Source organism: Mesocricetus auratus, unplaced genomic scaffold (assembly GCF_017639785.1).
Source record: "Mesocricetus auratus isolate SY011 unplaced genomic scaffold, BCM_Maur_2.0 Super-Scaffold_100004, whole genome shotgun sequence".
Classification (NCBI taxonomy): domain Eukaryota; kingdom Metazoa; phylum Chordata; class Mammalia; order Rodentia; family Cricetidae; genus Mesocricetus; species Mesocricetus auratus.
The window spans coordinates 60,696,649-60,840,116 of NW_024429189.1; the positions used below are offsets into that span (position 1 = coordinate 60,696,649).

The 143,468-nt window shown below is 50.1% G+C and overlaps 1 protein-coding gene and 1 long non-coding RNA gene across 7 annotated transcripts; one reads left to right on the forward strand and one right to left on the reverse strand.

Annotated features, from left to right (window-relative positions):
• Positions 1-6,930: 6,930 nt before the first annotated feature.
• Prdm11 (PR/SET domain 11) lies at positions 6,931-87,655 on the reverse strand. 5 transcript variants are annotated; one of them, XM_040745891.1, is made up of 8 exons: positions 87,346-87,655; positions 55,055-55,179; positions 54,623-54,726; positions 53,918-54,180; positions 35,143-35,210; positions 22,119-22,306; positions 16,612-17,232; positions 6,931-15,629 (listed from the first exon to the last, which is right to left on the reverse strand). In XM_040745891.1, the coding sequence occupies exons 1-8, from the start codon at positions 87,532-87,534 to the stop codon at positions 13,465-13,467; spliced, it is 3,723 nt and encodes a 1,240-aa protein (XP_040601825.1). In that variant the 5' UTR covers positions 87,535-87,655; the 3' UTR covers positions 6,931-13,464. The 5 variants fall into 5 exon arrangements, with proteins under 5 accessions (XP_040601825.1, XP_040601827.1, XP_040601826.1 ...); XM_040745893.1 differs by lacking the exon at positions 87,346-87,655 and adding an exon at positions 57,038-57,401; XM_040745892.1 differs by lacking the exon at positions 87,346-87,655 and adding an exon at positions 55,745-56,018.
• On the forward strand, positions 70,321-75,821 carry LOC121140439. 2 transcript variants are annotated; one of them, XR_005877276.1, is made up of 3 exons: positions 70,321-72,086; positions 72,280-72,872; positions 73,378-75,821. It is a non-coding gene; the product is annotated as an uncharacterized LOC121140439 (long non-coding RNA). The 2 variants fall into 2 exon arrangements; XR_005877277.1 differs by having other exon boundaries at positions 74,737-75,821.
• Positions 87,656-143,468: the final 55,813 nt, after the last annotated feature.

Below are 143,468 nucleotides of genomic sequence, written 5' to 3' on the forward strand. Positions count from 1 at the left end.
TATAGGAACTGCTACTGAGGACGTTCCTACGCATGTTTCCCATGTACATGTGTATTCTCTTGGAGATATGTCTAAATATGAGTGGAACTGCTAGGACAAAGTGTGTTGTCCTGGGATGAACTATCAGGTGGGCTCTTGTGACTCTTCAAGACTCCACCCCATCAGTGGAGGAGTAAGGAAGCAGAGGACAGCAAGGCGCAAAGGGCCCCGTGACATCCTGCCACCCTATGCCCTCTAGGTGACCACCTCAGTGCTGGCATCTGGAGGCGGTGTCTTGAGATTAAGCAAAAGATCAAGCCTGCCGGGCGGTGGTGGCGCACGCCTTTAATCCCAGCACTCGGGAGGCAGAGGCAGGCAGATCTCTGTGAGTTCGAGGCCAGGCTGGACCGATAGCCTCCAAAACAATACAGAGAAACCCTGTCTCGTAAAACCAAAAAAAAAAAAAAGAAAAAAGAAAAAAAAAAGATCAAGCCTGGATTTTATCTATTTATTTGGTTGGGTTTTTTTGGAGGGTTTATCTTATTTTTGAGACAGGTTCTCTATGTAGTCCTGGCTGTCCTTGAACTAACTGTGTGGACTAGACTGGTCTTGAAATCACAGATACTTGCCTGCTTCTGCTCCCTGAGTACTGGGATTAAAGAAGTACACCACCACAACTTGCTCAAAATGGAAGGTTCTTAACTAGGATAAATAATCTCTAAAACAATCATGTAACATTTTCACATGTGACTCCTTATTTTATACTTTCTACACCCATTATTACATGTTCATGGAAATGGGGACAGATTTGTATTTCTGTAATAAAATGGGTTAAGTGGGTTTTATTCCTTAGAGTCAAATATTAGACACCATAATTCACAGGTATCTATGAAGACAGTATACCTAAGCCCCAACCTAACATTTGGTTATGGATATATATGAAAGAGAAATGGAGATCCTTGGTTACTGAATCAAGGTCTTTCCATTGGAGTGCCCTCAACAGCAAACCATGCTGTGACAGGGAAAATTTACCTCTATCTGGAGTGCTAAGTCAGAGCTGAAACCCTGTAGCCCTGTGGGACACTGTCTCTGGCCACCATTACTCCCCCAAACTAGTCAATTGCCTCTGGGCCTCAGTGCCCATATCTATAAAATGAATGTGGACTTCATGACCCCAGGGCTTCTTTCAGGTTTAACATTCTGAAATTCTGTGATTTAGATTGTGTCTTAGTTAGGGTTATTACTATGATGAACCAAACAGCCATGACTAAAAGCAATTTAGGGAGAAAAGGGTTTATATTTGGCTTACATATCTGAAGTCATGGTTCACTGAGGGAAGTCAAGGCAGGAATTCAAACAGGGCAAGGACTTAGAGGCGGGAACTGATGCAAGGGCCATGAAGGGGAGCTGCTTACTTACTTGCTCCCCATGACTTGCTCAATTTGCTTTCATACAGAACCCAGGACCACCAGTCAGGGGTGGCACCACACACAATGGGCCCTCCCCGTTAATCTCTAGTTAAGAAAATGTCCTACAGGTTTGCCTGTAGCCTACAGACTGATCGTACGGAGGCATTTTCTCAATTGATGTTCCCTCCTCTCGGATGACTTTAGCTGTGTCAAGCTGGAGTAAAACTAGCCAACACAGACTAGTAACAACTTTGTTTTCACATGTCTCGTGTAGAAATAACAGGAAACCTACACAGGAGAGTGCCACCCTCTCTGCTCTGCTTTGGATAAAGCTTTGACACCTGCTGACTGTCCCTCTGAAGGCTACTGGTGCTTCCCTGAGCAATAGAGTGGCACCTGAGGCTTGGAGAGAGCTTGGTGTCATCTGTTTTACTGCTGCTGGGCACTGTACTTATCCACCCAAGAGTTCATACTTTTTAATGTCAGTTGGAGGCCACCATTTGGGAGATTCCATTTGGAGCACATGCCCATCTCCCTCCACAGCAGACATCTCCCAGGAATAAAGTCGAGCACACCTTTGTGCTGGAGAATGCCTGCCCCTGCTCTCCCTGCCCTTTTCTCTTGCGGGTAAACTGGTATAGATAGTCGTGGGAACTGAGCAGTTTTCCCCAGCCCAAGGTGAAGAAGCCAAGCCAGTCTTAGCATTGGGAAACAGATATTGTCATGGAAACCAGTCTGGTGGTGACCACTGTGATTAAAGCAGAGCTCCTATGGTGTCTGGTCGTTATCTGGGCTTTGTCGCTTGTCAGAGTGGTCTCCAACTCCCTGATGCTCCTTCCAGAGGTTTTGAGACACCTTGTTGGCAAATGTGGGTGGCAAAAGTCCTATTTCAGAAACTTGGATGCTGTCCAGGGACTAGTGAGAAGAACTTGCTTTTCCAGCCCAAAGTAACAAATCAAATTTCTCTTCAGCCCTTCCCCGAGGATTCAGGCAAGATGAGCAGGTACAAGCTGTGGAAGAAGCCCCAGTGCTCTCTCTCTCTGAGGAAGGAATGGTGGTTCCCGCTCAGGCTAAGGCATAGGCTATCCATTTCTCAGGTGTTCCCAGTAAGATTTCCCAGTAATCCCGCAATACTTCCCGGCACCTACTTCATCCTGATCAAAAAGGACACAATAGCAATGAAAAGGTAATTGTGCAGCGTTCTGTGCTAAGCAACTGAAGTAGACTGGGTCATGTGCTTCTAAAGACTGGGGAATTTTAATATGCTACTGTCTAGCCCTAAAGTCAAGACTCGTAAGATACATCCAGTCGTCTTATAGTTCCCAAGTGTTACCTGGAACTACAGAGTCCAAACATGGATAACCCAGAAAGAGCTGGGAAAATCTTTTTCCCTCCAGGGTATAGAGGATGTTTGGTGATTTGGCTGGGACCCTGTCCAAGGGCAAGAACAAGGAGCATAGACAAATTTGCCCTTCTGATTGTATGAGGAAACCAAGACAGAGACAGACAATGAGGAGGAATCCAGGACTCCGGCCGTGGCCATTACAGGTGCTGGGATTGGAGCTGCTCACAAGCCTTTATCCCTTCAGCACACACTTGGTGACAGGCAGTGCTCACCACAGAATGAAATGATTCTACTTTTCTCTCACGGGCATTACTAAGGAAAGGGTGCTCTCTCTCTCTCTCTCTCTCTCTCTCTCTCTCTCTCTCTCTTTCTCTCTTTCTCTCGCTCTCTCTCTCCCACATTCATACACATACATACACAGAGAGATAGAGATAGAGAGATAGATAGATAGATAGATAGATAGATAGAGCAAGAGACAAGTGGCCATAAAATTCCCCTATTAAGAAGGTGGCATTTTGCCACAACCTGCTGCCATGATGGGAACAGTTGTCCCAAACAGGGGGCTCATGATATCAACTAGGGTTCCTAGATAGATATTTTTAAAAAACCATTGGCAGGTAGTGGAGGACCACGTGAACACTAAGTGAGGACAAGATGAGACACGGAGGCAGACAGGGACTGGAACTGGAGCACACAGGGATGATTTCCTCTGAGAAACACAAGCACATGCCAAGAGAGCACCATGGCTAGATCTGCTTTTAAAGGCTGCCCTAGATGCTGTCACAGAAGCTCTGCTGGTCTTCAGGCCATTTGCCAGGCTCCTGAGTCTTCTCTCTGGGGTGACTTCAACTTGTCCTTTGGATCTTGTTGAGTAGAGTTGGGGGAAAGAAGGAAGTTAAAAGAAAGAATTTACTACATCCTCCAAGAGTCACTCTGTGGAGACGGACTTCACAGGCAAGGACGGGTGTGGGTCTTTCCTTTCTTGCTTTCTGGTGACAAAATCATCAAGTTTCGGAAATTTATGCAATCCTGGGTCAGTTAGACCTGGAGGTGTTGTATAACAATCTCCTCCCAGTTTAAACATTCCATTCTAGAGAAAGGCTCCTTTAGATTCTGGAAGTAAACAATTCACACTGACACTGACTAGATTCACAAGGCCCCTCCCCATCCCAGTAGGAGTTGACTGGATTCTGCAAGTAATACAGAAAGCTCCAGGGTTCCAGCTTTCATAAGTTGTCATCTGTGCTGGGGTAGGCTTCTAGTGATACAACTTGCCTTCAAGTTGTCCATTCTTCTGTAAGCAAGCCTTCACCCATACTCCTGTAAGGAACCCCAATAAAAGTGTTACAGCAAGTTACTACTTTGGTCTGTCACTGGTTCCCTTTCTAGAATGAGGAAATATTTATTCACGTCTCCCCCTAAAATAGTAACACAAAACATAATTGGTTCCCAAACAGCCACTGACAAAACCAAAGATGAGCAGGTGGTAGCAGTGGAGGTAGCTGCATGGCCTCTGCAGCAGATGCTGTGACGTAAAACTGAGGCTGATGGTTGCGAAGGTGGAGCACCTGGGAAGGTAGTCCTCAGTGTGGCGACCCTTCCCCCAGGAGGACTGGAATGTTGTGCCTCCTTTATGTAGTGTTGGTTGCAAGGTTCATTCGATGGTCAACAAAATACACAACAAGGCTGGACTGCCTGAGTGGAGAATCTTGGGAAGGGAATCCCATCTTCCTCTGCACGGCATGGAGTGGCACATCTCCTCAATGCATGGGGTCCCTTACCCACCCCCAGAGTAGGAACTGTAAAGTAGACCCGAGTAAGATGGCTCACCAGACTGGGGCGCTTTGTCAGCCACACAAGGCTAATGGAAAGGCAAGAACCATCGTGCCGGTCTGGAGCCTGTCAAAACCAAGGGGCTGGCTCCAGCAATGGGCTTGGCAGGCTAGAGCGAAGCCCTTGGGTTTGAACTGAGCCGAGGAATACAAACCAGACCCACCAAGACCATTAGGGGTTGAGAGATGCATAGTGTCCCCATGACAGCAGCATGATGCCAGGATGAGGAGGCAGATGGATGAGAGGAAATGTCTGTGAATCATGGAAGGCTAAAAGGGGCAGTGTCTCTCATTCAGTCACCATACCCAACACTGCTCTTTTGACTAAAGAATTGATAAGTCATGAGATCTTTTTATACTGTATTGGACTTTACTAACTTTTATTTCTATCACCCCCTTAGCTGTCCAAGAACAACTAAGATTTCATATGTAGGATGGATACCAGTCTTAGAGACCCTGCCCACCCTCTGTAAAAAAGGCTTCTGTTGCATAATGCCAACCCTCGAGCATTTTTGGATTTGTAAAGACATGTAAGAGATCAGTAGTGGCAATGGTTAAATTTAAACAAAGACATAGACTTGTAATATGATGGGAATGAGCACTCACAGGAGTCAAAGGGTGGTTGGACAAAAAGCTCAGAGTGGGGAATTGTTGGCCAGGGAGGCCCCAGGGGTCACCAAAATAATATCATCTTCACTACTGTTGGTTGCATGCCAGAACTGGATAACATGACCCTATGGGTGAAGACAATGCACATTCTGATAAGACATGAAGAAAACAAGGCTAGGATGAACTGAATATTCACTCCGTTCTGGCTTGTTTTTATATTGCTGGAAGTAGAGTGTAGCCTGCTAGGGTACAGTTGTTAGCAGTGGCCTTACTTGGCTGTGGACCCTAAAGCTATACTATCATAGTAACAAGAAAGGCGTGACTGCAGGTGCTGCAGTAGCATGAGCTGTTTAGGGCTCAACAAGCAACCTTCTGGTTGGATTTAAGGCCCACTCCACAGGAAGGAATTCATGTCTGACACTGCAATCTAGGACAAAAAAAACTGTGGCTGGGAAGGTCCTAGGACCCAGTAGGGAAATAACTGCTGCTGGTGTTTGTTACATGGATGTGATATGGCATTGTTGAACTTTTCTCTAAACACTGTGTGCTTAGGATAAGCCATAGGGCACTGCTGCCAGCTGCTGTTGGTCATAAAAGGGTGTTTCCTTTACAAGTGATGGTGGACTGGCAGAGCCTAATAACCACCAGTGAAGGCTCAAGAAGAGGCTGTTTCTGTGGCAGAATAGCCCAAGGCTTAGACACATCACTCCTCCAAGGCTCAGAGACACCACTGACAGGGAATAGAAAAGATCAAAAGAACTAGAAGGGGTTTAGTGCTGTGTTTAACAATTTCCTCTGAATTGAAACATTGCATCCTGGGTGGATGCTCATTAGGGATGCTTCTTAAGACTCTGAAAATAACTCACAAGTCTCAGGAAATCCCTGAAACTTAATCAGGCTCCCAAGGTCCTGTTCTCTCTAATGTTGTGTCAGTAGTAACGGCAGAATCTCCTACCTGTTAAGTTGTTGCAAACTGCCAAGATGTTGCTAGGGTTCCATCATTCAGGAGTCATCACTCATGCTGGAACAGGCCTTTGGTAATATAGCTGTGAGTCATCCACGCTTCTGTAAGTAAGCCCTTACCCACATTCCCCTAAGTGACCCCAATAAGCTCCCTGGCTCACCAAGACGGACTTCGGTGGAATCCTTCCTTTGGTCTGTCACTGGATTGAGAAGATTTTGTTCACATCTCTCCAGAAATAGTGTCACACAACAGTCACTAGGTGACCAGTGTGGAGGTAGCGGTGCTTCTGGGCTGAAGGAAAGTGTCTAATGGTAGGAAGGCAGAAGTAAGGAGAAAGGAAGAGGAAGACCACTGTGAAGATCCTGGATGGGGAAGGGGTCAAGAGTGGAGGCCTCCGCATCACAAGGGGAAAAACCCCCATGTAGAGCAATGTCATTCTTAACTACATGCCTAACTCCTTCCTCAAAAAAAGTGGGAAAAATCTCCCTCCCACCAGTGCCATCAACAAAGCACTGAGGAAAGACCCTCAGTGGAGGCCAGGCCTGCCTGCAAGTGGAAAGTCACCAAGGGCAGTTGAGCAGGGGAGCCAGAGCGAGCTGATCTGCTTCCTTCCCCAGAGATCCCTGTGGGGCCAGTGCCACACTTTCTTTGGCCTGGTGGATCCATGCAGGGGCTTTGGCAGAGAACAGCCAAAGAAGACTCCAGTTCCTCCAACCCCACACCTGAGCCTTTGATGGGGTCCCCATGACTCACTGAGGCCTGTCACAGAGGCAAGGAGCCAAGCTGGGTGCGTCAATTTAAATGCTTTTATTAATAATCTCCTTACATTACAAGGATAATGTGACAAAAGGAAAGACTCTGCATACAGATTATAAACCAGCATAGCTCTATTTGTATCCAGTGTTCTAGCCCCCAACACACAGGTACTATAAAGCACAGTCTGCCAAATAATAACATTGAGAGTTGTTCTTAAGAAAGAAAGTATTAACATATTAATATGCATGTGGTAATAGGCTCCTATGAATTCCCCCCACCCCCACTTAATTGTTTTTCTTTGTGATTGGCATGAAAATGGTTCAGCAGCATGGGGGTGGAGAGGAGGAGAGAGACCAGGGCTGATAAAGACTACTGGTTCTTCCAGAGAGGTCAAAGGGTAAACTGAGGGACACCCTAGGACATCCTGGCCATTGTCTTCTTACGAGCAGTATTGTGAGTGGTTGCCCCCTCTGCACGGCGGCTGGTCCCCTCGATGCCCTGTGGCATGTTCTCTCTCTCTGAGGTACAGTGCATTGTGGGATTGCTACTGGGAATGCCTATCCCCAGGCCAGGCTCTGACCCACTTTAGTGGGAGGAAGGCTCAGGCCGTGGGTCCTGAGCTCCACTGGGCCAGGCACTAGAGGGTGTTCAGCCTGGTTCGCAGCTAGCTGTGGCTCAAGGAAGTGGCACTGGTAGAGCAGACCTGGTCTCTATTGTGGTCTGGGACTGGTCTGCTGAAGACTGAGGTCCGTTGGTAGCATGGTGAGGAAGAGCAGGGGAACACCCGCGAAGGCTCGGTATGGGAAATGAGTGCGTTTGTGGAGCCCAGAGGCAGGCTGGTCTGGAGAGCAGGGGGGGGGGTACCTGTTGTTAGACCCTTTCTGCTTCCAGGAGAGAGAAGGGAATAGAGGGCACTGGGAGAGATAGGCTTCTGAATCCCATCTGACAGCCCAAGCCCTCTGCCATGCTGCCAGCTGGCCAGACTCCCTGGGCTCCCAGGCATCCCCACCCAACTTGGGGGGTTGTTTTGGGACAAGCTGAAGAAGATACCCTCCCCAGAGAGAGTGGGCTTGGGCATCCAGTGACAGAATGAGAACAGTGTTTGTGAACTAAACCTAAACCTGCCGTCACAGCAGCAGAGGTGGGTTGGGCTACTTGTTGGTTTGGGAAGAGGGGACAGCATTGTCCTGAGTACAGCCAGCAGCTGTGGCTGTGCGGAGTGGGCTGGGCCAAGGCCCAGCTCCTGAACTTGAGTTGCCATTGAAAATGTCAGTGTGCAGCTATATCTCTTCCACCAGGTGGGGCCTCTGGATGGGGAGAGGCAGTACGACCTAAAGCTCCCGCTGCCTTCCTCAACTCCTGGTGCTCTAGAGACAGTGGTTGGATGGGTGAAGGAGGCCAGAACGGCTGTACTTGACAGGTTTGGTCTCCACGGGTAGACAGAAGCATCTGGGATGTGGGGATGACATCGTTCCAGACAACTGTCATCCCAGATACTCCTTTTCTATTGCCATCAATGCTGCTCATTCCTGATAGGGGAGGGCATTAGGGAGTTTGTGCAGAGATCCCTCCACTAGGGGTCATGGACCAAGTCCAAGCCCCTACTGCCAAACAGCAAGGGAGAGGTAGGGGCTGCTGCAGCTGGACCTCAGGGGTGTCTCCTTCCAACCGCAGCCTGAGCTGGCCAGGAAGGAGAGAAAGTGCATGGGGAGAGCTGGGACCCAGCCACTCTCCTCTCCAACACCCCAAGGAAGGGGCCCCACAGTGGCCAGCAATCCAGCTTAATGAGCATTCCCACCTCCCCTCCAGAGCTCGGTCTCCACCCTCCCCTCTGCCCAACCCAGCACCAGGTGTGCCCACCACCTTTCCAGCTCTATAGACTATTTTTATATCTATTTAAAACATAGAAATATATAAATATATAGGATATTATTTATATATATATAGACGTGATTTACTCTCTCACTCTGCGTGTATACGTTCTGTATATGTCGGTATATACAATTGATATGCCTTAGCATCAGTATGATACACTGCACATACCCCTGCCTCCATGCACAGCCTCCTGGGGAGGCTGGATTGCATAGGTATTTCTAGGGTGATGCCATTGAAGGGATTGGGGAAGGGGAGAGTGTGCTAGATGGAAGAGGAGGGCCATACTATTTTCCTCTCCAAAGGGCACTTTATCGCCCTCTGATTAACATGCAAAGACTCTTACTACCTCAAAGACTCTTACAACCGCCCTGACTGACAGAGGACAAGTGAAGGGCGTTCCTCTGAGGAGAAGGACCATGCACATCTGATGCACTTTCTCCCTTGAGGATTGGAGGAATGGTCAAATTAGAACCCAGAGCAGTGTATAAAGGAGTGATCCCACCTAAACTGCCTACTGTGTTCTCCTTCCCTCACTTCGGGGAACTACTCTCCCTGCTTCCGTTGCTAGCCCAGTCTGACTGGGCTGCCTCCTAAAGGACACCCAGGGCACACATGAGCTCCAGTGAACCTGGGGCCTATGCGCAAATGGGGTGCATGGACCACAAAAAAAGCACAAATCTGATTTATAATTTAACACAGACCAGGTTAAGATGTTGAATGCCTGTTTCCAGGGAGGCAGAAGTGAAAAACAAAGGAGTGTTCTAGAAAACAGAAATAATTAGACTTCAGCCCAGGTGGCCTCTCCTGGTCCCATCTAGCTCCAGGTAGGCAGCAATGGCCTGCAGCCCTCAAGCTCAGGCTGGGTAACATCTGAAGTCCATTTCTATCTCTACGGCCACGTCCACCTTTACACCTTCCTCCGTTTCTCTTCCTCCAAACAAAGGAAAAACACTTAAAAGGGTGTTTTACATCACTCCAAGGTCCTTGCACAAAATCAAAGGTCTGGTATGAACAAACCAACGAGAAACCTCAGCAAAACAACACAAGTTGGGAACACACAGCCCGGGGGACTCCAGGCACCTCAGACTCAAGGGCTCCAGGCAGAACTTGGCTCCAGAGGGTCCTGGAGTGCAGTGGGCTCTCATTCCCCAGTGAGGATGGGGCAAGGCAGATGTACCTGCATCGTGAAATGCCACAAACAGACCTGACACTTCTGATGCCTGAATTCTGCTGTCCCTGCAGGGATTCTAACTGGGCAGGACTGCCCATGGACTGAGTAGTCCTCCTGTCTCACACACGCTAAGGAGTTTGCTCAGGAGAACATTTCAACCATGTGGTTCTGCAAGGAACCTGGTTGGCACAGCAGACACAAGCATCAGTCTTCAACACCGTTGCACGTCCTACTCTCACCGTGAGCCAAGGAAAGTCACTATTAGTAATCCCAGAGCGAATAAGTGTCAGCCCCACAGACACACTCATTCTATGCCCATGACTACCACTTCTACACCTGGGACTGAGTTCCAGGGCCCTGTCCCATCAAAAACACCTGCATTTATACTGCAAGGTCTGCCTCTCCAGTCTGTTAAACCAGCCAAGATATGAAGGGAACCAGGCACCCTTCTTTAAGAGGAGCATGGGAAAGGCCCGAGGCCTGAGATCACCAGGCATCAAAAATGAAATTCACTGGGCAGAAGCCCTGACCTCCCAGGAGCATGCAAGGTGGGAAAAGACTGTGGGATGGGTGGTGGTGGTGGGGTTCATCCACATCCTTCCTTAGTCACTCACCATCCTGAGGCAAGGTGGCCTGTAGGGCATCTGTCACAGCCCTGCTTGGCTGAACCAGAGTCACCAGCATCCAGAGTTTCAGAGGCACCTAGCCGAATGTAAGACAGCATGAGAGCTCAGCTTCTCAGAGGCTCTGAGGCAGAGGCCATTGCGGCAGAGAACAGGTGTGTGGTTGTCAGGGAGACAGAGGACCAGGAAATGGATGACTGTTTGCAGTCGCATTCTGCCAGAACAGTTCATTCTTCTAGGCCTCAAGGCAGGTCTACTGCTCCTGGGTGTCTTAAGGGGGTTCAGGTTAACATTGGCTTGGGATGGCAGAACCTGTCTCTGTGGCTGACGACTTGAGTTTGCTCAGCCATAACCTCTTGGGAGGCAACAGTCAATCCTGGTTTCATGTCTGGCCTATAGCCATCCCAGACAGGGCCTTTCCCAGGTGAGGAAGCCCCCTTCACTGGGGAGGAGAGGCGTAAGGCAACTGTTGGCAAGAGGGAAAGGCCAGGCCACCATCTTATGCCTGCAGGCTGTCCATGAGAGACCTGCCTTGCCAGCCATCCCTACTCTGAACCCCCCTTGGTTCATTCAATTTTCAATGAAAACTCCCCAGACCAGCCTGTCTGTGAGGAGACGAGGTCCCAGGGCAGGAGTAGGGCAAATGGGAGACCTTGTGCTTCACAACAGCAGCCCATGTGGCTCCGGCCAAGCTTTGGCCAGCAGTGGGAGGGGCAGCTGGAGGGAGACACCAGCTAGAGCTGGTGAGTGGGATGAGGCTGGAGACTCCCAAGGCTCTGAAAGGGCTCTGGGTACTCCTTCCCTAGTTCCTGCTAACCCTCGCTGCTCAGAGTGCAGGGAGTAAAGATGGGGACCAGAGTGAGGCGAGGGATGAAAGGTCACCAGGCAGGGTATATCCTTGTTGGAGAAGGCAGCATAAGGAGCCTGGCAGTGGGACAGTTGGAAAGGACCCAGCTTTTTGTTTGCTTAGTTTTGTTTCTTGTTTTAACATGCTACATCACTCTTGAAAACAAAAACATTTCAAAAATAATATATAATATATTTATATCATGAAAAGCTATTGGCTAGCAGCAATGATTCTAAAGTTATCTTAGCACCAAGACCATGGAGGCAAAGGGAGGATCTGAGGGAGGACGGACAGACTGCAGAACCGGGAAAGGGTAGCAACATGTTCAGTGTTAATGACGTTTCCATGAGGCCTCAGAGATGAGACGAACCCAAAAGGAAGGAAGCTACCATGTAGTTATAGGCCCAGCTAGGCAGGTTGAGGGCATGGGGGCCTTGCCTGTGGTTGGATCTCTAATATCCCCACGAAGGAGAGAGACAGCTCACTGCAGAACTGACCATGGGCAGGTGCTTCGGATCTTCCTCCCTTCCCCATACACAACCTGTATCCACATTCTGGGATCTGCACAGACCAGATGTGGAAACAGGAGGGGAGGTATTAACAGCTCGCGCACACTTCTGAAAACCCTTTGTGAGGTATACTGGTAGAAAAATGAACATTGGTCAGACTCCTCTAGCTTAAACCACTGTCTGCCCTGGGTGGAGGGAGACAAGCGGCCATTCCTAAAGCTTATACTGTGGCTGCAGTGTGGTGTGTGTGTGTGTGTGTGTGTGTGTGTGTGTGTGTGTGTGTGTAGTTGTGCACACATGTTTGTACCTTGAGAATCCTGCCTCACTTCCTGTTTTCTCCTTTTCTTTAGGACATCTCAACCCTACTTAAAATAGGAGGAGTTGATAGGCAGAGAAACTGCCCGGTGTCCTGACATACCTGCCAGGCTACATAGCATATCATCAGCCTGTTGCAAAGGGGCAACCTCTCTAAGAACTCTCACCTGGGTTCTGTACAACCCAGGACATGACTTGCATTGACGGATTCTGTCCTCAAACTACAAAACAGCTGCTCCTTAGTTACTAAAAGAAACCCAAATCCCCCACCACATTTCATAACTAAAAGAAATACAGGTAATCTGTGGAAGTTGAACATACAATTTTCATTTTACTTGTTTTTAGCCAAAATTGCGGTCCTGTTGGGGTTTAGATTTCTTGGCTCACTGTCTCCCTAACAGCCTCCATGTGAATGGAAATATAGTGTTTTATCCTCTGTTGAGGCATAAAGCTCACCCCTCTCTCTGTTCACCAGATTTCAAGCTCAAGTGTGAAAAAAAAGTTGCCTTCAGTGTAACACCTAATATCTTTAACCTCCAGAGGCCTGAAGAAGGGAACGGACAACCTAGGGATGGAGGGGTGGCATGGCGGGATGTGGCGGGTTCACAGTTAAGGGGGACTGACACATTTGCTGGTGAGACAGGTGAAGGAATCACTCAGAAAATGCACAAAGAAAGATCTCCCAAGCTGAAGTCAGGTGATGGGAGCAAGACCAGACAGTCCAATCCAGAAACCCAACTCACCCCATGGAAACCCGGACACAATGTAACTGGACCGGAACAGAATGCCAACCAGGAGACCACAACCGCCACCCTCCAGTCATAAAACCATACCAAAAAGGAGAAGGCGAGAGTGTCGCCCCAAGCCCCAGCCCGTCAACTAATACATGAGAACAGAAACAGAACAAGCCACCTGAAAGTGACGAGGAGAATCACCATTTAGCTTATGCTGCTTTTATGTTTGGTGGGAACATGTGTGGCCCCAGAACACGCTCGCATGAGTGAGGATGAGTTGCAGCTGCCGAGTGTGGAGACGAGAGTCAGTTGCCAACATTGCTCCTTTCAAAAAGCTGTCAGTAGCTTCTGGTGGCACATCACCTTAGTTTTTAAAAAAATTTCAGTGTGGGTTTTATATATATATAATATAATATATTTATATAATATATCAAAGCTTATGAGTATAGATTAAAAAAATATTCACCGGCTTTGTGACCTCTGCAGTGCAGGCCCCCTACATGTCTGGGTAGAACTCAGAGCCGTGGTCCACGGCCTGCAGCATGGGCTTCTGCTCCAGGGCAGACATCCTACTGAGGACCTCGGCTGACAGTGTGTAGCTGTTGCCAGACTTCTCCTCAAACCAGCTGTCCAGGGCTCGCTTGGCATCAAAGTTGGCAATGGGTGGTCCATTCACAGCAATTGTCAACAGGTCACTGAGCTGCTCCAGGGTGAGGCGGGAGCGGTGGTTTTTGCGGACCCGCTGGAGGGCACTGCGGCCTTTCTCGCAGCAGGCAGTGGAGGTGGGGAGGACTTTAAGGACCTGAATGATCTTGTTCAAGAGCGGAAACCTTTGCTTGTACTTGCAGATGTGATTGATGAGGTCTTTGAAGCCATTTTTGGTGTAGTAATCAGCCTTGAGGTCTCTCCACTCCATCAGCAGGCTCCCCCGGGGATCCACCCCTTCACGGCACACATCCCGGGAGAAGGTAGGAATGGCTTCCAGGTGGTCGAAGATCTGGACCATGTCTTCCTTGCCAAAGCTCAGGAGCTCTTCGCTGTTCCTGGGCCATGCGGCTAGGTCGAACACTTGGCAGGCCTTCACGAAGACCCGGCTTCGGGAATCAAACCTTTGTGCCAGAATGACCTGTGTCTTCTGGCAGATCTTCTCCCTGATGGACTGGAACTTAGCCTCGGCCACCCTGAGGTTCTTCACGGCGATCCCATTGAAGCTCTCTCGGAAATTCTCCTCGAATTCCTGCAGGTACTCCCCCGGGGAGTCTGCAAGCCGGCTGATCTCCTGGATGGCCTCCTCGATCTTGTCGTCCACCTGCGACACCAGGAGGTACTCTCCCTGGAAGACGTAGGCCAGGCGTGAGAGCACGGCAATCACGTCAAGTAGGAAGTAGATAAGCTTGATGGACTGATAGTCCATGAGGAACTGCAGCAGGGCCAGGGCAATGGCTGAAGCGTCTGCCCTCTGTGTCTGGCTGCTGACATCCTTGAGGTGGGCCACCACTTCCAGGTAGTCCTTGATGAGGGCGTTCAGGACATTCTGCTCACCAATGATCCACCTCACGGCACGGATGTCCCCCAGGAATTCCGTTTCCTCGCACAGGGTGGAGGCCGTGGAGCGCAGCTCACACATGAGACGCGGTGAGTAGCGGTAGAAACTGAGTAGCTGCTTCAGGTTGTTTTCCAGCTCCTCCAGGCAGGGCAGCTCCTTCCCACTGATGGCATCCAGGATCTCAAGGTGGGGCCGGTGCACCATGAAAGGCAAGCACAGCAGCCAGGGCAGTGTCTTGCGGATGGTCATGAACATGCTGGCACGCAGGCTGGCCGTGATGTTGGCCCCATCCACTCCCAGGCCGACAGTGGGCTTCTCGTCCTGTAAGCGGATGCCCAGACCAGCAAAGGCCCGGTCAAGCGCCTGGAGATAGCTTTCTGTGCTGGAGAAGCCTAGCTCCTGCAGGGATAGGAATTCTGTGGCTGGGGGCCCATCGCTGCTGGTGTACTGCACATAGACGGCCACTGTGTCAGCCAGAAGGTCGTCACTCTGCCCATCCAGGATGATGCTGAGGCAGGGTGACTGACGGATGCGCTCCACCAGGTCCTCCCTCAGTGCCCGGGCGATGTGATGAATGAGGATCTGGCAGTCCCCCTCATTCATGTACTGGTCTACCACCTTGAGCTCACATTTTCGCAGCAGCTCTGCCAGCGGTCGGAAGTCCAGGTAGGGCCTGCCCTCCAGTGCCAGGTGGTAGGCAGTGTTGAAGAGCAGAGTCATGTTGCGGCACATCTCCTCTGTCTTCTCTGGGTGCATGCGCAGCTTGTACAGCTGCAGACACTTCTTATGCAGGTTGCTCTGGCTGTGCAGCTTGATGGTGTGGATCTTAAACTGCTTGGAGCCGATGATGAAGGCGGAAGTGCGTGAGGACTGCACCGTGTACTGGCGGCACACGTGGCACCACATCTCGTTGAGGGTTGGGGAATATCGTAGGAACCAGAATTTCTTCAGCCACTCCTGCTTGAAGCGCCGGATGCGGCGTCCGGTGGCAGAGGACATCTTGGTGGGTTCATCGGTTGCTGTCATCACATCATTGGAGACAGACTCATCTGCAGAATCCACTTCCTGGTCATCATCCTCCATGATGGCGGGGCCAGAGACCATGCTCTCTGAGGCTGGAAAACAAGAGGGGAAGACAACATTCACATGTGCTGTTGACAACAAGGTACCATGCTGGAGAACAGGCCCCATGGGGACGAAACCCCAGCCTGGAGGTGATTCAGGGGTACTCCTGCTCTCCGCACTGAGGCTTCTTCCCTGAGGATTGCCCATGGTGGTCCTTAGACACTACCCAGGCTCCAAGCTCCTGGCCCCTGAGCTCAGTCTTGACTTGTGGGTGCTTCTAGGATGGAATGTTCTAGAGGCAGGACGTTTGATGTCACACAGTCAGGTTATACTGGAGGACCTAGCACTGAAATGCCTGCCACTGATACGGTCAGAGTAAGTGTGTGGCTTTTAACCGAAGGCAGCCTGGATACTGAGGCAGATGTGTTTTCAGGTCTACTCATCCCAGGGTAGCTGGAATGGAAAGCTGAGGGAAACAACCTAGCTAAGCTGTAGCTAAGGTCCCCCATGGTCCAACAACTTGAAGAGACTCAGGGAGTCAGCAAAACAGGACAAAGTTGCACAGCTGTTGGCCCCAGGTCATCTGGTTCCTCATCCTTCTAGAACTCCAGGTTGGGAACCAAGCACCATGTAGGCAGGACAGAGTCTAGAAGAAGTGGACAAGGCTATGTTCCTGGGCTGAGGTCGGGAGCTATGAGAGCTCCCAGCAGACACCCTGTTTAGGACTGGCGAAGAGAGAAGTTGGGTCAGGGAGAGAAAACAGTGGGGGGTCCCCCTCCCCCAAGAGAAAACAACAGGTCAAGAACACAGCACACAGCCCTCCTGCAATGGGACATCCTTTATTGACAAGGAAGATACAGGTTGGCACATGCAATGCCCCCCGAGTTTTAAGCCAGCCTGCCTCTGGCACCCCTGGAGGTGGCTGCCTCTGTGTTGCACTCCTCGGTTCTCCAGGCAGGTAGTTGTGGCAGAGAGCTCTGGGCCACCCTCCACACGGCGCACCATGCACTCCTCCCTCTAACAGCAACTTACCTGCAGGATCTGAGAACTCAGGGAGCTCCAGTACCTGCGGTGGCAGAATGGGGGGCTCAGGCAGCTTTCCAGACTTAAGCATATCTAGCTCTGCCTGCAATTCGCGCACTTTCTTCTTCAGACGAATGCAATTAGGGCAAAAGGAGGTGGTGGGTAGCTCGTGGGGGTCGGATGCCAGAGAGGCCTCAGCAGGACTGTCGGCCTTGAATGATGCAGGCTCCTCCTCTTCATCCTCCAATGGTTCTTTGGCCACCCTTTGGGGCACCTTCCAGTCCCCTTCCCCCTGGGTCCTGCAGATACTCTGTATGCCTTGTGTCATGGCAGCTGCACTCTGACCATAGTCATCATCCTGGTACTTGGGGACTTTCCGGATGACCAGAGAGGTGCTCAGTGCCAGCTGCCGGGCTTCCACGTTAGAGGACTCCAACGAGGCCTCTAGCACATCCTTGAAGATGAGGTCTATTTTCTTCTTCTTGGCCTGAGGGTGTATGTCCCCCTCATCAAAGCTGCGCTTGTAGGGACTTCTGCCCTGTTTCAACACAGGGAACTGAGAGGGACACCTTATGTCTTCTGGATTATCCAGGGCTTGCTCAGCCTTCTCCCTCTGCAACCTCTTCTCTCCTAGGAAGGAAAACCAGGGTGTGAGGATGTGGGGAAAAGCCCCAAAATGGAGAAACCAACAGGAACAGAATGGGCCTTCTGCTAGGGAGTCGCCTTACACATCCTCCTGGTTCTGACTGCTTGGCTCAGGTGAGACCCAAATGGAGAGAAGAGTGTATCATGGGAGCTTGAGTCACAGGACAAGACCTTTACAAAAAAGCAGTTTTGAAGAAACCTCACATGGATAAACGCTATACCTGTGAGTTGGGATGTGTCTGAAGGGGGGAATAAAAGGAAGTTAGCATCCTACTGTGACCCTAGGAGACAGCATCCCTCCCTATCTGACTAAAGCAACAAACTTCAGAGCTGAGTAAATGTCCACCCAGCATGGGACAAACTGCACGCTAGACCTAGACACTGCAGAATGGTTGCTGTGCCTTAGTAAACGTCATGGAGAATGCACAGGCCCAACCTTACTCCATGCTCATGGTTCTGGAAAAAACAGCCACCCTGCAGTTGCTGTCCTTCTGTTCTCCAAGCAATATAAAGACAGGAAATACACAAAGAAGAATGGTTGGAAGTCCCATGGCTCTCAGTCATGGCTAAGGTTGGAAAATGGAGAGAGATTCCTAGAAATGCTCAAATGTCAGCCTCCCCCAAGATAAGGACAAGGTGGCCATACGACCCAAAGTGTTCTCAAATACAGTTGTTTCCCCACCTGACAAAAATGTCTCTTTTTCTATCATTTAAATTACCTTCATGTGTTGGTGAGCTTACCAATAATAAGCTTTTTCAGAATCTTTAACAAGGCCAGCAGAACAGCACAGACTGCTACCGGGTGCTGGTATGCCCAGGGGAGACATGCCGAGAAAGCAGAGGGGTCTTTCCGCTCTCAGAAAGCTCTGTCAGCGGCCTGTGTGGTTGGGCAATCTCAAAGGATTCCTGAGTCAGGGTCAGGGTCAGGGCCCTGGCTCTGTAACCTTGAGCAGAGGCTTGCTCCAAATGTACAGTGCCCAGGCTTCTGATAGAAGGATTTATTTCATAGGCCCTGGGTGAAGGTCAGGAGGCTCCATGCTTGGCTTCCCTCGAGTCTCCAGGCTCCCACAGATTACAGCACAGCAGGGCAAAGCCACTCAGGTCTCTATTCTGTCCTCCCAGGAGCTGCTTAAGTAAAAGCCTCATCCTAGGCTCCCTGGCACCCAGTCAGCTCCTAGGAGCCCCAGTTCCCATATCAGCAGAACCATAGAAAGCTCAGTGATGACGAGGTGACAACCCTTTAAAAAATGCAACGTGTGGGCCCGTGAGATAGCTCAGAGATTTGGAGCACTGGCAGCTCTTCCAAAGGACCAGAGTTCAATTCCCAGTTCCCACATGGCAGCCCATAACACTCTGAGACTCTAGTTTCAGGGTACCCAGAAGATGCCTTCTTCTGGCCTCAGAGGGCACCAGGCACACATGTAATACACAGACATACATGCAGACAAAACACGCATACACATAAAATACACAAATAAAATGAAATTAAACTTTTACTGTAATGTGTTTATGTCACAGAGCAGATGAGACATTCACAAAGCTGAACCTCTAGAAACCAAGGGTGCCCCTTCAGTTTCTCATGGGCTCTTCAGACATCAGACAGTTGAGGATGCAGGGAGGTCAGGGTGACAGTCACACCAGATGCCCAATGTCTCTGTGTTTAAAGATAAAGGTGACCATGTTTCCTAGGGCAAGCAGGAAACATTTCTAGACTTTTGGCTTCCATGTAAATCCCTAGTCCAGAGATGACCTTTAATACAGGTCATCTGAATTCTATTCCAAATCCTCCATAACATTCAGGGATAACATCAGAGCAATAAATAAATAAATAAATGATCCAATATAAATCATGTACATCACCTAAATGTGTTGACTACTATCTTTCAAAGATAGTCACAAATAAATAATTGGCATTCTCTGTGGAAGCTCTAGGCTCCAAACAACACTCTTCCACAACAAGAGATGACTGTAATCTGGTTAAGCATGTCTTCATAATTGGAGACCTTTGAAGATGCCCATCTCTCTAAAATCCAGGTACAATGGTGCTCCAGTAATCCCAGTGCTTGGGAGGTAGAAGCAGGAGGCTCTGGAGTTCAAAGCCAGCCTCAGCTACAAATCAAATTCAAGGCCAGCCTGGGATACAGGAAACCTCATCTCACGAAGCAGCTGTTAAAGTGTTTTCCAAGTATAAGGACCTTAGTTCAATCCCCAGAATTCCTGTTAAAAATTTTCCAGGTACCCAATAATGGCCAGAGATAGAAACAGATACAAAAACCCACAACCAAGCATTAGGTAGAGCTCAAGGAATCCTGTAGGAGAGGGGAAGAAAGAATTGTAGGAACCAGAGGGTCAAGGACACTATAAAAAAAACCCATAGAATCAACTAACTTGGGCTCATAGGGGCTAACAGAGACTGAACTGACAACCAGGGTGCCTGAATAGGATTGACCTCTGCATATATGTGACAGTTGGGTAACTTGGTGTTCTTATGGAACTCCTAACAGAGAGAGCATGGGCTGTCTCTGACTCTGTTGCCTGCTTTTGGGACCTTTTCCTCCTACTGGGTTGACTTACCCAGCCTTAATAGGAGAAGAGGTGCCTAGTCTCACTGCAACTTTATAAACCATGACTGCCTGATATCCACAGGAGGTCTGACTTTCTGAAGAGGAGGAATGGATGGGGGTACAAAAGGGGGATGCGGGGAAGGGGCTGGGAGGAGAGAAGGGAGTGGAAACTGAGTTTGGGATGTAAAAACAAAAAAAATAAATACAAAAGAAAAAAAAAAAGCCAGGCACTTGTAATTCCAGTACTGGGAAGGAAGAGACGGGTGGCTCCCTGGGGTTCACTAGCCAGCCCAGCCAATTTGGCAAGTTCCAGATCAGTGAGAGTTGTCTCAAAAAGCAAAGTGAATGATTTGCTGAGGAGTGACACTTGAGGCTGACATCTGGTCTGCAAATGTATTCATGTATGCATGCACTTGCATAGGAACACACACACACACACACACACACCTCTGTAATACCTTAAGTGAGCAGGCCTGAAGACACACTTAAAGGACCTGGACTCTGTACCTAACATCTAACATACATCAATCTGCCACCAAGCCCACAGTCACTCTGGAGGACCACTCTCATCACAGCTCTGGTTGACACTCTACAGTTCAGCCTGGTCACAACAGATTTCCCTCCTCTGTCTTCTAAGGCTTGCTTTATCTCAAGTCTGCGCGGCAGGCCTCCCGTGAGCCTCCACTCCCCCAAACTCACTCCTTTCTCTGAGCCGTCTCTGGGTCTTGGGACTTTGAGGTTGATGCTGGTGCTTTGAAGAAGACACCACAAGAAATGTTCCAGAAGAACCCAAGTGATGACTTCTCTCGGTTTTCTTTTCTTTGGGGTGTGCCATTGTTCTGGAAAACCCCTGGCCGTTTTCATTCACTTCTGCTTTTATCCATGCAGCCAAGGTTCACCGAACACTTTTGGAGTTTCAAATGGCAGCCACCTCTCATCACAGGAGCATGCCTTCCTAATGACACCAGCACGGCCCAAGCTCAGCTCCAAAGCAGACAGGAGACGAGTTTCCCACAGGCTTCTCATCTCTCCCGAAATTGCCAGATGCTTTTGACTAAACCAGATGGCTTCTGGGCACCCAAAGGCCTGTTTTGTTGTGTCTTCCAAGTTAGATTCATTTTAGAGAGTCACCTGCTTCTATCTCCTCCACCCATCTTCCAAACAAGGCTGGCTCCAGCCAAGAGGTTAGTTAAGCATGTGATAGAGTAGGTCTCGGGCCTCATTTTGCCTCTGAGGACCAAATGGACTCTGGGCATATGGATGTGTGGCTTCTGTGCAAAGAAGATCCTCTTGAAAGGACCTGGTGTACCAGTTTAACCCGGCCAGGCTCAGGATGGAGTCAGAGTAAAGAGCCAGAGGCAGGGAGTGATTCAAACTCCTGTCAAAAGCTTCATTTCCATGGAGCCTGGAAGGACAACCCAAGCCATCAGGGTCTCCCTGTCTGAGGACATCTTCTCATGTCCATTGGCCTTCTTCTGGTAGAAACCACTCTTTCATGCTGTATATCATTTGGACTGACAGAAACGAGTACAGCAATACCATATCGAGGCTGGCTTTGTCTGGTGGACACTCCGTAAGAACTTAGATCTTCACTTCAGCTGCCTCAAGTTGGGAACCTACCTCTGGCCTTGTTAGTCATGTGACCCTGAGAAAGTCACTGCACTTCTGTAATGCTTAGTGTGGTCATCTGTACAATGATGGGGCTGATGCCACAGGAATCACTGGACTAGCATTTAATACCAAGTACTTAGTAACGGTTGAGGCAGAGATTGCACTGACGATACTAAGTACATTGCTCCATGGATTCTCAGAGCAGCTTGGTGGGTTGGTCCCCATCACCGTGATCGCGTGGCAACGCATAGGAAACCCAACTAGCACACAGGAAGTATCTATTGAGGTACGGTGTGGGAAGTGTCCTTTCACCAGTTAAGAGTTGGGGGGACAGGACTGGTGTTCATTCAATAATTTACTTGGCTGAGATTTGTTGATCTTCTCAGGGGAAGACAGTTCCCTGTGGTAGCTGCTGACTTACTGTTCTGAGAGGTCTGGCCTGCCTGCTGGCTACTGTATTCTCCAGTGGTTTGCTTGGAAGATTCCCAGGAGCTTTCTGGGCTTTGGTGGCTCACAGTGGTGCAACCCTCCCAGGTGGGCGTGGCCTTAACCCTGTGGGTGAGGTCTTGGGCCTGTGGGCATGATCTTAGCTTTGTGGATGTTCCCTTTCACAAGTACCAACCTAGCCCTATGGACTTAGCCTGATAGGCTTGACCCTAGGCCTGGGAGACAGCTCCTTCCCTTGCTCATACTCACCACGGGTCAGGTTGCGCTGGATGGTTTCCTGGGACATGCTATGCAGACGCTTCATGTAGTCTTCGCTGTACCAGACCCGCAGCCACTCTCCAGGCCGGATGTCTCGGCATGCCCGGAAGTAGATGCGTTCGCTGTGCTGGAATGCCAGGAGGTTCTGTTCCCTCTCCTCCCGGGAAATGACCACGTACCTGGTGGGGAGGGGACAGGTGAGAACCATGGGCCATACCTGGCTGAGTGCCTCCAGTGCAGGGCACAACTGGTTAAGGTATGTGGGCATGTAAGCAAAGCTGCTTTCCCACCTAGAGACAGCTAACTAGAGCTGGTCCTCCTACTTACATCTTTGTTCTGCGTTACACCTAGCAAGTTCTCTGGACCTTAAGAATCTGTTTATCTGAGCCTGGAAATGGTACCTGTCCTGCCAACCTCATGAGTCAACACCAGACTCAACAGCAGGCGGTTATCCCCTTCTTTCTTCATTGACTTTTTAAAAAAATGTATTTTGTTTTAAAATTTTGTGTGTAGGGATGTTTTTTCTGCATGCATGTCCATGTACCATATGTGTATATTGTTCCCACAGGCCAGAAGAAGGCATTAGTTCCCCCAGAACTAGGCTACAGAGGCTTGGAAGCCGCCACATGGGTGCTGGGAATCAAACCTAGGTCCTATGTAAGAGCAGCCAATAGTCTTCAGCACTGAGCCATTGCTCCAGCTCCATTTTCATTGACTTTTAACCTCAGGCCTCTAATGGCAGCTGGGGCAAGGGAAAGCTTTGGGCCGTTTTCATATTCCACTAGGCTTATCAGAAATAACGCATTCTCTAAGAGCGGTGAATGACAGCTCAGTAAGGGTTAAAGAGTAGTATCTTTACTGTTGGTCCGATGAGGACAAGGGAAGAAGGCAAATGAGAGACAACAGAAGATTGGCAATATCTGCTTAATGTAAATAGTTTAAGATAAGGACAGAAAGGCTCAGAGAGGCTGAGCAGCTTGCCCAAAGGACCAGCTAGTTAATGGGTGATGTAGCTTTGCAGCTATACTTTCCTCCAGTAACCCATGGCTTCCGTGTGGGCATGGAAGGCAGCAACTCAGCAATGCCCAAGACAACACTGAAGTTCATCCAATTCAGGATTCACACCCCTCACCCAGTTTTCTTCAGATGACACCTCCAACATCCTGGCATCACCTTACCCATCTCCAAAACAGTGCTGCCATGATGGAAAGTGAGGCAGGTCAGAGAAAGCCCTTCACAGCGTATTCTAGTCAGCAAGACTAGCTTGACATAAACATGCCCATGTTTAAACCACGACCATCATTCTGAGTGATCATCTCTGGAATTCTATGTACCTTCCAAGTTTGCTCAATAAAGTCTCTGCTACTTATCAAAGTACTCACACAGATGTCAGTTCCTTTGCAAGGTAACAATGGGGACCAGCAGCTCCGAGAAGAACCCTCCATCCCTAGAGCAGTGCCTGTAGTCTTCATATCCACCCTGCTCTTATCTGGCAGGTCCCTGCAGAGGCAGATTGACTTAGCCTTGGAGGAGGCTGGCCCCTTACCAAGTCATCCCTGAAGTCCGGGAAACAATCCATTCTGGTGACAGAATGAGTGAAGACCAAAGCAATGAGAGAGCAAACATCAAGCTCAGATCTGGACAAGGTGAATGGTGCTTACAGCCCTGGGTGAGACATCTTGTCCAGGACCTTAGCCTTAGAACACATGCGTTCACATCAGTATCTTACATGAGCACCAGAGAGCTCCTCTGAGCTCTGAAAATCTCGGTGGAGATCTCTATGCACCCAGGCACAGCATGTTAGCCAAGGCAAAAGACAGGCCCCCTAGACTGCAGCAGTCTCGCTCAGCCTCATCACGCCACTCAAAGGGCCTGCTACAACTCCACTCCTGAGAGTTCTTCTGCATGTGCAAAACATTTCCAAGTTTCCAATCTAGCAAACGTCTGAGGCTGCTGTCTAAAAGCACCCAGCTTAACGGTCAGCAGGCCACCGAATGGAGGTAGCTCCTAGCTCTTCTGTCCCAGATATATCTGGAAGGCAGAAATCCCATTTATGTGTTCTCTGAAGAATCACACAACACTTTAGGAGTGCCATCTCCCTTTCCCCTTTTGGTTTCTGGATAGCCACCAAACACTAAATGTCAGAGTAAAAGGTAAATGAGGAACCAGTCACTATCAAGGTTTGTTGAATCAAAGCAGCAATGTCTGAAATGGATCTAAACATTTCAGGCTATGTGCCTTCATTTCCCTTTGCACCCCCCACCCCTGCAGTGTTCTGCCCAACAAGAGCCAGCATTAGAAAGAGCACCCTCAGGCTTGATACACATCACAAAGTATTTTCAACATCAGATCAAAACGTGTTGAGCATCTTGCATTGGGTTGTTTTAAAACTTGGCCTTTGAAATGAGATACATATGTCAACTGTGGGTGAATCACAGCCATCCAGTCCCACGACAAGACATGTTAACATGACAGAACTTTCAAGAAAAAGTTAACTGCACCCAGCTAAGACTCAGTATCTATCACCCCTAACCAGGTCCCTTCATTTTAAAGTGACAGTGCTCAATGGCTTGGCCCACTCGCAGAATCCTATTGTCCTCATTCTTATGAAGTTATTGTCCTGGTCATATGGTTGAGGACCCCAAGGTTTCCAGGAAACATCTCCTCCTTGTGGCTGCAACAGGATTTGAGTTCCCAGCTCACTGCCTTGTTGGGCGAACAGAGCAGAGTTGGAAATGCCTGGCCCAGGTTGTCCTGTAGAGACAGAGTTGACTGTTGTCTGTTCAGACTTAGGCACCCTAGAAGTAACTGAAAGGTGACAGGCAGTGGTGGTGAGGGCAAGGGTTCGGCACTGAATCTTTCCAGAAGATAACACATTGTTCTCAGTCCTGTCATCTCACTGGTCGTAGGTACAGGACAGATAAGCATGGGGAGACAATTCTCAGGCCTCACCCATTGGGTCTTATCAAGAGTACCATATTTTCTAGCTGGGTCAGGAAATGACTATGGGTTCCGACTTAAGAAATAAAATGGCCCGTGGAGGCGTCCACTCTGTTTAATAGGACTGACACAGGCCAGGCTAAGCCAACACAGCTTTCCAGCAGAAAGGAAGTTGCCCAGGGAGACAGAAATGGGAAGACTGGCTGAGAAGAGCCTGGGCTCTGTGACATCACTGGTACCCACTATCCAGGTAAAACGCTGTACTTATGTGCTAAGAGTTTCTGTCTAGGCCTCCCTTGTATTTCCTCTTCCTGGTCCCCACTGTCACCAAGACACCGAAGCAGAAAGCACTGACCAAACTGACCACTGTCCCTTGGACTCCCACCTGATTTCTGGCTTACAGCCTCTAATTTGGACTCTTCTTCCCCAAGATTAGAAGTAGAGGTCAACCACTCACATAGATCTTGGGAGTCAGAGGAAATCCAGGCAAGCTGCATAGTGTGTCTTATATCGCCTGCAAATTGCTATCTTGATTTCCAAGGTTATGCGTTTTGGCCAGAACTTAGAGAATGGTCTGGATTCCAAAGCCAAATGTAGCTAAGAACTATCCAGAAAGGATATTACAGCGTGCAATTTGGGTATTTGTGCTTCAAGGAAGCTTTCTCTCTACTCGGAGATAAGTCAGGCTGATGACAAGTAAGACTGTGGGCACACTTCTGATGAATGCCAGAGGAACCCATTCTTGTTCCTCTGAGAAGTCTTGGGTCTTGGCAGGCATGGCCCTGCCCTTCACAGACAGCTACCAAGATCAGTGATGTGTCTCATTCAGGATGGCCCCTGCTAGACAGACAGGAATCTCTCAAGTCTCTATCCAGAAATTACTTCTCTCCTTGGAAATCCTAAGGTTACTTTCACTGAGTGCTATGTCACTTTTGATGTGCAGAAAAATGAAGTACAGCTGACCTAGCATGCATGGATGCTTAGCTGACTTTCACCTACAAGCACCTGTCTTTTCTTTGGAGGGCCAAGCATGGGCCTGGGCATGCCCACAGGGAGCTTACGGAATCCAGGGAATGCAAGGGTCACAGAGCCCTTTTCCCCATACACTTTCCCTTAAGCATCTATCCCTACTCTGGCGATCTGTAGATTTCCTTGGGATATGAAGAAAGAAAATACACACCAAAAAAAAAAAAAAAAGAAAAGAAAAAAGAAAAAAAAAAGATCCTGGAGTCTGGCTGTGTTCAAAGTGTGACATTCATTTCGTTTTATTGCCATCTTAACAAAAATATTTGAGAGGGCTCTCCTGGGTTTCAGCATGGGTATGCAGGGCAATTCCAGGCACTGGGCTATTACTGGATAGGACAATGTTCAGTCTAAGGAAGAAGGAACCACAAATTGGGGTGATGGAGCCCAGGGACACGGCAGGTGCCATCCGTCCATTAGCCTTGTGTAGGACGAAGTATGGTGTGTGTATATAAAAGCTCTAGCAACAGCCTCAGCAGGCACTGGGTCCAGCAGGCTTCCAGCCCCACTTAGTCTCTTAGGGGTTAGGGGGGAGGATGCAAAAGGTCTGCTGGGATCAGCCTCAGGCCAGGGAGCCAGGACAAAGCTGCACCTAGATCAGAGCTAAGCTTCAGCTTGGTCTCCCTCCCTAACTCTGAGAGCCCAGCTCTCGGGCCATGCCCCCCAAACAAAACACAAAGCTAGAAGTGTGTGTGGCTAAATGACTACACAGCCCAAGCAAGCAGAGGCAAGGCATGCTGGGAAGTGGGCTGGACACAGCCTTAATGGGTTTGGGCCTTATTAGGAGCCAGTGAGTGGACAGTCTGCCTGCTGCCTCATGAGGCTTGGGCCCTGGATCTCCCCACCACTGGCTGTGAGAATTGGGGCTGGGCCGTGGCAGGCTAATAGACTCATGTAGCCCCAAGCTGGTATTGTTCCCTCTTTCAAGTGCAGAAGCTGAGGCAGAACATCTATTAGCACTCTAGAATTGGCCTCTTGAATGGCTGTGTCATTTTTGACCCCTGAGATGCATGACAATGACCGGAATGACCAGCAATCAGTGATTGTAAAGACTGACTTGACGGCCTCCTCACTGTTCAGAAGGCTCCCTGAGATGGCCTAATACGTACAGGCTTGGGAAAAAGCTTACAGTGTGCTAAAAATGCAAGACCGTCTCCTTCCCTCCACAAAAGGCAAGCACAGCAGCTGGGCAGCAGCAGGGCAAGCACAGGGCCAAGGCCAGGCCCCACCCACCCCGCTGAGCTAGCCCCACCCACCCACAGGGCGAACCACCTGGGAAAGTGCAGAATCGGGACCTGGGAGGTCAGCTCTGCTGCAGCCCTGAGTTGGAAGCAAGATTCTTTGAGATGCTGCCCCCTGCCCCAGCATGGCTTGCTCCACGGGGATACAGGATACAGGTGGTGAGGAGAGCAAGCTTCTAGGCCAAGCAAGCATCAAGCAGGCAGCTTCTCTTGTATCTTGAGTATCTTCCTGAGGTAAGGGGGTGGACCCGTACACGGCTCTGCTGCTCTGTTACAGCATAGGAAGCTGGATTGCACCAGGTGGGGAGATCACTGTGCCCCAGGCTCATCAGTCTTGTTTCTGGACCCAAGAGACTCCCCATCTTAAAGCCAGACACCACCGCCAGAGTTCCTCCTTGTGCAAACTGGCCAAGTTAGAAATTGCTCTTTCTCTTCCGAGACCTGGTAGTCCGAGTGGGGCCTGGTTCTGGGGGGTCCGGTGTAGGGTCCGGCAGGGGTGCCTGAGTCTGGGAAGTGAAGTCTGTGGGGGCTGCCCTTTCTGGCCCCCGCTGAGATGCCTGGACTGCATCCCTGATCTCCATCAGCACCTGACACATCTGACCAACACGGCTGCTCAGCTCAGTCATAGCCTGGCTGATGACATGCATGCTGTCAGCCATGTCCTGGTGCACAGTCACCAGCTCCTGGCAGAACTGCTGGAACATTTCCGTCTGTTGGGCATGGGCATGGAGGAGATGCCAGTCCAGGCCCATGGCAGGTGAGTTGGAATGAGGCTCTGGGGTCCTGCAGGCCTGGGCCTGGGGTGAGGGATGGGGCAGGACCTCTGGCTTAGGGCCCAACATCTGGGTCTGGTTTGAGGAGGAAGATGAACAGAGCAGCGTGGGCCTGGCCAGGTGGGCCTCTTCTTCTGGAGGATGTAGTAGGGGCATCCGAAGAGGCTGCTGTGAGGGCCCAGGAGACTCCTCATCTTCATCATCTTGGGGCACACAAAGAGAAGGACAGATGATTACAACAGGGAGGATAGGGCAGCCCCGCTCACGGGTCCACCTCTGAAAGCTCACGACTGCCTACCCCTGCCACTCCCTAGCCTACATTGGCACCCCCCATGGAGAAATGCCAGCTCCTAGATCCCTGGGGTGTGTGGACCAGGCACTGGGAGAAGGTTGAGTGTGAGCTGGTTCCTTTCTTCCCCCAGAAGCTGCTACATTCCAGGGAAGGAGTCCAGTCCAAGGACTTGGAGGCCCCAGTTGCAGTGGCAGGCATGCCACTCCAAAGGCTCATGACCTTGATGGTGTCATTGCAATCCTGCAGTTCACTTCCTTCAAAGGAACAATAGAGACTGCTCGGCTGAAACCCTGGGACCCTCGGCTGGGCAGTTAGTTAGGCTATGAGATTCCAGACCTTAGTGCATTGCAGAACTGAAAGCACCACCCTGAGTTCTAAGTCACTCTCTGTGCACCCTAGTCTCTACAAGGGAGGCTTTCAAAGTTGCCTGGGACCACCTTGTGGCCTTGCTAGGATCCTAACTTAGAGGTCACTGCTGGGTGATGCCAAATGGCTATAGATGGGAGGGAAGGGCCGAGAGAGGAATCGGCAGGACTATGTGGGGCAAGCGACCAACTCTGTTGTCCCCCAAGGTGGGCTGCCAGGTCAGACACATCATGACCTACCCATGAGTGCCTGTAAGGCAGACTGCTAGTCCTCCTCAAAAAGCGCTACAGAGAAGGACCCTAGACCCCGAGCATAAGGGTCTCTACTTTAAGGTGGCCATGGTATGGGTAGATTCCCAAAGCAGAAATAAACATTGTGAAAGACTCATCTTGCTATAAGGGAGAGCCTCCCTGCTTGTGTTGTGGGGCTAAAAGTCAGAGTTACCTCCCAAGAAGTTACTCCTCTGCGTGGTTTCCTCCTTTCTAAGTTCCCTGGGATCTCATGGGACTGGCACAGTGAGAGTCTAGTGCTTCCTGAGCATGCTCAGTAAGCAGATGCCAGAAAGGGGGGAAGGAGCACTCTGAGTTGCCCTTACCCCCTTTCCAAGCCCTCAGGCTGACACTAGTGACTATTGGTAGATATGGGGGCTCCTGCAGCCCAGGTTACCTCTGCTAACCTCATCATCTTTGATCTCTAGGGGATGGAGGGGTGAGCAGAGCAGGATTCAAGAAACAGGCTTTTCTGGATGCTGCTCCCACCCCTCAGCTTCAGCAAACCCTGACAGACCCAGGTTCAAGTCTGGTTCTGATGTCTCAGGGGGCACCTCTGTTTTCCTCAGCTGGCTAACAAGGAAGTCTGCCTCATCATGAACACTTTTTTACTCCTGAGGCTGACTCTGTGAGTGGCCACCTGTCAGAGGCTCTAGCCAAACAGGAAATGAGCAGATCTCCATGGCGAGGGGCCAGGGAGGAAGGCAGACTCCATGAACCACCTTCCTGTTGGCTGGGTGCTGGTCCACACAGCCTCCTTGGTGTCTCCAGCCCTGCTCACCCGCCTCCAGTGGGCTCAGCAGATGAGCGTGGGTGTGGATGTGCCAAGAGGTGGGAGGAAGGGGTGGGGTTCTTCAGGGAGGGATTCCAATGGCGCCCCCTTCTGGTGAACTACAAAGGCTGTCCTGAAGTCCCAGGAAGCAAGAAGGTGGGACAACAGGGAAACAGAAGGGATGGACCAGGGAGACAGAAGAGAACAGGGAGGGAGCCTAGCCAGTCTCGGGGGAGCACCAAGAGGCATGGGCTTAAGAAAAGTAGATCAAACGCAGAGGACAAGGCAGACAAAGTGACCAGGCAACCACGGAAGAAGGTCTTTCCCTGGCCCAGCCCTGCCACTTGGCTGCTGTGGTGGTGCCCCTCCCCCTGCCGGCTATGCTGGGGCTTCCCTGGCTTCTGCAGTTCCTGGAACGTGCCAAGCGCCTTCCTGATGTGGGCCTTGTACATGCTGTTCCCAGGCTGCTTGCCCTCCCCTCCCCTCCTCTGCTCCTCGAACCAGGCCTAGTTAACTCTTCCTCACCCTTCAAACGCCTTCCTCAGCCAGGCTTAGCCTGATCTTTTTCACAGCTTCGGCACCTCCTGTCATGCGGTTTGCAGACCCAACACAGACTGAAGACACTGGGCCCCGCTGCTGCAGAACAGCAGACCCCATGTGGGCCCTGGGTATCACACAAGTCTTAGGCTGACAATCTGGGATGCTCTGGACTGGGTCAGCCCTTATCCTCCCTCTAAGGGTGAGCAATAATCTGCCTCAAGCAAGCATGTCTAACCTTTTGACACTGCAACACAACGAGGTCATCTACAGAGTTTCTGCTCAATGCACAAATACATAAATAGCTTGTAATGTTTTAAGCAACCTTATGCTCTAGGTCAGGCCACATTCATAGCTACGTGCGTGCAGTCCTCAGGCCCGAAGTTGGACACATCTGAAACTTTTTAGTCCTGCAAGCGTCTGTGTAGATTTTAGAGGCAGCCCTGTCCTTCCTGCTCCCAAGCCAGCTTCTAGCACAGAATGGATGCACAAGAAGTGGTGACAGACAGGACACAAGTAGGATGTAGGCGTGGCAAGAGGGGGGGGTCAGGGCTGGGAGCTAGAGAAGGAAGGGGAGCACATGCGGAATCAAGCCCCACACTCAGGCCGCAGACAGGCAGTGATACTCACAGCTGGTAGGAGGGCTGTCGATACCATCCAGTTCCGCCCTGGGGAAGCTGTGCCCAGCCTGGGCAGTGATCAGCGCTGCCTTGATGGCCCTTTCATGGGCAGTGAACATGATGGGACGGGTGTGGCCCCCGATCCCTGGGCCCGACAGTGACTGCTGCATGAAGGCCAGCTTGTCCTTGGTCCTGCGCTTCATGTCATCCCATCTGTGCTTAATGTCCTTGATGGAGCGGGGGACCTGGCTGGCAGAGGTGACTTTTCGAGCTATGCCTTCCCAAATCTTGTCCCTGTCGGCATGGGACGGTCTCATGGTCTCTCTCCCAAAGAGAACTGCTTCATGACGGGTCACCTCTGTGACCAGAATGTCCAGCTCCTCCTTGGAGAATTTAGGCTTCCTCTTACGTTCCGCCAGGGGCAGCATGTTCCTTGGGTTGAATATCCCACAAAGCATAATTGGGTAAATGACCGTCAGTGAGGGTGGTCCTCCTTCCTAATCACAGGCCCCATTTGGGAAGCCAGGGAACACTTGTGGCCACCTAGGCTTCACCACACCCTCCTCCTACAGTGATGCCTCTCCCCCCTCCTCCTCAAAGGGAGGGCAGGAAGAAGAGGCAGAAGGAACCCGGTGACTGCATGGCAGGGCTACCACACCTCTCATCTGCCCTGAGCACCAGGTAATTCAAGTTCACTCGTCCTCTGCTGCCTCATTCTCCCCATCCAGAGTGGGGATGCCAACCACAGTAGTTTCTGAGGGTCCATCTACATATAAGCCTTAACAACTTAAAGGACTAGAGAAATGGCTCAGTGGTTAACACTGGCAGTGGATTAGAGTTCATAACCCAGCTACCACATCAGGGAGTTCACAAATGCCTGTCAATCTAGCTCCAGTGGGCCCCCTTTTGGCCTTTAAGGGCATCTTCACACATGTGTGCATACACACACATGTAGATATAAAAATTTTGAAAATAAAACAAATAGCCCTACAGTGGACTGCAGTGGCCTATGGCATTGGCTGCTAGTGTCCAACATGTTGCAATCAAAGAAAGCTTATTCTGTCACTGGCTCATGTCCCTTTCCCAGTGCCCCTCATGTCCCTATGTTCCTGTATATGTGCAGGGGAAAACAAGCTCTTCTCCCTCAAGGTCACCACCAGTGGCTCCTCATGGGGTGGCTGATGTGGCATTCTGCTTAAGATGTGACGAACCCACGAACATCCACCAAGAGACGTGTTACCCTTGGAAGAACACTAGGACGGCTTCGATTTTGTCGAGACTCTTCAACCTGGCTTTGCACCCATTCTGGCTTTGGGACCCAATCTTTTCAAACTGTGATTCTATCCACCTTTCACTAGAGCTTTGCAAGCTCCACCCGAGAGAGACCAGGGTGCTGACAGACACTCGGATCTCAAGCCATACCTACGGGTGCTTCCAAAACCACAGTGGGAGATCACCAGTCCTCAGCGCCTCCAGCCTTCTTTCTCTCCTCCCAGCCAATAGAGAGTAATCAGATAAAGGAAAGCTGGGTACATCGGTACCCAGCTCAGAACAAGGCCTTGCACTCAGACAAACTTGAGACTATCCTTGGGGACCACAGGACCTCTGTAAAACTAGGGTGAACTCTGCAGGGCACTAATTATGTCCCTGTGGGTACTCACATGGTCTGTGTTAGGAGCTGAGGAGATTACAGTGCAATGTGGAATGTCCAATAACATGCTTACCTTTTGCCCCAGTGCAAACCAGGAGTACCCATGCATGAAGCTCTGCCCACCTAGAATGTTTGGAAGCATGTCTCAAGTGCCCCCTGAAGGCGCAAAATAGCCCTTGGTTGAGAACTACTGCACGCGGGCCCCTAACCCAGAGCTTGCATAAGTTAACACTCAAAACATGAATATCTATCCCTTGCCTGGCCCACCACTAATTTCATAAGACACCTGTCCATTACATCATCCCCAAGCCCCTGATCTGTTAGAGAACAACTAACAGTGTCTGTAAATTAACAAGAGCTATCAAAAGCAAAGTCACACCCAAACATGACCACTGGATCCTGGAACCTTTCCAACCACATCAACCAAGAGCACCAAGAAACCACCTGGGGTCTGGATAGGAGAGGAGCATCAGGACACAGTCATGCTAACAAGGTGGGAGAAGTGGACTCCAGCCCACTGCACCCACCCAGAGCCACAAGAAGCCATGCTCTGCCTGGTCCCTTGTGTGTTAGCAGGGAAAAAACCTGGTTTGCAGGTCAAGAACCCTGGCTTGTAGGTCCAGAGACACAGGCCCTCCTTTTGCCATGGATGGTATGAACTTGAGTAAGACTCTGCCTTGCTCTGGTCTCAGTTCATCACTGGGTGGTCTCAGTTCATCACTGGGGCACAACCACCAGCACAGAGCAATGGCTGTCAGCCTGAGTGGCCACATCAGACTCACTATAAAGAGCTTGCAAAATTGTGATGTCCCAGATCCATCCTCAACCAAGTTACATACATCAGCAGCCCTGTCATGCTAAACAATGGCTTAGCTGGTTGAGATGAGGCAACATCTTCTAAGGGGCTGTGGGAAAGCGCTTTCCCCAAGCAAAGGCTCAGAAACAGGAGGGAACATGGGACAGGCCACATCTCTTAGCCGTAGTTCATGGAGCCCTGCCAGTGACACCAGGATGCATCAGACATGCTCTTGCAGCGTCTGCACCTGACTGTGGTGACTCACTCAGAGACCCAGACAGGGTCGGTCTGCTCTGTGCTGGCCATTAGCAGCATTTGCAAGGCTTGTGCCCACTTGCTCCAGGTGCCCTCAGCACAGTTCTGGCCCCTCTGAAGGCTCGTGTCAAAGGCTCCTTCCTCTTCCATCTGGACCCTCCCAGCACATGTCTGTGCTTCTCTGCTGTTTACGCCGTGGCAGGTGTAAGCCTTGTAGGGATGCAGAGGGCAAGGTTGGGCATGGCTGGACTGGCCTACTCTCAAGAGCCCAGACTATATCTGAGCAGGAGCAGTGCTCAGCATAAGGGATACAAGACACTGTCAGGTTGACCTGAAACTTTGGGCAAAGGGGGAAGAAGGTGGCTAGAAGTGTCAAGCCCAACTTCCTGTGCTGCTTTCAGGGATAGCTGACCAGCTTGTGTAGCAGGAGGCAATGTGTGGGTGTGGGTCTGCACCTGTTCAGTGGCAGTGGGAACAGCTGCATCCTCGATAAGAGGATGAACCCAAACCGCCCTGCAAGCCAGCTGCAGCTCTGAGGACATACAGGGTGACAGTGAGGCCACCAAGAGGGACGCGGGGGAACCTTCTCATGACTCTCCACTTTCAACCAGCTCCTCCTCATGTGCTCAGACTCCCTGAGACATCCCTTGCGGTCCCCGCCTCTTGTCTCCCCATCAGTCCCCAAGGGTCACCCAACTGAGACTCACAGAACTACACAGTGACAAGGCCTTCCGACCTATCATGTGGCTGGGTCCCTGGGTCTGGGAAGGCCTCCATTTTCTCCCAACCAGATCTAAGCTCCCTGTTACCACCTCTGGGTCCCAGATAGAGACCATCAGTGGTGCTGAGGCCAGACTGACCCTTTTCCTAACACATACCCATTAGTAGGACCCACACACAGCAGACAGGCCAGCTCTGAGCCTGGATCCAAACTCAGTGTGGCCACCTGAGGAGTGACCCTCCTTCAATTCCCTGCTCTCTCTGGCTAGACTTTGAGGACCCTTCTGATAGAAACTTCTTGGCCACAGCCTTGGGCTAGAGTAGAACCACTCTTGTCAGTAGTCAAGCCTTGTGTGAGCCCTATGGGAAAGGGAGATGTCAGGAACCTCCGCTGCCACACCACCATGGGATGGCTTCTGGGTCTTCCCTGAGTGATGCCACCCACGCAGCAAGAGTCTGCCCTGGGAGGATGCCTCTGGTCCATCCTAGGTCGGGGACATCCTCCTCTTCTGTAGGTATTCTACCAGGAGCCCATGGCCTCTGTAGCCTCTAGGATTCCTGCAGCCCACTGGTCTGGCCACAGGCTCTCCACTGGAGCCTCTGATAGAATCCTGGGGGAACTGGGCGGTCCTCTCAAACCCTGCCAGCAGCAGTTCTGGAGCAGCCTGGAGAGCTCTGGGAGTCTGGAAGCCCAAGACGCTCCCTTGGCTCATCCCAGAGGCTGGTGAGGCCCACTGGAGCCGGCAGGGATGGGACTCACCTCATCCAGTTGGCCTTGGTCTCATCCGACCCATCTATGGACTTGTAGCGGTTGTTCTTGTCCACAATCTGGAAAACAGAGAGACTGTCTAGAATGTGCCATTAGGGAAGGAGCTCTCACATGCCTGGGTTCCTTCTCACTAAGGCCAGGACCCAGCTCCATCCTCCATCCTCCATCCTCAGCCTCATCGCGTCCCCTGTCCTACCCTGTCGCCAGTATCACCCCAGCTGTGGCCAACAATCCTGGTTGTCTTCTCTTCACTCACTCCCATCCTCTTAGAGACCCCAGAGAAGACCTTAGGGGAAGGGCCACAGCCCTCTCACCTGTAATGGAATCCTGGGCAACATGGCCCAGGAGCACCACTCCCCACAGGTGTGGGGCTGTGTGACAAAAGCGGAACACAGCCTGTCTCTCTCTGCAGTGTCCGTGAGAGATGAGGGCCATCACTGGGGCCCGGCCGGGCACACATGGTTTGAAAGGACTCTTCCTTTCCCCAGACTACACTATCCAAGACCCTTGAGGTTTGGGGTAGGGTTGTGTCCAGATGTCTGTAATCTACAGTCGTTTTGAGTATTCAGATCTGTTGAGGCCTGGGATTCTAGGCTGTCCCTGACTTTCCTTTTGGAGGGCAGGGACATTAAAAGACATTTCTAATATAGATCTGAAGCTTGAAGGTTAAGACAGAAAGAGAGGTACTCAGAAAGGAAGACACACCAGAGAGCACAGATGTTGGCTTCTCCAATAATGTCTCTGGTTCTTTCTTGACCCAAGATATAAGTGACCTACTGTTAGTCTACTATGGATTTTTTTATAGTCTATGGTCTTTCCCTTTGTTAAGTACTTGCTACCATTTTGCACTGTGATTTTTTTGTTTGTTTGTTTTTTTGTTTTGAAATGGAGATTATAAAATTCTCTTCACTCCTTAATGAGAACTTCCATATTTCAGTTCTGGAAAATTCTCAGCTTTTTTGTTTTTTAGTACAACCTCTCATTTTCTCCAATCTCTCCTGGAAGAATTTCTATTAAATATACATAAACTAGCTCACCTAATCTTCTGTCTTCTAACTACTTCTTCATGGTTTACTGTCTTTCAGAGCAGTGTCAAGGAAAATTTCTCAGAGCTCTATCCCAGTTCACTAATTGTCTCTCTGCGCCTACTTCCATCTCTCAGAGGTTTCCTCTCTTACTTCACTTGCTTTTGATGTTTTGTATTCATTTTTGTTTGCAACATTTTGGTACAGAGCTTGATTTGAACTCTCAGCCCTCCTACTCAGTCTCCTGAGTGCTAGAATTACAGGCATTCACCACCATTCCCAGTGTCTTTACTTCCTTTTTAATGAGTATCTTTTGTTTGATAAATATATTTCACTCTAAATATCATTGATTCTTTTGAAGATCTGTTTTTTTTCCCATTTGTATCTTTGGATTTCATAGTGACATGTTCCTTCTTTCTGGTTTCCACAGCTTAGGTGAGGTATAATTAACACATAACACAGAATTTCCTAATTGCCGAAAAATACGCCAGATCAAGGCTAGTTCCTTGAGGATTTGGTGGAGCAGAACAACCTCGCAGGCCCCTTGGTGTTTGTCGACTGAAATCAGACCATGTCACTCTCATCTCAAGGTTTTACCAACTGAGCTTTAGATGACATCCACATTTATGGTTATAGCCGTTCAGGCGTGTGCACCTGAGCCCTGCCCACCTGTCTGACTGCCCTTGGCCTGTTACAGTCTGAACATGAAGTGTATACACCAGGCTCCTGTGTTGAGCACATGGTCTCTGGCTGGTGCTGCTACTTTAGGAAGTGCTGAGAAATCCAGAAGGAAGATCTCCTTGTTGAGTGCTGTGAAGGATACACCAGGCTGTCCCTTCCTTGCTCTCCGCTTCCTGTCCACCATGAGGAGAGCGTCCTCCTCCACAGGCTCCTACTGCCTTGTTCTGCCTCACCACAGGCCCAGGATTAATGGAGCCAAAGACTGTGGACTGGAACCTTCAAGACTGTGAGCCAAAACAAACTCTCCTTTGTTTAGCTGTTTATGACAGGTATTTTGTCACAATAAGGAGAAAAATTACTATCCAGCCTTGCTCTGTTTCATTTTGCTGTAGCCTGTTCTGAAGGGCAGTCAGTCCAGTTTTCATCCATACCTAGAACCTCTTTTCCATGGAGTATTTCAAACACTCAGAAATGATAAGAGAGAGGATAATGTAGCTGACAGCAAGGGCCAGCAGAATGCACACCAATTATGTTCATCTCAGATCTTGCCCTTTGCTTCAAAACAATCCCAAGCTGAGGTGGGAAGATGACTCCGTGGGCACAGGCGCTGGGACATGGGTCTGGCAACCCAGATAACAAATGGACATGGGAAAGAACCTGAGAGCTGTCCTCTGACCAAACACATACACTCACATGCACACACAGGCACGCACACATGCAGACGTGAACACACATGTGCATGTACACAATGCATACTCACATGCATACACACACACACACTCACACACAAAACACACACCAAATAAATAAAAATTATAAGTCAAGTAAAGACCACCTCTGCCTCCAACTCCTTCCCCATTTCCAGCCTCCTGAAGCTGGCAGGGACCCCTCGCCCCATTTTTGTCACACACATGTTCCTCTTCTATGAACAACATACAACACTGTTTTGCAAATATCTAGAAAATGTGATAGTCTAGTCTGGAATGTTTCCTTCAGGGTTTTGTTTTGATGGTGTGGTCCCCTGCTGGTGGCATCATTTTGAAGGGTGTGAAGACTTTAGGAGGCGGGGCCTGGTGGGCCAACTCTGGTTCCCTCACTCTGGTCCCTCTCTCTGCTTTATATGAGTGGCATCCTCATCACATTTTCCCATCACCACAAACTCTGACAGTCCTTCCCTGCTACGGTGATCTGACACCCCTCTGAAACCCTGGGCTCAAATAACTACTTCTTCCTTTCCTCTTTTCTGTTGGGTAACTGGTATAGTAATCAATGCTGAGAAACAGTAACTAATGGCAAGAACTCACAGAAATGGCCCTCAAGTGACCACATCCTATTAAAACATTTCCTTGCTGTGCTGTGATACCTGCTCCCCTCTGGTCTGTGAATCTTAGACTATGTCACCCTGCAGTCCTTCCTGATCTGAGTAAACTCTCTCCTGCCGCACACAACCCTGCCCTCCCCCAACATTAGCACCATGGCATCTCATTACTCTTTCAAGACCCTAGAGACAAAGATCACTTCTGTTGATGGTGTATCTGCAAGTTTTGATGAGGGAGAGGATCCCTCACCAGGTCTAAGGAATGGAGACAAGGCTCAGAGCACTGCCATCCCCAGTAGCAGCCCTGCTGCCTTACTTAGTGTGCATACACGGTAGAATCCTGGTGGATGGAGGAACAAAGGACCTTTAAAGTAAAAAGCAACACAAAAACCAAAGAACCTGGCAGTGTTGATACTTTAGTAAAGAAGCAACGAGTTGTACACGGAGCCAACCTGCACTCACCAGGGCCAGCTGTTAGCTTGCTGGACTTCCCTAAATCAGCCGTGAGACACAGCCATCATCAAAACTCACAAGACATCAAATTTCACATTTGTAAAAGTACACTCAGAATTTACCACTCCCCAGCTCTTTTGCTAAATGTAACTGTTATCTGTGTGGCTGCCACCTGGACCTGGATGCCCCCCACCGCACCCTGCCATCCCCAAGCCCTTGAGTTAGTAACTTGGTCCTCAGCTCAGCACTATTGGAAAGCTGTGGAACCTGTGAGAGGCGGAGTCTAATAGGAGGTCTTGGGTCCTGAAGACAAGCCCTGCAAGGTGCTTATGGAATTCTAGTCTCCTCCTAGGGGCCATGTGGCTTCCTTCACATCCTGCTTCCCCATGCTACCCATTATAATGTACTGCTGCCTGGAAGCAGGCTGCACAACAAAGCAGTCAAGTGGTTAGAGACTTAAACAACTGAAACGAGGAGCCCCGTTCCCAACTTAGCCGGCTCACACGGTCTGTTACAGCAACGGACACTGGTGATGCAACACTGCAGTGGATCCCTTAGCTAACACATGCATGCCCTGGGTTCCCTTCCCAGCACCACACACTCACACGCTCCGAGTTTGCTGGAGGATCAAAACTAACCGGCACACACTCTGTGCAATGAGGTGCCACATTCAAGGCACCCTTCCCTACTTGGCATTCAGGGAATCCAGGTGGAAGAAAGAGCTGGGAGCAAGGCGGGTCGGGAGCTTTGTCACTCCAGAAACCAGTATGTGGCCCCACCATCACCATCAGGTGGCCACGCACCAGCACACAGCCATGGGTGTGCTAACAGAGTCAGAGCATCTATCTGGGTGGCACTCTGCAAGCATTCAACGCTGCTTTACCGCTAAAGGAGGAGAGCGAAGTGGGGGTGTTTCTCCTCCTTTGTCTGTGTGCGAACCTAACCAGTCATTGTGACTTAACAATCTCAGAAACAGGATGCTGGGAAGACATGCTTGCAGTTCAGACATGAAGACCTGAGTTCAATCTTCAGAATCCAAATAAAAATGCTGGGCATAGTGATGTAGCTTGCAGTCCTGAAGCTGGGAAGACGGATACAAGAGTATCTCTGGGGCTTGCTGGCCAGCCTGTCCAACCAATCCACAAGCCTCAGGCCAGTGAGAAACCTTGTTTCAAAACAAACAAAAATAAAATGGACCTCTGAGGAATGACGCCCATGGTTGAATTCTGGCCTCTACACACATGAACACATGTATCTGCATACACATGGACAAGGGCAAACACACACAACTCAAGACAAAAATGTCAGACATGATGCTGCTCAGGCTCCTTCCTCTCCTCCACGATGTCTGCAGATGGCAGATGTCCTAGTACATAGGAACCTCACGGAGTGGCACAGAGTCAGGTCCTTATGCCAACACTGCATACTCATGTCACAGCTCCCAAAGGGCTGAAATCTCAGCTCACAGTTTAGGAGCTGCATGTGTGGCCTCGAGCAGGTGTTTCACTGGACAGACCTCGATTTTCTCTGTAAAACCAGTGAGGACCAACCCTGCGGCCTTGCAGCCTTGACCACAGCGGAGGGCATGGCTAATGATGGCTATCAGCATCACGACTCTGACTGCCATTAAGGAAAAGCAGACTAAATGGTCCTTGTTGTTAATTCAACAAAGAATTAACGACAAGGGGGTGGTGTCTGCCAGTCAACACCGGGTGGAACTAATTACATTTCTGTCCCTTGCAGCTTCAACAGAGCAGAGGGATCTAGCTGTGCTGGGGCTGACACGGAAGCTGCCACCTACATGGCTGGTTCAGGACTCAAGGTTTTCCTGTTTCAGGATTTTCTTGATTCAAGCACTCAGTCATTCAGTAAATGTCACCAGGGGAGCAGCTAAGTTACAAACTCTAGGAACACAGTGGTAAAAACAGTTGTCTTGGTCACTGTTCTACTGATATGAAGAGATGCCATGACCAAGGCAGCTCTTATAAAGAAAGCATTTAACTGGGGCTGACAGTTTCAGAGGGTTACCATCATGGTGGGGAGTATGGTGGCGTGCAGGCAGGTGCCGGATCAGTAGCCGAGAGCTACATCCTGATCTTCATGGGGGGAGAGAATGAGAGAGGGAGAGAGGGGGAGAGACAGAGAGACAGAGAGACAGAGAGACAGAGAGAGGAACAGAAACACAATACAATACTGGGCTTTGCATGGACTTTTGAAACTTCAAAGCCCACCCCTTTCCTCCTAATCACTCTGGTCCATTCAAATAGTGCCACTCCAGGGTGAGTAAGCCTTCAAATATAAGAGCCTGGGGGGCCATTCTTTTTCAAACCACCACATTCCACTCCCTATCTGCCATACACTTTGTAGCCACACATCATAATGCAAGAATGCATTCAGTCCAACTTCAAAAGTCCCCATAGCCTATCCATCTCAACACTATTTAAAAATCCAAAGTCCCAAGTCTCTTCTGAGACTCATGGCAATCTCTTCATTGTAATCCCCCATAAAATTAAATAAAAAAGCAGATCACAAACTTATGACATACAATGACACATAATATACATTACCATTCCAAAAGGGAAGAAAGAGAGCATGGTGAGGAAATATTGGACCAAAACAAGACCAAAACCCAGCAGGGCTGTATCTCCGTGTCTAATGTCCAACTCCTTCCAGCTTGGTTGACTACACACTTCTCTCTCTTGGGCTGCAGTTTTCCTCAGCATGTATCTGGTGACTCTGGCATCTCCAGCAACTTGGGGTCTGTTGTTGACAGGTTCCTTCGCTGCTTAAGCTTTCCTTTAATCCTTTTCACACATTAGAACCTTCGCTGGGTGGAGTCTTATTCTCACATTGACTCCTGAGGTCACCACTCCCTTGATCACTTTTAGCATCAAGCTTGTCTTTAAGCTTTTTGTCTGCCTGAGCACAGGACTTGGCTCCCACACTACATTTGTATTCCTTTTTGTCCAGCTTGCTTCTTTTTGTGATAGTTCTGAATGAGTGACTACTAACAACCACAGGACACAATCAAAACTGGGCTGTCCATTAATCCAAAAACTCTTCAATTTAGCCTCAGGCAAATTTTCAGGACAAACAAAAAAATCAGCCACATTCTTTGCCAAAAAGCCACAGGAACAGTCTCTTGGCCACTTACTAATGTTCTTTCGCTCTTAAACTTCTTGATCTGGGCCTCCACAGTAAAACTGTCTCCAGCACTGTCTTCCATGCTCCTACTAGGATGGCCCATTAAGCCCCCTGCCCCACTTAAAGTATCCAACTGCTTTCCTAACCCAAAGTCCCAAAGTCTTCCATATTCCTCCAACAAACAGTATCATCAGGCCTGTCACAGCAACACCCCAGTCTCTGGTACCAACTTCTGTCTTAGTCACTGTGCTATGGCTACGAAGAGACACCATGACCAAGGGCAACTCTTACAAACAGAGCATTTAACTGGGACTTGCTTACAGTTTCAGAAGTTTAGTCCATTATCATCATTCCAACAAAGCAATGATCACTTCCTTTTACTGCTCTAAAACTACTATTTACCACGTTTCTTTTGGTAAGAACACCTTGCTGAGGTCTGACTGGCCCCCCACTGGTGTGCATGTGCAACAGGCAGCCCTCAGCGTGCATCTGGGAAGAAGTGCACACCACAGGACATCAGCACAGCCCATGCCCATCGCCTCCTGGGGCTCTTGCTGCTTCTGCCTTGATGGCCATTGTTACCGTGAGTCCACTAAGGGTCGGCACTGCCCTCGGCGGCTCTGACACTGCACTGTGTGTTCCAGGCTTTACATAACTCAGGAACCTGTTGTCTCACATGATAAATGCTTGGCATTCTTCGACAGTGCTTTGCTTCCCTGTGCCTCAGCTCTCAGCAAATGTCTGCTTTTCTGACTGCCTCTTGGAGTTTGGTGGTTTCAGATTCTTCCTAGAATTGTCATCAGGGTGGGTTTCTTTACTTCTGTGCATTCGTCGCCATAAACAATAATATGTCTTTTTTAAAAGTACTTAATTGGGAATAGATATACCTCAAGACCTAGCTGTACCACTTCTGTGCATATACCCGAAGGACACTCCATCCTATCACAAGGGCTCTTGCTCAGCTATGTTCATAGCAGCTTTATTCCTAATATCCAGAAACTGGAGACAACCTAGATGTCCTCCAACCAAAGAATGGATAAAGAAAATGTGGTACATTTACCCAGTGGAGTATTACTCAACTGTCAAAAACAATGACATCATGACATCTGCAGGCAAATGGATGGAGCTAGAAAAAAAAATATCCTGAGTGAGGTAACCCAGACTCAGAAAGACAAACAGGGTATGCACTCACTCATAAGTGGATATTAGCTGTAAATAAAAGATAATCATGCTACAGTTCTCAGACCCAGAGAGGCTAAGTAACATGGAGGGATTAAAGGGGGATGCGAGGATCTCCTTGGGAAGAGGAAATAAATAGTTTTGTGGGTGGACAGGGAGCAGGTGGGGTCGGGAACAGGAGGGATCAGGTGTGGGGGCAGAGAAAATACTTGGAGAAATGACTGAAATTGGGGGACATTTTGGGGACAGGGTGGAAACCTAGTGCAATGGAAACTCCATGAACTCTACGAGACTGACCCTAGCAAAGCCTCCTAGTAATGGGGGACACAGAGTCTGAACTGTCCATCTTCTGTAATAAGACAAGGCCTCAAGTGGAGTGACTGGGACACCAATCCAGTCACAAAACCTTCGACCTACAGTTTGTCTTCCCTGCAGGGTATTCTGCGACCAAAGCCTAGCAGAATCATCATCAAAGAGATCAGAGAGACTTCATCCAGCAACTGATGAGAGCACCAAACATTGGGTGGCTCTCAGGGAGTTCTGTGGAGGAGGGGGAGGAAGGATCTGAGGAGCCAGGGGGCCGAGGACACCACAAGAACACAACCCACAGAATCAACTGGCCGGGGCTCATAGGGGCTCACAGAGATCAGAGGCCCCGTCGGGGTCTAACACTGGTCCTCTGCAAATATGCTATGGCTGAGTAGCTTGGTGTTCTTACGGGCTCCTAACAGTGGGTGCAGGGATGGTTGCTGATTCTTGCCTACTTATGGAACTCTTTTCCTCCGGCCTTGTCCAGCCTTAATGTGATGGTATGTGCCTGGTCTTATCGTAGCATATTATGCTGCATTTGGTTGATGTCCCTGGGAGGCCTGCTCTTTTCTGGGGGGAAACAGATGGAGGGGTAGATATGGGAGAAGAGGACTAGGGGGAAGAGACTGGGAAATGTTGCTAAGATGTAATAAATGAGAATAAAAATTAAGTAATAACAATAATAATAAAAGCCCTGGAGATGTGGTAAAGGAGGCCTAACTGAGCCCAGATCTTACATCCAAGTCTGACACATTCCCATTCTCCAGCCCTTCCTGAAGCCTAGTGAAGTTGGCTGGGGACAATCAAATCGGCCTATCACCTGTCACCCCAGGCACTCTTCCTGCTGAACATCAACAGTCATAACTCTGGGTGTGCTTTTTCATACATGGAAGCTGAAGTACAGGGACAGCAGATGATGGGCTCAAAGCCATGCTTCCATCCAGTTGAATAGACATAAGCTGAACTGCCCGGAGCCCTTTGACCACTCCGCGCTTCTTGAGGGTCCCATGGAAGGGCACCTGACCCCACTGAATCAGTCTCAGGACCCAACCCTTCCTCGGAGTGAGGAGTGGGCTCCTGGGGAAGCAAAGGGCATCTTCAGGTCCTACAGTGGACCTTAGAAAGTATATGAGGTGGGACTGGCAAAGATGGTTTGGAGCAGGAAGGACCCTGAGCAAGGATGGAAAAGAAATCTAGAAGAACCTGCCTGCCCCAGAGCCAACACAAATGTAAACTGGAATGGCCAGAGGAAAAAGCAAAAAGAATGTGAAGTACCATGCCACAGTTTAGAGGTGTGCTCCAAACAGAGCAACAGCAGCAGTCCCATAATGGCACCTCTGCAGTCACAGGTCAACCAATCCTGCACAGCGTACTGTGTCACCAAGCTGAGATGCTGGGGAGAGGAGGTGACCTGAGTATGTTCTGGGTTTATCAGTACATAGCACCATCCTGAGGACATCTGTCCCTGCAAGAGACACTGTGATGCACAGAATAGGAGAGCTACCCATCTAGCCCTGTACAAAAACACTAATTAGCCATGTTTCATGACACTTAGGTAGACTTGATTTTGCACCATCAATTCCTACTCTTTCCTGGCAAAGCACCAGAAAGTAATAGTAACCAAAGATGTCCCATCAAAGCTGTAGACAAACACGAGGAAAATAAAGAGATTACTGGGACTAGGGAGGTGGCTCAGTGGGTAAATGCTTGCTGAACAGATTTGAAGAACTGAGTTCACACCCCCAGACTCCATGTAAAAAGGTGTGGCAGTACTCAGGAAGCCGACACAGGGAAACCCAGACAAAAGCTAGTTATAGATGTAGCAACAGACCCTGCCTCAGCAAATGAAGTGGAGAGCTACTGAAGAAGACATTGGATATCTGCTGCAGACTTCCACAGGCATGCACACATATATGCACAAATACACATGCACATTACACACACACACACACACACACGAGAGAGAGAGAGAGAGAGAGAGAGAGAGAGAGAGAGAGAGAGAGAGAGAGAGAGAGAGAGAGAGAATGAGACACAAAGGTGTGCAAAGTTGTGAGTCTTCCAACCCCAGAGAGTATGGTGTCTAGAGACTCTACCAACTTCACCAGGGACACTGCCTATGAAGCTATGGCGTGTTCCGTTCAAATGATGTTGTTGGTCTCAACTGTGCAGGGCAAGGGTTCTTCATTCTAGTCACTCTACCAGTGAATTTATTTTTAATGCTAACTTTCCTTCCCAAATACCCTACAATGAGAAAGATGCAACACTGCTTTGGCAAAGTGCATGATCTGAGCTGGCTGGAGGTGAAGAATGAGATCAATGGGAACTGTGGAACGTCCTGCAAACATTCCGTTGGCCTGCACGCTTTAGTGAGTGAGCATTACTGTCTGGATGGAGAAAGAGGAGCCTAAGATGCATGGCCACCACCGTTGCTTGTGCCATTGAAGGGCTCCAGGCAAGGCCCTTCATTAAGGCATTACCTGTGCAGCTGGGACAATCTGAATATGGGGTAGTGACAATACAGCATTGCACACGTGAGGCATGCCTGGAGCAATAACCCAGAGTGGCATATGACAGAAGCCAGGCAACTACTGATGGCAAGTCACATCTAGCATGCCCACCCCATTCTCATATACACTAAGAATGTTTTTGTGTATTTTTAAAAAGTAATTGAGACATTTTTCTTCATGTAACTTCACTTCTATGGTTTTTACATTTATATGAAATTCAAATTTTATTTGAAATCACATACAAATCAGATTTTTTAGGCCCTCAGAAATTTTATTGGAACACAATTTACACTCACTGATTCCCAAGTCATTTGGGACTGCTGTGCTTCAATGGGCATAGTGCAGTAGCAGGGACAGAGACCGGGGGTTCCATGGGCTCTTACTACTTAAACATAAAAACAAACAAACAAACAATTCTTATTTTTACACATGCATATGCCATGTGTGTGAGGTTGCTTGCAGAGGCCAGAAGAGGGTGCTGGAACCCCTGGAGCTGGAGTGATGGACAGTTGTGAGCTGCTGCTAGACAATTGCTGGGAACTAAATCTGGGTCTTCTAGAAGAGCAGCAAATGTTCCTAACTGCTACACCATCTCTCCAGCCCCCTAAACTACTTCATAAAAAGGTTTGAACCAGACACACATACACACGCACGTGCACACACACATACACACACACACACACACACACGCACACACGTCACTATAAATATAAGCATAAATGTTATAAGATGTAGCAACAGGTGATCCCAAGAGCAAGGTGCTCATCACATTATTCTTACATCTTTCTGCAAAGCTTTTTGGTTTGGTTTGGGGTTTTGGATTTTGTCAGACAATGACACAATATGTAACCCAGGCTGGCCTGGTGATTGTCTTTGCCTTAGCCTCCTGGGTGTTGACACTACAGATGTGCACCACCACACAAGGCTCTTTGAAATTTTCATAGTTGGAGACTGGTAGACATTAAATAAGCAGGTACAAAAAAAGCACTTGTTCAGAATGAGGACACACAGTTGGTACAGTGGTTGTCATACAAGCCTCAGGACCTCAGTTTGAATCCCCAGAACCCACAGAAAAGCTGTGCATGGTAGGGCTGGGAAACCAGGAAGGAGGATCCTAGGGCTCACTGAGGAGACAATCTAGACAATCAGAGAACTCTGGGTTCAGGAAGCGAAAACACTGTCTTAAAACATGAGACGGAGGAAGACACCCAAAGCCAAGCTCTGTCCTTTACAGGCACATACGTGAATGCACACACACACAATCATACGCAAAGCACTTGTTCACCTGTACACACCCAAGCACACACACTCCAACCTGTTTCCAATGCCCCCTCCTTACTAGCTGGACAAGCCTGAAGCTCTGTGCTTCTTTGAGACCCAGCCTGCTAGCTCCATGGTGAGACCCCTGCTTTGCTTTCTTCTCTCTCGGTGTAACACTCCACTGTGGTCTCTTTTATAGACCTCGCTAGACTGCCCTAAATCTTCTCTGGAACAAAACACGGACTGGACGAAAAACTTAAAATAGAAACCTTTGCTGGCTCCTCTTTCTTCTGCCTCTTTTCCAAACCACAGGGCTACACATTGACTCTAAGCACCTTGTGCCTGCAGCACTTTTCTGGCTGGCAGCATGGGGTGGGGGTGGGGGGTTGATCCATGATTTACAGTAGGATAAATTCCATTAGGCTGAGAGAGGAGAGGAAGGGACGCTTCCTTCAGAGCAGTCATAGCTGACCGTACAACTCATGCCAGGGCAGACGGGCAGGGGAGGGTGACCTGCCATCCCTGTCAACCCAAGGCCTCACTTGCAGCCAATACACAGTTGAGTAGAACAGGAGAGAGAATTGATGCTGGGTGAGAAAGAGGAAGGAAAAGGCACAGAAGGAAGGGAGATGGAGAGCGCAAGAGGTGAGAGAGGAGGCGGGTTCTGCAGCCAGACAGCAACAGGCCTGAAAAGCAGCATAGCTGAAAACCCAGTGAAGCTCCACCTAGCTTAGTGTTGTGTGGAGTGGCCCAGAATGACACTACATTGTGCCACAGGAAGAACACTGAAAAGCATGAGCAATGCTATTAGTGCTGAGTCCACCCCTGGCCAGGTATAAGTGGCTCAATAAAAACTAAGGGTTGTATTTGTTCCCTTCCCACTAGAGTGCTGTGTGTACACATCATTGAGCTGTGGTGCACAAAACAGTGTGTGTGTGTGCGCGCACACACGTATAAGTGGCTTTCAAAGCCTAAGGCCAACAGTGGGTGTTTTTCCCAAGACCACTCTACCGCTTTGTTTGTTTGTTTGTTTGTTTTTTGAGACAGGGTCCCTCTCTGGCCAGGGATATCCAGGGATTCCCCTGCCTTCACCTCCCCAATGCTGGGATTACAAGAGTTAGCCACCACAGCATGCTTTTTACACGAGTTATGAGGACCAAACTCAGGTCCTCATGCCTGTACAGCAAGCATTTAGCAACAGAGCCATCTCTGTAACTGCAAACATGTTTTCTTAGATGGGGCCAGGGCTTCTGAAACCAGAAAAAAAAAGGTCAAGAAAAAGATAATAGTAAGGAAAAGCTTGTGGGCAGGATTTGATGAATGAGTGTGGTTTATTCACGATGCAGGGTTTCCAGATTCCAACCCCAAATCGCTATCATGGTTCAGATCTTTTCTTTCCTTTCTCATTTATCATCTAAGTAGGCCAAGCTGCTCCCTGGGCTCCCAGTGAGGTCCAAACAGCCACTCTGACACATGTGGGATACACTCACGCATGCTCTTTACCCATTCTCTTCAAGTCTTTGGTATCACCCACTTCCTGAGATTCTGAAGGTCACATCCCTGCCACGTGGTCTAGCCACCTCCATCTACCACCCTGCACAGTTCAGCAGATGTCCCTGACCCACATGGCTCTCCATAGTACACACACATACACACACACACACACACACACACACACACACATCCTTTGAACAAAGAAATATATATTTTTTACAATTCTGAGGGTCAGAACTCCTCCAATCAAGAACTTGTCTAATCACCTATTTCTCCACATCTATAGGTCACCAGCATCCCAATCTTTTGAATAGAAAAAAGAAAAAAGAAATAAAAGGAGGACATGACTGCTCCTAAGGGGTTGATGTTTTTATTATAGATACAAGGGAGATCACAGGCAGATGCATCTGGAAGGGTCCAGAGTGAACTGGGAGATGACAGTGGGTAGGAGGAAGAGAGAGAAACCAGGAGCCAAGAGGCCAGAAGTGAGCCAGGAGACCAAGAGACCAAAAGAACCACTTACTCAAAACGGAAGGGTTATATAGGGAAGAGGAGCTAAGAAACTGGGCTGGACAGTTCAAGATAGGGGGTAGGGTGTGCCAGCCAGGAGGACCCTGTAACAGGCAGGGAATGAGGGAGACTGGTGGCCAGAGTCTGCTTTGATATAATAGGCACCTCAGTTAGCTGTTTGTCCTAACACTTCCCCGTCTCCTCCACTTCTGATTTGACCCTAACTCTCCTGTCTCAACTCCATGAAAGAATCTTGTAATTACCTTAAACCCAGCCATCATCTCCCTCTCTCAAGACGCTCACTGTAACCACACATGCTAGCACCTTCTACCACCAAGAGACAGCCACGAGCTCTGGAGATGAGAACGAGGGTGCTATGGAACCCATCTTAATCTCATTCTTGTCATAAAATACTCTGGCAAAGCCAACCTAAGGAAGGAAGGGTTACTTTGGCTCACAGTTCCAGAGTCTATCATGACAGGGAATGGGCAAGAGCTCGAGGCAGCTAGCAGCGTTACATCCAACACCCGTGCTCAGCTTACTCCATTTTACACAGTCCAGGATCCCTGCCTAGGGGATGTTGCCACCCACGATTAAGATGCATCTTCCCACATTACATCAGTCAACCTATCAAGATAATCCCCCCACAGGCATGCCAGAGACTCAACCATCCCCTGGAAACGTGTCTCCTAGGTGACTCCAGATCCTGCCAAGTTAGCAATTAACACTAATCTTCCTACCACACCTACCTAGTCTGGGCTGTCCCTTAGGAGATGGGAAATATGCTGACCTACCCCTTTCCATAACCAGCTGCTTCTTCAGAACCTTATAGAGGTGCTACAGATGCACATGGCTGGTGTTCTTACCTCATCCTCCTATTTCTTCCCCAAGTATTCCTGTTGGCCCTAAGGACAGTAATGCTAACTTCTCTCTAGTAACAGCTCCACTGACCCTAGTAGCTTCCTCCAATCACCATCTCCTCTCTTATCTCTCTCTTCCACTTCTAAGCTCTAACCAAATTTCTGGGAAGCTGTTCACTGGCCACCTCTGTGCTAATCAGGTGTCCAGCTCCAGCACTCTCCTGCAGGGGACAACTGATAAGCCTTTGTTGTGGGTTGCAGTCCTAGACAGAGCAAACGACTTAGCATTGATCTCTGTCTCTAGGCATCAGTAGCACACCTCCACCCCGAACTGTCAATATTGCCAAATATCATGAGGGTACAAACATCCCAGGTTGAGACCTACCCCTCCTGCTAATGTCACAATGCTCTTGCAGGCACAAGACCCAACAGATGCTTCTGAGCCTACTCATCCTGGGCTTCCCAGCAGCATGAGACCCATTGGTCCAACAGCCTTTGTAAAGCTTTCTTTTTGCTAAGAAGACAGACCATTCTCCTCCAGTGATGCTCTCTCCCGTGATCCCTTTTGGACTTTTAACTGTTGAAGTCTCTTGATACTGAGGCTAGGTCACATCCACCTCTATTAGCCACCTACAAACCCAAGTAACATCTCCATACTTCTGCTAAAGGTTCCAGAACTGTACATCCACCTGCCTGCTGACATCACCCATTTAACGAGACCAACACTGGAGTCCCAAGCATTCTCAACCTTCTCTCCACCCGGAAGTCTTCACTTCACTCCATCCACCTGATGCAAGAGAGGCTGAGAGGACCAGAGCTGACACTTGGTTCCCTTGCTGCAGCCACCCCATCCTGACTGGCCCTCATCCCTCATTCATTCCCAAGCTGGTCTTCCCTTTACCATGTCTTTCCTGTCTCCACCCATGCCACCTCCTCTGTAGGCTTGAAATCACCCTGACTCTGCTTGCTTCCTAACCGATGCCACATCTTTGCCCCAATCAGTTCTGTAGGCTGCAGCAAACGTTGCTCTTTCAAAACATTAACGTGGGGTTGAGAACATGGTTCAGTGGATAGTGTTTGCTGTGAAAGCTTGAAGACCTGAGCTGATCCCCAGGACCCAGGTAAAGACCCAATGCTGTGGCATGCACCTGTAATCCCAGTGCTGGGAAGGAAGCAACAGGAGGACCCCTGGGGGTTTACTGACCACCCAGGCTAGCTGAATTGGTGAGATCTAGGTTAGAGAGAGACAGTTTCAAAAATAAGGTGGAGAACAGTTAGGAAGACACTTGACACTGACCTCTGGCTCCACAGAGGCACACATATAAACACACACCACCACAACCCTGAACACATACATAAGCAGCAAAACAAATAAGTAAGCAAAAGCAAACAAATTTAGTGTGATCTAGACATTCCTCATTACTTGAAAACATTTGGAAACTTCCCACAGCCCTTCAGAGAATGAAGTCAGCACTGGACCCCACATGGTACACTCCCGTCCCTTCTCCAGTCCCAGTGTTTGCTGCTCGGATATGCTGTGTGCTCCTTGCTGCACAGGGCCTTTGCTCACGCAAGTCCACCCATCTGAAACCCGCCACCCATCTGTACTTTGGTGGTGTGATGGCTAGCCTTGATTGTTAGCTTGACTACATCTGGAACTGACTAAAATGGAAAAATGGAAGTGCACACCTGTGAGGGATTTTTGCTTAATCTGAAGTGGGAAGAACCACCTCTAATCTGAATCTTGAAGTGGGAAGACACAGCTTCAATCCAGATCTTTGAGGTGGGAAAACCTACCTCTAATCTGGAAGCCTGCATAAGGACATGGAAGAAGGAAGCGTTTGCTCTTTGCCTGTTTGCTCTTGCCTTGCTAGCCAGTCACTGGCATTAGCACCTACTTCTTCAGGATTCCAGCTTACACTGAGGACAGGCTAAAACATTCACCTTCATATGCATCAATCATAATATATACATATACATATATATGTATATATATATGGAGAGAGAGAGAGAGAGAGAGAGAGAGAGAGAGAGAGAGAGAGAGAGAGAGAGAGAGAGAGAAAGGAGAGATTCGTTCTATACATTCTGTTACTCTGGAGAACCTTGACACCTTGACTAACACAGGTCACCATGCTCCTCCTTCAACCCCAGCTCAGTGTCAGGAGACCTCCTCTGACCTTTGGACAGAGGCTCCCCTGGTTTTTTACTTTCTCCCAGCTTCTTAGCTCACCAACAATACCCACCAGTAGTTTTATGTGTATTTCCATTATTCTTTGGTTAGTTCCATCTCCTGCCCATGCAGGTAGGAGTCACATCTGATCTGACCTGCCTCTGGGCCTGGCACCAAGGAGATGCTCAGGGAGAGGCTCAGATGTAGTATGAATGACCCTGCTGCCTTCTTCTACTGTCCTACGCCCCACGCCCCTGCCGGCCTCTCCTCCCAAGAGGAGACCTAGGAATCCCTCCTTGTGCTTTTGGAAGCCCCTACTCCTCACTTTGGCACTCTGCCCATGTCACCAACCTCAGGGCTCTCCCTCCTGAATCTCTCAGATTCACCCACCTCCAGACCTCAAGTCAAGCCATCACTGTTCTCATCTGACATGAACCCTTGCCCCAGCTTCCCCATGAGACCAAAACTTTCTGTGCCACAACCTGACCTAGTCATACTTCTGCTTGGCCACATCACCAGCTTCCCCCGGTCCTCAGGCCTGGGAAATGCATCATACACTGCCCCTGTTGCCACCACAGCAAGGTTCTTCCCCATCTTTAGTCTGCATGGAGCAAAGTTCTAGCCCCCTTCCAAGACCAGCTGTGACTCATTCTCCAAGCCTTAGACTGAAGGAAACCGATCAGGCTGCCTTGCAGTTTCTATTGCTGCAAAGAGAAACCATGGCCACCACAACTCTTATAAAGGGAAACATTTATTTGGGGTGGGCTTATAGTTTCAGAGATTTAGTCTGTTATTATGCCGAGAAGCCTGGTAACATGCAGACACACATGGTGCTGGAGAAATAGCTGAGAATTCTGCATCTTGACCCCCAGGCAGCAGGAGACCGTGCCACACAGGGTATAGATTGAGCACAGGAGACCTCAAAGCCTACCCCCACAGTGACACACCTCCTCCAACAAGGTCACACCTCCTAATATTGCCAAGCATTCAAACACATTAGTCTAGGGGACCGTTCCTATTCAAGCCACCACACAGCCCAACAGCAGCAATAGCAAGCAATGACAGCTGCTTTAATGACTTAGCAATCACACTCCCAAGAACAGTGCAAGGCCAACGGGAGTCTTCACCAGCAGCTCCCATTAGCCTTGTGTCCCAACAGGCCCAGAAAAGAAAGTGACACATATCCCAAGCCTTTAAACAGTAAACAGCAAAACTTGCTGACATTCCTAATGCAGGATCCAGGTACCACAAGCACAGTGTCCCATAATGTGCTGTGCTCCCCCTCAAGTGGCAGCAATCACTGCACATGTTTGTTCAGTGCTTGTCTTCCCATAAGACCATTTGTTCCCAAGAATGGGAACCACGTCTATCTTGTGGAAAGCCTTCCTTCCAGCACCTGGCATGCCTTTTTTCTAAGCCGGATATCATGTTCTATGGCCCTGCAGCCCCCAGCTACAAATCTCCCACTTTGAAAGAGGGGTTGACTGAGGTCTTTGTAAATACAACTAAATGGACAGCTAGATGTGCAGACACACACACACACACACACACACACACACACACACACACGCATACCCGCATGCACATGCACACACGAGGGTACCTGGGAAAGTCATCCTTAAGTTCTACCTGGTGATGACTAACCTGCTTGCTACTGAGCTGGGAGCCCTTAGCATGGCCCTTGGACAGCAAAGGACAAAGACCACATGGTTGGAGCAGGAGGATAGCAAGATCCATCATCCATATAGCCATAGGCAACCACAGAAGAGCACTTGTATGGGCATAACTTATCCCTTGCTGGTTTCCTTACAAGTCCCTTATCAACCTCTCTCAATGACTACTACGGGGACACTCACCAACCATGAGAAGAAGCCAGCTGACTTGTCCTGGGTAGAGATCTGCCCTTCATAGGGGCCAAAGATGTGGCCCTTGGGGACGACCTCATTTACACATCGCACATCGCTCTCCCCACCAACTTCCTTTACCACCTCCATGCCCTGTGGGATGGTGAGGGCTGCCCGGTCTGGGATGCCCACAGGCACTGGCGTGTCGGACACAAACACGGGGGGACCGTGGTTCGGGCATTCATCCACGAAGTACTCTTGGCAGGACTCACAGACTGGAGGGGCGTGAAGAAGAGGGAATGATTAGTGGCGGTGCGACAGAAGGCTCCCCACAGGGGCTGAGGGAATTGCTAGGGGCCACACTGAGAACCACTCAGCAGTAGAAAACACACTGCATGCGGACCACGCTTCCCAGCCCTAGATCTGCCTGGCCAGCTGCAATCATCAGCAGTAACCCATGATCCTCCCTGGGGGGGTTGAAGGACATGCTGCCAATGCCAAGGCTTTTGTCTCAAGTAAAAAATGGCTTTGTGGCTACAGGCCTAATCTGGAGTTGCCACTGCACATCTGGGGGCTCTAAGACCTAAGACAGGCTGCCGAACCCTGATGTTCCGGGGAGAATGACTGTCACTGAACCCTGGCCCAATATTCCCAAGCCAGGGGCAGGTGGGGTATAGGGTGAAGGGAGAAGTCGCCCAGAGCCTCAACTCCACTTACACCAGAAGTCCACTTGCTGGAAGCTTTTGGTCACAATGAAGTCACGCTTTCCCTTCAGCTTCTTGGGTTCAACTTCCATGGAAGAGGGCTCTGGTCTCCTAGAGCTGGCCAGGGCAAGGGCCCACAAAAGAAAAGCAAAGAAGCCATCAGAGACAGTCCAGGGGGAAGGCAGGCTGGACACCTGTCCAGGAGACAGGGGGGTTGAACACGGGCAAAGAACTCCAACAGGCTGGTCTTTGGCTGCAGGAGTTGTGGAGCACATGAATTCCTGAGACTTGGGCCCTGAGAAACTCTGTCCAAATTCTCCTAGTGCCTGCTCACCTCTGACCCCAGGAGCTGCCCAGTAAGGAAGGTGGCCATCCCCTGGGTCCCCAACCAATCCAGCCCAGTTACCCACCCTCCCCTCCTCAAGTCACCACCCAGGGGCCTCACCAGGGCTGGCCATACTCCTGGTCCCGGAGTGGTGAGCAGACCTCTGTCTTCACTACTGTCACCATGTCCCCTACAGCCGCCTTGGTGTGGGCCAAGCACTCCTTCATGTTCTCAGTCATTCTGTCCTGGGGACAGGCAACGGAGGCCGGGCCAGCACAGGAAGAAGATCAAAGAGACAGGGGAAGAGGGGTGAGTGGCTGGGAGGGAGAGCAGGGGTCCCTAGGAGTCTGGTTACCCTCCCTGCCATCCCCAGAGGAAGCGCTTGAGAACTCAGACAACAAAAACAGCTGTAGCCTGGCCAAGAGGAAATGCCATTTCTATCCCGGGCTGGTCCTGGGGACGACTGGAGCCACCAGCCCCATGGGGTCAGGGCCCAGGGGCAGCTCAGGCCAGGAGGCAGGCCTGGGAAGCACAGCCTGGACACTAAGTCCAAAGGACACAAGGAACCCCCAAGAACCTGACAAACTCTGCCAAGGGGGGGGCCGAGAGAGTGGAACGCTGAAATGAGCTCTGCATGGCTGGCTGTGAGGCCCCGAGTGAGGGGCTGCCAGGAGGAAGAAGCCAGGCCCCTTGGGCTGCTCATAGCAGGTACAGGCGGGGCTGGGGAGCTGGTTGTGTGCCAGCCAGGACTAGCCCTAACTCCAAACCCACCCCTCACTCCAGGGGGGAGTGTCCCCAAAGCATGCTTACCGCCCTCACCACAGAACCCGGCTGCAGCCCCTCCCCACGGTCCTCATGCCAGACCCCAGGCCACTCTTCTTCGGCGGGTTGTGCAGTAGCTTGGCCTTGGGACCGTGCTGGGCCCCGGGACTGGGCGAGCAGAGTATGTGTGTGACTCACTCCCCGGGGCCCCCGCTGGCCACACCCCTGCTCCTCGGCTCACCAGCCCCCTGCTCCCCACCGGGGGCCCCAAAGCCCGCGGCGGCGGGAGGGGTGGGGGAGCGGCACGGCCTGCCCCTCCTGCGATCCGGGACGCGGGGGGCTCGCGCAGGGGACCGCAGGGGACAGGGAGCCCTGCCCCCAGCCCGGGGGCCGCGGTTCGGCCGCGCGTGTGGCCCGCGGGGAAAGTGTGCACGGGGGCGGCGCCCCGGCCGTCACCCACCTTCGCGGCGGGGCGCCGCGGCCCGGCCCGCCCCCAGCCCTCCCGGCAGCCCGGCATTCCTTGCGGGGGCATGTGGCTTCTTGCCGGCCCCGGGGGCACGCAGTTGGCTGGCGGCCGGGAGGGGCGCGGGGCTCGCAGGACACGAGCGACGGGAGGGGGTGGCCGCCGAGGGGACAGTCCCGGGTTCACGCGCGGACGGTCGCGCGCGGCCCGCAGCAGCCTCCGCAGCGCCACCGCCGACACCCACCTCGGCCAGCGCAGCCCGCTCCCTGCACCACCTGCATCGCCCGGGGTGCGAGCGCCTCCTCCGGCCCGGGAGATGGTTCCCCAGCCACCCGGGGAGAAAGAGAGTGCCCAGGGCTGGAAGCTGAGAAGGCACTGGCCCAAGGTCAAGAAGGCTGACCGGGATGCTGTTGCACCGGCTGGAGTCCCACAAGCCTGGAAGCAGCCTGAACTCCGCGAACCGAGTTCAAGTCTCAATAACACACTGTGCAGCCACGGGGCAGGTGTTAGAGGCTAAATGTTTGCCCTTTGACTTCCACTACGTTCAAGTCCTAAATCCCACTGTGACTATTTGGAGAGGACACACACTGGATAAGGTGTTTAGGGCCAGGTACCCTCATAAGGAAATGCTGACATGAGACTCTCTGCCTGTGAGGACACAGAAGATACTGAGTCCTCATCTCAATGGAACTTAATGAGTGCACCTTGACCTTTGACCTCTTATCCTTCAGAACATAGGGGCTGAAGCCACATGCTCTGTCTCTGGTACTTGGCCATGGCTGCCAAACTGACTGATAACGAAGGTTGTCTGACTTCTCTACATTCCCGTTTCTCTCACTAAATCTATTTCTTTAATTTAATGTGGAGTGGGACCATACCTCTGCACGTGTGTGGATGTCACAGGACGACTTGCGGGAGTCGGTTCTCTCCTTCCACCAAAATGTGGCTAATGATTGAGTTCCATCACTGATGTATTGGATGACACGGACACAAATAAGTTTGGAGGAGGCTACAATCTCAGGCTAGAAAGCTAATCCGGAGCCGAACATAGTGATGCATGCCTTTAATCCCAGCACTCAGGAGGCAGAGGTAGAGGCAGGGGGATCTCTGTGAGTTCAAGGCCAGCCTGGTCTACAGAGTGAGTTCTAGGACAGGCAGGGTTACATAGTGAGACCCTAACTCGAAAACCAAACCGACAACAAAAACAATAGGGAGGGAGGGAGAAAGGAAAGGAGGGAGGCAAGGAGGGAGGGAGAGAGGGAGGGAGGAAGGAAGGAAGGGAGGGAGGTAGGAAAGGAGGGAGGGAGGGAGGGAGAGAAGCAGGAAAGGAGGGAGGGAGGGAGGGAGGGAGAGAGGGAAGGAGGGAGGGAGGCAGGAAAGGAGGGAGGGAGGGAGGGAGGGAAGCAGGGAGGGAGGCAGGGAGGAGGGAGAAAAGCAAGCTGATCTGGGACATAACCAGGCAACACCATCAGGGGCATCTCGAAATAGTCTAATAGTCTCCACTACATTGGATTGCCCTTTTAGCCAATCACTGACAGGCTCTGTTGCTTTCTGAGAGCACACAGCCTAGGACCATTTTGCACAGTGCTCCCCTGCTCTGGCTCCTAGGTACTCCACTGGCCACAATGCCTGGAAACTAGATGTGTCCCCATCCATTTCCTCCCTGCCCTCCGACCCCAGTAATGCTTCTACTCCAGGGATCCCCCGGAGCTCAAATTCCAGGTGGTTGTGAGCCACCTGAAGCGGATGCCGGGAAGTGAACACGTCCCACGGACGTGCAGTGGGAGCCGCTGGGCCATCTCTCCAGCCTGTTTTGTTTTGTTTTTTAATTGACTTGTAAGCCTCTGGAGTGTGAGATCTGTAAAAGACAACATCAGTAGCAACACCGAAAGGTCGGACATGCCTGCTAAGCCTTAAGGAGTCTTCGTGGGCAAGCCAGTAATAATAACTGCCAGGGCACCCCGTGGGGAGAAAATGGGGTACACACTGAGGGGAGGCCTTGGAAAGAGACAACTACCACCACTTTATAAGGTCTGTGTTTCACTGGCTGCTCAGAGATGGAGGCAGGGGTTGAGTGAAGAGAGAAAGAGACACAGTGACTGCTTAGGACAAGAGGTTCACAGACAGTCCAATTCAAATGGTCACCAGATAGCGTCCTTACCCCCGAGTAGAGAGGCCTGTGGTTTTTGCTTGTGTGTAGTACTCCACATTTTCTTACAGAATCATACCCAGGTTAGATGTTACGAGACGCTTGACCAAAAGTGTTTCGGACCTTGGAGTGTCCCAACACTGAAATGCTGGCATACTCTAACCCAAATCCCAAAGCTCCAAAATTTGATCCTTTGTTGAACATGTCAGATTTTGACTTATGTTGCATTTGGGATTTTCAGACTAGGAATATTCAATTTGTACAAAACAGGAGGCTTAGGAAACAAACAGAGTGTCAGATCTCAGGTTCTGGGTGTCAGAGCTGACAAGCAAGTCCTATGTCTAGCATGCTCTCCCATTTTCACCCATGGGCACCAATTATAATAATCTGTAGTTAGATGGTAAGTGATGGAGCATCCATTCAGTCCTGAGCTTCTTGGTAAACAAATAAGAAAGGGTGCCCTGCTCTCATTATTCTGAACATCTATTTACTGGCTATTGGTCCTCTCCATTCTTGGAAAAGCCCAGCTGCTTGGAAGTCAAGATCAAGTCTCACTTGTATGAGCACTGTGCATTTAAACCCTGAAGTGGGCCACTGGCACCTTTACTTTGAAAAAGACTCTGTCTCAATTGAAGGCGTATGGGGACATGGTGAGAATAGGGTGTGACTAAGTGAACCACTTGGAGAGAGAGAACATGGGCTGGTGACCTTCACCAGGTCCCTCATGTTAATCTCAGTGGGCACCAGAAGGCACAGCCAGGTGAAGCTCTAACAGCCATTTCTGCATATTACTCTAGCCTCCTTGCCCAAGCAGACGGCAGCCTCATGGAGCACTCCAAACTGCTGGCACTGCTCCCTGCAGCCTGGCTCCTTGGAGTCTGCACTTACAGAGATTAAGCCTGGTGCAACCTTCAGCAATGAGATGCAAACCCAAGAGGAGGGGTAGAGAGTGGCCAGAGGCCTGCAGCTCATTTTCACCCTTGGCAGAGAGCCAGGATCCCAGAATGCCTGGCAGCCAGGAGGCTGGAGCATCAGGAGACTGTGCCCATTTGGCTTCCTTCAAGCCTGGCACCAGGAGAGTGTGCAGTTCTGTTTGGTATCCACCCTACAATTTCTGATGTCCTCTTGAATAACAAAAAGACTTAAGGTCAGACACAAACCTGGACTAGGGATCTCGAGCCTTGGGGACTTGGGCTTGTTTTTGCCATAAATTGAGATAATTTTTGCCTATGCTTTAAGCCTCGGTTTACTCTTCTTGAAAAGATCTGATTAAAGGTTATCTTTTTTGGTGTTTTTTTTTGTAGGGAGTTAAATTTTTATTTTACTTTATTAACTTATGTGTGTGTTTTGCCTGCATAAATATATGAACGTCATGTGTGTGCAGTGCTCACATGAAGGTCAGAAGAAGGTGCCAAATCCTCCGGGACTGGAGTTACAGGAGGTTGTGAGCCCCCATGTGGGTGCTGGGACTTGAACCCTGGTCCTCTACAAGAGGTACTCTTAACTGCTGAGTCAACTCTCCAACCCAAGTTGCTTGTTTTTTGAGACAGGGTTTCGCTATGCAGTCTAGCTGAAGTGATACTTGCTGTGTAGACCAAGCTGGCCTCAAACTGTCGCAATCCTCTTGACTGGATGCACTCGTGCTCACCACAGCAACACATCAACTATTGGTGCTAAACAGTAGATCAAAGGAGCAGGAATGGAGACATTTTGGAATTATTAAAGAGAATAGCTGACTTAAAAGTTTATTGTATTTGTATGTTTGTGTATACATACACACCTGGGTATGTGCACACATGTACATGTGCCTATGGAGGTCAGAAGAAAGCATCAAATCCCCCGGAGCTGGAGTTGCAGACAGATGTGGGTCACCTGATGTGGGTCCTGGGAACCACACTGGGATACTCTGTACAAGCAGCAAGTGCTCCTAACCCCTGAGTCATCTCTCCAGCCCCTGAAGAATTGAGTTTATATGCTCAGCAAACACCATCTGTGGGAGAATGATTAATATTCTTTGAATTTACATGTGAGATAAGCCTGCAAATGCAGGTAGCTGCTCCTATGACATGCAAAAGGCATTTTAAACCTATTTACCTATGAGAGAGAGAGAGAGAGAGAGAGAGAGAGAGAGAGAGAGAGAGAGAGAGAGAGAGAGAGTCTGAGCAGGTGTGGTGGATTACACTTTTAATCCCAGCATTTGGGGGAGGGCAGAGGTGTCACAGAGGATTTCTGTGAGTTCTAGGCCAGCCTAGTCTACTTGGTGAGTTCCACAATAGTCAGAGCTACAATGAGACACTGTCTCAAAAACACAAACAAATAAACAATCAAACAAAATAAAGAGTCTGGCTATGTAGCACAGGTTAGCTTCCAATTCACAGTCCTCCTGTGTCTGTGTGCCAGGATTACTAGAGAATAACACTATGAGATAAATTTACTAAAAGATGTAACTGAATTCATGGAAGACTTTTTTTAAGACAAGGTCTCTCTACATAGTCCTGGCTGTCCTGAAATTTACTGTGACAATCAGGCTGGCCTCAAACTCACAGAGACCCACGTGCCTCTTCCTCCCAAGTGCTGGTATTAAAGGTGTGTACAACTCACTGCACCTGGCTAAATTCATGGAAGTCTTACACTAGTTTACATCCTGTCACTTGATACCAGCATGGCCACACCTAGGCTGTGTAACTAACAAATGACTGATTATCCACACATTTCTGCTTCACAGGTCATGTTTACACACAAATGTTTAGCCCAAAATAATAACTTTATTAACATTAGTTGTTATTATTTAAATGTTAGTATCATTTAAAAGTATAATAAACTGAGTTAACCCAGCTATTTGGGAGGTTGATAGGTGAATCATGAGTTCAAGGAAATGTAATTAGATCATGTCTCTCTCTGTATATGCATACATACGTACATACATACATACATTCATACATATATGCATGCATACATATATACATACATACATTCATACATACACAGAGAGAGATACGATAATAAAGAGAAGTTGGTGAAAAGTTTTCTAACATTTAAAACTGGGCTGACCAACTCAGCTATCACCCAGGCCCAGATCCAGGGCTTTGAGTTGTCCCACCCCAACATCTACACATCTATATGACCTGTTGGAGCCGTGAAGCAGCCTGTCCTGCAGAACCAAAGCTGTAGGATCTCCATGACACAGGACAATAACAGGATATCCATGAGGAGTACCAGCGAGGATCCTGTATTGATGGTGTAGCAGAAGCCAGAGACCTTGAACCAGACCAATGACTCATTGCAATGAACATTTGAAGTAAAGCTGTTTGGGCAAAAGGGTATACTGTGTGACTCACCAGTGATCATGGAAGAATTTTTTTTATTTCTATTTTTTTCAATTTTTTGTTTTCTTTTGATGGGGAGGGCAGATATGGGGGACAAGGAGATGAGTGGGATTGGGGTACATGATGTGAAATTCACAAAAAAATCAATAAAAAGCTAAAAGTATCTTTATATTAGCTTCCAAAGTTAAAGAAAGCGGGGTTGAGTTGGGGCTACACGTCAGAGGGAGAACATTTGCCAGTCGCGTGTGAAGCCTGAACTGTGTCTTTAGCACTTGGGGGAGGCCTTCATAGTAGTTACGACACCCAGTAGAAAAACACTTCTCATCAGTATATAATGATACTTGGCTCAACAGAAAAATCAGGAACAATTTGTAAAAGTAAAATGCTCAATGGAAAAGTATAAACGCTATTAACACACAGGCTTTGGGTGTCAGAGAAGACAAGCATGTGTCTCCCACACTCTCTGATGTGGTACCCAAGGCAAATATCACTCATTGATCAGGGTTCTCTTCCCTTCTGGGCCTGAACTTTGGCCTCTGATTAGTGTCTTTCTCGGTGCCAGGCAGCCCCTTCCAGCATCATGTCTCCATTAATAAACTGACAAAAGCTTAAATCTTAGTGATACTGAGGACTGCCAAGAATGAGGAGTGAACAGTTACTCTAACATCATGGGCTGGGATATGATGTGGGGCAGTGTTCCAAAGGCCAGCTCTCTGCATGAGAAATGCCCCCACCTAGGATTCCATTGCAAGGATACAGTCAAGCCTCCAGCAAGCAAGGGTCTGCAGAGCTGTCCTCCATGCTGTGATCCATGACAGCAAAGCACGGAAGTGATTTAAACCCCCAAAGCCAGGGAGAAGCTGACACGCAGCAAGGCATGGGACTTTGGGTGGCAATTTACAATGCTGCTGGGTGATTACTGGCAGGAAGCTCGTGTTCTACATATGAAAGGAAAATGGAAGTTATTATTAAGTGGAAAAGGTCACTGAGGAAAAGCTACACATTTTACGATTGACACCATGTGAGAAAAGAAATCTGTGGAGACAGGAAGGGACAAAGTAGCAGCACACCAGACTGGTCAAGAACTGACTCTAACAGCAGACACATGTTCAGAACCATAGGACACCAACACCAAGAAGGAACTCTCGTGCCAGCTGTGCACTTTGACAGTGACGTCACCGTGAGGTCACGGAGTGAAACAAATGTGCATGCCCTTGTGGTGGGTAAGGAGCAGGGACATGTGGGAACTCTGTACTTTGCACTTAGTTTTGGGGTGAGTCTAAACTGCTGTGGAGTGGGGAATGAGCCCAGGAGCGATATGAAAAGATACATATTAAGCAATTCCATTTGAAGATCTGGATAAGGACAGCATGAAGAAGAGTGAGAGGAGGAGAAAGAAAAGGAGACGGGAGGGGAGGGAGAAAAGAAGAGGAAGAGGGGTAAGGAGAAGGGAAAGAAGGAAGGGCCAGGAGAATGAAGCCTCTAAAGCAGTGGTTCTTGACCTTCCTAATGCCTCGACCCTCTAATACAGTACACATGTTGTGCTGATCCCCAACCATAAAGTTATTTTGTTGCGACTTCATAGCTGTATTCTTGCTACTGTAATGAACTGTAAATATCTGACACACAGGATATCTGCTATGTGACCCTCAAAGGGGTCAAGACCCATAGGTTGAGAACCACTGCTTTAAAGGAATTCTTACCATTTATTAATGGATTCTTAGATTCAACCCCGGGCTGGCCAAAGAAGAGATCCGGATTAGAAACTGAACACAAAAGTGGTGTTCAGCAATGCTTGATGGATGAGGGACCCACCAGTGAAGCAATGCATGCTGGTATTTCCATCATGAAGCACTCCTGGCTTTATTTTCTTCATGATCCTACTTCCAAAGACTTGCCTTCTAATTGCAGCCATCCCCTCCCGTCACGTTGCCGAGTTCCTGTCAGATCAACAGGTGGGCTGGCTGACAGCATCCTAAGCAAAGGCTTTAAAGGACCGTGCACACCCGCTCCGCCCTGCTTCCTCCTGGAATGCGTGCTGCTCACTGAGCTTGCTTGCTTTTTGTTTTAGAGACAGGGTCTGCCCTGAATCCTTGGTCCTCCTGCCTCGGCCTCCTGAAAGTCGAGGTGCCAAGCTCGTGCCAGTGTACTAGTACTAAATAAAACTGATTAGCGAACAGAATACCACACAGAAAGGAGAGTAATCTGACCATGGCCACGTGCACACTACAGCTGACTCACAACACTGAGAAGAGCAACTAGACACCAGAGAGAATTTACTGCAGGGTCTGATTTTCTGATTTAAATAAAGCTAAGACACTGAAACACCAGGTCCAGCTGTGGTGTGAAGCAGTTACGGTTGCCACGCCCCTGAGCCCCGCCCCCTCGCAGGCTCACAGGTTTGGACTGTTGCATGGACTGCTGGGAGAAAGTGTGGACCCTTTTGCAGTGGGCTCCAGCAGGTAGGGGAGATCCTAAAGCCAGGGGCATATCAGTTCTCACTGAGGTCTCTCTGCAACACGGTCTGTCACTGAGACGTGAGCCGGCCTCACTCCAGCTGCCACAGATGGCGCACCAGCCACCATACCTTCCGCACCACGATGGCCTGTGTCCCCTGAACCTGAGTCAAAATAAAGCCTCCCTCCATCCCTCCCTCGGATTGTTTCTGTCAGGTATGTAGTCGTATCTACACCAGGAGTAAACGACACAAAGGTCTTGTCAGAGCTGCTCTTGGAACCAACTGGAATAGGTAGAAAACAGCATCCTAGGGTGCTAAAATCAGGCTTGATTTCTTGGCTTGGGTGCTGGTTCTGTGGGTATGTTTGTGGAAATGTCTAGGACCATGCTTTTGTACGGTGTGTATTTTTTTGTATGAAGTAGTATGCTAATAAGAACAAAGGGAAAACATCTGCAGGGGCCTCAAGGCAAGAAACCCCATAGACAGCTGTGGAACTGAGCTCTGGCCAGATCAGGGCTTCCTCCAAGTAGCATCAGGGAACACAGCTGGGTGGGTCTGGTAGAACACTGTGGTCCTTCCAGGGTGGTCCCTCCTGCAGGACTTCTAAAACGTACTATGTGTACTCCTTGGTTGGTAGGACTTGGGGAGGCAGAGGCTGGAGCAAGCCTGAAGCAGGGGGTTCAGAGAGGCAGGTGCTTTGTCGGCCCCTTCCCACTGTGCTTGACATGTCCAGCTGCCACGCATCCCTTCAGGAGCATCTCAGTCCCAGGAGCAGGGGCTGCCCATGTCAACCAATGGTGCACCCCCAGGGACTGTGACTGGACATGGAGTCTGACCTGCCTTCCTTCTTTCTTCCTTCATTCCCTTTTAATGATTTACTTATTTTTATTTTATGTGCATTTGGTGTTTTGCCTGCATGCATATCTGTGTGAGAGTGTTGAATCCCCTGGAGCTAGAGTTAAAAGACAGTTGTGAGCTGACAGGTGGTTACTGGGAATTGAACCCACGTCCTTTGGAAGAGCACTCATTGCTCTTAACTGCCGAGTCATCTCTCCAGCCAGTCCTCCAGTTTCGTTTGTCTTTCAAGACAAGTTTCTCTGTGTAGTCTTGGCTGTCCTAGAATTTGCTGTGTATATCAGGCTGGCCTCTGCTTTCAGAGTGCTGGGATTGAAGGTGTCTGCCATCACTCCCAGACAGAGCCCGGCCTTTAAGGAACACCACCACGACATTCCCCTCTGGAGGAGACACCTGACCCACACTGGGGCAGTCAAAGGGAATGAAAGGTGTTTATTTTGTGGCTTTGGTGAGAAAGCCCACAGCCACCGTTGCTAAGGCAGCCAAGCCCTGAAGAGGACTTTGCAGGGTACATTCTTACCGTGAAGCCAGCTGTCAGAGCAGAAGGACACGGGGTACAATAAGAAACACATTTGGCCTTGTCCTTGGTTTCTGGTACACTCTCTAACTGGAATGTTTTGTTATTCATGAGAAGCCCTTTGGCCTGCACCTGAGTTTATGTTAATGAGGCCACTTGTGGGGACTCCGGAGAGCTTCAGGGTGGGGCTGGGCCCCAAAAAGCTCAAGTCTTTAGAAGACAAGAACTTTCAGCCTCACCCACTGACCTCTGGAAGAGAGGAAGGGGCTGGAGATTAAGCCCTGTAAGACCTCAGCAGGGCTGGGTTGTGCTTCCAGGGCAGAATCCTTGCTTAGCATGCTAGCAGTGCAGGGCACTGGAGTCCATGACCAGAACCAGAAAATTTAAACAAAAGTTAAAATGAGGGACTGCGGAAATGTTCAGTGAGTAAAGTGTTTGCTGTGCAAGCATGAGGAACTGAGTTCACTTCCCAGCACCCACATAAACTCTGGCCGTGGGATCATGTGCCTATAATGCCAGTGTTACAGACAGGGAGGGGACACATGGATCCTGGGGGACTTGCTGGCTACCCAGACTAGCTGAAACACCGAACTTCAGGTTTAGTAAGAGACCCTGCTCAAAAAAGAAGGGGGAGAAATAGGGGAAGACACCAGAAGTCAACCTCCAGCCCTCACATGAGCTTTCCAGTGTGTGGCGTGCAACACACACACACACACACACACACACACAGAGACAGACAGACAGACAGACAGACAGACAGAGAGAGAGAGAGAGAGAGAGAGAGAGAGAGAGAGAGAGAGAGAGCCTAAGATTCAGAGACGTGTCAGGAGTGAACACACTGAGCTTCACGAGTTGGGGCGATGTGCCCAGAGAGGGCTCAGTAGCTCCTTGGCCTCCCGCACAGCATCCCCTAGGCAGCCCTTCCTCCTGACAGTGTCTGGGTTGGACCCTTTCTATAAGCCAGGAACTGTGGGAAACACCATTTTCTGGGTTCTGTGAGTTGACCCGGTGGGTGATGGAAACTGAGGAAGGGTCTTGCAGCCTCTGAAAGAGGGGTCTGAGGCGGCTGTCCTGTGGGACTGAGTCCAAGTCTTCTGAGGTCTGTGCCGAGTCTGAGAAGCCAGTGTCAGAGGTGGGTGGGCTGGTGGACACGACTGGGGCTCAAGGATCGGAGAACTGGTGGGTGCTGGGCACATTCGAGGGGGGAGTTCAGTGGGCAAGCCCAGAGCGCCTGTCAGCAGGTTGGGAAGCTTCATTTCCTGGAACCCTGCTTTACTCTCTGAAGCCTGTCCAGACAAGGTTTCTGTGCTGAGCAGCTGTCGCCGGTCCTGGCCTCGCCCCGCCCCACTGCAGGTATGGACCCCCTCTGGATAGGCTTGCTCCTGATAGCTCCAGCACTCCACCTGCTCTGATGCATCCATCCTCTCTCCTGGGAGTTATCACCGAGCCCTCTGTGGGGAGGGACCTGGTCCTGGGGTCTTTACAAGATACACAGAAGCCGGCTATGCTGCCTCACCCCTGTAATCCAGATCTTGAATTCAGCGACAACTTCCTAGAGATCTGATGTCACAAAATGAAAGCTTTAAAGTTTCATTTAACCTTCAATCCCACCGCTTCTCTTCTTTTCTGAGTCTATCTAGGGTTTGTGAACTCCGTTAACATATCTACCATCAGGCAGCTGTCCTAAAGAAGGAAGCCGCTCCTCCCGTTATTCTTCCTGACCTCAGCCACCAGACTCCCTCTCCTGAGTGGCTCCCTACCATCCATTCCCCACCCCGTGGTCTAGGAGAACCTGTCACCAGGGCCCATTGCTTCAAACCCTGCAGGGTGCCCATCTCGTGCAGAGCAAATAAATGCACTGTCCCCATGTCCTGAGGCCTGTCTGTCATGTTTCTCCCACTACCCCAGTGTCCGCATGAGCCTTTGCACTGGCTGTTCTCTCTGCAAGGAGTGCTCTTTCCAGCAGATCTTGCCCCGCCCTCCAGGCTCTGACTGATGTCAAATCTCTGGGCATCCTATATGAAATAGCAGCAGCTCTTACTCCTTCTCTCCTTCCTGTCGTATTTTCTGTAGACCACATCATTGTCCAACTTGCCTAGTATTTATTTATAAGATTGGCTCCGGTCTCTCTAGCTAGAATGCAGACTCCAGGAAGTGAAGATGCTTATCTCTCCTGTTCCTTGCTGTGTCCTCTGCAGCCAGAACGGGGCCTGGTGCAAATTAGACACACAAGAGACTCTCAGATGCATAACCTCCTCCATGGTGACAGAATGGCTGGTGAGAGGTGCTTGCCATTATGCTTCCAGTTATTGCTGTGTGACGGGGGAGTGCCTGAACCTCCCTGGGCCTGTGGATACAAGCAGCCTCTTCTTGTTAAGGTTGTTATGCAAATACATGTGGAGCTCAGGGAGTAAAAGACCTTGTTGCCAAACCTGGTGAGTTCAATCCCTGGGCCCACACAGTGGAAGGAATGGTCTGACTTCTTAAAGCTATCTTCTCACCTCCACGAATGTACCATGGCACATGTGCACCCACACACATATGCACACATGCACCATGGCACATGTGCTTCCACACACATATGCACACACGAGAAAATATACTTCCAAATACATGATAACATTGGTAGTATACACAGAATGTCTCTGGAACTTAGATGTATTCTTATGTACCGGTCGCTCTGGGCAGTGATAGTTGCCAGTGGTAAATTAACAGCCAGGGAGGAGGTACTTCTCACTGTATTTGAGACCAGCAGGATACATTCTTAATTTAAAACAGACCAGCAATGCACAGGAATTATTAAATAAGGTTGGGTGACAAGTACACAGAAATTCTTATTCATTCTTAGAAAGGCAATAAAATATTTGTTGATACTAAGGGTTTTAAATGAGGGGGTGCTGGAGAGATGGCTCAACATTGTTAGGAGCACTGGCTGCTCTTTCAAAGCACCCGGGGTTCAATTCCTAGCACCCACATGGCAGCTCACAACAGTCTGTGACTCCAGTTCCAGAGGATCCAACACCCTCACACAAACATACACGCAGGCAAAAAAACACCACTGCACACGAAATAAAAGTAAATTCTAAAAAAAGAGCTTTAAAAATAAATCCCAGGCTTCTTCTCCCCTATGGCTATCCCAGAATGCTAGCAACACATGGGGAGAGGAGGTAGTGGGAACTCCCCCCAGCCACTCTGTAGAGGAGAGCCCTGAGGTCCAAATACATCCCCCCAAACCACAGCTCCAGAATCCCAAATATGGGCTATCCAGAGTGCAGTAAAGGCTGAGGAGCCAGGGGCAGGATGTGAGCAGTGAGAAGTATCTGGGCCAGGCTGTCTAGGGCCCAGGAAAGCCACAGTCACTGATGGCAAAGCAGGCCAGGATGGGCCCAGGCCTGGACATGGGGCTCTCTGGAGGATAAGCAGGGGCTTCCTACATGGACCACTAACTTACCTATCCTGGGCAAGTGCTAGGGCCACACCATGGACTCTAGTCTCACCAACTCTTCCCCTCACGCTGCTAATGAAGAGTCCCTCCTAGGTCATGTATAGGGCCTTCACCAGGCAGTTTGGAAACTGGAACCCTGGCTAAGAGTGAGCTCTCAAACACGCCCCTGCCTCCTGCACACAGTGGGAAAAGAAAGGTGCAGGTACATACAGACCACCGGAGGCCTAGCCTTGCCTGCCCTTCTCCAGTCTCCTCCTCTCTGTCCACCCCTCCCACCCTCGCCATTCTCATTGCCTTTGTATGTATTGCCCTGACCTGGAATCCGACAATTAAAAACACCTCCGGTTTGTCTCCATCCTCTTTTCCAAAGGATGAACCCGCAGCCCTCAAGTGTTGGCATCACATGGAGCTTGTTGGTAAAACAGAACCCTGGGCTCCACTCGTGACTTCCTGAGCCAAAGTTTGCCTAACATGACTTGTTTAGGGGACTGCATAAGTGCATGCTCAAGATGGGGGAGGACCACCTGCCTGAGTTCAAGACATCCTTGTAACATCTCCATTGAGCATCCCTGACTATAAGGACTTTCTGTCCTCTGGTCCCAAAACCGTTTCTGCCACTGGTCACACAGCAGTAAGTGGGGTCAAGGGGACTGTGTGCATGCACCTGCTGGCTTCCTGAAGACAGGCTTCTCTGTTTGCTATGAATGGTGCTGAGCCCTCAGCCCTAGGTCCTTCCCATACACAGCTGTACACAACCCACTGTATACAGAGTTGCTGCCTCATCCCATCTTCCCATGTGATTTGAGGGCAGGGTGACTAGTCTACCATGCGATGATCCTACTGTGCGCTGAGCTGCTGGTGAAAAGCTGTTCTGATCCTTTGTACTTTAGTACTGACACTATGGGCCAGGGCTTACTTCCATGACTCTCTGTGTGTGTGTGTGTGTGTGTGTGTGTGCGCGCGCACGCACGTGTGCCTGTGGCAGCCATGAATGAAGAAGTGAGGACGCAGTTTTTCATGTAGGTGGAAGGACTCACGCACAGACCGTGTACTGGCAGAGATCGTGGCTTGGAGGGAGGCAGGGAGGCTCTGCCTTTCACAAGCACCTGCTGGATGCATGATCTCACTCCTCACTGTGCTCTTCCTATGGGTGACAGGACAGGAGCTCTGCTTGGAAAGGAGGGAAGCAGTGTGAGCTACTGAAGTTCACAGAGGAATGCCGGGTAAGATTCGTGAGTCTGCAGGACGGGGTCACCAACACTTGTGATGACTGTCACACCTGTGGAACAAAATGCGGTTGTTGGTCTGCTCTAGTGAGCTGACAAGCTTAGACAGAAGAGGCTCTGGAGAGTTGTAACACTGCCAGGAAGGTGACCTTCCTCACAGGCCTCCAGGAAGGAGGCCGGAGGGGGAAGCTACACCATGCCAGTGCCCTGGCCAGGAGTCTTCCAAACTCAGTGTAGGTCGCCCATTCATTCCCTCTTGACCTGTGTTCCTGCAGTACTGATTCTGAAGTTCCCAGTACTGTACTAAGTGCTGGGAATCCTGAGAACAAGGTTCCACCCCTCGTGGGTCAGCAGTCACGCCTGTGGGCATGCCTTGCCCTGCCCCTTTTCCAGCTGGGTGTGTGATTGTGAAGACCAGCCAATCGGAGCCTGGATCCAGCTGGATCAGCATACTGGATCAGCAATACCCAAAGGCTGGTGCAAGGGAGACCCAGCCTATGAATGAAGCGATGGAGCTTCACAGGAATCCAGTGGGAAATGGATGCAGAACAGAGGTGCCTGCTGCCAGGCTTGTGCCCAGCCCCCACCCCAGCAGCTGCCTGTGAATGGAGCCAGTATTGGGAGGAGTCCTGAAGACATTGTGTGAGTCCCTGGATCCAACGGTGCCCGAAGCTCTCAGGATCCTCTTGGACCTTGAGCTGAGCCATATGCATTCCGTTTCTGCATGACAGCTGAGTTTCCGGCAGGTTGTATTTCACAAAGTCCACAACCTTGAAAGCAGTTTTGCTTGTTTGTTTTTTGCTTTTCAGATGGAGGAAGTTCAGAGAGGTTAAACGTCTTGAGCAAAGCGGTACAGTTGCTGTGTGGAGTGTAACCAGACCAAAGACAAGGTTGTAAGACAGGTGACAAACTTCAGCCAGGAGAAGAAGGGATCCTGCACAGGGAAGACAGGGGTTCCTGAGAGGATCCCACAAGATAATTACCATGGAACCTGCTCCACGCTGAGGCGACCAGGAGGAAGGAAGTGTGGGTGGCAAACTGGCAGCTGCTGCTGCTTTCTCGACTTCAGTTTCTTCCAGAAGATTCCATAGGAAAGCATGGACAGTGTCTCCCCTACAGTCACAAGGGCTGGTCACACTGTGCAGGTGGCTCCACGTGGTGGCAGTGTGTTGGAGGGAACCCTGCTCAGATGGGCCAGCATGGCTCCCCAGCTCGGAAGTCAACCTTCTGTGTCCCCCGTGTGGGGCATCTGAGCTGAGGACCTGTATGGAAGACTGAGGACTAGCCCCAGATGATGACTCGGGAACGGTCCAGCCTGCCTGCTGGTCTTGCTTTGGACTGCCCCCCCCAACCCTGCAGAGGGGAAGCGGATGCAATCATGTGCTCCCATCATGCAGGAGCAGCAGGGGAGCAGAACACAGGCAGTCAGATCCCTGCAAGAAGGGGCTCGGGTAGAAGTTGGGAGGGCAGGAGCCTGGTGTGATCGCAGTTAGGGAAGCCTCCCACTGTCCCCTTAGGAAATGAAGACACAAGTCAAGCTGGGCTGCTGTGGGCCTACGGGCCCCACCTCTTCCACTTAGGCACCGAGACTCAGTTTATGAGGCAACTGGGCTTGATTTGCTTTAGTACCCATTTGCTCTGGCATTTTGTGACCACAGTGGGGCGGGGTGGGGTGGGATGGGGGAATCAGCTTTGTGCAAACTGCCAGCACTAGACCAGCAGGTGACAAGCATCTTCCTGCCAACCTTCTCCACCACAGAAGCCAAAACAGACTGGTAAAATCGCTGGATTCCAGCCCTGGGATCCACTGCCACTCATTTACACCAAACCAATGGCATCCCGAGAGGACACGGCATTCCACGGCGGCTGGCACCTAGCATCCAACCAGCAGAGCTCGTTCCAGTTCTCTCCCAGGTTCCCAGATGAGAAATGAATCACGAAAACCCAGAAGGTAAAATTAGTCTGCCCTGCCGAGGGGGTAATTTATGCAGGGAGAACTGTATGAAGGCTTGAGGTTGGCAGAGGGCGGCCTGGCCATCTGGAGCCCCTGTCTCCGGACTTGTCTATTTCTGGCCTCAGCTTCCTGAGCTGCTGGCACAGACTCTAGAGCTTTCTTAAGTCCCTCCTTGTTCTCTCCCTGGCAGCAGACCTACAGCAAACAGGACCCATGCCTGGGCTCCTGTTAGGGGCCCATCCTTTCGCCTTGCTGCCCCCATTTCATGGGTGAGAAAGATAAGGCTCAGAGATGTTGCTTGGGCAACTGCAGAGAAGTAACAAAACTGGATCTGAACCCAGATCCCTGCTTTCCATAAGGTTGTATGCTTTCCCATGCTTGGCACTTCTGATCTCCAACCCTCAGGTGAGTGTGACAAGGGGACACCAGCAGCCCCTCCCCCATACCTACTATGTGTTTTCCGGTCTTAGGCTCTGGACTCCAAGTCCTGTTCTAACCACTGGTAAGGTGGAGGCTCCTTACTAACCCAGGAGGAGGGGCTTGTTGGGAGACACACAGCAAGTGTGAATGCCATTGCAGAGATCCTACTGTTAGGCTTTGTGCAGCAAGTAAACCTGGGTGTGAGTCGGGCTCCCTGTGTGTAGGGCCTATGTAGCAGGGTCACTTGTAAGCCCAACAGAGACCCTGACTCTAGTTCTCATCTAGGTAACTGTTCCTATTTGTGGGACCCATGGGGAACACAGGCTACTGGAGGGAGGTTCATCAGAAAGGCAGGTGAAGCAGGTAAGCTACCGCCCCTTCCTGCCTCATTAAAGACCAGGAGGCCAGCATGGGAGGCCAGCATGGGACCAATCCAGACCCCCTGAATGTGAGAGTCAATGAGATGGCCTGGGCTACCTATGGGGTCCTGAGCAGTGGATCAGTGTTTATCCCTGGAATACAAACAGACATCATGTGTCCATAACACAAAGAGGGTTGCTCTCTCTGCCTGGACTCTTAGGGAAGTGCCTGGACCCTACCCTGAGTGAAATGACAGCTCTAGATATCCCCTATGCGGAAGGAATTGGCAATAGGGTGGGAGGATGGGGGGATGGTGGGGGGTGCAGGAGGAGGGGAGGGGAGAGGGAACTGGGATTGACATGTAAAACAAGCTATTTAAAATTAAAATTAAAAAAAAAAAGATGGGCTCATGGGCAGCATGAGCATTGTAGGCTGGGTAGCAGAGGCTGTAGAGTTCAATGGTAACTAGAGTGTTCTGCATAAAGGTGGGCACACTGTCTTCCCTCAGGCCCTCTGGCTCCAGAGGAAACCAAAGCCAGCACCAGTAATATCCCACAGGTACCCATGCAGAGAGAATATACTTCCATCCTCTGGGGGCTGGCAGCTGAGCTGCTCTGTGGCCAGCAGGGAGGAGCACCGCCTACTTCCTAGGATGTAGTTCACATCAGCTCGGCTGCAGTTCTCCCGGAGTTGAGAGAGCTGCCACGGCCAGGGCCTGGGTACAGAACTTCTCAACTGCACTGCGTGGGCCTCTTCCCATCAAAACTGGTGTGCCAAGAGACCCAGAGGTACACTCAAAGTTTCCCAGTCATCACTGCCTCCCAGAAAAACCCCTATTCCACAGTCTGATGGATCCCCTGCTCAGGTAGCCTGTTCTAGAAGTAAGACAGTTATGGGGCTAGACAGGTACACCTGTAGCCCTAGCACTTGGGAGGCTGAGGCAGGAGGATCCCTATGAGTTTGAGGCCAATCCAGGCTACATGGTGAGGCTGTCTCCCCATGCCCCAGCTTCTCCAGCTGTACACAGGGACTAACAATGGCAGCCACGTCAGGTTATTCTGAGGATGGAGTGTTAAGGCTCACCATGAGGCCCTGAACAGCACAGAGCTCAGGCACACTACAGATATGAGACCTGACCCTGTGCGAATCCCTCTGACACTGTACTCACACCCCTCACCCCCTCGGGGCCAGGCTGGCACCTTCAGAATGAGGCAACAGCAGAACAGCAGGAGCTGTCAGCTAGAACAGAGGGGCTGACAGGTGCCCTGCCACCCACCTGCACCCACAAGACCCTTGGTATTTCAGAGACATGCTTTCCCCATGTGAAAATTGGATCCACGGTGGCTGTTCTCTGCTTCCCTGGGAGTCCCCAGTATTGCCACAGCTCCCTTCTCATAAGACAGTTCCCAGAGTCCTCTCTGCAAGAGGGCAGAGGGACCTTGGAGTAATGACTCTTTAGCTGGCCACTTCAACTACGGGGAGGGAGGGAGTGTGACTTGGTGCTGGGGAGGACTGGTCCAGGGCCAGCCACACACTCCTCTGCTTTTAGAACGCAATCCCAGCTGTCTGCACACTCTGACCACACGCCACTGCCCACAGAGCCAAGGCCGAGCGGGCTGCCCGCCTGGGCAACCTCTGCCAAAATGATCACATTGGGTGGCCTTGTGAGAAAGAAATGGATGGACAGCCAGATGGCATGAGTACCACTCCCAGCTCTGCCAGTGGCCAACCATGTGGGTGGCCTTGAGAATGTCATTTAGGAATCTATAACCTTGGTTTCTCCACCTGGGCAATGGCAACAACCAGGGTGTCTGTTTTGCAAGGCAAGCTGGTCAGGTGGGGCTTGCAAGTGCTCTGCTGTTTGCAGGGGCTGTGTGGAAAAGACAGAAACCATTCTTCCAGCGCCAACATGACCAGAAGAACAATGTGCCGCAGAGACTGAGGCAAACCCTTGCCTGGGCCAGCATGGTTCCAAGACACCCAGTTCCCAGGGGACAGTCTGGCCCCAAGCTGCTTTCTTCTCCTGCCCACCCTGCAGGCCAGCAGAGATCAAATCCACATCCACAACAGACGCATTGAAAATCCCTAAATGTGTCCAAGGTGTGGGGTTACATTAGGTACTATGCTTCTGGCCATCTCCTCAGAGAAAATGACCAGGACAGCCTCTTTCCCTCTCTGCAGGCCCCCGCCCAGAACCTTTAGGGTCAAGCAGGGTAGAAATCTGATCACCCAGTGCATTCCCAGGCAGCAGTGTCCTCCGGGACACCCGTTGCCCGGGGAATGGAGGTGTCACAATGACTGAGAGCCAACTCAGGCCACCCACCAGAGACACAGGCTCAGCACCCAGTGAGGTAATGATGAGCTAAGGCAGATGCAGGACTCCATGACAGGGACACTGACAGTCACCTACCCTGTGCCTGGCCAGCCCTTAACCCTTAAGGCTGCTTGGTGACATGAGTGCTGTTATTTCTGGTTCATAGTGGATAAGATTAAGCCACAGAGAGGGTACCACCGCTCTAGAAATGGTGGCTCTGGGACAGCCAGGTCAGGATCCCAACGAAGGCAATCTGATTCCAGAGGTCACTGACCTTTTGAACTACGACCACCCTGCTCCGCCCCCAGCTCATCAGAACTGTGCCACTGGAACAAGGGTGGCAAAGGGGGCTGTGAAGCAGAGGAGACGCAGGGAAGAAGCCAGGGAAGCAGACTTTCCTATCCGGATGACAAGAAGACAGCAAGGAAGAGCTGGCATCCATGCAAGGTGTTTGGTTCTTCACAAACTCTCAATGGGAAACTCTTAAATATCAGATAATGCATTTTTAAATTACAGCAGGTCCCCATAATTCAGCAACAGCAAATCTAGAGAGGCCCAAGGAAACTCTGCAATAAAATGGTAGCTAACTTAAATGTCCAGCGGTAGGGGAATAACTAAATAAAGTGACTTTCAAATACTGTTTACTGGTGTTTTTTAGATGATCATAGTTCGGCCGTGTGGTGGTGGCACACACTTTTAAAGCCAGCATTTGGCAGGCAAAGGCAGGAAGATCTCTTTGAGTTTGAGGCCAGCCTGGTCTACAGAGCAAGTTCCAGGACAGCCAAAGCTACATAGAGAAATCCTGTCTTGAAAAACCAGAAAAAAAATGATGGTAGTTTTCCTTGTGAAGACATAACCAAACTCTCTGATGGCTCAGACCCATAATCTTAGTACCCAGAACACTGAGGCAGGAGGATCACCAAGTTAGAAGCCAAACTGAGCTACAGAGCAGAGGGGCTGTGGGGGAGGACAGAAAGAAAGCCCAATCAGGAGAGTCTTTGCTATGTAAACATGACGGCCTAAGTTCAAACCCCTCCCCATATGTAAAAACGCCAGGCAAGCATCAACCTGGAAAAACAGATATGGGCTTGCTGACCAGGTAGTCTAGCCAAATCAGTGAGTTCCAGATTCGGTGAGATAGCCGTCACAAGGTGGAGAGCGACTGAAGAAGACATCTGACACTGACCTTTGGTCTCTACATGTACAAGCACACATACATACACACACACACAGGGACACATACACAAGGACACACACCCACACACACATACACATACACACACACACACACACACACAACACAAAACCCAGTTTTTCTAGGTAGAATGTTAAGTGAGAATGAATATAGCCAGTACTCAGTACTACAGTACTGCCGCTGTCTGTGTGCTGTCTGCTATGAGTCTGTGTGCTGTAGGGATGCAGCAACCACTAGCTAGTCTGGTGGAGGAGTCTGGAAAGTAGAAGCTGCTAAGGAAAAACTTTGTAAACATTCCACTTTTACTGTAAATATACTTATATGTTCTCTGCAGGACTAAAGCTCACTACAACAAAATTTAAAAGACATAAAAATCTGCCTTGGCTAACAGTCACCAGTGCCCCTGAGTGATACAATCACCCACAATAGGGTTGGGGGCATCAGAGAAAATTCTAATACCCCATGGAGACATCTCTTCTGAGCCTGGTTAGGGAAGCTGAAGCCAAGACCAGGGGTGTCCACCCACACATGGAGTCATTATAAAGAAGTACTGTCTATATTAGACCCTGGGAAGGGGGAGGCTGGGCAATGGGGTCCCCTGGTGGCTTAGGCAGAAGTGAACAGCCTGGCTCATGGGGCCAAGTACCCAACTGTGACACCGCACCCAGACAAGAGTCCTGACTGCCCAGTGAACCCTAACCCCAAACAGGCTGAACTTCCCAGCTCCAGATAAACCCCAAGTCAGGACCAGGCAACAATCCAATGCTGCAGTGTGGAGAGAATAGACCCAGTCTCAGCTCCGCCCTCAATACCCACACAAAACCACCAACCTCTCTGAACTCTTGGGAGACTCAGTTAGTCCATCTGCCAGTTGGGCCAATGATGAGCATCTCCCAAACTGGCTCTGAGTAAGATGAGCTCATGTCAGCCCACCTTTTTGTGAAAAACAGTGGCTCCATTAACACAAGGGGTCACAGCCACACTCCAGGGGGACCCACGATGCCGAGAAAATAAATGGGCAATGCCTGGGCTCCAAGACAGCCAGGCTTACTGGGAATGGTCGCAAATGCCTTTAATTCCAGCTCTTGGGAGACAGAGGAAGGCAGACCCATGTGACTCTGAGGCCAGCCTGATCTACACAGAGTTCCAGGCCAGCCAGGGCTACAACATAGTGAGACTCTGTCTCAAAACAACAACCACAGCAGGCGGAGGAGTAAGAGGGGCTGTTACTGGGAGGCACTAGCTGATCTGCCTGAGACAAGAACCTGACTGTACCCCAACTCCTGGGTGCATCCTTAGAGGATTACACTGGGGAACCCTGCCACAGGGGAGGGTGGACTTTGAGAAACAGGGGCATGGAGAAGCAAGGCAGCCCTGCATGACATTCACCAGGGACACTGCCAGCTTCGGGGAGAGCGGGGCCAGGGCCAGTGACCTAGAACCTGCCTACCCCACAGAGTCCCCACCCAGGCTGCCACTCGCCCAGTGTGGCCAGGGCCACTGTCAAAACCAAGGTACCTCAGTGACTCCAGACTCATTGGCCTGAAGCTCAAGTTGGGTCAGTGAGGAAGGCCTGCCCTGTCCCACCCCGTTCTGCAGGAGTACAGAGACTCTGAACAGCAGCTTCCCAGCCTGCGGTTGCTGCAGGACTCAGCTGGTCTGAAAGTCTGAGAGAGAGAGTGAGCCAGGGGCACCCTTAACAGGGCCCCACAGAGATGGGTGAGGCTGGTGCTCCTGGGAGGGGTGCTCACACAGCTCCCTCCTGGGCAGCCCCCTCCTGGGCTTGTGGCCACATGCAGGCCCAGGCACACCTTGGGTTGTTCCCAGAAACCCAAGGACAAGGTGGGTCCCTCAAGTCAGAAAAGAGGCTGGGCAAGAGCTGAGGGAGTAACTTCTAAACACTATGCAATGCTCCCCTGCACTGGCTCAGGCTTGCAGGTGTGGCAGGAATGCAGGTCCCAGACCTGGCCATTAGAGGAGCCACATGGGAAGCAACTTCAGGTCACTGTCCCTTCTTACCCCCAGACACCAGGTCTCCAGAGGACAGGCCACAAGCCCTGGTGACTCCAGCCCCTACAAGAAGCCCTAACTTCCCTCCTCCTTGCACATGGCCCCAGTGAGCCCCAAGGAATATGGACACCCCACTGGCAGCTCTCCAGGACACACTCCTGCAGCTCTGGTGTTAGAAGTGGGGGGGGGGGGGGGGAGGAAGCTTCACCCACAGCCAGCACCTACTACAGATATCAGCCATGACCAGGGCAGTCTAGGAAGGTAGTGGTCTGCTGGCTCACCAGCCAGGACTGCCTCATAGAATGGGCAGAGCTCCTCCCTGGCAACCCCCCTGGACCCAAGGACAAACTCCCTGACAAGGGAAGAGAAGGAATGTGCACCAGGAAGATCTTGTTCCTCTTTAAAATACCATGACCGTATCTCCATTCCAAGCCTCCCACCACAGGGGCGGAAGTTCTCAATCTAAAAGCTGACTGGATCTCACCTCTCCTAAAGAACTATCAAGAGCTCCCCAGGACCTCCAGGGTAACTCCTTTAAGTCTATGGTTCTCCCAAATTCCAAGACCACCTGTCACTCAATGAAGCACAGGCCCTCCCACTGTTCACCCTTGCATACGTAGTTCTCAGTGCCCAAATGCCCTTCCCTCCCTCCACCTGACACACTTCTGCTGGGTTGGTTTTTGGGGGGGCATGTCCAGCTGCTCCCCTGCCTCTGGGAAGTGAACCCTTACTCCCTTCCCCACTGCCCAAGGCCAATCCTCATACTTCCTGCCTTTCACTCATAGTCAGGATGGGAGCCAGAGCTGCTCAAACTATCTGTGATAAAGAGACTTTTTGTTTCAGCTTCCAAACAGTGGCGCACAGTTTTGTTTGTAAACTACAATGGACATGGCTTGGGGACCACATGCTACAGTAAGAGTTTCTCAATTTTCTTCTCCAAGTCTGTAGCGCTCTCCCTACAAACTTGTAACAGAACAATAACTCACAGCTGCTCACCTAGGCCAGAGGTCCACCCAGCATGCACTGGACAACACTGGCCAGGCTGCTGTTAGCCTAGCATTCCAAGGAGATCCAGCAGCGTTTGCACTTCCAGACCCCAAAGGAGTACTGCTCAAACACCTGATGACAAAACACTGGGTGGGAAGATCCAAACACCCCACAATACAGCAGCACTTGTGTCAAGAGCCCCATTTCCCAGACTGGCCTGAGCCATGGCTCTTCGTGTCCTATGGTTTCACTGCACTACCCAGCAGCCCAGGGGAGACACGAGGACGCCGCCGGTTGCCCAGAGCAAAGACCCCGCAGCCCAGGCCCCCACCAGCAGTACCACAGAGTAAGTGATCTTGGTTCATCCCTTCCCAGCTGTGTGACCTTGGGTACGTCACTTCACCTTTACAAACTGGATCCAATAACAAAGCGTCACGGGGCAGCTGAAGTTAGCAGGACTGCGTATACAAAAGTGCCTCCTGCAGGCATGGCTGATACTGGGGCTTACAGGACACCCACCATTTCTTGGGCTAAGTCCTGTTCCAGCTGGTCTCTTTGGCACCCTCCTATTCCCCTTCCCAAGGCAAGGGGCTTCTCTCTCCTCCCCACGGCCGCTCGCTCGGACACTGAGTCTTCTGCAGATACCGAGCTCTCTGGCTACACTGACTTGCCTTCTGGAACCCAGCTGGCCTGCACATGATACACTTGGACACATACAGGGTAAGTCACCCTGACTGTACTGGGGCTGTGCGGTTTGATCCAGGTCCCACCAACAGTTCTCCACCCTCAAGAGTCTCACCTACCTCAGGCCACGACAAGGTTGGGTCCCCTGCACGTGTCCCCATGTGCTGCACTCATGGCGAGCTCTCTCATAACGAGCCTTCTCCCTGCAGCAACTGAGGGTCTGCTCGGCCACTGTTCCTACCTCTCTTGTATCCCAAGCCAGGTACTCCGTCACCCAGGGAAGCTGGCAGTGGGACCCTTTCCCGGCCCTCATTCTTTCTCCTCAGGAAAGGTTTGGGAAAACAGGAGACGACAGTCTGTGGGCTCTGACATTGTAGGGTGGCCCCTCATTCACTTTCTCAGTGAGGCCCACACCAGCTCAGCTCAGGCTTAAATCAAACCATAGCCCAAGGTCTACTCCCACCCCCGTAGCCTCTCACTGTGTGTTTACCTCCAACCCTTCTCCAAGTATGGACACTGCTTACTACGAATATATCCAGGGGGATCCTGGGGCACAGGGGAAGGTGGGATTTGGAGTCTGGCCACAAGCACATGACTTCTTCCCATAAGTCACTTTTGGTGTCTGAGCCTCAGTTCCTGCGATGGCACAGTGAGGTCTCCTGTGAGCTGGCCTGCCTGCCTGCCTTGGGAATTTGGACGAAGGCTTTGAGGGAAGGTAAAATGGGGAGGGCGGGGGCGGAGCGATATAGAGCTTTCTTCTGTGTCAGAGGGTAGTGAAAGTTCCACAAGCCATAGAAAGCTCTAGAGGTGCAGGTGTGTCTCACAGAAAAGACAGAACCCGCCTCCACAGCCACTCTGCTGTGAGGCTGATGCCAGGAGGTACTATGCCAGTGTGGTCCCCTCCCCCATCATCTCTTCATCTGGGACTCTTGGTCTAGCCAAATGTGACTCCATGTTCTGACTCTGAAGTTCCCAGGGTGAGGAAGGGCCTGGAAACAGCCAAGACCCAACCAATCAAATCCAAAACCTTACCAGTCAAATCCATTTTAAAGCACGAGAACCCAGCTAGGAATTAGTAAATAAGACAGAAAGTGGTCCCTGACAGCATAGATGGAAAGGTTTTCTTCTTCAGAACGTGAGACAGGATTGATATCCTCATCTCGGGCCCAGAAGAAGACACTGAAGACAGACAGCTCAATGGCCTCAAACAGCAGCAGTCAGGGTATGGAATGAGTGCCTGACGGTGTGGCCAGGTCACAGGCAACACAGTGGCCTTGGCCCATCTTTTCTTGGGAACCTTGTCCTCAGTAAGGGATACAAGATTAGCTCCACACCCAGGACATGCTCTTCCGATACACAGTAGCTCTATGTCCAGGAAGGTAGCTCCAAATTAACCTGACACCAGGCACTGGTGCCCAGAGCTTGTGGGAGCTGTCTGTACAGTCCTGAGCTGGGCACTGTTATCACCCCTACTCTACATTCAGGGAACAGCCAGCCTGGGAGGAGTGTCCTCCTCCTGTCAAGACATCCCTACTGCCAAGCAGCAAGACCTGAGACCCATGTCCTCTGCAAGGCACAGCACCAACCCTAACAAAGTGGTATCTTCCCTGCTTCCCTCTCCCTGCAAGGGCCTGGATCCAGGTGCTCCCAAGCCAGACTATGTATACTAGGGTTCTCTGCCTGCTTGAGCTGAGCCTTCACCTGAGCCTGTAACCATCTTGCTAGCTTCACCCTCCTCTTCGGTCACCTCTGCAATCCTTCTATCCTGCATTCTGGACCAAGGATCCAGTCACTGTGTCTTACAAACACCCTCTGGGACTCCCTGCAGCCCACCGGTGTGCAAACTCCTCTTCAGCCAGCACAACTCTTCCAACCCAGCTGGAGACTGGGGTCAGGGTTAGACAGGAGCACATAGGGACCAGCTTCAAATCCCAGCTTCACAGCTTACCAATCACGATGCCCTCTCCCCTTCTGATCCTCAGTGTCCCAAACTATAGACTGGGGAAACAAAGATGAGGGGCCACACAGAGGAAGCGCCTCGCAGGGAGTGAACACTCCATTCATTCACAATTTCACACAGCACACCATTCAGGCCACAGTCACTAAAGCCTATACCCCTCTCACAGGAGTGAACCAAGTGCCAGGAATTCCAGCTCTCTAAGAACTAACAGAGAGGGAGGAATCAACAAAACAGGTAAGCAAAGCATAAGATGTGTTATGAGGACAGAAAGCAGGAGGCTGACACAGGGAGCTGTGCAGGCGACAACTCTCAACAGGAAAGTGCCCCAGAAGGCAACGCCTTGGCAGTCCTGGTGATGGAGATGAAGGCACAGTAGAGCTAAGTGGAGTGCAGTACTCCAGGGAGATGGAGGCTCTGTCCCAGGGCAGGATGAAGACACTGCTGTGACATTCATTCCACACTCTGGCACCCACACACTCACCAACCACTGACCCACTCTCTCCTAGGCTGTCCACAGACACACAGACACCGATGCCTCTCCTCTCTCTCCCTCCCTCCCCCTCTCTCTTTCTCTCTCCCTCCCTCCCTCCCCCCCTCACTCACTCACTCCCCCCTCTCTCTGTCTCTGTCTGTCTCTCTCTCTGTCTCTCTGTCTCTGTCTGTCTCTCTCTCTGTCTCTGTCTCTGTCTCTCTCTCTCCCTCTCCACATCCTGCCCATTCTTCAAAGTCCGGCATGAAGGCTTTCTCCTTTGAGGAGACTATGCCCTGACTGGGACTCCACAGCTATCCCTTTGCCCATCTACCGTACTCTATGACATTTTCTGGTTCCTAGCTCTGTGCTGGCCTGTGGAAGGCAAGGGCTGTGTGGCCCAAGCCTGGCAGCAAGAATATATGAGCTTGATGAGGGAGTGAAGGGCAGGATGACACCCAGTCCCAGGTCCCCGGCTTCCCCTCCTGCAATCCTCTGGGGGGGACGCCACCAGTGTAGGTACACTGTATGTGTGACACCGGCCCTCTGGCCCTCACAGTACCAGCTGATATAAATCTGCAATAGGAAATGGACTTTTTAAAAATAACAGCACACATTTTTCTTTCCTCTCTCTCTCTCTCTCTCTCTCTCTCTCTCTCTCTCTCTCTCTCTCTCTCTCTCTCTCTCTCTCTCTCCTTCTCTCTCCTTCCCTCCCTGCTAGCTTTCTGCAGGGCTTGTTTTTCCAGCATGTCCCCTGGGCCAGCTGCCAAGAAGCCCCTCCCAGGCCCCACTCTGAGAACATGGGGCTCTGGAGCCTCCAAGGACTTGCAGGCTCCAGTGAGAGGTGGAGACTACCAGGCAGCTTCAGAACAAGTCCTCAAGCCCCACTCCCAGGTACTCCTGGGCCAGGCACTCCTCTGCTCAAATCTCGAAATTAGAGGGGTGTCCAGAGGGGTCCATCGGACCCCACGTGATACTTGCACAAAGCTTGCTCTATTACGCTTCTTCCACCCTCTCACGCCCACACACCTGGTGTCACCGGCCACCAGGACACCCTTGCCTCTCAGAGGCTGGCACAGGCTCCTTCTCCACATCCACGTCTCTCCTCTCCTCTCTCTCCCTCTACACCCTGCCCATCCTACTCAAGGAGGTCCCAGGGCCACTCTCAGAAGGTGATATCGGACTGCCACCTTCAGATTCTGATCATGCCATTAGCTCTACATCCCTCACCCCACCTCTCAGAGCCTTGATTTCCCCATCTAGGAAACACCTGTCTCCAGACCAGGAACGTGGTATGGAGGGACCAGCTCTCGAGTGTATCCCTAGTGGTTCATGTGAAGACCCTGGGACAGCCCAGAGGTGGTAGCACTTGAAAACACGGGGCTTACTAGGAGGTCCCTGGGTCGCTGTGGGTCCTGTCCCAAAAGGAACCCTGATGAGGTCTCTGAAGAAAGTCCTTCCAGACTTTCTGTCTTACCATGTGAGCTCACCTGTCACATGCCCCTTCCACGGTGTCATCCACCACAGAGACACTGTCAAGGGGACCCTCTCTAGAGCTGGAGCCATGCTGTTTGGACCTTCAGATTCCACAACTGTTGGCTAAATGAATGTCCTTTTCTCAGACAGTATATAGCCTAGGGTGTTTCATTATCATAATGAAAAACTGACCTGTACCGGATGGGGCTGCTTAGATAGTGTCTGATAGGGATAAGCCCTCAGGAAACACTAGCTGCTGTCAACCATCCTCTCCACAACCTTTAGCATCCTGGGTCTCCACCCATCCATCTGCTCTTGGACTGGATTATCCCCTTACATCAGCGGAGACCTTGGGGTCTCCAATCTTATGCCCTTACTCTCCTGGAATTGCCTAGCACAGTTCTCTGAAGCTCAGCACTGCTGGACCCAGACATCTGCAAAGACCAAGAGCTTCGCATTTACCCTCCACAAGTTACCTAATGCGGTGTCTGAAATCTTCCAGCTGGGACTGCAGCTCAGGGAGGCTTGGAGCATAGTGCCTGTCCTCGGCCTCTGCCCATGGTGACTCCCAGTCAGGGTCAAGGACTCACAGAAGGCACCCCAGCTCTCAGACACAAACAGGGCCTGTGGCCTGGTGATGGTGTAATACCACCACCAGTTAAGGATGCCAGGATGTGGAGAGTTGCTACAGAAAGAGGAATCCAAGGAGAAGAGGATAAGACCAGAAGCACCTGTAACCCAAGGTTTAACCTAACTCATAAAGGCTTCCTGGAGATCCAAAGATCCTGTAATAAAAAATAAGCAAGTCGGGGCCTTGGTGGTTTAAAAACAACAAAGATCCGTCTCTCACGTGTACTGCATGGTTATGGAGTCACAGAGTGACCCAGAAGAAGCTCCCATCCTGCTATCAGATGCCACACCACCAAGAATAAGGAACTAGGAGAGTCTGCCATTGATAGTTAAATGCTTTGAACCTCAAGTAACACATCTCTGTGGGTCTCAACTCACAGCTAGTCACATGGCCTCATCCTAGCATAAGAGGACCACAGAACCCTGTGGTATGTCTGGATTCGCTGGAAATACTTTTGGGAGACCAATAAAGACCACCAGGCATTTCCGCACCATTCTGTCCCTCACCACCTTTCATTCACTGATAAATCCTAGGTCAGGTGACCAGGGCAGGGTGGGATGGACACAGAAAGGACAGGGCAGGACAAAAGGCTGAGAAGGGGGTGTGGAGCCACATTACAGGCAGACTTCTAGGTCTAATGACAATTTGGTCCTTTATCAGAAATGCAGGAGCAGGGACTGGAGAGCCTGAGGTGACCCTAACTGCATCACTCCTGACTGCAATTGGGATCTGGAGAGTAACAGGTGCATTCTCTCGGACTCTAGAAGCTGGGCAGTGTGGAGAGGGGAGGGGGAGTTAGGAAGTCAGGATGGATTGACTAAAGAGAGCTTCCTGGGCCTGGTGAAGTGGCTGAGGGAGGCAGAGACACCAGCATGTCTCACATAAAGACCTGTGACATTCTACACCCTGGTGACGGAAGCTTATGAAGGGAGGTTATGAATAGATTAGGATCCCACTCAGAGACCACAGAGGCAGCTTAATAAATGGACCTGACCCTCCAGCTCCTCCTCCAATGGTCTTTGCCTTTTCACACTTGCTGATAGCCCTATGTTGAATCTTGGTGAAGAGTAAACCAAATGGTAGACAAACAACTTGGAGAACCAATCTGAAAAACACGTGGACTGGAAAAGCCCAACAATTCAGGTTGGAGGTGATGACTGTGGTGGCAGATTAAGGGCTCCTGGGACAAGAAGCCCTCATCCCTGAGAAGGACACTCAGAAGGTACCCCTAAGAACAGCTGCTCCTCGGGCACTGCCAGTTAGGAGCTGGGTAGAGCAGGCTGGGGTCTGGCAAGCACTCGTCATACTGAAGATGGTTCACACGGCATTGCCCAGTCTGAGCTCTAGCTTCTGAAACCGTGAGCCAGACCCTGACTGGGTCAAGTACTTGATTGCTCCTATCTCAAGGCTCTTCTGGCCGACTCCCAGACAGGCTTCCCTGACCCACTGCAGGAAGGAAAACTGGCCTGAAGAGTATCCCTGCAAAGTCCAAAGCCCAGAGGGAAGGATCCTGAAGATGCCCTTTCCATGAAACTAAATAAACCAAGGGGCCTGAGCTATGGACTCAGAAGGTTCCTGGCAGAGACCACGCCCCACTCCCCAAGGATGAGGCAAACGAACTTCTGACCCATACACCCTGGACCACCAAACCGAGACTCAGCAAAGTCTCAGCCTTCTTTTGCTGGGGACAAGCGGGCAAGTTGCCACAGGCATCACACTTCGTGGAAAATTATTCTGCTTCTGGATGGACAAAACTCCGAAAGTTTATAGGGTTCCCAAGATGATGTACAGCCTTCCTTCACCGCTCGCGGTCCCAAGGCACAAAGGACTGGGCGTGCTTTCTAGATCCCTCTAAATTATAGACAACAGCCATTCTCCGTAAGAAGCCATGGTCGGAAAATAAAAGCAAATAGGAGGCTTTCTTCCTCTAGGTCGCCAACTCATCCTAGGGGTCTGAGCTCCTACTCTGGTGTGCTCAAGACACCAGCAACTTTTTGCAGTCACTGCCCAAGGCTCCTCCGTAGTCCCTGCAGCGACTTGCCTAGGGCACGCTGGCCTTGACGGAGGAAGGTCATTGGCCACCAAGTTTCTGCAGTTTTTGCATCACATAGTACCTTGGGGACCGGGAATGGGGAGGCGGGGGTGGAGACGACACTGAGGAACGATTTCCCGAAGAGTCCACGCCGGAACCGAGACTTAAAATAGATGAAAGCCACGCCCTCTCTCTGCCGGCCCAGGCCCGCGGTGGGTCACAGAGAAGGATGCGGTCCCTAAAGCCCCTAGCCTAGCCCGGGTGCACCGGCTACCAGGTCCCTGCAACTAGGCCAGCGGCGGCATCCCGCCCTCGCCCCGCCCTGCCCCCGTCTACGCGTTCTCTTTCTGAACGCCGGGCCGGGGAAGCCGCTCCCATTGGCCGGCAGCCGCGTCCGTCAGCGCGCGGCGGAGCCGAGGAAAAGGCTACAGTGGAACAAGGCGGGCGAGTGCGCGGAGGAAGGAGGCGGAGGCTGGGCCGCCCGAGGCCCGCGGCGGGCGGCGGCGGCGGCGGCGGCGACCTGCGGGCCCGGGCCACCTTGGGGCCCGCCCCGCCCGCTCCTGGTGCTCCGGCCTGTGCCCCGTCGCCCGCACGCGCCCCGCTGCCCAGTGTCCCCGTGCGCGCGTCGCCGCGGTTCCCGCGCCGGCTGGCGAGCCGCCCAGCGCCTTCCGAAGCCATGTTCGCGTTCATGGCCACGGTGGCCACCGGGCCCACTCACCTTCGCGGGCTCCCACGCGGGGCGGCGGGCCGGGCCCGGGCCGGGGCGGCGGGGCGCGGCGGGACAGGGCAGCCGCGCGCGGGGTCCCCGGCCGGGCAAAGTTTCAGCGCCGGCAGCAGCACGGCGGCGACTCGCTGCTGCTCTCCTCCCCTGCTTTGACCACCATCTTATTAGTACAGGAAATGACATGGAAAACGGAAGAAAGCGGCGTTTGGGGCAGACGCGGACCCCCCAATTCAGGGGGCCGGAGCCGGGCCTCGCCGAGCCCCGCGTCCCCCGAGCCGGCCCCGCGCAGGAGCTCGCGCGTCCCCGCCGCGCGCCCCACGGGGAGGGCGACGCTGCGGAGGAGGAGCGGGCTGCGCCAACTTTGCGCCCAGGATACTTTCGGGGGGTCGTGCTGGAAAGTTGTGGCGTTTGCGCAAGCCCATCTGAGGGTGCCCACTGGCTCTGCCCAGCTTCTATGCTGTCGGTCTGGAACCGAATAGTCAGAGGGCGATAAATGTGTTTATAATTTTAACCCTTACTGGGTTCCCTTCCAGGCCCCTTTAACCCTTTGGGTGCTTGGCAGTTTGGAAGTATCAACTGAAGTTGGGTGGTGTGCAGTCCACTGAATACCGTGGAGAAGGGCCCTGGGGCACGGGAGGAAAAAAAAGTAACTATTTCCGTGGGACTGCAGGCTTAAAGAGTGAGACTCACAGGCTGCTCAGATCAAAGAACAGTACAGAGACAGAACAGAAAACTGGGACTGGCTACTCTCCAACAGGTTTGGAAAAGATGCCCGGTGCCTCATTTTCTCCATCTGTGAAATGGGACTCAGCAAGAACGATATTTGAAGAAGGTGTAGATGGGGAGATGGAGGACCAGGCCAGCCATACCCCAAGAAGCCCCTTCTCTGTTCTGCCCCGCAAGGGGAGCCTTTGCGAGGTAGGTTCCCTGGCCACAGGAGGGTTCAGCTCAGGTTGGAAGTTGCCGAAAAGGATTCTACCCCAGTAAGAGGTCTTGGAAGGCCTACCCAGTGCCAGATGGTCCAGGAAGGTCCAGACAGTCCCAAGGAAGTGTCACCTCAGGGGGATCCCGGAGGGGTGTCCTATGGTGTAGCCCCTGCAAACTGTGATTGGGGGTGGGAGAGGAGGGAACATCACAGGTTGTTTCTCTTGACTTTGGTACCACAAATGCTACTTGGAATCCCTGATCTGTCACTTGCAGTATGCCCTTGAGTGTCTATAGCTTTGACCCTGTTTCCTCACCTTGTGAAGCTGTAAGGTCCAGCTGCCAGCTCTAGTGTGAGCCCTGGGCATGTGTGTAAAGAGGCCAGAAACAGCTATAATACTACAGAAGCATCTAGATGCTGTTCGACAGTCAACAACTGTAGCTTTCTGGAGATAATGTGGATGAAAACCTGGAGCTGTGTTTTCCTGTGAGGCGCCAGCCCAGTCAGAGGTCTGTAAGCCTACCTCAAGCTCATGCCATAACCACAGAGGGCAGGCCTAGAAAGAGCTGCCGAGGAATTAGCCAGTTGTCTCTTCTGAAGCAGCATCAAAGGTGTGACAGGATTCCGGAGGATGGCATGCCTGGAGGTGTTGAAGTGCCCCGGGTTTGATACATGGCTTGCAGTGACTAGTGCTTGGTGCAGAGTGGGTAAGATGAAGAACCTTAGACAGAGAGAGGATTGAAAGGGTGTGGCCACAGACCAGAAGGCTCTTGAGGGTTGAGCAGTCTTTGGAGACTGGTTTTCTCTGGTCTGAACCATATGACAGTGTTTGTGGGAACCCCTAGACACAAGTGGTCAGGGTGAGGTGAGGCCAGTGACACAAGCGTCCCTCTGTGGGTAAGTTAGGTCTGAGTCCCAGAAGTGTGGTGGGAGAGTGCTCACTGGGATTCCTGGAGGAGTTCCTTGTGGGCAGGAACTAAAATGATTAGGTGCATGGCATCCCTTTGCCCTCTCAATCATCCAAAGCAAGTGTCTTTTTCACCAACAAGAAAATATGCTCAGAGGGGTTCACCCTGCCTGAAATCCCACAGCTGGTTAGAGAATGGGGGAGAGCCAAGTCGGATCTGCCTCCCTCCATTGAAGTGTCTTCTCTCTCCTCCTTGGTTGCTCCTTCACAAAATGTGACCAAGGATTTCCTTTGCTTTCTTCCATAAATGTTGCACACAGAATTCGCCAGTGTCTTGTGAGGGGAAGTCAGGTTCTTGCTCACCTCTCCTTGCAAAAATGTCCCCATCAAGATGTCATGATGTGATTTGCAAATAGATCTGAGCTCTTCAGAGAGAAACTCAGTGTGAGATCCATTAATAATAAGGATGCCCATCCAGGACAGCCAGGGCTGTAGAGAGAGACTCTGCCTCAAAATGAAATAAGTAAATACAAATAATAAAATAAAACCACTAATAACAGTAGTAACAAATAGATAATGATTCCCAAGCAAAGCCCATACCCGCTGAACCACGTGATAGGTGCACCCCCCAGGTCCCTAGAGAGTCATTTCTATACTAGGGTAAGACAAGCATATTATTTATCCCATCAATTAACGATATCTCCAACAACCTCAAGGGAGAAATTTCATTCAGGATTTATTGCCTGGAAAACCTAAAACTGGAACAAATTACATCTCCCCTGAGGAACATGCAAGCATCTTCCTTGCTAATGAGAGGAACTCTGTAACTGATCAGGCTTCCCTTTTCACGTGGGCTGCCAGGAAGCTCAGAGCCAAATTCTGTCCTCATTCCCAACAGCATTGGCAATTGCTTTCTTCTCATTTCTGCTTTCCCACTTCTAATCCTACTGGCTCAACCTTGTTTTCTCTGCCTTTCATTAAAGACGTCTCCCTTCTTAATGGCAAGAAATAAATCATTCAAATGAATCCACATTTGGAAGAGTTGCTGAAGTGACCTGGATCCCATGGGCCATCTACTTGGCCAGGCATGGTTCCATTCTGGTCTTGCCCTCTTGCCCAACAGCTGAGGGATCTCTCTCTTGGAAGGAGGCTGGCTTAAGACCAAGGGATTGCTCACACAGCTGCCGGCAAAGGTGAAGATCAAACGGCCAGGGTCAGGTCATCAGGGCTATTTTGTACTTACTGAAAGCAGCCAATCTCTCTCCTGCTAGCTCCTCAGGACTGCAAACAGCCACCCCCAACTCAGCACTCAGGTGTTCCCTAAGGGTCCATGCCACTGAGGAGACAGCCCCATCTCTCTGGACGAACCACTGTCACTGGACTCATACCATGTGCCAAGCAAGGAGGGCCAGTGGGGTTCAGGTGGGAGATTGGGGTGGGAGGACCAGGACACTGGAGAATTTCTTTAGACCGGGAAGACCTCTCTGAGGAAGTGGTACTTCAGAGGGTTGTACTAGATGGAAGAGACAATCTTGCAAGAGCAGAATTGCAGCGTCCTCTGCAGGGGACACAGCCACCGCAGAGACACTGAGGAAGGACAGAGGACCCAGTATGGGAGGGAAGCGGAGAAGACGGTGAAGGCAGCAGTGGGGTCCAAGCCCAGCTTTTCCAGTTAGATTTGCTTGAAGAGCATAAACCATTGAGCCTCAGAGCTGGGAGACAGACAGGCTCTGACTTATGTTTGCACAAGCTCACCTAGCTGCCACAGTGTCTTGGTTTCTTTTCTGTTGTTGTGAGAAAATATTCTGAAAAGCAACGTAAGGAAGAAAGTGCCTATTTTAGCTTGAGATGTATGGTCTAATTCACTATGACTGCAAGTCAGAGTAGAAGGAGCTTGAAGTGGTGGGTCACGTTAAATCCACAGTAAGGGAGAGGCATGAATACACACTAGTGCCCAGCTTGCTTTCTTGGTCTTATACAGTCCAGGAATGGCCTCACAAAAATTAAGATGGGTCTTCCCACACCAACTAATATAAGCAAGATAATATCCCACAAGCATGCCTGAAGCCCATTCCCATGTGAGTCTAGATTCTGTCAAATTGACGCTTAACGTATTACATATTACAGCTCCTTGTCAACTGGCTACCCAAACACATCACTTTTAAGCCATAGCCTTCTACGCCTTGTCCTCAAAGTCTTATGACATTGTTATAATTCAAAATGCATCTCCAGGCTGTGGTGGCGCATGCCTCTAATTCCAGCACTCAGGAGGCAGACGCAGGCTGATCTCTGTGGGTTCGAGGCTAGTCTGGTCTACAGAGCAAGTTCCAGGACAGGCTCTAAAAAAACCCTGTCTCAATAAAGAAAGGAAGGAAGGAAGAAGGAAGGAAGGAAAGTACCCAGCCCAATGTTGAAAGTCTCCGTTGAACAATTCCAACACTTTAAGAGTTCAGTCTCACCCTTTTTCCAACTTGGGCCTAGCAGAATGGCTCCCACAAAAAGGATGGCAAAAAGAAGTGCCGTTCTGCCATCAATGAGGTGGTGACCTGAAAATACACCATTACCACCCGTGAAGTGGGCTTCAAGAAGTTTGACCCCAGGGTACTCAAAAGAATGCAGAAATTTGCCATGAAGATGGGGACTCCAGTTATATGCACTGACACCAGGCTCAATAGAGCCATATGGGCCAAAGGGATAAGGAATGTTCTACATTTGTACAAAACAGCAACAACAAAACCTAATGAAGATGAAGACTCGGAAAATATGCTCTACACATTGGTAACTTGTGTGCCTGTTTCCATGTTCAAAAAGCTACATTCAGTCAGTGTAGATGGGAGCTAACCTGCTGAATATAAATAAAGTTGCCAAAAAGAAGAAACAAAAGCCCAGAGTCTGTAGGCTGGAGAGGAGGATAGAGCAATTGAGAGTGCTTGCTTCATTTGTAGAGTACCTGCCCTTGGTTTCCAGAATCCATGTCCAGTGGCTCCAGAGGTTCTGGTGTCCTCTTCTGGCCTCTGTGAGGACCAAGCATACATGTAGTGCACATACATATTTGCAGGCAAGTATTCATACACATAAAATAAAATGAATATTTTTTAATTTAAAATCTCTTAACTATGTGATACTATAAAATCAAGTTAAATACATGAAATATACAATGACATAGAGTACACCTTTCCATTCCAAAATAGAAGAACCAGGGCAAAACAAGGAAAAAAAGTCACACAAAAGAAAAACCAAGAATTGAACAGGAAATACATCAAATCCTGTGCTCCATGTCTGGCAGCTGGAGCTTGTAATAAAATCATCTGCGCTCCAGAAGCCTAGGACAGCAGCAGCCCTTCAGCAATGCTGCCCTCAGTCAGCATGTGGAGATTCTCTCCTGGGTGCGCCCCAATCCATGTCCACTGTTTTCCTTGTGTGTTCTATGGTTTTGGCGTCTCCAATGCCCTGTGGTCCCCATTTCTCCTTTATAGTAGCCTCTCCTGGCCTCCTCGCTGGGACTCTAACCCCAGACACACTGCCTGGCCTTAGCAGCTCTGTGAAAACATGAAGCAAGACTCCATGACCCTTTCAGTCCTGCATAGCCCATACCTGCAAAGCCAGATCTACATGGATGACACGGCTTAGGATGAAGCCTGCCTGCCTTGGATCACAGCTGAGTTGACTCCTGTGTGCTGATCCCAGGGAAACACTTGCAGGCTGTTAGTTTCCAGAAGGGAATCCAGTCAGTGGATCTTCACAAAAGGGAACCTCTGAGGGGTAGGGTTTTGCCCTCAGGATACCTTTCCCAGTGCAGGTCAGAAGTTTCTCTTCAATAGTACTGATCTCTTTAACTACTACAGTGGCTTCCCTAGTACCAGCCTGAAAACTCTCCTGCCTTGAAATTTTTCTGCCAAACAAGTTAGTCTGTTACCTTTAAATTCAACTTCATTCGGGTTTTCAGGGCACGGACAGAATGAAGCCAGATATTTGGACAAAATATCATGTGAATGGCCCCTCATCCAGTTCTTGACAGAGGCTTGTCCTGTGAAACCTCTTAAGCTGGGCCCCACCCTCCACATTTCTCTCAGAATTCCAAGATCCCACCAGAATTTCCCATTAAGCTCTAAGTCCCGCATTCAAGGACTTTTCTAGCCCATGTTTCCAAGATTTCAATTCTTTCATAAATTCCAGCAAACAGTTCCTAAGAAACATGACCAGGCTTGTCTAGCAGTGGTCCTGGTGCCCAGTACTGATTTCTGTCTTGGTATCTTTCCTGGTCGCTGTGCTAAAACTCTGACAAATGCTGCTTAAGAGGGAAAGGGTTTACTCTGCCCCTCAGCCGGGCTGTGGGAGCTCCACCACTTCAAATAGGGCAGGCCAAGACTGGTGATAGCTGGAAAGTACTGCCCCAAGCCCTGGGTAAAACCACTCCAGCAAGTCTGATGACTGGGTGGGGACCGCCCTTCTCTAGGACCCTGTGACTGGAGAGGAACGGCCCTTACCATCAGTGCTACATTCTGCTGTTTGTGATTTGCTGTAGAAGTGTTCTAAGGTGACAGACTGACAGTGTGGCCTGGGTCGTTTTGAACATGCCCTCCCATTTCACAACACACTGTGAACATCTTTACACGTCTTTTAAAACAGCACCTTTTGTCTCTAAGATTTTAAATGGCTGCTCTGCGCACAGCATGTTGTGACATGTTTGGATGTTGCCAATTTTTGCCGTTATAAATAGTGGCATGATGATACCCTTATTTGGCTTGAGGGAGAATTTTCTAGGGATGAGATTCCTGGGGAAACCATCTGTGCTTTGTTAAGATTTTCTTTAAGTTTCTCTCCAGAACTTTTCATTGCCCTGTAATGGTGTCAGCAGAGTCTGAGCATGTGCACCTGTGCTCTCATTGCCGTCACCAACTTGCTTTGTGATCATGCTGTTTTTAACGATGAATGGCAAACTTTGTGACCCTGATTGGATTAAAACATACTCAAGGCAATGCTGGGACACACCTTTGGGTGTCCAGACAGGCTTAATAAATGTGGGTGACACCATCTGGGGGTCTGGACCGAATAAAAAGAGTAAAGGGAAGATGGCGACTGCACAGAACACTTCTTCAGCTTCCTGATCTGCTGAGGCGTGAACAAGATGTCTCGCATTCCCACTGCCACGGACGGGAGCTGGTGCCTGACCTCCAGTCTCCCCGTCCACAATAGACTGCCAAAATGAAGCCCCACTACTCTGTTAATTCTTATCAGAAAGTTAGGCTATACTAACTAGAAAAGTAATGTCCAATTCTCAGAGCCTGAACATCTCCATGTACCCAGCACTGAATTGGGGAACAGAGCAGTGCCAGGCTCAGGACTTGCACCTTACCCCGTAAGTTCCCCAGGGGTAGCCTCTACTTCAGCCAACCTTGAGCTTCCTGTAAGGAAATCATAAAGTCTATAAATGTCTAGGTTTGCTGCTTCTGCTGGTTGCCTTCGTGTGGACTCAGCCACCGTTCTGAGAAGAGCAGATATGTTCCTTTCATTGGTATATAACATTTATGTATGAACACTCAGTAATCCATTTTGCCATTTGTAAACATTTGAGCTGTGCCTAATCCCTGGCTTCTTTAAACGGACATTATAAGCATTTGATGCATGGTATGTATGTATGTATGCATGTATGTATATATGTATGTATGTATTTATGTATATCTCATACTGTATTTAGACTTACATAGAATTCATATTACTCAGTAATGGATAGATGTATGGTTAACTTCATTTTTTAAAAATTCTAAACGGCTTTCTCAAATAATTGGTATTAGTTTATCCCTCCAAAACCAAGTATTAGAACACGTATTTAAAGGGTATCATTTCCCCATTAATTTTCTTTTGTCAAAAATCAACCAAAGATCTATGGAGATGGCCTGGTGTGTAAAAACACTTTTTGATTGGTGGAACCCACCTACCTTCCCCTCAAGGCTGATGTGATGGCCTACATCTGTAACCCTATGGCCAGAAGGAAAATGGAGACAGGTGAAGCAACCTGAAGCTCACAGATCAGCCTCCCTACAGCAACACAACAGCAGACAGCAGAGAGAGAGCATGCCTCAACAAGATGGAAGCTGGAGTTGTATTGCTGGTGCACGTCTTTAATCCAAGCAGAGGCAAGAGGATCTCTGTGTCCAACCCAGCCAGAGCTACACAGCAAGACCCTCATCTTAAAAGAAAAGAAGATGGGAAGTGAGAATGGACTCCTGAAAGTTGTCCTCTGACCTCCATGCTGGTGCCTGCACTCCCTCCCGTATTATCAACCCACTATGTATGTGTGTCCCTCCCATGTGTATCAACCAGCCGTGTATGTGTAAGCCCTTTTGGATTCTATCCTACCCTGTGCTGGCCAGTTTTGCGTCAACTTGACGCAAGTTGGAGCCATTTTGGAAGAGGGCCTTTCCATTGAGAAAACACCCCTATGTGATTGGCCTGTTGGCAAATCTACAGTGCATTTTTGTGACTGGTGACCAATGTAGAAGGAACCATCTCTCTGTGGGTGGTGCTACCCCTGGCATGGTGGTCCTGGGTGGTATAAGAAGACAGCTGAACAAGCCTTGTAGAGGAAGCCAGTAAACAGTGCTCCCTTCGCGGCCTCTGCTTCCGTTCCTGCCTCCAGGTTCTCGCCTTGAGTCCCTGCCCTGACTTCCCTGGGTTGGTGCAGTGTGAACTGTAAGGTGGAATACATTTCTTCCTCTCCAAGTTTCTTTTGGTTCTGGTGCTTTATCACAGCAGCAGAAAGATTAAGACAGGTGTGGTGATGCACACCTTTATTCCCAGCACTCAAGAGGCAGAAGCAAGTGGATCTATATGAGTTCAAGGCCAGCCTGGTCTACAAAGCAAGTTCTGGGACAGCTAGGGCTACACAGAGAAATTCTGTCTCAAAAAAACAGGAGGAAAAAAGAGAGGAAAGAAGGAAGGGAGGGAGAGAGAGAGAGAGAGAGAGAGAGAGAGAGAGAGAGAGAGCATAACTAAGACACCATTCCTTATTCTCCTAGCCAAAGCTGCAAACACTTCATCATTGTAGCTTGAAACTCAGCATTACTATCTGGTGGGGTCTGACAGTCCTGCTTCTCTGTATTTTTGTGCATATTCTAGAATTAGTTCTTCGATTTATTCACTAGGTATGGAGTCTTCCAACTGATAAGCATGCAATTTTTACTTTTTCTTGTAATGGTCATAATATCCAGTGTGTATCTATTACCATTTATTCTTAAGAATTTAATTTTAGCAATTCAATTGAAAAATTAAAGTCCTTTCTGTTTGTTTTACTTGTTTATAGAAATACAATTGATTTGGAGGTCACTTTATTTAAACAACACCTTAAAGTTTGTTTTTTTTTTTAGTCCTAGAAGTTTGTTTTTAGATCATTTTGGAGTTCCTGTATATGCCATCCTGCCATGTGTGAATTGGTAGTGGTTTTATGCTTTTCTTTCAAACCATATGCTTTAAAAAAAATCTCTGTTGCACGTAAGTACAATGCAAACAGTAACACTGATAGAAGCTTTGTATTTCCTTAACTCTAGGGAGAGAGCATTTGCTATTCAAACTTTAAAATATGTTCTCCAAAGGTTTTTCTAGACATCTGTGACTAGATGAGGGAAGTTCCTTTTTGTTCCTGTGTGCTGGTGAGTGAATAAGAGCTGAATTTTTTGAAAGGAAAGCATTTTTTTTACTCAGTCTTCAAACACATATGTGGGATGATATATTGTTTATGATCTAATAAAGCCACTGGGGATCAAAATGCAAAGCTAGCCACAGCCATAGAGTCAGGCAGTGGTGACACCTTTAATCCCAGCAGCCACTCTAGGTAGCTATAGAGTGGTGGTGTGTACACACCTTTAATCCCAGGACTCAGGAGACAGAGGTAGATAGCTCTCTGTTGTTTCAAGGCCACACTGTGAAGAGGTGAATTTTTGTCTCATGATGTTTCTGTGTCTCTTGAGTTGGCTGTGAAATTTTTTCTTCCCTGTTATGTTAATGTGGTAAATTGCATTGAAAGATTTTTAAAACAATCTTTAAACACACACACACACACTTTATATGACTGGAAAGATGGCTCAGACATCAACAGTGCTTGCGGAGGACCTGGATTATGTTCCCAGCATCCACACTGGGCGGCTCACAGTCACCGTATCTGATGACTTCCTCTGGCCTTGGATACCCACAGGTACAGGTGTTCACGTAGATAAGGAAGCACATGCACACATATATACTTGTTAATCGGTCCCATTTGATCATAGCATGTTATCCTCTTTCTCAGATTTGATTTGAAAATATTTTACATATGATTTTTATATTTATATTTATAAGAGATATGGGTCTGTAATTTTTCTTTCCTCTAAAATATAACAATAAAATGTCATATTTTGTCATAAGGGGTATCTGGCCTTGCAAAATGAGTTAAGAGCTGTTTCCTCTTTCTCTATTTTCTGAAAGAATTTATGCAAGATCAGCTCTGGAAACTCCCAGAACAGCTAGCTGGCCCTGGAACTCTGTGAAGGAAGATTTTAATTTAAAATACAGGTTCTATTTCTCAGTGCACACTGCCACATTTTAACTTCATTTCATGTGGCAAGTTGTATTTCCAGTGAATGTTTTCACTGCACTTAAGATGCTACAGATTAAATCAGGTTGCATACATAAAGGTCTGAGCTGAGTCCAGGCGAGTGACAGCGTGGTGTCAGTTACCAGGGTCTTAGAGTTGATTAGACAATCTGCACACTGACAGTTTGTCTTTTTAGTGACTCTAATTTTTCAATTCATTTGCCCTTCTACACATCTCATGATTCCCATTATCTTCTCATTCACAATATTTAGGAATTACTAACCCATGGACTATTTTGCAATACGGTGGTTAATTTGCAAGCATTTTGGAGATCTCGCTGTGACCTTTTCCTACACTTCACCATTTCCTTCCACCTCACCGAGGAAGCATCATCTACAGAATTTCAGGTCCTTGAAATGCTCCTTAGCTGCTGTGCTAAGACGGTCTATGCTAGTTGTCAATCTAGTCTGTGGATAAATGTACCATGGAAAAGCAAGCAGATCCCCTTCTATGGTTATTCTGAATAGAAGTGAACATGTGCCAACTGGATAAAACTGGCTAATCATGTCATAGCATACATTGAAAGCCGTGTAAGTCACCAGGTAGCCAATTCCTAATAGCCCTAGTGCTCATTTCCTACAGAGCGTTTGAGAAAGCATCAGGGCATGTACCCCACACTGACAGGTAAAACACACTCCTCCTAGAGGGAAGATCCTGGGAATGAGTTGGGGTTATTCTGCATGATAGATTTCTCTCTCTCCAGTTTCTAACTTATCACTTCTCTAAGTGTATCAGTGTGAATCCAAAGATACTCACTTTGTGCTTTCATTTTGATCCGGTAGCACCTTATTGATTTTATTGCCAAGTTGTTCCAGCCTTAACCAGTTACATTTCTTTCAGCCGGCTCCTAGTCTCTGACTAATTCCTCAACCTGTGAGATTTCTCCTTTTCTTTTAATTACAAGGTCTTCTGGATTCATATCTTATATTTCCTTCCTCAGTACTAGAATCAAGAATCCTGATTCCTTTCCTGGAGCATGCTGCCCTGTGCAGGGCATCTGAACTTCTAGTGGGGTTAAGCAAAATAAACCCATCACAAATTGGGACTATTGTAAATCCCTGGGTATGACACAGGTCTGTAAATCCCAGACTGAGACTGAGGCAAGAACATCACTGGGTTGAAGATAGATTTGACTACAAACAAGATCTTGATCTCAAAACAGGAATGTTGAAATAGAAAACATTTAAGGGGGCTGCGAAGACAGCTTGTTTTGTAAAGAGCTGAGTTCAGATCCCCAGTGTTCACCCACACACAAGCCAGGAACTGCTTTTCACATCTGTAATCCCAGCACTGCTGTGGCATGGGGCACGCAGACATAGATGGATCCCTGGAGTCCAGCCAGTCCAGCCAAACTGGTAAGTACCAGGTTCTGTGAGAAGCCCTGTCTCAAAAAAAAAGTGTAGGGAAAGACTAAGGAAGGCACTTGATGCCAACCTCTGGCCTCAACAAGCACATGTACATGCCCGCACGCACACGCACACACACACATACATACACACACACACACACACACACACACACACACACACACCAAAACAAAGTAAATAAGACAGATACACCCAAGAGCCTGTCATAGTGGTACTCACTTGTAATCTTAGTACACAAGAGGTAGAGGCAGGAGAACTGAGAATTTGAGGAAAGCCTAGGCTACATAATAAGTTCAAGGACAACCTGGACTACACAGTGAGTCTGTCTATCATCTTTCTATCTATCTATCTATCTATCTATCTATCTATCTATCTATCTATCTATCATCTATGGTACCTATCTATGTATCTATCATCTATCTATCTATCTATCTATCTATCTATCTATCTATCTATCTGTCATCCGGCTGTCTGTCTAATAAGCTCTCCCTACTGGGTGCCATGGCTTACCTCAGCCTACCTTATACATGCTTAGAGCACTCTGGTCTCCAGTTGGGTAAGACTGTCTAACACGAAGTCTGTCTTATAGTGAAGAGTTAGAGCATGTCCTATAAGTTATTGGTTATCTACGTAGGAAATTGCTGGCGGCACAGTACACTGTGTGGGTTGTTCACCCCCACAATAAAGTGACTGACTGACTGGGGCTGTGGCTCATGGCTGTCCCGAGTGTTCTACCTCTTATGCTGCTAGCCAGGTGTCTGGTCAGGGTTTCTATTGCTGTGAAGAGATATTATGACTACAGAAACTCTTATAAAGAAAAACATTTAATTAGGCTGTCTTTCAGTTTCGGATGTTCAGTTCATTAGCATCATGGCGGAAAGCAAAGAAGCATGCAGGCAGATGTGATGTTGGAGCTGAGAGTCCTTACATCTTGATCCAAAGGCAACAGGAAGTGAACTGAGACACTGGGTGGCATCATGAGCATATGAGACCTCAAAGCCCACCTCCACAGTGACACACTTCCTCCAACAAGACCACACCCACTCCAACAAGGCCCCACCTCCTAGTAGTGCTACTCCCTTTAGGGGCCATTTTCTTCCAAACCACCACACCAGGCAAAGTTCCAGACTCAAAGTGTGGTTTCCACTTAAGTCCTGCTGCTTTGGCAACATTTTGCTATCAAAAGATCCTAAATTAGACCATTATCTGTAACAGTGTGTTAGGGTTACCTCTGCATAGGAGGACAGGTCAGTATCTTTCCTCATAATCCAAGCCTGAAAGTCCTGAGTTCACTTTTAGTGGCTTTCCTCACATTTTGAATGTTGTCCTGACTTCACTGTTCAGCCTCAAAGATTTTATAATTGTCTCTCTGATTGCTTCTTTGACTGATGCACTATTTAAAGGTAAGTTGTTAAATTACCAATTATCTGTGGGACTTTATAGAGTTCTAATTGTTGTTGGCATTCAATTTGTTCTTTTGTTTGTTTTGTGAAAAAGTTTTTAAAATAATTTCAAGAAAAGTTAGTATATAATGTAGCACAATATGCAAACCATCAGTGTGGAATATTTAAGAATACTTTTCATAATTGGCTAGGCAAATAATTGAATATTTTGTGTAAAACAATAGATCATGTGTAGAATTTTCAACAATTCTAAAATTCAAGATTCCCATGGATATATTAGTTTCTTTTTTAAGATAAATAATGCATCTATAATTTAAACCTCTGATCGCTTATTAGTAGCATATAATACAATTCAATTTAACAGTTACTGACAGAAAATATAGTCTGAAAGATTTCAATTAAAAAAAACAAGGCTACTAAATGTTCTATACACATGGTCAAATAATCTAGTGCAGTCATACAGTATAAAAGTCTGTAAGTGAAAAGTGCATGGAGACTGTGTAGTGCCGTTCAGATCTTCTACATGTTAGCTCATCTTTGGTCTGTTCCATCATTCCTGAGATGGTAGTTGCAATGGTATTAATTGTCAACTTGAAAAAAATCTAAAATCAACAGGAAATGGACTTCTGGGCATGCCTGTGAAGGACAGTCTTGATTACATTCGGTGAGGTGGGAAGACCTGCCCACCGTGGGTGGCACCATCCCCTGTGCAGACCCCGGAGAAGGGAGCTGAGCAACAACATGTATCCATCATTTAGTGAATCCTGACCTTAGGTGCCAGGTGACCAGCCTGCCCAAACCGTCTTGTCTTGATTTCCCTGCTATGATGGACCTTGAACTGAGACAAAGTTAACCCTTTCTCCTTTAAGTTGCTCTTATCAGGGCATTTTATCACAGCAACAGAAAAGAAACCAAGGAACACAGCATCACTGCAGATTTTCTCAGTTTTTCTTTTTAGATTTATCAGGTTTATTTTCATATGAATTAAAGCTGCAGGGGAAAATACGCAAGCATAATTGCTGTGCTTTTTGATAAATTGATCTTCACAGCACACTCTTCATTAGAAAGATACTGTCTGATTTAAAGTCATTGAACCTAATACTAACATCACCACTTCAGCTTCCTAATGTTGGTGAAGAATATCTTTGTCTTGCCTTTTGTTTTCCGCCTGTCATTATACTGGAGAGTGCCCCTGCTAGGGGACAGGAGTCAGTTCTTATTTCTTTGTGCAATCTGATAAGCCCTGCCTTTTAAATGGAGGGTTTAATCTGCTTACATTTAATGTAACTGCTGATATAGTTAAATGTCTACCAGCTTTCCTACCTTCCTTTGACTGATATATCTTTTGTTCCACTGTTACTCCTTGCCATCTTCTTATGAGTTAAACCTTAAAACTCAGTCCTCTTTTGACAGGTAGATCAGTCTCTGTGCATTACTTTATAGTATTTGCGGTAGGAATACATGTTTACACCTACAGTTTATCATTCTGTCAAACTGCAACAATCGCCCCACTCTTTGTCTCTCTTTAATAATATGCTTTATGAACTCCATGACACTAAGTTACAATTTCTGCTTCTAACAATTATGTATCTGTTAAATAAAGAGAGTAAAAATTAGGTTTTCTTTAATGACTACTTACACATTTACTTACCATTTTTAGTATTCTTCATTACTTCCTGTAAGTTGGAATTTCCTCTGACCTAAATTTCCCTGCACACTTGAAGAATTTCTTTTTCTTATCTTTTATTCCTTCTTAAATATTTTTAGCTTTATTTCTAATATTCTTTAAAAAATGTTTTTTTTAGCCAGTCGTAGTGGAATATGCCTTTGATCCCAGCACTCAGAAGGCAGAGGCAGGTGGATGTCTGTAAGTTTGAGGTCAGCATGGTCTTCAGAGTTAGTTCCAGGACAGACAGAGCTACACAGTGAGACCCTGACTGGAAAAACAGTGTTGTGTGTGTATGGGTGTTTTGTGTACATGCACGTTAATGTACCATGTGCAGCCCTGGTGCCCGTGGAGGTCAGAGAAAGGTGGTAGATACTATGGAAATTGGCGGTAAGCTGTCATGTGTCAGGGACCTCTGGCCATCAACCAGGTATGGCTGCCTCACGTACTCATAAGAAAAGACCCTCATAGAAAGCACGTGACTAGCCCCCCCCACCTGCCAAATTCCAGAAACAGACCTGCGGCTTATCTAGGGCATAGGCTTAAACAATAGGAGGTGGAAGGTGAAAGATAAAGTTAGAGTCTGCAATTAGGTTACCAGAGGACACAGGATGCCCTACCCATCCCATTGACCTTCTGCTCTGCCAGGTTCATCGCAGCTACAGCACATCCCCCATCCCTTCCCCTCCTCCCTTCCCCTGTATAAATCCCTTTGGGATGAATAAAGTTGTCGCCTTGATCAGATTCTTGTCTTGGCGTCCGTCCTTGTGTCCCCTGCCCCCCATCTTTTTCCTAGGTGTCCACCAGACCCACGTTGAGTGTCCTGCAGGTCGGGCAGTCATGTGGGTGCTGGGAAATAAACTAGGACCTCAGGGAGTTTATCCAGTGGTACCTGCTGCTGAGCCGGTCTCGGGCCTTTTTTTTTTTTTTTCTGATTCGACAGGTCTGCTGGCAATGAACCACCTCAGCTACCATTAACCTGAAATGTCTTTGTTTCCCATGTTTGAAGTCTGCCCTTTGTCACCTCTGCTGGGAATTCCCGGCTGTCTACATGAGCACTCCTGGTGTGTGACCCGTGCTGGAAAGCCATTCTCGCCACTGTTCACCTGCATTTCACTGGCTGCTTTTAAGATTTTTCTCCTCGCCGTGTTTTGAGGTGTGTGCAGGGTGCCCAGGCACAGCTGTCTCCCTTTGTAGTGTGCATCCTGTCACCCGAGGAATGGGTTGGGTGAATACATTGTTTTTAACCACGTTTAGACTATTTAGCCAGTATTTTCAAACATCTTTTTCTTCTAGTGTCCATTTTCTCTTTTCCCCAACTTTAATATGTGTATGAGACCAACGGATCCTGCCCCACAGATGTTTGAACATCTGTCCGTTTATTCCTAACCCCGCACACGCTCCCTGCTTCAAGCCCACGGGCCTTCAGTGAGAGCCTGCCTGCTGCCACGCAGTCACACGCGTTTGTTTTACACAGGGCACTTCTCTACGGTTGTTACCATTCTTTAGGTTCTCACTTTTCCTCTGTAGGCTCTTTGTGCTGATTCTAAGGCCTCTGACACCCAGTCTGGTTGCTATGCCATTGTTTTCTCCAGCCTCCTCTCTTCCGATGATGACGTACTGATATCTGTTGTACAACCAGTGGATTCCCCCTAACTCCACCCACAAGCTGCCTTCTCTCCATGGGCAGCCACCGAATCTTCCTCCCCCTTTCCCTCGCCTGCCCTTGCTGCCTGCTAGCTGCCTCGGCCTCTCTGAGGTCAGCCATGGATTTTGTAGTTTAGATCTATTTTCGTGGTCCCAACCTTGGGAGTTTGCCCTCGTGGTCTGTTTGCTCTCTCGGCTCCGTGTTCCATGCCATGGCTCCTTGAGCGTCCCTACCCCAGTGGTCATTCTCCTCCCCTTCTGCACAGGCCAGGGACCTGTGTCAGGAGACGCCCCGTGATGCGCTTCTCAAATGGCCCCATCCCCTCGCTCCTCTGAGTTTTTAGTTGCTTTTATTTTCCCTCTGGTGTCTTCAAATAGTATAAAGATGCCGTGTTCCAAGGGAGCAGTCATTGCCTATAGGAAAGCTTGAGTCAGTTAAATCAATTTGCTGTCACTGGATCTGGAGCCAGACCAGAGTATGCTGGCAGCTGTGACTCGGAACCGTCAGCATCATCATCCCTCAGGTTCCCCACACTTTATTATTTTACTGACTACTGGGCAACCATTCCCCCAGACAGATGTATGTAGCTGTGCTTTTTAGAAACTTCCACAGGCATCGGGCCTAGAAATGCAGATCCCAGCAACTCAGTAGGCTCGAAGTGAGAGGATTTTACATCCAAGGCCTGTCTGAGCTGCAGAGTGAGTTCAAGGTAATCCCGGGAAGCCTACTGAGAGCCCATCTCAAAATATAAAGTATAGGACTGGCAAGATTGTTCAATGAGTAAGGTGCTTGTGAGTATGGCCGATGATCTGAGTTTGATTCCTGGATCTACGTGGAGAGAACTGATTCCTGTAAATTGTTTTCTAGTATCCACACAAATTCACTGGCATACACACAGACACATAGAGAGCACACACACAAGCATACAAATGAATGAATGAACAAATAAATTGATTTGTTTGGGTGCTTTGCTGCCCCCTGCTGGGCAAATGAAACAATACTACAACTACGAGGACTGCCCACCCAAACAGAGTGCCCAGTGCATTCTTCAGGTGAGGAAACTATGCTTGTGTTCAGAGCTTCCTCCTGGGCACTGTGGCCAATAGATCAGGTAACATCTGGTCATATTTTTTGGCCCCAGATGTGTATAGATTTTATGGTGTTTTGCAACCTGGTCTCTCTGAAAATGGTTAGAAGAAATTCCTCAACATCATCTTCTTTGGACCCAGCAAATGCCTTTAAATACAGGATACAAGAGGAAAGGGCAGGTGGATCTCTATGGCTTCAAGGTCAGTCTGGTCTACATAGAGAATCCCAGACTATCCAGAACTACATAGTGAAACCCTGCCCCGCCCCCCAAAAAATCCACTTGACTCTTTAAATTTTAATACCAGTGACCTGCCTGCTTCCTACCCTTTTCCTCTTTTCCAGTTTCCGAGCAATTCCATTCAGGCCTGTGTCGGCATCTGGACTTGGTGACGTCCATTTTGCTAAGGCTGTAGGCACACTTTTAATTTTTCAGTACTGCTGCATTTCCAGCCTGACCTCACAAAACCTATTCCTTCCTGGAAACCAAATTAAAGCTGCCTCTTAAAATATGGGGAGGACCTTTCATCGCCTTACGAGTGGACCCTGGTGCAAGCCTGCAGTGTAGACGAAGCCACTGGATGAGCCCCACCTTCCCGGAGCACCATCGCAGTGAGTAGTGGCAACTCAAAGTGCTATTTTAAGGCTTGTACCAAGCAGCAAGAATAGAGTCGAAGGCAGACAAGGCAGGACCTGGTTCTATTTTGGCACAGGATACAAGACTTCAAAGGAACCTCAGACCTGTGGCAGCTGCTCCAGGATGGTGGCCTGCAGTGAATGTGCTCATCCCCTCTTAGTGCTAGCAGGTGCCTTGAGAGAGTGAGAAAGAATAGTGGGAAGGCAGCAGGATGGTCTCCACTCGTCACAGGCACGCCCATGGCCTGGGGATCCCCAAGGCAGCTCCTGTGATGGAGCTACCATACCCAGGCTCCTCCCTACCCTGTGCAAGTACACCCTCTCATGTTTGGGAACCCACAGCCAGGAGGCAACCTTCGCAGATTCCAACCCAAGGCATGAATCTAAGATGAACAAAGGAAGCATGTCCCTGCAGGGGATGTGAACGAGAAGAGCAGGAGGCACGTGCTGGCTCCTCTGTCTCTCCCTGGAGCAGTGGGTGTGTGCTCAAGAGTGACTGTGGAAATATGGAACTCCAGATGCTCCTGGGGGCAACGGAAAGAAAAGATTCCAGCCTAGTGCCCACAAACAATTCTGGTTACATACCTAGATCAGAGTACCCTTGAGGCACTTGATCATGGGAGAGGTCAGGGGTACCAGGGCGGTAGGGAGCACTCAGAGGGCAAAGTGGATATCACTCACAGGGCATGGGGAGTAGGGAGCACTCATGGTGTGCCAGGGCAATGGGGAACACTCACGAGGCATGGAGTGGTGGGGAGCACTCTTGGGACATAGAGACAGGGCAGCATTCTAAATATATCAGGGCATGAGAAGCACTCATGGAACACTGGAGCAATGAGGAGCACTGGTTGGAGAGTAACATTATAGCTGGAGCTGACACATTCTAACATTTTAATGACTAGAAGAGCCACAGCAGCTGAAAATGAGCCACATTTCTGTACTGATCAAGCAAGATCCAACTTAGCCTGTGTCTACTGAGTAGCTATTAGGAGCCGGGAATTGTGCCAAGAGCCTCTACCTGAGGGTAATTTACACACAATCCATGCCTGCTATTGAGAGTGTAGAGGACTGATACTAAACAGAGTGGGACAGCCAGTAGGCAAGTCCTACTAAGTCAGCCTCCTACCCTACTCACCCATCAGCTGCAAGTGGGTGTGTCCTAAAAGGCAGACACCTGCCGCAGCCTCCCCATTGTCCCTTCTCTGCAAGCATGGGTCAGTCTTCCTCTTCACAGTGCTTTGCAGAATATCTTGGGTCTCCGTATTGGGGCACCAGTGGGGTTTTCGAAAGAAGTTTTGTCTGTAGCGAGCTTTTCTTGACATCTGAAATAGATGGACTCTCTCTGCTAAAACTATCTCCGTTTGCAGGTCAGAAAGGAGCAGTCCAGAGCTAGTACCTTTTCAAGGCCATGCAGATGAGATGGTGGCAGCCAGCTCCAGCCCTGGGAGCATCTGAGCCAGGACCCGGCACCTGCCACTTTGGCGTCTCCTGGGCCAGGGTGTCAATCCTTTCCAGATACGCTCCTCTGCGTGCAGTCCCAGCATTGTGATACTTAGACATCGCACCGACACTAGGGGCTTCTGAGACCCTGTGCACCAGGGGAGAGCCCTTAGCTAGCTGGGGACCTCCCGGGAATTATTGCCTGAAAGTGACACACAGAGGGGGCTGAAATCCTACAAGTCTGTGGACACAGCCAACATTGACCTGAGGCCAGTAGCGCTGCAGTGATCCTGAGGCCCGTGGGTCAGATATACTTGCTTTAATTTGTGAAATTCTAGATGAGGGCTCCCAGTTCCAGGACATTCCCTGGAGACCGTGGAAGGAACTCTGAAAGTACATGATGCCATCGATGTTTGACTTGCCAGGACCCCAACGGAGATTGTGTCAGAATGACACTGACTTGGGGAGAAGTCTCTACCAAGTTCACCCTGTGCCCTGGGGGTTCGGTGCCAGGCACTTGGGAGGGGGGTCTGCATGAAGGACTTTGGGGAAAGCTATGAACTCCTCCTCCCCCAGCTGCACCCCAGCTCTTGTCTGTCCCAGGGAGAGGGATGAGCCCAGAGAAGGGTACCTTGTCCTGACAGTTCTCAGTGTATCCCCTAGGTGGCGGGCTAGGCCACGTTTGGTTGTCTAGATGGGCCATCCTCAGGGACCCTGGAGCTGGAGCATCAGTCTCCTTCATTCAGCTCTGTGCCTGTCCTAGCGAGGAAGACAGATGGTAGGCTCAGAGGCAGTCGTCGAGCCTGAGGCTGCGTATTCGTTTACAGGGACAAAGTGCTGAGCACCCACAGCCCCTGCCCTTGAGGCCTGATGTCAGGATAAGTGACGCTGGTGGCCTCAAAGAATCCAATCTCCTTCTCAAAAAAAAAACAAGACTTGCATTAGTTGGGCCCTGAGGTTCTTGTCGTAGCTGGTGGCTGGGTGGCCTCAGGAGGTCATGGGATGCTGTGGCCTGACTAATACACTGGATCCTAATCACTAATATGATGGGGTCAGGAGGTGGGGCCTTAGGGGGTGGGCTAGATGGTGAGGATAGAGGCCTGAAATTAATGTCTGTTAATCTGAAACATGCCCAGGGAGCATTCCCCAGTGTAGTTTGTGAAGGTGCTACAAGATGGAGCCATGTGAGAACATGGAAGCCAGTCTGTCCAGACATCAAAACCACTGGCGCCTTGATCTTGGTCTTCCAGCCCCCAGGGTGATAGGATAGGGATGTCCATCTGTAAGGCTCCACTTGAGCCTCACTGTAGCACCTGAGGAGACCAGGACATGGTGAGTGTCCCATGGTGGTATCCCACCCAGTCATGATGGGTGAGGGTACAGGTGAGGAACCAGCCCAAGGCTCCCCAGGAGGAGGGCTGCCTAGAAAGTGGCTTAGTCATCACAGCCCAAGGGCCTGTCCCAAACCCTGGACTGAGTCAGCCTCAGGACCTGTCCCATGAGTGTCTTTGGTCACATGCACCGTCTTGTTTGCTCTGTGTCCCTAGGTTTCTGGTCTGGCTGTAGGGTCTCTCTTTACCAGGGTCCCTTGTTTTCTGGGCTATGTCTATTTTTTCTCCAAGCTGAGATCTTGGGTGGGAAATAGATAGGAGCTAGCCTGTGATATATGAGCCTCATTTTCCTTTCCTGTAAAATGGAGAGGCCCTTGTCCCCTTGCAAGATCAGAAGGCAGACAGAGGATCCTCACTTCATATCTTACTCATCTCCATGGAAACCTCGAGGGACAAAGATCCTTGCCCTGTGTGACTGATGCACGTGTGAGAAGCACTTGTCCCAGGTCACATAGGGGAGCCTGGGTCTGGGCCTAATTATGTTTACTTCTTCCCTTCCCCGCACTCCCATGCGGCCCTCCATCAGAATGGCTCCAATGCCCTGTTGCCTTGGACCTGACTCAGTCCAGGGCCCAGAAGGCAAGGCAAGAGATGAGAGGGGCCAGCTCTCACTGAGTCCTATCCCTCTGCTGAAAAGCCAGCCAGCTTACAGGCTCTGAGGTTGTGCTGGGCAACTTTGGGGAAACCATGGCCCTCTCTATGTTGTGGTTTTGTATCAGGCTCTGAGCTCGAACCCTTATTTTCAAATCCCACACCTTACAAGCCCTATCATAATGCATGGTAATGGGCTTTTTTAAAGTTTTTTTTGTAATCTTCAGTAAGTGACAGGATGGAAGGGTCTTTGGGTATCCCCCCCCCGGGATATCAAAGTCTTTACATATGCAGTGCTTTCTTGAAAATCCTGTTGTAGATGTGAATAATCCCTAGATTATTTATTAAACCTAATATGATCTGGAAGTGTGGCACTTCTGTAATCTCAGCACTCAGGCTATGGATTAAGGAGGCCTGCCAAGGGTTCAAGTCCAACTTGGTTTACATAAATGAGCTCCAGGTCAGCCCAAGCTACAGAGAGAAATTATATCTCAAAATGCCAAGCTGATTTTGTGTCAAATGGTTAGAGTCCCAGCACATGGGAGGTGGAGGCAGAAGGATCAGAAGTTCAAAGCCAACTTGGACCACATGGCAGTCTGCATCCATGAGGATAAGACAGAATTACCTCCTGTGCAAAGACATCCTGGGTCATGTAATGAGTTCTGGAGAAGCCTGGACTACAGACTGAGTCTGTCTCAAACACCAGGCTGGACATGACAGCACATGTCTGTAATCCAAGAACTCTGGAGGCAAGGATGAGGAGTTCAGTGTCTTTCTCCACTACTCAGGCAGTTCTCGGTAGATAGTCTCTCTCTCTCCTCTCCTCTCTCTCTCTCTCCCTCCCTCCTCTCTCTCTTTCCCTCCCTCCCTTCTCTCTCTCCTCTCTCTCCCTCTCTCTCCTTCCTTCCTCTCTCTCTCCCTCCCTCCCTCCTCTCTCTCCTCTCTCTCTCCCTCTCTCTCTCCCTCCCTCCCTCTCTCTCTCTCTCTCACACACACACACTAAACAAAACACAATAGCAAAAACCATGACACAATGTATGTGCTTTGAAAATAATTGTCCCTCTGTACTGTTCTGGGAATATTGAGAGGATATGTTTGGTATGGACATAATTGTCCCCAGCTGCTCCCAGAGTCGATGCTTCAGATTGGTGTTATTTATCTACTGTTCAGCTGGGAAGCGATGACAGCGCCACAGTCCCATGGCTGCTAAGGGCTTTGACCATACACTCAACATCTCAGAACACAAAGAAATCCACAGAATCAACAAACAGGATTATTTTTCCTCTTCTTCTGTGCATCCCTCATTTTCGAATTCCTCTTTGAATAGTTCCCCCTTATGGGTCAGTTGTCATTTTACAGACCAACCACCAGATGGTGCCAAAGGGCTAAGTGTGGAATACAGGCCCTGGAGTCCACATCGGGCCTGGCTTTTGGGCTTTGGAGTGGTAGGCAGTGAGTTTCAGTCTGGGTCTGGTCCAGTAGGCATGGCGGATTACCCTGTCCGAAGCTCTTTCTCTCATCTGTGTCAGTCTGCAACTACCACCAGCACTCCTGGGGAAGAAGTAGGATCAGAAGAGACCCCTGGGACCATACCTCACATCCAGCCTGGTCAGAGTGTCTCATCCCAGCCCATGGCTCCAGAAGGCCCCTTAGGAGATCCAGGGCCCCAAGGCTTGCAAGTCTCTCCTGTGTGTCATGCTTGCACCCCTCCTTGTCAGGAAGTTCTCCCCAACCTCTTCCTATGGAGTAGGCATACTGGGTCCCCTCAGCCAAGCTGAAACTCAAGGGCCACCAGCAGATCTGGGCAGCTGATGGTTAGTTCTTAATTGCTGTAGGTTCAAACTCAAAATCCATAGCTTAGTGAAGCACCCTCAAGGGCCCACTTTTCAAAACCTCCTGACCTCACTTTTGTCAATTTTGTCCTTACATCCTTCCTGTCACTATCCCACACCTGCTTTGGGGTACCAAGTTCCTTGGACTTCAGTTATTTCCTGCTCTTTCCAATTCCCTTTCTTTCCACCTCTGCCGAGCCCCTTCCGAGCTGGGCCTAGGGCTCCCTCTCTGACCTCATCCTGGTAGTGGTTACAGAATTCCTGAATCCAGCTGCAGGACCCATTTCCCAGCTATGCAGCTTTCTGGATTCAGGACCTTGGACAGGTCAGTGGCCTGGTGACTCCTATATGAAGAAATGAGACTCAAAGGAGTAGCTGCCATCATCCCGTGCTGGGTCAGGCTTCCATTGCTTGACAGCTGCTAAGCATCGAGTACAAGTTATTTGTCAACCTTTGCTTTCCAGTCTCCATCATCAACTAGAGCTTCTCAGAAAGATCGTCTAGAGTATGCACCCTTCCTTCTGTGGTGGTCTGTGGACGAAGACACACAGTGGTCTCTTGTCACACCACAAGGTGAGAATGAGTGTTAGCATTAATGCTGTCTAGAACAAGTCTTCCATCTGAGTGAGAGTCCCTGGCCTGACAGTTCTCCTGGTTGAACAAGAAGCTGAGTTGGGGGAGCAGAACAGAGCCATGCCTTGTGTTTGCTGAGGTGCTGGTCCCTGAGCCTGGAGCTGTGAGCACTGGAAGAGAGGCGGGTGCTGTCCGCGGTGCTGAATATCGCTTTCAGTGACTAATCCCTCTGCCTGAGCTGGCCGCTGGGAAGTACAAAGATTTGCTTGGGGCAGCCAGGAATGAATTTTCATCTCCAGCCTCAGCCAGCACATTTTGTTCTGACATTTTCCTGGCCCTCTGCCGGTGATGTGACGTTGTCTGCACAGCTCTTTCCCCTGTCTGCCCAATACCTTGAGCAACCGTCCTGCCAATCCCCCACCCCTCCACCTCTGTGAGCGCCCCTCCACCACCACTTGAATGCTTCCTCTAGAGCTGTGGATGGAAGAGACCACATCACAGGCCATGAGCATCACTGTCCATTAGCACTCTACACACTCGCTGCAAACAGCCCTGGAAGCCTCCCCATGGCCTCACCTCAGGCCAAGTAGAGTGCTAACCACAGATGGGGAGGAAAGGAACTGTGGCTTTCTGGTCCACATTCATCGGCTCAAACTCTTGCTTGAATTAAGTCCCACTGCCCCTGTGTGAGCTTGGGTGATTTTTTTCCCATCTGAACCTAAGTTTTCTCTTTTGGTAAATGGGACTAATGGTAAAGTCCTCATGGTATTGGTGTTGGAGAGTGTCTGGTTCACCAGAAAAGCTCAGTGAAAATTTTCCTTTGCCAGAAATAAAAGCTGAAGAACTTTTAGGCCATGAGAGAAGTGATATACACCCCAGTTTGTGTTCAGGGAAACTGAAGCCAGCCAGGAGAAAAGACTTGTTAACTGCCACATATTCAGTGCATGGAGGGAGTGCTTAGAGCCAAGGAGACAGAGCTCATTCAAGACGGGAGCATGGGGCTGCCCACAGCAAGGAGGCCACACTCTTTTCTATTTTGTTGAAAGACATGCCCTTCATAGGAACCCCCAAATTCCCATCTCTTCTCCTGTTCCACTCTCTGCAACCACACTGCTAGGTAGCTGTTACCAATATCCCACTTTCCTGATGAGAAATTGATGCTCTGACAACCTTGGAGCTTGGAGTATAGTCAGTCCCAAGTACCTCTCTGTTGGCTTGGCAGGTGCTGTGGGAGCGGAGAAGATAACTCGGAAGCCTGCCTCTCTCAAGGGCATGCTGGGAAATGGCAGTGTCCCCTTCTCCCTCTTGAAGAAGCCCCCCACATGACTCTTCTGATTCTAGATGACTTTGAGCACCATCTCTGTGAGTGAAGATGAGTGATTCCAGACACAAAAAGACAGGGACCTGGTTGCTTGGAAGGGTGGGGCAGGACCATGGGGAGGTGGCGGCAGGGTGTGGGAGAGTAAGGCTTAGTATGGCCCAGGTATGGGGAGACAGCAGAGCCATGGGAGGCATGAGGGTGTGTGATGTGTGGGGAAAGCTGACCATGGGGATGTGAGGGTGGAGACAGGAAGAGAAGGCCACGTAGGGGTGTGGTTGGCAGGGAAAATCTGAGTAGGGGTGCCAGAGACCTGAGGGACACGCTATCTGAGAGCATCTCCAGGTCTGGCTACAACACTACAGCTCTTTGGATTCCATCCCCGGCTCCTGAATTCAGGTCTTAACCCCACTGCTCAGAGCTCTGGGCTCAGGGGTGGTGTGATCTGTGACCTTAGGACTCTGGATTCTAGAACTGGAGCACTAAGGCCCAAGGACGTGAAGGGAGTGTGAGGAGTGAGCCTTCTTCAGGGTCAGTTCTGGCTTAACCAGCTCCCGTGCCCTTCCAGTCCTCCCGGTCCACAGAATCTACTCACCAACTCCACCATGGACTCGGTGTGCATCAGATTCTTTTTTTTTAATTTTAATTTTTAAATTTAAATTTAGATAAGAAACAAGGTTGCTTCACATATCAATTCCAGGTCCCTCTCCCTTTCCCTCTCCTCCTCCCACGCCTTCCCATCACCACCTCCAATATCCCCTCATTTCCCCAGAGAGGGTGTGGCCCTCCATGTGGGTGTCCATAGTCAGTCATTTCATCCAGGGCAGGACCTAGACCCTCTCCTGGGAGTCCAGGGTGAGAGTGCATTTCTCATTGTTGGATGGGCACCCAAAGTCCATTTGTATACCCGAGATAAATACTGATCTACTGCCTAAGGCCCAGTAGATTACCTAGGCCTCCTCACTGACAACCACATTCAGAGGGTCTTGATCAGTCCCATGCTGGATTCCCAGGCATCAGTCTGGGATTCAAGAGCTAACCCTTGTTAGGTCAGCTGTTTCTGGAGGTTAAACCAGCCCAATCTTAACCCCTTTGCTCATCAGTCCTCCCTCTCTGTCACTGGATTCTTTGAGTTCAGCTCAGTGCTTAGCTGTGGGAGTCTGCCTCTTCTTCCATCAGCCACTCAATGAAGGTTCTGTTTCCCAGAATCTCTAGCTATGGGATTGTAGGATGGCACTCCCCAGATCTATGTCTAAAATCCATATATGAGAGAGTACATGCCATGTTTCTCTTTTTGTGACTGTGTTACCTCACTCAGGATGGTTTCTTCTAGGTGCACCAGATTCTTATGGCTAAGTGGGAAGTCACAGTACCCAGTGTCATTTTACTCAGAAAAGTCAGAAAACAAATAAATGGACAGGTGGAATAATTTTAGTTATCAACAAGAAGCATAAAACAAAAACAAAAGCAAACTTCTAGGGTTTAGGATGTATATCAGTTGGTAGAGAGTGGCTTAACATCTGTGAAGCCCCAGGTTTGCTCTCCAGCAAAGCACAATCTGAGCATAGAAGCACATGTCTGTAATCCTAGAAGGTGGTAGCTGGAGGCAAAAGGATCCTAAGGTAATTGGCATCCTCACCTAAAAAGCGAGTTTGAGACGAGGCTGGACTACAAGAGGCTGTCACAGAACAACTCCAGCTTTACGGAGTGAAAGGGGAAAGGAGAGCTGGGATGAGCCTTCCTAGGGGCTGGTCATGGGCCTGGGTGCAGTTGGGAAAAACACTCTAGCTGGGGGAAGGAAACTGTGAAAGTCCTGTGCTGGTGACGAGCCCGGTGTCCTAGGAAAGAGGCCAGAGAGGCTGCCGTAAGGAGGGAGCTGCCTGGGTGGTAGTGGGGATTAGGTCCCCTCAGGCCGAGCCGTCATGGCCCTCGCAGGTGTCTGCAGTGAGGGCTGTCCAATGTTCAGAGGGTCAGCTAGGATCTGGAGACAGAAAAATGCAAGCACAAAGTCACATGCCAGCTCAGGATGCTGCCAGTTAAGATCATGAATACACCCAAATGGTGGGAAGCACTAAAGACAGTGTGACAAGAAAACTATGTTTTCTCTCCAGGAAACAAACAGAGGTAGGGTCTTGGAATAGTGGGGCAGTACCACAACCACCAGGGACTCCAGTTCTTTCTAATTTGTTTACCATCAGCCTCATGGCCCAAGGTGGCTGCCCCGGCTGTAGCCATCAAGCCTGTCCTTTGGGATGGGACATGCCCCCAGAGTTATAGTTATATTGTGTTGGTTGAATTTAGCCACATGATTCTATTTTGCTGCAAAGGAGGCTGGGAAATGTAGTTTTGAATCTGAGAAGCCAAGTACCTCACCCAAAATCAGGCATGACATTCACCAGGAAGGAGAGAAGAGACAATGTGGGGCAGATGGCCACGCCCACCATGCAGATGAAATCTGGGCTGAAATTCATGTGTCGGGATCTTCTCACTGACCAGTCCCTCTGCCTGCTCCCAGTGTGATCAGCAGATGGCAGGGAGTAGAAAGAACCAATGTTGGGGGGGGAGCTGAAGGTGTTGAGGACTAGAGGGAACAGAGGACAGAAGTGGACGTGGAGGGTAGCAGCTGGCCCAGAGCCCTGGGTCAGGGCTCATTACTGCTACCCGAGGCAGGGGCTTGTGACCGAGCTCCCACTGGAAGGAAGGGCAGGTTGGTGTGATCCCACTGTGGCCGAGGGTGAGAGCAGGGGATGCCAGCTGCTGGAGAGCCCTGTCCAGTCTCTTCCCCAAGGCTCCCTCCCTCCAGCCCTGTACTGTCAGCTGCACAAGGACGGTGTTTCTGGTGGGCCCGACTTGGCCACTCTGTCTTTTAGATGGCACGGAGCAGGCAGGGCCTCTTCTCATCCCCCCTCTCTCCCTCCCTCCCCCCTTCCTCCTCACTCCCCCTCTCCCTCCCCCATCCCTTCCTCCCTCCCTCCCTTCCTCCCCCTCCCTCCCTCCCTTCCTCCTCCCCTCTCTCCTACTTCTCTCCTCCGTCCCAGCCTTTCAAATCCTTCAAATGTCTGTCTTATTCTGCCCTCTCCTCCTTCCTCCTGGCCTCCCTCTTCCTGTTTCCCTCCTATATCCTTTCTTCTGCCTTTTTCCCTCCTTTCCTGAACAGCTCACCCATTTCCTTGCCCCCTCCCCAATCCTCTTGTCCTGTCGAAGTTCAAACCTTGCTCTCTGGGAACCTCGCTAGGTCAGAGGACAATGGAGGGCAGCCTGGGCAGGTCGCTTGGGTCTTGTCCTCTCCAACTTCATATCTGCATTAGGGGTCAAGTGGGGTCATGGCACACCTCTGGGGGTCAGCACCTATCTCCTGCCACGTGTACCTGCTAACTTTGTGGTTCTAGCGCTCCCCAGTGGGGCTAAGGGATTGAGGCTTACCAAGCTCCATCTACACACAGCCACCTGTCTTTATTTGGTCTGGGTCTTCTCCTGAGTACAGAGATATCTACTGTTTATTGTCATTTTACAGTAGGTGGAAACCTGAGCCCTGGAGAGGCAGAATTGCCTGAAAATGATGGGGGGAGGGGTCCCAAGGACCAGCCTCTGGCTGTCCTCCTGTCGGTCCTTGTCCTGATCTGGCTCTGAGTCCTTGGGTCCTTGGGTCCCTGTGTGCCCCACCTCTGGGTGGCCCAGGCTGGAGGTTCCTGCAGGACCTAGCAGGCAGGCCTCAGCACGCTCGCTCCCCTGTAGCCCAGCTCTGCAGATTCTCGGCTCTTAGGCTGCTAGGCCTCCACGCTTTAAATAGCCTCCTGTTGCTCCCCAACCACAGCCCTGCACCCACAGACGCTCGCCCACAGAGGAGCACCCAGAGCACACGTGACCTCCCACAAGGCTGCGGGGGTGTGGGGACATGGACATATTGACGTCGGGCAGAGGCGGTGATGATGGCAGAGATGTGGTCGGAACACAGTTTGGGCATGGGGTGGTGATTCCCAACATACTGTCCCATAGAGTAGACACAGCTGACACAGGTGTCACAGGCAAGCTGTAAGAGACAACACCAGTAACACCAAGCAAGATGTGACCAGCTGGCAGACAACCTCCGACTGGGGGAGAGGTGCAGCCACCCTACAGGCCATGCACCATCTCCGCTCTCTTTCCCAGGAGGCACTGCTCCTTAGTGCCACAGCTTCAGCCTTCTTTATCCTCCCGACGGTCAGGTCAACCTGGCGTGCCCACTCCAGACAGCATGCAGAGGACTGACGTCTTGGGTTCCCCCATGCCTGGGAAATCCTGTGCTAGCCTCTGTGCTCACAAGGCTCTGCTGGGAACTCCTCCCCGTGGTGGCTATTCGCCAGTGCAGCCAGGCTTCTCTTCCCATGGCATCCCTGGGACTTTGGGCAGCTGTTCCCATTATTGAACACTCAACCCAGTGTCTGACTGGGCCAGATCACGGTGGTTTAGAAGATACTTGCAATGTTTCTCATGCTGAGGGGAAGGGTGCAAATCTTCCTTTGTTATTTCAGGAATCAACATATTCTTTAAAATGGGCCTATGTCAGCATGTTCTTCCTTATGTTCCTTTCCTAATAAAAAGTAAAAATAACAAAGCAAAGCCCAAGAAGGAAAATAGAAGCTGCATTCCTGCCGACCAGTCAAGAAGGCACTCTGGCCTTCTTCCTGCACGGCTTGGCAGATAGCCAAGGAACAACCTGAGGCATGGCGGCCTGGGTGGGACTTGGGTGCTGGGGACAAGGCCTTAGAGAGTCCATGGTCTGAATGGGCGCCTTTCCCCCCCTCTCTTTTTGGATGCTGCTGACCCTAGTTCTATGCTCCCAGCCCTGGGGACAAAGGCAGTGGCTTTGAGTGTTTGTTTAGGGACACAATCTCCTTAAATGGAAGGCTTTAAAAAACATTTGCCCTGAGTTACCCTCAGGCTTTCCAATACCCAGAGCCAACAGCTGCAAGAGGGCAGACTGGGCAGGAGGGGTTGGGAAGGGCCGTCCCCAGCCCCGGGGTCCCCTCACCCTGTGCATGCTGCAATGTGAATAGTGACACAAAACAAAGAGAGTGTGGCCGGCCACCATCCACAGAATGGGCTGGACGCCTGTCTGATTCAATTCTTTTGTTGTTTTGTTTGAGACAGGCTCTCAACTGTGTAGCCCTCGATGGTCTGGAACTCACCATGTAGACGGGGATGACCCTGAACTCACTGATCTTCCTGATTCCATTTCCCAAGCACTGGGATTAAAGGCATGTGCCACCATACCTGGCAGAAACACTCTTCCTTGCTGCTTTGGCGACCAGCAGCCCATATTTCCCTCACCTCCCAAGCCAGGCTTTTCCTAACCTTGGGGTAAGAGATGTACCCACAGTGAGGATGCCTGCTTGATGTCCAGGTCACCCCCAGAGTAGCAGCATGGCACACACTCCGGGACACACCATCATCCTTGCATGTGAAAATTCCTTCTCTGTTTCCTTTATAGCTGCACCAGAGAAAACGGCTCTGACTCCTGGGCTGTACTGGCCTAGCTCTTTGCCACTGCCATTTATACAGCGTGCGAATCACCCATCTTTCATCGAGTTCACAGCAACCCCAGTGAGCACTTGAGAACTTTTCTAGAGAATGTGTTATTTACCCAGGAGACTAAGTTTCGACACTCTGCTTACTTTTCCTCAATGAGGGTTGGGAAGAGTTGACAGTCATGAGCTTTGATTTCTGGCTCTGTAACCTTTGGGCTTATAAATAAAACTGGAGTTACTTTTAGACGACATGGAAACAGAGGCACCTCAGCTTGGTCACTGTGAGCATGCAGGGTGGGGTAACGCTGTCACTTGCTTATTTTTGCCATCACCAAGTACAGTGGTTCAAGACACTCATGCCGTTTAACGTCTGCAATGACATATAGATTCAGCATGACACTCTTTACGAAGAGACGTCAGGAGAAAGGCATTTTCTTGTATTCCCAGAACAAATTTACTTGGCTGTTACTTAGTTTAAAGGTCCCCAGAGGTTTCAATCAGCCCTCTCCCTGCTCAAGGCTCTCCAGGGACCCTTGCCCTGAGGCCAAGCGTGTACCCTGGAAGAGGCAGGAGCCTGAGTCCTCCGGTGTCAGCCTCCTGCCTCCTGCCCAGCCTGTTGGCTGCCTACATTCATGCTGGAACTCCAGGCCCATCAGTGACTCCTGCTTCCCACTTGAAAACTGTCATTTGCTCCCCTCCAGTCCCATACTAAGCTCCCTCTGCTTCTCTACTAACTCGGTGTGATGTGGCCTCCTCCTCCAGAAAGCCTTCCCCCGTGCTCCTGAAGGAGGAGCCAAGTTCTTTTTTTTTTTTTTTTTGTTCATTTTTGTCTGTCAGAATACTTGGCCCACTTCCTGTAAGTCTTCTCCTGGTGCTGTCTGCTGAGATTTTGTGCTTGCTTGATGTGGGGTCCCTGTGGTCAACACAGGTCAGAAGGGTAGTAGGTACTCTGCCAGGGGAGCAAAACAATGCACAGCAGAATGTGACTGACATCTGACAGGTCTGGCGGCAGAACATTCACTGTCTGTTATTCATGGTCTGTCACTGCCGCTTCTGGTATGAATTCTTCTTAGTCATTTTTCTGATCAGTCACTACATCCACATATCCATTTATCTGTCTGTTCATCAATCGTCTTACACCCACTCAGTCATCCATTCGTTTACCTATTCCCCCATCCATCCATCCGTCTTCTCCTTCATTCCTCTATCCATCCACTCACCCATCCACCTGTCACACACCCATCTAACCATTCACCCAGCCAGCCAGTCATTCTCCTAACTAACCATCTACGCGTCTACACACCTGTTCACTAACCTATCCACCCACCTGTTTTCCAGCCAGCCAGGCAGCCAGCCATATATTCATCTAATCATCCACCCCACCCTTCCAGTCAGCCATCTATCCATCCATCCATTCATCCATCCATCCATCCATCCATCCATCCATCATCTTTCCATCAACCCATCTATTTCTCCATCCATCTACCCACCCACTCACCCACATATCCACATACTCTTCAACTCACTCATCCATTCACCTGCCCAGTCATTTGCCTACCCCATCCATCAATCTACTTAACTATCCATCCTCCTACACATCTATCCATCTACCCACTCACCCACCCACTCATCCATCCATTCATCCTCCAACCATCATGCATGTCCACCCATTTGTCTGTGTCCATCCAATTTTGTGGCATGGAGGAAACGGTGAGATTGAACTTGCAGTAGTAAATCACAGTTTTAGGAAGAAATAGGGAAAGCAGGATTTCTGGTGTGAGTGTCAGATTTGATGTGAGCGGATAGATCAGTCTCCGAAGTCAGAGCCACGTGTGGGAGCGGAGATGGGGGGGGGGATGAATCATCAGCTGATGCGTTTGAGCCTCCCTTTCAAGCTGCAGCCCACAGCGTCTCCTCTCACTTCCCCTCCCCCAACACTGTTCCTCTGGAGTCTTCTCCGGGCCCTCTCCCAGGCTGGCCCTGTCCTGAGGACTTCTGCTCTACAGACACTACGACTTTCTTACAGAGGGCCTCGGGATGATCACAGAGAGGTAAACAGGCCCTGCAGTAGAGAGGCTCTGATTCCCTGAGGAGGAGGAAGGAAGACTGCAGGGAGGAAGGGGGCATCTGAACTTGATGGCTGCGTGGGATTTGGATACATAGAATGAGGAGATAACATTCTAGAAGGCTGCTGTCAAAGGAGAAAAGACATAGGACAATGTGTATCCAGGTGAGTCCAGCTGCAGGGCAGAAAGGGAGGGGAGGATATGGAGAAGGGGAATAAGATCAGGGATGGGGGAACAACTGAGTAATTTAGTCATTCAGCCAAGATCCAGCTCCTGCCTCTAAATGGGGTGCTGGGGGAGAAAGATGGACATCTGTTACCGGAGGGCAACAAGGCCACCATCACTCCTGTGTAAGAGTCACTACAGGGGTTCGAGCCTGAGGAGGGGCCTGGCTGCACGGACTGGGTTCCCTGCTTCAGATAATCTCCATGTACTAGGTCCCCTCTTTCTCTACCACCTTTGACCTGTGTCCCCTTCCCTGGAGGTCTGCAGGAGCTCTCAGCCTGCTCCCCTGCCACAGTCTCAGCTTCCATCCTCTACCAAAGGGCAATGGGATCACCAGAAAGAAGCACACTGTGAGACCCTTCCTCTGCATAAACCTTTCATGGCTCCCCAGGGCTCTGATCCTGGGTTATAAATACCCCTTTCCCAAATTTTCATGGAGCAGGTCCTCTAAGTCCTCAATGGGTCCTGAGTTTTCTTCTGCCCTGCTCTACGCAGGCCCACCCTAAGACTTCATATTGAGGATGGATTTTAGCTCCTGGTGACACTTCCTGGGATCTCCAGTGTCTTAGGGTTTCTATTGCTGTGAGGAGACACCATGACCATGGCAACTCTTATAGAGGAAAACATTTAATTGGGGCTGGCTTACAGTTTCAGAATTTTATTGTTATCATCATGTTGAGAAGCATGGCAGTGTGCAGGCAGACATAGTGCTGGAGAAGGAGCGGAGGCCTCTACATCCTGATCTGCAGGCTGCTGAATGAGACTATGTGTCACACTGGGTATAGCTTGAGCATGTAAGACCTCAAAGCCTGCCTACACAGTAACACACTTCCTCCAACAAGGCACATCTACTCCGCTCTTACTAGTGCTACTCTCTATGGATCAAGCATTCAAACACATGTGCCTATGGGAACCACACCTATTCAAACCACCACACCTAGTGCTTTAGTTGGGATTTCTATTGCTGTGATAAAGCAATAGAAAAGCAACTTGGGAAGGAAAGGGTTTATTTCATCTTACATCTTGTAGTCCATCCAGGGAAGTCCCAACAGGAACCTGAAGGTAGGAGCTGATCCAGAGGTCATAGAAAAAGCTGTTTATTGGCTTGTTCCTTATGGCTTACTCAATCTGTTTTTATCATAGCACCCAGAACCACCATCCAGCTCCCGGGTGGCAACACCCACAGTGAGCTGGGCCCCCTCAAATCAAGCATCAATCAAGAAAATGTACCACAGTCGTGTGCAGACCAGGCTAGTCGGGGCATTTTCTCAGTTCATGTTCCCTCGTCTAAAATGACTTAAGCTTCTCTCAAGCTGGCAAGAAACTAGCCTGCATACCCAAGCTGTGTTAAGAGTCTTCCCCTGCCCCCACCCCAAATGACTCAGGCTGTAGTGGCCTCCTGTTAGGTACATTACTCAGGGCTGTGAGCTCACCAGCATGGTGCCTTTACAGCTCACCAGTGTGATGTCTGCACAGCTCACCAGTGTGGTGTCTGCACAGCTCACCAGTGTGATGTCTACACAGCTCACCAGTGTGATGTCTACACAGCTCAACAGTGTGATGTCTGCACAGCTCACCAGTGTGATGTCTGCACAGCTCAACAGTGTGATGTCTACACAGCTCACCAGTGTAATGTCTACACAGCTCACCAGTGTGATGTCTACACAGCTCACCAGTGTGATGTCTACACAGCTCACCAGTGTGGTGTCTACACAGCTCAACACTGTGATGTCTGCACAGCTCACCGGTGTGATGTCTGCACAGCTCAATAGTGTGATGTCTACACAGCTCAACAGTGTGATGTCTACACAGCTCACCAGTGTGGTGTCTACACAGCTCAACAGTGTGATGTCTGCACAGCTCACCGGTGTGATGTCTGCACAGCTCAATAGTGTGATGTCTACACAGCTCAACAGTGTGATGTCTACACAGCTCACCAGTGTGGTGTCTACACAGCTCACCAGTGTAATGTCTACACAGCTCACTGGTGTGATGTCTACACAGCTCACCATGCTGCTGCCTTTTGTGTCCCTAGCTCATGTGAGGTCAAAGAGTGGCTGAGAGCTGGCCTTAGTGGGGTGGGGCACCCTTACCCTACACTCTGTAGTGGGGAGACTCCTTGGCAACCCCCACCTCCACCTCTGGTCAGCATGAGATAGGGCAAGGGACCCAGGAGCTCAAGACTTCGGGGACTCCCTGCAGGGGTCGTGCTAGCAGGATGCGGCTCTGATGGGATAGAGGGGAAGCAGGTACCCTGCCAAGTGCCAGCAGAGTCCAGCCAAGAGCTCTGCGCCTAGCAGCCACTTGGTCAGGATGTCTGCAGCTTTAACCTCTGCACTCTGGGATGATCCTTTTCTGCCTTTTCCTCTCCCCTGGGTGCCTCCCCTGCAGCTACTTTTACTTTCTTCTTGTTCAGTTGCTTGAGCAGCCTTATAGCTTTAATTGGCTCATTTTCTGCAACTACAAAGAGTGTTTTTTCCTCATCTGAGGCACACCCCACCATCAACACACTCACCATGACCCACAGGGGCTTGAGACAGAGGCTGAATGTAAGGAAAGTAGACAGAGATCCGAGAAGAAAGGGAGGGGGATGAGAGATAGGCTGAGGGAGAGAAAAACAAAGGGAGTTAGAGAAGCAGACAGACCCTTCTTGGGTAACAGGAAGGAAGCAGAGACACGTACTCCAAAGGGAGAGAGGTGGCCCCACAACTACAAGACAGAGGGGCCAGGGTCTTGGAAGAGACTGAGCTTCTGAGATCCCCGCTTCTCCAGATTCCCTTCTCAGCCTGTGTGTGTTTGTGTGAGAGTGTGTGAGTGTGTGTATGAATATATGTGAGTGTGTGTATAAGTGTATGTGAGAGTGTGTGTACATGATAGCGCGTGTGAATGTGTGTGAATGCATGAGTGTGTGTATGAGTGAGTGTATGTGAGTAGATGTGTGTGAGTGTGTATGTGAATGTGTGAGCAAGTTTGTGAATGTGTGTGTGTGTGTGTGTGTGTGTGTGTGTGTGTGTGTGTGTGTGTGTTTGCAGGCTGCCCATAGGAGTTGTGGGCTGGGACTTCTGGCAGTTTTGTCAGCTGTAAGACTTTGGTGAATAGGAGTTGAAGTCCTCTTGTGTGAGCCTGGGTTTACTGACATCATCTTCCAGACTGAGCATTAGCTGAGGGTTCAGGTGGAAGAGAATGGGGTTAGCACACCTGCTTACTGTTTATTTTCACGAGAAGCATCTCCCAACCGTCTTGAGTAGCCTCCGATCTGGGCTCTGAAGGTGAACGATGACAAGGTCAGGGCAGCTGCCCCCAGCTGGGTCCTGGCCTCTGGGCTGCCCTTGAGTGCCGGGAGCAGCCCAACCCCAACCAAGCCTGTGCTTTCACAGGGTGTGCCGACACAGTTCAAAGACAGGCTGGGCGAGCAACTGAGGAAAGGCAGCCAGCTGAGAAGCAAGGCCCTGAGTGAGCAGTGTGCATGTGTCAGTCCTGCTGCCCCCCCCAGCCTATCCCATGATCCCTTGATGAGAAACTTAGTGACTTAGTGGAAGCTTTGGACCAGCCAGTCTAGGGCACTCAGACTACAGGCTGGGAACAGACAGCAGGAGGCAGTGGGGCCTGAGACAAACTGGGGTGTGGCTGGGAGGGGCATATTGCTCAGAAAACAGTGTGTTTGTTGGTCTAACAGTACAGCTGAGCAGGTCTGTCCCCAGGAGCCACTGGTGTGAGTCCTGTGGTCTCATCATCTGCTCCATTGCCAGGGGATAGAAAGGGAAGTGCAGATGAGACAGGGGTGAAGTCCATCCCACGTGTTCCTGAGCACATCAGGGAAACTGAGGTTCAGAGTGGTGAGCAGTGAGGCCAAGCTCACACAGCTGCTTCCTCCAACGCTGCTCCTTTTAGGAAAATGACTCCAGTGGAGAGAAGCGTATAGACTGGGATCCAGCCTCTCATTGCCTGAGGATAACTAATTGGTAAGAGAGGGAAGGATAATCTCTAAGTGAGCTGGAGTGGGGCCTGGGGAATCCAAGCAAGGCCAGGATTAGGCAGGGGAAGACTGCCAGGCAGCTGTAGGATGGCAGCTAGGCCAGGGTGGGAAGGTTCAGCCTCAAAAGCTCAAGTCCCCTCGGCTGGGCCCCAAAGCAGAAGTCCTGATGAGCTAGACTTACAGTACAGTCATGGTGGCATGGCATCCTCTCTCGCCCCATCACAGGCTCCTACCTTCCCAGTTAGGAGACAGCAGCCTGGCCTTATTCAAGGAATACCCTAGGATGCATCGCTGGCCCTAGAGCCTGGGAATGACCAGCAGAGGTCATAGTCCCTGACTTTTATTTCTGAACCTCGGTTTCCCCAACCACCTCCATGACTTTTTAGCTTGTCTCCTTCTTCAATCACCTCATCACATACACTATTATAATCTGCATGTAGCCTTCTCCTTGGAAATGGGGGTGAGGGTGGTCATAGGACTCATTAGAACCTCCTTGGGGACAAACCTGGCCAGCTGTGACCAGCACCTTGGTTTTTTGAAGGACCTCCCAGGCACAGTCCAGTATGTCTCTGGCCCACTATCAGGACTCACACTGTTCTGTTGACATTTGGTAAGGTCTGAATCTCACACCTGTCACTTTCCCATGATGTCTGAAAGTTTCCAGACTTAACTGTGTCCCTATGTCCAGCATCACTGGTACTGAGCACAGATTTTGAGTTCTGTGAGTATCGGACCTGTTGGTCACTTTCTGTGGTTCCTCTAGTAGATGAAGAGCCTCTGGTGCCAGGTCTGTGGTCTCTTCATCTTGATAAGTGTGGCCTGGCTCAGGAGACATGCTCAAAATGCTTAGGTAGAAGCCAGGCCATAGTGTACACGCCTTTAATCCTAGCACTCGGGAGGCAGAGGCAGGCGGATCTCTGAATTCGAGGCCAGCCTGGTTTACAGAAGGAGTTCCAGGACAGGCTCCAAGGCTACACAGAGAAACTCAAACTTTGTTTAAAAAAAACAACAACAAACAAACAAAAAGGAAGGAAGGAAGGAAGAAGGAAGGAAGGAAGGAAGGAAGGAAGGAAGGAAGGAAGGAAGGAAGGAAGGAAGAAAAAATGCTTAGGTAGAGACCTAGAGATGCGACTCAGTGTTTGTCTAGCATGCACGAAGCCCTAGGTTCTATTCCAGCACTCCATACACCAGGCTTGGTGGTGCAAGCCTGTAATCCCAGCACTCAGGATGTGGAGGCTGGAAGATCAGGAGTTCAAATCAAGGTCATTCTTCATTACATATCGAGTTCAAGTCCAGCTTGGACTGTTTCAAAAAGGAAATGAAAATTCACAGGTTTATACACTACTTGATTGTAAAGAACGAGACAAAGGGAGAAACAGACCCTTAAAGATAAGAAGATAGATAAGCAAGAGGCTCAATGAGCAGGTTCTTGAGGAGGTGGGATGCCTGTGTGTCTGTAAGCATGTATTTACAAATAATGCTTGGCATATACAAGCACGGAAGCTGTAAGTGTGTGTCTGTGCGTGCAAGCATGTTGTGTGCCGTGGTGTGGGGAGGGGCACAATGTCACTGTATGTCAGTGTTACATCCTTGGAGACTGATAGGGTCTGAGAGCGTGCAGTTGTCTTGAGTGTTCCTGGTACATGTGGGCGTGTGTCTGTGTGTGCGAGCGTGTGGAGGTGTAGTGTTGTGCCGTGCTGAGTTGGAAGATGAAGTAGGAGGAGAGGAAAGAAAAGACACAACTTGAGATTATCAAATGCCAAGCGCAAAGAGCGGGAGCTCAAGATATTCCCCGAGGGAGCCTCCACCCCCTGCAGCTCCCACCTCTGGCTCCAGGCCCATTCAGTCACCCATACTCCATCCATCTTCCTGATAACTGAGTTAGGCTGTCTGCTGGTGCAGCCTGTGACAATCACCTATGATCACCTCAGAGCTCCAGGCACGGCTGTACAGATGTGGCTTAGCCTGCTACCCAAAAGCTCTTCTTTCTTGTCCCCCAACCCATAGCTCTTGCCACAAGGCCCCTCACAGAATAGAGACCCATTCTAGGGAAGGAAGAACTCACTGTCCCTGGCGAGAGTCCTCTGGCGGTCTGGTCAGGCTCACCCAGACCCTTCCTCCCCATGGGGTCCCAAGCACAGGGCTGTGCTGCCGAGGAGATCTTGGAGGTGTGGGCTCATTTGTGTCCCCAGTCAGCTTGTCAGCCGGAAGTCTCTGGGGCCTCAAGGGATTTTTTTCACAGTCTCATCCCCACCCCACCTTTGAGACCAGGCTGTCAAGGGCTCCACATCCAGGAACCTGACTGATCCGTTGGTTCCACAGCCCACAGGGAGAGGCGTGCCACCTGCTGTGGCTGGCACAGGAAGCAGGTTGGCAGAGAAGGCCCTGGAGAAAAGATTCTGGGTTTCCAGCGCCCATAAGATGTTAAGTCCTTGTTTGTAAGGTGGTAGCATCAGTTCTCTTTCTTTTTTTATCCTTTTCAATTAAGAGAAAAGCTTGGCAGAATAAATGAGAATGAACCTGGAGTCTGGTTTGCAATTCCACTTAGCTGGCGGCTCCTACCGCACATCTGCAGTGCAATGGGCTGTAAACTGGTGAGGGAAGGCTAGTAGGGGCTAGCAGCTAGGGCTTGGCCTGGGAGTTAAGAAGACAACACTAGAGACCTGCTCACTAACCCCAGCATGCTGCTGTGTGATCTTGCAGAAGTTACTTGGCCTCTCTGTGCTTCAGTTTCCTCCTCTTTAGAAAGGACTAGCCAGTCCCCTTCCCAGGGCTCCTGTTAGGATGAAATGAGCAAACACTGGGGAGTGCGGAGCCCACAGCGAGTGTTCAGCGCTCAGCAAGCGCACTGCTGCTGTGTTAGTGAAAGCCAAGCTGGCTGGAAGTCCCCCAGCCTTCTGTCTCCCTGCCTTGGCAGGGCTGCCGGCTTCATGGGCTAGTGTCTCTGGAAACCGTGGGAGCAAATGATGAGGAGCCTTGGAAGTGCGTCTTCCAAACAGACATGGCTTGCCTGTGGTGGAGAGGCGAGGGAGGAGGCTGCCAGGGAGAGCCTGCCTGGGTGTGCTCAGCTGTGCTGGGCCCACAGGTTGTCACGGACTTGGCCGCTTGCCGATGCTGGCTGAGCCATCTTCTGTGTGTGGGACTCTGAGGCTTCAGGAGCCTGTTGCAATGAGTGAGCAGGGCACGGGTGGGGCGTGGGTGGGTGGGGCAATGACAACAGGAGCAGAGATCCACAGGGAAGGCTCCTTGGAAGGAGGAGGTCTACATTACAGACCACCCCAGGTTGAGCTGCTTGCTGGCCAGCAGGGAGGGGGGCAGAGTAAACATATCCCGTCCTTGAAAGGCTTAGATTCTTCTCTGCTTTCCCCAGCCCTGGCTGAACTGGAGAAAGTGCAATCTGACCATAACACCTCTGTCCCCCAGACCCAATTCCAGAAGTTTCTACTTGCTCTCCAGTGCCATTGTTTTATCTCCTTCCTGAACACTCCCCAGTTCCAAATTACCTGAGACCACACCCTCCTCTTCCTTCCTCCTCCCTCTCCTGTCTTCCTCCTCCTCACTTTTATTGTTGAGTATTGGTTTTTGAGGAAGCATCTTTCTCTTTAGCTCAGGCTAGCCCAGAACTCTCTATGTAGCTCAGGTTAGCCTCAAACTCAAGATCCTCCTGCCTCTGCCTCCCAAGGGCTGGGTTTACAGATGTGTGTCACCATACCCAGCACCTGACTACTATGAAAAACATTGAAGATCTGAGATGCCCACCTGTCTGGGAGCCCACAAAAGCTCCCCTGGAAAAATCATATGAAAAGACCCCTTTTGAACCAACCATAGGGAGGGTGAGTAGGTGGAAGGCAGAGTCTGAGGCCTTCCATTTTTCCTTGTCAATAGATTTCTCTGCTTCTCCCCTGGGTCTCCTAGTTCATTGACTCCATCTGGCAACAGTAAAGGGCATCCCGCCCACTTAGAGCAGGTCCTAAAAACCTACAAGTGTTGCAAGTTCCTAAGAGCACAGGACTCCGTTGTTATGACCAGCTGGCACACGGGGAGCTGAGAGAGAAAGACCATGAGTTGCAGACCAGTCAGAGTATGCTTTCAAAAACATCACAAGGTGAAAACTCAGGCTAGGGCAGGAGGGTCAGTGCTATAGGTCCTGGTGGTTGACCCCAGAGACATGAAACCAATACAAACACAAGTTCTTGAGGTCAGAGTTCACAGGGCAGGGCAGGTGCATGATGGAATGAAGGCTCCATCCTTCACCAGTAGCCAGAGTCTGAGCCAACTGCTGGGAGATGCTTTCCTGTGGAACCCAAGAGTCAGAACCACCAAACAGGCTCTAGGGTGGCTCCCCTTAGGCATCTAGGTTTCCCTACTGCCATGTGTACATTCTCACTCCAGGAAGACGCTGAGCTCTGTGTAGTTGGGTGTGTAGGAGTTAAAACGAGAGGATCTCATTTTTTCATTATGTGCTCACTGGTAATGCCGAGATGGTTTATCCTATTACAGAGAAGACCTAATTATTCTGATTTAAAACGCAATTGAGTAATTAACTTAGATGTGTGAGTTTCCTCTGAAATCCTATGAGACTCACAGTCACTAACCAAATAGCTGGGAGAAGGTAAGTTTTACTGCACACGGATAGTTCATTTACTAGATGGGAGGAAATTTTGTTTAAAACAGCCAAACGGGACAAAAAGGCATATCGGAAGGCTTTATATTTATACCAAGGTTGGCTATACACAGAGAAAAGTCCTGGGGTGACAAGGGGTATGTCATGACCCCACAGAACCCAAGAAGCATGCCAGTACCTGGAAACTCCCAAGGCTCCCTGCCTCAAAACGTCTGCCGTGAAAATCTCCAGCTAAATTGTCAAAGGAGAGTTTAATTCATTATGTTTGGAGACAGAACTAAATCTCCTTCCAAGGCCTCCTCCACAAGTGGTTGCTGGGAACCTGTTTACTGTAAACAGATAAAGATTTGTAAGTGAATGTGAAAGCTTAAGATGGAGTCAAGGTTGCAGTTTTACTTAATAACTCGAACTCCAGAGGCCTGGAATGTAGCTCAGTTGGTAGAAGGCCAGCCCAGCACATATGAAGCACTGAGCTCTATCTCTAGGACCACTAAAACCACGTGTGGTGGTGGGGCATGAACTCTGGAGGTGGAAGGAAGAGAATAAGAAGTTCAAGGTTATCCTTGGCTACACGTTGAGTTGCAGACTAGCCTGGGCTACATGAGACCCAATGCAGTGGTTTAGCTAAAAATGGCTCCCATTGGTTCATATATTTGAATATTTGGATTCCAGTTGGTGGACTGCTTAGGAAGAATTAAGAGGTATGACCTTGTTACAGATGTGTCACTGGGGGTGGGCTTGAGGTGTCAAAAGCCATGCCAAGTCCAATCTCTCCGTGTGTCTACAACTTGTGGACCCGATGTAAGCTCTCACCTACTGCTCCAACACCATGCCTGCCTGCCATCATGCTTCCTGACATAGACTAACCCCGTGAAACTGTAAGCAAGTCCCAATTAAATGATTCCTAAGTTGGGTTGGTCACAGTGTCTCTTCACAGCAATAGAACAGTAACTGAGACAACGCATCTAAAAAAATGAGTTATAATTGCTTAAATTCAAAGTAAACTTCTGTGTCATTTTTGGGGAGCCTGGCAACCACAGATCTGAAATGAGCGTGTGAGTTTGGTTCAGAGTCAAGGTTCAAAGTCCTAAAGGAGATTCGTAAATGACCCCTCATATAGTCTCCCAACCAAGTCATGTTCAAAGCCTCGGGTTTTGTCAACCTTTGCTCCTTTTCTTTACGATTTGTATGTGTGGTAGAAGTATCTGTGTGAGTGTGTGTGTGTGCACATGTGTGTGTTTCACACCGATTTGTATGTGTGGTAGAAGTGTCTGTGTGAGTGTGTGTGCACATGTGTGTGTTTTGCACCGATTTGTATGTGTGGTGGAAGTGTCTGTGTGAGTGTGTGTGTGCACATGTGTGTGTTTTGCACCGATTTGTATGTGTGGTGGAAGTGTCTGTGTGAGTGTGTGTGTGCACATGTGTGTGTTTTGCACCGATTTGTATGTGTGGTAGAAGTGTCTGTGTGAGTGTGTGTGTGCACATGTGTGTGCTGCACCTAAGGAGGCCAGCAGAAGGCGTTGGGTGTCTTCTACCATCCTCTATTGCCCCCTGTCTATTCCTTCAAGGTAGGGTCTCTCCCTACACCTAGAGCTCTCATTTTCTCAGCTAGGCAGGAAGCCAGCAAGCTCTTGCAGTCCTTTGATCTCTGGACTGCTGAACCTGGGGTTTCAGGTCTGAGTGGGATGCTGGCTTGTTATATGGATGGGATGCTGAGATCTGAACTCCAATTCCACAGGAAGTGCTCTTAGCTATTGCTCCCTTTCCTGCCTTGTCCTACTTCGCCTTTTCCTTCCTTCCTTCCTTCCTTCCTTCCTTCCTTCCTTCCTTCCTCCCTTCCTTCCTTCCTCTCTTTCTTCTCTTCCCCTTTTTCTATTGGAGACGACGGTTTTACTCTGTAGACCAGGCTGGTGTTGAACTTTAACCCTTCTGGCTCTGCCTCTGAGCGTTGTGATTACAGACATGGGACTGCCACAGAATAAAACTGCTGATGGGTATTCGGGAAACCTCAGGGCAGGGCGCTGAAGCCATCCTGTTTGTTACTTTGAAACAGCACTCTAGGATAGCCAATTATGGGCCAAGATCCCACCTTTCAGGGATGAATGATTGGCATTTCCAAATTAACAAACCCAGGCTTCAGAGGGATAACTAGGAGGATTGTGATGGTCTTACCTCCAATCAGCATTTAGTCATTTACACAATGTGACTCAAATGATTTTTCATTGGTGCACCTGGTGTGTACACAAAGTGTTCATTGGCTGGAGGTGCTACAAGCACTGGCTGACTGCGGTGGTCTAGTTGCCTAAAGAAATTGCCAACCTTACTGGCTCAGCTCTGGGCCACCACGTATGGTGAATCCTGGACCCCAGCTCCCTTGTCCAGGGGCTCAGGCCTCACTCCTGGCTAATCCCATTGCTTGTTGGACCTGGCAGACGGGGATGGAGGGGTGGGGTGGGGTTGGAATAGGGAGATGGCTTGTTATTGGAGAGTGGCGGTGGGTCTTTTTGCTCGCTCCTAATGCTAAGGTAACCTAAAGGTGTTTCAACAGCATCCTGTAGCCCTGGCTGCCCACAGATGTGCATCCTAGCAGAATCCAGAAACTGGTGGAGACTGTGACTCCTCTTGGGGTCCTTTTAAAATGCCCTCTTCCAGCCAGGCATTGTGGTGAATAATCTTAGCACTCAGGAGGCAGAAGCAGGCATATCTCTGAGTTCAAAGCCAGCCTGGTCTACAGAGTGAGCTCCAGGATGGCCAGCGCTGCACAGATAAACCCTGTCTAAAAGAAGAGAAAAGAGAGGAATGCCTTCTTTCAAAACCAGAGAGACCCTGCTTCTGTTCCCCTTTCTACCCCTTCTTCCTCTTTCTCTTTAGTCCCAGGCTAGTCATGTGTGCAGTGGGAAGCTTGTCCCCTGAAGCCTTGCTGAGCTTCAGCGACCCTTCTGTCTCCTGTCCCCTCCTTCCCTCCCTGGCAGAGCAGCCCAGCCCGGGGCCCTGCAGAAGACACCTCCTTTTGGCTCAATGCTCGCTGAATTCCTGATTGTCCTCCTAGAGCTCCTAGAATGGTCCAGGCCATTCTTTGGTAATCCTACCCTGGGATGGCTCTGTCCAGCATTTCATGGCTTCCCTCCCTCCAACCCAGGGGCCCCCAGCTGACAGGGAGGATGGGCTCTCTTTACAGCCAGACTTCATGTCTGAGACCCCAGACAAACCAGCAGCCTGGAACCTGGCACTGGCTCCTAAGAGGACACCAGTCTCACAATGTGGGGAAGGTGGCAGGGATGGGTGGGGTGTGCAGAGTGGGAACTGTCAACAACCTGAATCCTAAGGGACCTGGAGGCCATGTCACTGAATCCAGCAGTGGGGAAGGAGGGAAAGGCCTCCTAACTGAAGGAGAAGGACTCCCTCTGCCTGTCCTGCTCCTCTGACCCAGAGTCTGGCCTGGCCTGGGAGGAAAGAGTGGAAACCTATATCTGCCCCCTTACCCTGAGCCAATACCAGGGGCCGCGGTGACCACTGTAGGTACACCTCTCCATGCCTGGTTGGGAACCGATCTGGAGGAAGGGTTGGGCTCTTCACTTTGACTTTGTTTCCTCTGAGTCCCCAGAGAGCTCCTTAATTCACAGGGTACTACCATCTGGGACCCTGCATACACTGTAAGTTTGGGCTCAGGAAGACCTGGGTTTGAATCTGCTTTCACAGGCCCTCTAGCTGTGTGTGTAACTTTGGGCATGTCACTTCACCTCTCTCCCCCCATCTTCTGATCCTAAATGAGACTGGTCAAGCTGTTCTGGAGTCATTGTGTTCACAGACCAAATCAATTCCCTGCTGCATTTTCCTGTTGGAAACAGGGTGATCCTTCCTTCCTTCTGCCCCTTCTGGGAAGAGGTCCCGGGGTTGCAGGGAGCCTGGCTGGCTGGTTCTGCAGCAGATGAGGTCCCAGCTTGGGTCTGTGCCAACCATCAGCTCCCAGTGTTTCCACAGCTGCAGAGGCTCTGACCGCAGAGCACAGGGAGCCATGGAGCCTCCTGGCCCCACTGTGGGGGGGGGCAGCTTGACTGGCAGGGTCCTGGGCCTGGGGCCTGGGGAGTTGAGAATCCCCCTGGAGGCTGTCATCCTGTGAGCCAAGCTGTCATTAGTTGTTCTGCTCATAATTGGGCTGTAATCACCCTCTGGCCCCAGATGGGGTGTCGCTGTGATTATGTGTTATTAGCTGCTGACTGCACGCTGTCCCTGGTGCCCACCCCCCACAGCCACACCACAAACAAAAGGACAACAGCCTCCTCCTGCACAACCTCTCTCACCTCTGCATTCTGTGCTGGGGAAGTCACAGCTCAGCCTAGAACCAGACACCACCGGATCACACTGGTTCTGGATCACACCGGTGAGCTGAAAGCTCCAGCTTGCTCCCAGCTAGAAAGTGGGGGGGGGGGAGGCAGAGTACACAGAAGAGAGGCTCATAGGCAGATCTCAGGCTCTGGCCTTGGGCAGGTGGTGAGGGCTTTCTGAACTTTTCTTACCTTGCAGTGAGGTGACTGCCTCCTTGAACCAGGGTCAGGACTCTACATACATCCACAGGCCGGTCACCCAGCCAATCAGCATGCTCTGAGCTTCCCCAGTGCCTAGTTGAGCACCAGGGCTCAAAACTGGGGGAGACGTTCCTGTTCCAGGGACACAGAAGGGGCCTAATGGTAGAGGAGAGCATGGCCCAGAGCCACTGCTCAGCACCCTGCCGTCCTCCTTGTTAGGCAGGCGCCCAGGGACTGTTGGGCTTCAGGAGCTATGGTGTGACTTCTGGGGAGAGGTGAACAAATCTCTATTTCCCCTAGACAGGGAACTGACCATAGACCAAAGCATCGATCCATTGCTTTGCTTGGTTTTTTGAGACAGGGTTTCTCTGCGCAACCCTGGGCTATCGTGGAACTCGCTTTGCAGACCTGGGTGACCTCAAATTCAGAGATCCTTCTGCTTCTGCCTCTGCCTTCTGAGTGCTGGGATGAAAGATGTGGACCACCACTGCCTGGCTCAATCCGTTCTTGACCAGTTTGGTGAACCAGTGAGTTTACTGGGATTACTTACAGAAGTGTGGTTAAGCAGCTGCATCTCAGAAAAACCCACCTTTGCACATGACTCACCAAAAATGCGTTCCAGACCTTCCTACCCATGTGCAGACAGCTCCACTGAAGAGTCTGTCCTTCCCAGTCATCAGTCACTGCATCTATAGCCTTAAAGAGCGACCTTGTGAATCTTGTTAACTCTCTGATCTTCCTGAGCCTAATGAGTTTCCTTAGCTTCCCAAGTCTCAGGAGCCCCCAAGTCTCAGGAGCCTCCTCCAGAAGCCAGAACATTTCAATACCCATGAAACAGTTCAGCGGGAACAGCAAGAGGACACGGCTCTGTCTGGTGGAGTTACCAAGGGCTCCTCTGCAGAGGCAGCGCTTGAGCCAGACCTCAAAGGATCAGGCCCTCCCTTCCCCTCCTCCCTGCCCTTCTCCCTTCTGCATTCCTTCTGACCGCACAGTTTAGATCCTCTGTGTGTCCAGGACTGGGGCTCACTTGTCCCCATCCCTTCCTGCCTCCTCCAGCCTTGAGCCTGATGTGAGCACTCAGGCTGCCGCAGCTGCAGGCTGTTCAGCTTCTGGCCCTCCCCAAACTGTGCCTTTCCCTCCCCCAGAAAGAGCTGCCTGACTTCAGTCCTCTTGGCCCTCTCCCCCCTGTCTTCAGGAACAAAGGCCTGTGCCTGGGGAACCACTTGTCTATCTCCTGACTTCTGCACTGTGGACTCCAGTAGAACACAGTGTTGATATTTTTCCCCCTTGAGACCTTGGGTTGCCCTCAAATCCCTCCACTCTAAGCGTCACAAGACAAGATGAGCTTGCTACATCTGAATCTAGTCTGGGGCATCGAATCCCACCTTTGACTTCCTGTCTCCTCATCCCTACCTCTCCTCCATCAGTAAATCTGTCAGGTTCAGACTAGGCTTTTCTTCAAGTCAACACAGCAGATCAAGCCTGGCTCTACCCTGGGGCCAATTTGGTCAAAGACTCAAGCTAAGAGCAGGGAGCGGGCTTTGCAGAGTTCAGGAAAAACAGCAGGGTTTCCCAGGTATTGTTGAACAGAATCAGTGGTGGTCATCAGACCAAGTAGGTGGAGAGCCTGTCCTCTTAGAAACAGGCCTTCCAAGCAGCAAGGCCCAAGCAGGAAACACTGCAGGTGGTGTAGGGACACCCTGGCCTCCCTGACCTCATTCCCAGGGTTATGGAGGTCGTATATTAACTAGACCCATTGTTCCAATTATTCAGATATGTCCCTGGGATTTCTAAACACAGTCTCAGCCCATACATAAAGAACATGGTGCTAATCCCTACCTGTGGATGCTCACTGACCTTGGGCCCACTTCTCTCTGTGCTTCCATGCCTGGCATCTCTCTGCCTGGTGCCTCCTAACTTCTCCACACAGGACCTTAAAGAAACACCTTTTCTTCTCCCTACCCAGGCCCAATGTTCCCTTTAGACTCCATGTGTCCAGTTGTCTGCACGGACAAACCTTTTGCCTGACTGGGATTGGAGGGAGAAAGAGCAGGAAATAAGAGAAAGAGCACAAACAAGATGGCTCATTGTGCAATGACACTTTCTACCACATCTGACAGCCTGAACTCAATTCTTGGGGCCCCCATGATAGAAGGGGAAAACCAACTCCTGCTACTTGTCCTCTGACATCTACATGTGTGCTGTGGCATGCATGTATGTGTACACGTGCACACGTACACAATCACAAATATTCACACTTGCACACTAAATAAATGTAAATTTTTAAGGTAAATAAGTGTAAAATTTTAAACATTTTTGTTTGTTTGTTTTTAAAGAGTAGCTCTCTTTTTGTTTTGCAGAGCTAGTGAGCAAGCCACTAAGCTGTGGGACAGACACACGGAAATGACCATGTGGTGGGCAGCTAAAAGGAACTGAAAGTGCCAACAAGGAAACTGTGATCCCAAGGCCTGAGCTACAGGGATAACTTGACCCCTGCCTTCAAGACGGCAGGCCTGCCAGGGCAGCATATATAGGGCCAGTAACTGAGGGTCAAACCCCTTGAAACTGTGAGTCAAAGTAAGTCTGCCCCCCTTAAATCGTTTGTATCAGGCATCTGTCAGAACCGGGGAGAAAGAACCCAGCAGAGCCAACTGCAGACCCAGCCGCATTAGGACCCTGAGAGAGACTTCCTGTGTCCACAGTGAAATCTCTGAACCTAAGGTGACTGGGCGGCAGTGGGTAAGCTAGCCTCTAACAGTGGGTCTCACTTGCGGAGAGGGCTCGTCGCCATGCCTGGCCTCTCTCTGCCTGGTGCCTCCTACCCACTTGACTCATAGGGAGGCAAGGAAGGATCTGGGTAAACATTGCTAAGTGCAATGTGGGCGTGTGTGCTTGATGCAGTCATCGGTGGCTTTCAGATTCGTCCTCAGAGCAAATCTAATGATCTGGGTGATGGACAGGTAACAGACACATCCAGTGTGCTGGTGAGTGGGGGAATGATGGAGCTCCTCCCTGGGACCTCAGACAGACACAGGCAGGAAGGTAATCAACACTAATGAGGAAGGCACTGCCGAGCTTCATCATTAATGTTTCATCCTCGCACCGACAGCTCAGATGGTGGTCTGTTTGAAGGTACTCAGCATGGGATGGCCATTCATACTGCTGGCTGGGGAGGTGATGTTTCCCTCATCATTAAGCCTAGTTCTCTCCATCTCAACTCAGAGCTCTAAGTGTCAGTGCTTAGGCTAGGAGGGAATGAGAGCGTGTAATGGCTAAGAGCTTCAATTTTGGAATCAAATCTAGCAGACACTGGCCCAACTTTAAGCTCTAAAACTTTCAGTGTATCAGCTAGATTTTGCTGTATAACAAGCAACCCCAGACATAGTCACTTAAAGCAAAGAAAGTTTACTCATAAGTCTATTGTCTGGCCAGGCAGTTCAGCTTCCCTATATTCCACCTGGCTGAGTTTTGCAGGGCTTGCTCAGTCCTGGGCAGTTAGTGGACTGGCTGGCTACTCAAGATGGTATTCTCTAACATGACCGAGCAGACTTGACTGTGATTGCCAGATGCCTCTCATAGTTTCTTACTTTGCAGTGGGTTAGCTCAGGCTATTCACATGGGTAGCTCCAGCTACCTACATGATAGTTGGCAAAGCTCATGAGAAAGAACAGAAACTCATAACAGGAACGGCCTTTTTTTTTCTGCGTGTGTATGTGATGTGTGTGTGTTCACACATATGTGGGTGTACATGGGTGTGGAGACCAGAGGTTGACATTTGGTGTCTTCCTTAATCTCTCTCTACTTCATTTACTGAGACAGAGCCTCCAGCTGAACCTGGGGCTCTCCAGTTTGGCTAACCTGGCAAGCCAGCCTGCCCCTAGCATCCTGTTTCTGCCTTCTGAACACTGAGATCACAAGTGGGCCAACCGGGTTTCACCCTGGGGAGGGGTATTCAAGCTCAGATCCTTAGTTTTGCATGGCAGATGCTCTACCCACAGAACCATCTCCCCAGCCCTGGCACAGCGCTCTCCTGTGGTATGATATTGGCCAAAGCATGCCTTAAATCTAGCCCAGACTGACGGCTGCAGGAGAGCTTCAGCTCTGCTACACAGCGGCTCAGCCTCTACTGACCTATGAGTACAATGGGGCCTTTGAGCCCTGCCCAGTGTCTCCAGTCGCTCTGTGTGCAGCTTGTTTTGTGTGCACACTTGTACAGAGACGCTTTTGTCAAAGCGAACACTTGGCCTGCAGCGCTGAAACACAAGCATGGCCAGGACACTCAGTGACCCTTCAGTCCTCCTTTAAACATGCAAATCACCAGCCTGAAGCACAAGCATCTGGAAAATCGGACACTAAATACTCTTCAGAAAGGATGCCTGTCCAAGGATGCGTGCCGCTAGGGAAAGAGCAGGAAACAAGAAGGTGAAACGTCCCCTGGCCTACTGCAGTGGGGCAGACCTATCTAAGAGGGCTGCCTTCCTGGTCCTGTGCATCACGGTGTAGGATTCCTTATGTCTTAGTTGCTTTACCTTTAGATGGTGACCTCTCCAAGGGCTTCAAAGTGTTGGCTCCACTCACCTATGAGCTCTGTAGTCTGACTCAGCATCTGGCCCCACCCAAATTCCATCCAGGCTGGTTGAGAGATCACCTGTTGAAAGTGACTATTCTGACTGCTTAAAAGGAGGTGTCTGTAGGAGCAGGGGTCTTCATGAGGCGAGGTCTGCATGAGGAGGAGTCTGTAGGAGGAGGGGTCTGCAGGAGGAGGGGTCTGCAGGAAGAAAGTCTGCAGGAAGAAGGTCTGCAGGACGAGGAGGCTGAGCCTATGCACCTGGTGAGAAGGCCCCAAGTTCATCTGCTCCCACAGCTGTCTGCCCACCCTCAAGAGGCCACCTAGCCTCTTCCTACACAGGTGCTCTGCCTGCTTCCAGGGTAGTGTGTCCACACATTTCTTACAGTCCCTTTGGGGGGGCTGGGAGAGGAGTGTTTTATCAGGAGTGTGTGTGTATGTGTGTAACTAGAGATTGAACCAAGGCCTTTCGCACACTGGACAAGCACTCTACCCCTGAGCTAGCCCATGTCTACCTTGAACTCACTCTGCAGTTCAGGATAGCTTGAACTTTTGATCCTCCGTCTTCAGCTTCCAGTGTAGCTGGGGTGAGAGGTGTGCATCACCTGACTCCCATGAGGATTTCCTGATATCCCAGGGATCTGCAGTCCAGCCTTGAGTAAAATAAAGATATGAACAACAGCAAAACAGCAACACCTTCTTGTCGGAAAGCTTAGTGTTCTTAAATTCTGAAGTGCACACCCTGAATTATCCTGCACAGCTTTATAATTTCAAAAGCTCAGACCTTCAAGGGAAAATTACCCAGGAAAATTACTACCTTCTTGCCCCCAAGGCCCTCTTTTACATTAGCGCAGCAGAGTTTCAAGGTCCACATAAAGACCCAATCACATGGAAAACTGACTTTTGTATGAGATCACATCCTATGTCTCTAAAGTCAAACACCTGCAAGGGGCCGTGCCTGCTGATGGCCCTCTATTAGCCTGGGATGCCCTTTGTGTCAACAGTAGCTCTGGCGTGACAAGGCTTGTGTAGTGACATACAGAGGCATTATTATATAAAATTTAAATAAAAATGTAAGACAGAATACCCCATTATGCATGCCTTGTGTCTGTGTCATCAGGGGAATTGGTGGCCCAGTCAGAAACACAGAAATACAATCAGCTGTGCAGGATGAGGCTCCCGATGACAGATATGAATAAACATTAAGGCACTCGCAGAAGAATCAGAGTTAGTGTCATGGTGGCGCACGTCCCCTTCTCTTCCTAAACTTTTTTGTAATTTTGCTGCCTTTATGACAGAGGAACAAAAAAAGCTTTGTTCCCCCGGCACAGCAACAGAAATGATATCAGAGTTTAACAGCTAAGTTGCCTCTCTGCCAAGGGCCTGCTGACCCTCTAGAAAATCATCATATTTATCATCATTATCAAAATTGATGCCACAGGTCCCCCAGCGTGTGCATGTTCTGCGGAGCTGTGGAAGAGGGTGTTTGGAAGCTCTGGGAGGGAAGCTTGGTGATCTTAGCAGGGTGTACCGCACTAGGCAATTACAGACCATTTGTAGCCAGCCGAGCTCTCGAGCGCCCAGGGTGCAAGCTCAGCTGGTTGTATAGGGAGCCATGGAGTAGGGAGGACTGCCCACAGAGCAGGTGAGGGAATGATTTTTACACACCAAGGACCCAGGAGGCTCTGTCTTCCAACCGGGGATAATTTTGAAGTTCTGGGGGGACGTATGGACATGCCTGGAGACAAGGTCAGTTGGAGAAGGGTGCTCCTAGTATCTGGTAGGGGGAGGTCAAGGATGCTACTTGGATTCCCAGGATGAGCAGGACAGCCACTCCATAGCAGGTTACTCTGTGCTAATCAGGAAGATGGAGAAGCCCTGTCCTGGAGGACTGGCTGTGCCGCAGGCTCAGGGGCTCTGGCAGAAGTGAAGGCCCTGATAAGGAAACAGCCCAGCTCCCAAGCTGGTGCTGTTGGTGACAGCTGACACCGAGCAGGGAAGCGGCTGGAGAAGCTCTCTCTAAACCAACTCTATTTAAGGCTTTGGAGGCCACGGCTCATTAGAATCTCCTGGTTTAGGGTGAGCCCCTGTCAATCCATCCTGCTGGGTTATAGAGACTGCAAGCCAATGTGTGAGCATGCCCCCACACGCCTGTCCTTTGTGCTTGCTGCGTGCTATTCCCTGCCTTTCCTTTCTTCCCAGCTCCATTCAGCTGCTTGTGAGGAGACCCATCCCTAAAGGCGCAAGTGTCGCTTCCTGCAGAATGGCCTGATGACTGGATCCGTGTTGGGTGGTGTGGAGGAGATACACTGGTTGAGCAGACCCTGGCTCCTGACGCAGCAGCAGCTGGCATCCTGTCACCGTGCCTCTTAGACTTCCCTAGTCTGGGATAAATTCAGTTGTCTCCGGGTGAGCACAATGTTTCTGTATCTGAAATGCAACTGGGAGATTCAACACTTACAATGTGTCAGCTAAGCACAGCATAGGGTGGAGGCTGAGGGCTGTCTGTCTAGGTGAAGCCATGCTAGGCATTTATAAACATGTCTCAGTCTAACTCTGAATGCCTTCCTCCTGTGGATTCAACACTTTCCAGATGAAGGATTATTTGGAGAATTTGCTCCACAGGGAATCGTATGTGATATGTACCCCCTCCTTATAAGACCCCCAAAGACAAACCAAACTACAGTTTCTCCAGCGTTCAACCTTGGCAACCAGTGGGTTTGTTGGACTTACAGAGCATGGGTGATGGGTTGCTTACAGGAGCCTGGAGGAGCCCAAAGCAGCCACATGAAACGGCCTCACCCAGCATGGACGATGGCTTCTCCAAGGTTGCATAGATGTTCTTTCCAATCATCAACCAACCTCCCACATCCTGTGCACTCTAGCACCTTCCAAAGGCCCCAGAACCACATGCTATTAGGGCAGAATTGCATACACATGGCTGGGAGGTACAGCAGGGAGCCTGACACGCCCTGACCACACCCTTCTTCTCTGAGGGAGCATCCAGCTCTGCTAGTAATGGCCTCTTGCAATCAGGAACAGCTGCTGACAAAAGTTTTGACTGTTTTGCTCAGAGGACCAGCTTCTACAGCAGGGGCTGAAGCCCAAAGGGTAAGAGCATCCTGGAGTCGCCTGACCAAGGAGCAGGACTGCAGTCTCCTGCAGAAACAAGCATTGCATCTCCCCTGGTAGCTGACTGTGGGTGCAGGATCTTGCCTGATCCAGCCTCTACCTGGCTGTCTTCTGCACAGTTCATGCAGGTCTGTTTCAGCAGCACCCCCTGCTCCCCCGTCCCCCGCAGGAAGTCTTTGTGCTCAGCCTGGTACCACCCCACAGGGAGGAAAAGAGACTCCGAGAGGCTACACAGCCTGGACAGGACAAGAACAGGTTTAACCCCTCATCTGCTGTCCCACAGCTAACTGCACCATTTTCATGAAGATAATGGGGTATATGCTTTTAGCGTATACTGAGTACAGGCATTGTGCTACAAGTTCTCAGTAGACATCACCCTACACGCCCATTTTTGCCACAGGCATACAGGCCAGGACACTGGGACTTTCCCGGGATGCCAGCTGCCTATTTTCGTATAGTTCACAGCCAGCTTTGCCCCGTGTCAAAGGCTCTATGCCCACCCCCAGGCCACCACACCCGTCTCCAACAGTTGGCTGTGGACACACCAGAGTGACCAGTCCTGCCCCACCCCAGACTCCTCTCAGCTGCTCCCTAATGAGCACCTCCGGAGACAAAGACAGCAGCAGCCCCTTGTTCAGCTGGGACAAAGACATGAATAGACACATCCTTCTCTGTCCCTTTGTAGAAAATAATTGGCTTCAATTAAGTGGGCTGGGTGGAGGAGGCATGTGGAGACACAGGACGTGGACCGGGTGGAAATGAAGGTGTGAGTAGTCCCGTGGGAGCTGTCCTTCACCACCATGCAGGGGCAGGGCTTCGGTCTCCCTGGGATCATCTCTGTGGGGTAGGGAGAGCAAGAGGATTATCTGGGTCTTCAAATGGTACTTGGCAAAGCCACAGAGCATGGGCTAGTGTGCTGAGGACAGTCTCTTCTAGAGTCGAATGGATTGGCTCACATTTGTCCAGGATCATGGCAGCAGAGGGGGAAAAAGTTTGAACCACTAAATATAGCTACAATGACTCCATCCTGGCCACAGGATTTCCTGAATTTTCCTTGCAGTATGGGGGTCTTACAGTAGGGGGCGCCCATTTTTCATAGAGGGATGCCCATCCAAGCGGGAGGATCTGTGGTTGTCCACCAGGCCTTGTGCCCTTGGAAACCCCGCCCCCACCCCTTCACTCCCCTACCCTCTTAACCTCCCCTTCTCCCCCCCACTGCACAGGAGGTGATGGCAACAGCAGCAGTCTGCAGTCATGGGTCTCTGGGCTGCGTGACCTCTGACTCAGCGTCTGCCTAGAGTTGCCACAAACCAGAACCGATAACCAATACATTCACAGGCTCCATCCTGAGGATGGGGTTAGGGGAAGCAGGAGTAAAATAATTACTGTATAGAGAGAAGTTGAGAAGGTGGAGGGCATGGGAGTCCTGGGTGGAGGGTGTGGGGACCCTGTCATCAGGAGCAGGTTGGCACACAGGTCAGGAGGCCCCGGTGGAGCTAAGCAGACAGTCCCAAGGAGGTTTTATGTGGGGTGTGTCCTTGAGGGGAGCAGGGCACCCCTTGTGGGGTTAAGAGTGCACTGGGTGAGTGGCTAGAGTTGGCAGTATGCGAGGGATTGGGGCTGAAGGATTCTGAGCATGGGAGCTTGTGCCTGGGTTGGACATGGTCTTTGAAGCCATAAAGATGACGTGTGAGGATGGCACTGGAAGGAGAGGAAGTGGGGGTGTGCAGATCAGGACGCCACTGTGACCGAGCGGGGTGGGCAGGGCCAGTGAAAGGAAGAGGGATGTGGAGGACTGCTGGGATGGAGGGGCCAGTAACAAGTCCAGTGCCCAGTCTGGGCTGCTGTGTGCCGCTGGTCGGCAAGTTAGGGACAAAACAGAGAGGGGCTGCAGGACTCTGGCTTAGAAGCCTAAGCTGACAATGGGAGGCTGGAAGGGAACCAGGAACGAAAGGCTATGGCGGGGGTGGGGGTGAGTGAGGGGGTGGGAGGGGGGAGGAGGAGGAGGAGGAGGAGGAGATGAAACCTGATGAGAACAGGCTAGGACAAACGGGTCTGCTCTCAGACAGCCTGGCTGCTCTC

Coding starts and splice junctions, on each gene's coding strand:
- Prdm11 (XM_040745891.1), bottom strand. CDS start 87,534: ATGTCATTTCCTGTACTAATAAGATGGTGGTCAAAGCAGGGGAGGAGA. Junction 54,727..55,054: donor CAGGAGTATGGCCAGCCCTG/GTGAGGCCCCTG, acceptor TGCCCTGGCCAG/CTCTAGGAGACCAGAGCCCT. Junction 17,233..22,118: donor CCAGCGCAACCTGACCCGTG/GTGAGTATGAGC, acceptor TTTCCTTCCTAG/GAGAGAAGAGGTTGCAGAGG.